Below are 144179 nucleotides of genomic sequence, written 5' to 3' on the forward strand. Positions count from 1 at the left end.
AATTCTGAAAGGATATGAATGATTTCAAAAGGTTGTAACTCAATCCAACAGTTGCAAAATTAGGCCATTATGTGTATGGCTGCAAGGTTAAACAAATTCATTCAATAAAAAATTTTCCTCTTACTTTGTCATTGAGAAACACATATCAATTCGCCAAGAATTCAAGTTCACGTGCAAGAACTACTGCAGTGGTGTGGGGGCGTATTTCTGCCTTAGGAGATTGCTACTACAAGCCTTTATCTTCCAAAATCAAGTTAGTGGTAATTGTTATGATTTATTTACAACTTCGTTTATATTCATATTGTGTGATTATATATTGTAATTACATTTCAATATAATCTGTGTAATTATCTATATATATATATATATATTGACACACCCCGACCTAAATCGAGGCATGTTGGCCGTCACGTGATGGTGACGTAGCCATATGTGCAGTATGGAAGTGACAGTGATACGAAGATGTGAGAAATCAAAAACCATTTAACTAATGCACACAAGACAAGTAAATAAGTGCGGGAACAAGTGTTAGAGTGTAGATACACACAGTCAAAGCGTAGGTGCCAAGGTGCAATCTAGCAAGCTAAATACTAATTATACAAGGTATGAAAGAAAACCCTACATTGATGGATGTCTGTCAGAACCGCCATAGAGTCCTCGTGAGCCACCAACACGCACTTTTATCTAGAATCTGGAGGGGCGCAAAACAGAAAACGTGAGTGGGCAAAAACAAAGCTTTTCAAAACCATTTCTCTTTCCAAAAATAATAACTCCTCATCGTAAAACTAAAACCTGTATAGTTTCCCAGAAAATAAAAATACATACATATATAAAAATCATGCTTGAGAGCAATGAAAATCAAATATATGCCATGTTAAGTATCCCAGTATGGAAATAAGTAGCCAGGTGAAATAAATCAATGTAAAATGATATGTCAGCCAGAGTCACCTAACGTGACATGTACGACTGAACCTATAACTCATCAGATATGCTTGCACACGTGTCAGAACCACCTAATGTGGTTTGTACGACAGGGCTAGGTGCAAATAAGTACGCCCAAGTGCTACGATCAGGTGAAGGCTGTGCGAATAATCGCGGGTCACCTACGAGTCGAAACCACCTAATATGGTATATACGACAGGGTTGTGCACTAAACTTGGATCCAAGGTAAGCGTGCGGTGCGGGAGCACTAGCACCTGGCCACGGGCGGGAGCACTAGCACCGGGGTGTAAGATAATGAGCTCTAAATGCATCTACGTATAACCACAAACAATGCATCCACTATCATCAATATATACTCACCTAAACCTTACTTGGGCATCCGCAGCATCAAGCAACAATATGCATATCTATACTAATGCATACTCTAAAGCATAATGCAATTGACATGGCATTTAAAACGTAATTTCATTTAAAACAAATTTCTGGGAAAACGCAATGCATATATACATATCTACAGAAAACCAAAAGCCCACTCACTAGTATGTAGCTGGATCGTAAACCCCGAGTCTCTCCTGACTGCACTCATCCTCTGAAAACATTTCACCTATAGATGAAATCACTATTTTAACATTAATTTTAAGTACATAACCAAAACCATATAATAACTTCTCATACGTTGCTCAATTAGGGTGTTTGAATATACCATCGTGGCCTACTCAAAACCACGAGCATTCCCATATTTTTAGAATAATTTTCCGCCGTCCCACTCGCCGGCCACACGCAAGCACGTGCCTGGCACACAGACTAAATTTTAAACGCCATTAGGAAATATTTCGCTAAATAATAGAATATTCCGTTAACCTTACCTGACGTCGTTGGTATATTCCATCAAAGTTGACAGAATATTCCCCTTCCTTCTTCGGTGGTTAGCCGGATTCCGACACCAATCGCCTCTGCGTCGCCGGAAACTGGAAAAATTTCAAATTTAAATATCTCACTCAAATCTCAACCAAACTTCACAAACTTTACATGGATCTGAGGCCTTGAACGAGTAAAACATTTTTTTACCACTTTGAAGTCCTAAAACCGAAGGGAAATAGTCGGAAAATCCTTCAATATTTCGGTCAAAACTGCAACTCGAGAAACTGACCTATCCCAACATCCAAAACCTTCCAAAACTTCTCTATAATCTATGTGAAGTTGTTTTAAGACTCCCTTGAGCCCTGAAACTTCGTGAAACATCCACGATCATGATAGAGTAGCAGAGCACCTCGCCAGAGCTTGCGAGTTCCCGGGTTTCTGAGGTTTATTCACAAAACTAAGGGTATAATTGGGTTCCTAACATTGCAAGGAACTTGAAAACGACCTCCACTAGTTCGATCGTGCACGATGAAGATGGTTGGGTGTGTGTGTGTACAGACTGTACAGACAAAGGAAAGATCGAGAAAAAGGATGAGGGTATCTACGTGTGTGTAAGTGTGTGCGTGTGGTCCGGATTGGGCATAGATAAAAGGGATCTTAAGCCCTAATTGGACTGCATGTTTAGGGCTAACAATTGACCCGAAAACAAATCTAAAATTCTAATTGGACCCAAGAAAGTAGAAGGTGTGGTGATTGGTCTATTTCCTTAGCCTAATTACACAATCGTTTATTCGTAATATTTTCGTTAAGAACCCAACTCGGCCCTAAATCACGTCAACACTCTCGTGACATCGAGTATGATTTAATTACGTCAACGAGAAAATAATTTAAAACCATATACGTACATTCACGTCACTACGACTCGAGTGTATAATCGTCATTTCTACACATTCGAGGATAAAATATATATTAATTTGGGACGGTTCGTCACATATATTATATAATACGTTTTTTATTGGTTCTAACATCTACTATGGGTCGAGTAATGACATTAATCCCTCTGGCTCACCTACTTGCTCTCTTTGATTGACTGATAGTGAGTCTTACAATCACTTGTTCTTTGAGTGTTCATATAGTGCTAGTATATGGTCTAATGTGCTTAATAAGTGTGGGTGTGTTCCTCCTCCTTTAGATTGGCATGAGTTTATCACTTGGGCTACTAATAGTTAGACGAGTAAGTCATTGGATGTTACCATTAAGAAGTTGAGCCTCCAAGCTGTTGTCTATGTCATTTGGAAGGAACAGAATAACCATAAGTTTAGAAATGAGCACCTCTACTCCATATATGTCTTCAAAACCATTGTGAACTTTATAGGACTGCGGTTATGTTCCTTGCAGATTCCCCCCCTATTAGAAATATGCCTAATTTTCAAGAATGGAGAATCCCTGTGTAACTGTTCTCCCTTTGGGTCTTCACGGGTTTCGGCCCTATTGATCGGATAAGAAGGACAAAAAGTGCTGAAAGTTTTTTGTTTGTATCCGAAATGGGGTGAATAGGGTATTTTAACTTTCAACTACTCTATTTAAAATATAAAATCTATTATTCTTATATAATAATATAGGTATAAAAAGTAAAAATATATAAGGCTTGAAAGGTGTAGCCTTGCTTCTAACTCGTTCTCACAATATGTTGTTCTGATTTTTGTGTATTAGAATATGTTATAACATAAATTCTAGCGTAAGTATGATTATGTATATCCTTGGTAGATTTGATTACTCTTTATGATGGTGATTATTTCTTATTAGACTTGTATTACATGGAGAGCAAATTTTTCACTCTCCTTGGTTTACTATAGATAAAGTATCAAGCCCTGGATTTAGGCTCAGTAGAAAAATTAACCCCACGCCCGATGCGAGTGTAAAAGTTAAAAAAAGAAAAAAAAACTTCTCTTATAACAATAACTCCAAAAATCTTTACATGTGGTACATAAATATATCAAAACCTTGAAATCCTTTGTGTAACACAACCTCAGCTTGTCTAGCATTTGCCTTGCCAATACCACATCTGTACAATAAAAAGGTGAACGGTGAGCAATAACCATCATCGCCTAGTGAGTATAATATATAATATGCCAATCAAGTGTGCTGTTTAATCCACTCTATAAATATATATCATAATTATATCCAAAGCTTTAGCCACATAATTCCATATCACATCGTCCCTTCACATATTGGTTAACTCCTTCATAATATAGCTCACCACATGACCCTTAAATTGGCTTTGCTGCTCTATTGTCCCTGTGTGCCATATAATTATTCCTCAGATAACCTAACACTAAAGTTCTCATGCTTCATGAACAATCTCAAGAATCCACACACATATACTAGTTGAAAACAATTACATCAAATCAAACATACTTGACCTGAAATAGAGAGGTATTTAGAAATAGAGTAAAATCCCATGATAACTCTTGGTTTTAGTTCTTAGAAATTAAGAATATTTTGAACACATTACATAAACCACTCACCTCGATAAAAAGAACATTGGGAAGACAAGTATTTACCGAATCACACCACGACAACCAATTACTTTCTTTCTTTTCTCTTCTTCTCATTATTTACTGAGCTCTCTCACTTTGTGTTGGACCCAAATTCACGCACTGTTGTGGATGGTGGTCGTGGACCAAGTTAGTGAATGATTTTAGACGCAAGCAGTGGTATAAAAAAATTGAAGTACTTAGATTTCGTTACCATAGATAAACCCTAGATGTGTGTATTTATATCGTGGGAGAGAAACCTTTTTTAGGATAGAATCCTCGTTCTAAGCAAAGAGAATTCTGGAGGATATCTAGAAGTAGATATTTCACTCTCTGAGGAGTTATGATTACTGGTGGCCTAAGCCAATTCCTAGATTGTAGGAACTCCAAGACTTATAGGATCTGATTGAGTCCATATTCGGATCAGATCACCTATCTTGCAGAACATGCATGGTCATTCATTGGAGTCGCAAGGACTCCACCTATTACCCTGAAACAGAGTGATGATGGCACTGCTACTCTATCTGATACAGCTCCGCTCGAAGCTAATAAGTCTATAATCGGACTTTTGAGGTAACTGTATTCGGATCAACCTTACTTTGGCCCTAGAAAATCATGGTTACAAAATTGCCCCTAACTATCCATCTGAGAGGCAACCTATTTCCCTTGAGGATGAATTGTTATCCAAAGACCATCATTTCGGAGTAAGCTAGATTACCTATCGTTTAGTCTTCAGTTTCTTGTGCGATGACCTGACTCTTGACATTAAGGTTGGAAAGTTGAGTCGCTTTTATTTCCTTTATGCATCCTCTAAAATGTGCAAAATCAAACGTAATAATGACAAATGCCTCTGTTTTTTGGTATTCGCTCTAATCTTCACACACGTCAATCTCTAGGTAGACGACTCTTCATTTTCAGCAGTGAGATCTTTTAGTGATATGTTTTTAAATAACTGTTTCTCTTTTGAGATCTTCACAACCATTTTTGTTTTTGCATCATGGAACTTTCATCATTAATGGATTTTACTTGAAAAGAAGCCCATTTTAATTTTTTAGGTGAAATTTTTTTCATTCAACACTTGCCTTAATAAGTTGGTCATAGAAGTAGTCATACTCTGGGTTGGAGTTAAGAGCCACCTTTGGATTATTTCCTGATCGCCCTTTCGACTATTCCCTTGAATGGCGTAGAGCCTAGATTTTAATGATAACCCACAACTTTGCTAGTTGTTAAACTTTTCGGAGGCCGGATGATGCATTAGACTTTTGGGTCAGGGTGCCATATGCCTGTGCCCGTAGCCCGCCAATCGTGGCTGAGCTTATTACAGTTCAAGGCCCCCAAGTTGTTAACCGACTAACACAAAATGGGCTAAGAGAGATTCCTCTGACAGTGTTACTTTGGATTTTTAGACTTGTAATCATATGAGTTTTCAAAGTTTATGCTTTGTTTAGATGAGTGAGGTATTCTTCCATCACCAAGGAAAAAAAAAAGGAAACAAATATTGAACATAAAACAGATAAACTTCATAATTGCTTTATTGGTGAAGGAAATAGGATTGATTAGTAAATAAGTGTGATTGAATCCAGGAATGATTGCCTACATATCTCTAAGAAGGAGAGTCAAATCATTGATGTAGTTCTAAGAAAAAAAAAAAAATAATGTAAGGTTACATCAGGGATACTTTTGACGATAAACCTATGGTGGGGCATTGAGAGACGCGATATTGCAATTGAGTTTAGAATAGGCTGCCTAAATATCCTGAGAAGCGAACCAAATTGTGTGTAGTTCGGATTGTACCTTTATCTATTCAATCTAAAGGTGTTATCGAAGGGTCCATCTTACGATGATAGGTATTGAATTTCTCGTAGTCCGCCTATTATCTCCTCACCTTTTAGGGCTTCACGTCCACCATGGTTGCAGTATATGTTAAGAGTGGTTTTCTTCATCGATCGTTGATCTTCATAGTCGGTATGCTTATTCGACCTATCCCTGTTTTTTGGGTTTAACTAAGCCCTCCTTCCTTGCCTTGTCCTTGACTAACTCCCAGCAATGTCCCTGATCTAGTAATTTTTTTAATATGATATCTCAGTATGCGGCAGTTCTTAGTAGTGTGACCGGTGGTTTTGTGGAAGAAACAATACTTATTCGGGTTCTTCTTCTCTAAGTGTTACGATAGTGGTTGGGTGCCGCATGAATGGTTTGTTTTTTATGCTATGCAGTGTAGGATGTAGACAATGGTGTTTAAATTAGCGTACGACTTTGGTTTAGGTAAGGCTTATTTGTCTTAACAACCTCCTATGCCAGTTTGTTGTAGGGAAGAGGAAAGAGTGCCTTTATTGTTCCTTCTCATTTCAGTTCTCTTGGTTTGGCTCTTGTTCTCCTAGTATTGTCATCCTAATATCTAGCATTCTGCTAGAGTGGTGTAATCGTACTTCTTTTTGTTCATTTTCTAGGAAAAAAATGAATGGACGTAAAGGGCTTGGTTAAACACCATAATGTTCAATCTATCATTTGGCATCTCTACCTCTGCCAGCTCTGAATGGAAGCGCTTCAGATAGGTCCTAATGCTTTCGTCTCTGGATTGATGAGTCATTCTGAACATGGCTGTGTGACGTTTGCGCACATCGCCAAGTAGGTGTTTGTCAAAAGGTCAGCCAAACTTTCAAAGAACTCAATAGATCTAGTTGGCAGCTCTGATAACCATCTCATCGTCGGTCTCTCCAAGATGGACGGGAACATCTTGCACATCCAAATGATATTGTTATTGTACAATGACATAACGTTCTGATAATGCATAATGTGATAGTCTAGATTAGAATCTCCGCGATAAGACTTGAATCGAGTCTAGAAAAACTTTATAGGTAGAGACATGTCTTCATTCACCAACGAGAGGGGATTTCTGACACGGACAGTCGGTCTACTAGGGATAGGAGGATGACATTCTTTGATCAAGCCTCTGACTTTCCATGTCCAGATGATCTTAACCCTCTTATTCTTCTGAGGGTTCAGGCTTATTGAACCTCAGGCAGCGAAGTTTCGCGATAATTCTCACAAGCTTTACATTCTTTTCAGCTCGAAATTAGATTAAGACCGTCAAAAGTTGATTCTTCCTTTCAACTAGTGTTAGTTAACTAACACCAAAACAGTGAGTACTGCGCAAGGCCTAACCTTTTGATCTTTTCTAATTGAGGTATCCTGTAACTTGAATGCTCATATGCATCATATGCGAGCAATCTTTTTCAGTGTTTGACTAAAGTACAATCATTTGTGAGATTTTGTTCTACAAACGAGTTTAAAAAGTATATTGAAAACGAGTTTCCGAAGAGAACCTTAATAAATTTCAAAAACATTCACATAAGTAGGATCTTTAGCAAGTAGTAAGCACTTAAATAGTACAATTCGAGTGTACCCTATTCTTTCTCATTTCGAGAAAAAGATGCGGGAGGAAAAGCAAACTAAATTTACTTATAAGGATTAGTTGAAATTTGGAAACTTAATCTAATTAGATGCAAAATACTTGCACACGTGTGGATCGTGATACATAAGCTACAAAAATCCATGCTATATAACTAAACTGCATGAATTCTGAAACATATACTAGCTAGTAGCTAATGGTTGAGGTCACTAAGCGAATATCTTTTTATCAGAAATTACTTCAAATATCTTGACGATGATAGGCATACGAACATTCTCTTGTTTTGGGTCAACAAGTTCATCATTCCATTTCAAATCCATTCCTGGACCTTTCTCGTCAAAAGTGAGTATTATCTTTTCAATCATTCCCATCAGTTGTTTATTTGTACTAGAGAACTCCACATCTTATCACCCAACCCTCTGATAGACCCTAATAAGTTTTCCTTTTCTGATGACAACTGAATCACATCTTCAAGTAACTTTCGTCTTTCATTCTTGAGCTCCCCAATCAAGGCATCTAAGTTTATTAGCTTTGTCTTCATTTGATTAGTCAGTCTCTTCATTTTTTGCTGTTTTGTTTCCAAATTAGCTTTAACCTCCAATGCTTGCTGTTTTGACTCACACAAGGAATTTTGTTGCAATTCGAGTTTCTGCTGTATATTACAGATTTCCTCCTCAAGTTCCATAACCATTAATTTCTTTTCTTTAATTCAAGTGCTCACATAACCTTAACAACTGTGATTTTCTCCTAAGTTTCGTGAATCATATCAATTTTTACTTGTTTCTTGGCTAGTTGTGATGAGAAAAAAGCTAATGAGCAGTTAAACTTGTGTTCTAAAGACTTCACAATCTATATGAGATCATTCGCTCTTTGGTATTTCTCTTCGACATGTTGGATGAGTTTCTCTTTCTCATGATCAAATGTTCTCTCTACATCAATTTGTGCCATCACGAGACGTGCAAATTCCCTCATCAGTGATTCCTACTCTAGCCTATTATCTCCTCACCTTTTAGGGTTTCACGTCCACCATGGTTGCAGTATATGTTAAGAGTGGTTTTCTTCATCGATCGTTGATCTTCATAGTTGGTATGCTTGTTCGACTTATCCCTATTTTTGGGTGTAACTAAGCCCTCCTTCCTTGCCTTGTCCTTGACTAACTCCCAGCAATGTCCCTAATCTAGTAATTTTTTCAATATGATATCTCAGTATGCGGCAGTTCTTAGTAGTGTGACCGGTGGTTTTGTGGAAGAAACAATACTTATTCGGGTTCTTCTTCTCTAAGTGTTACGAGAGTGGTTTTGGGTGCCGCATGAATGGTTTGTTTTTTATGCTATGCAGTGCAGGATGTAGACAATGGTGTTTAAATTAACGTACGACTTTGGTTTAGGTAAGGCTTATTTGTCTTAACAAACTCCTCTGCCAATTTGTTGTAGGGAAGAGGAAACAATGCCTTTATTGTTCCTTCTCATTTCAGTTCTCTTGGTTTGGCTCTTGTTCTCCTAGTATTGTCATCCTAATATCTAGCATTCTGCTAGAGTGGTGTAATCGTACTTCTTTTTGTTCAGTTTCTAGGAAAAAAGTGAATGGACGTAAAGCGCTTGGTTAAACACCATAGTGTTCAATCTATCATCTAACATCTCTACCTCTGCCAGCTCTGAATGGAAGCGCTTCAGATAGGTCCTAATGCTTTCGTCTCTGGATTGATGAGTCATTCTGAACATGGCTGCGTGACATTTGCGCACATTGCCAAGTAGGTGTTTGTCAAAAGGTCAGCCAAACTTTCAAAGCAGTCAATAGATCTAGTTGGCAGCTCTGATAACCATCTCATCGTCGGTCTCTCCAGGGTGGACGGGAACATCTTGCACATCCAAATGATATTGTTATTGTACAATGACATAACGTTCTGATAATGCATAATGTGATAGTCTAGATTAGAATCTCCGCGAAGACTTGAATCGAGTCTAGAAAAACTTTATAGGTAGAGACATGTCTTCATTCACCAACGAGAGTGGACTTTTGACGCGGACAGTCGGTCTACTAGGGATAGGAGAATGACATTCTTTGATCGGGCCTCTGACTTTCCATGTCCAGATGATCTTAACCCTCTTATTCTTCTGAGGGTTCAGGCTTATTGAACCTCAGGCAGCGAAGTTTCGCGATAATTCTCACAAGCTTTACATTCTTTTCAGCTCGAAATTTGATTAAGACCGTCAAAAGTTGATTCTTCCATTCAACTAGTGTTAGTTAACAAACACCAAAACAGTGAGTAATGCGCAAGGCCTAGCCTCTTGATCTTTTCTAATTGAGGTATCCTGTAACATGAATGCTCATATGCATCATATGCTAGCAATCTTTTTCAGTGTTTGACTAAAGTACAATCATTTGTGAGATTTTGTTCTACAAATGAGTTTAAAGTACAATCTTTTTCAGTGCTAGACCCTAATAAGTTTTCCTTTTCTGATGACAACTGAATCACATCTTCAAGTAACTTTCTTCTTTCATTCTTGAGCTCCCCAATCAAGGCATCTAAGTTTATTAGCTTTGTCTTCATTTGATTAGTCAGTCTCTTCACTTTTTGATGTTTTGTTTCCAATTTAGCTTTAACCTCCAATGCTTGCTGTTTTGACTCACACAAGGAATTTTGTTGCAATTCGAGTTTTTGCTGTATATTACAGATTTCCTCCTCAAGTTCCACAACCATTAATTTCTTTTCTTTAATTCAAATGCTCACATAACCTTAACAACTGTGATTTTCTCCTAAGTTTCGTGAATCATATCAATTTTTGCTTGTTTCTTGGCTAGTTGTGATGAGAAAAAAGCTAATGAGCAGTTAAACTTGTGTCCACAATCTATATGAGATCATTCGCTCTTTGGTATTTCTCTTCGACATGTTGGATGAGTTTCTCTTTCTCATGATCAAATGTTCTCTCTACATCAATTTGTGCCATCACGAGACGTGCAAATTCCCTCATCAGTGATTCCTGCTCTAGCCAGTGAATTTCTTTCTTGAGTTGATCTAATTTCTTATCCTTTTCTTTTGTGAATTGGAGAAAGATTGAATTCTTTGACTCAAAGGACATCGATGTCTCTGTTTTCGCATAATTAGTATCTTCGAGCTTCTGCTCTAGTAACACAATCTTCTCCTAGAGGTTATCTATTATTTCGTATTTCTCTTCGAAAATATAAAGATTTCTATTGCTTTATGGCTTCCTCGACTTCTACCTGTGCAAGAAGAGAAGAGAAGTTTCCAACTCTTTACACATTACAACAGTTGCTTCAAGATCACTTTTTAAGCGCTCTGCACTCGATTTCCATATTTGCAATTCGAATTCAATTTCATTTCCTACGAATATTTTTTCAACCAACTCAACGTTTGTTATCTCTAAGGCATCATTAACTTCTTTGAACTCTCTTTTAAGAACGCTTTCCACCTGGAAAACTTGATAGTCAAAGCAAAGTTCATTCTTTGATAAGTCCTCCAACATTTCCTTATACCTCCCAACTTCTGTCCGCATAAGAAGCTGTTGGTTGTCAATGAGATCCATAGCTTCAATCTTCCTTGATAAAGATGCTGCATTTTCACGCTCTTCTTGAAAACCTACTTGTGCCTTAAAGATACCAAGTTTTAAAACCAATAACATGATGGAAAGCTCTTCATTTTCCAACTTCAACTACATAATTAGAAAATGACTTGATTCCAACTCCATCTTGATCTCTTTTATCATTGTATCTTTACTGTTTAACTCAAACATATAGTTTCGCACATCATTCGTCATATTTTTCCAATTAAGAGTTGAATACAATTTTGTTGGCCTGATTTTCTGTACGATCCAGGTGCATGTGCTTCACTTCCATCCTTCGTTCTTTTAATGCTGCATCTTTATTCTCTGACTCATACTTATTGTTGTTCAAGTCTACCTTCATATTTACCAATTGAGAGCTCAATTCAGCTTCTTCATCCATATGATTAGCAACAAATTCGCTGTGCAGCTGCTCCAAACTTTTAATGTTGTTTCATAGCTGTGCAGCTGCTACACAAAGCTTGTCGTGTGCTTCTTCTAGATGTTTAAACTACTCATTCTTCCGTTTTAGTTGATCTTGAACATTCTGATTTTCGTCCTCGAGTTTGAGTATCACCTCATCTGTTTCTCTAAGCTTTTTGGGTGCATTAGCTTTCTTTTCTTCTTTTAAACATTTCTTCTGTACTGATGGACGGCCTTTTAGACCTTTAGTCTTTTCTTTGTGTACACAAATTGTTTGCTTTTGATCAATTTTCTTCATATTTGCCTCATCTAAAGCCAACATTATGTTCATGTCTTCCAATTTTTGGCATTTCTCAACACAATTAATTCGACGTTTATTGTTTGCAGCCTTGAGATGTTGCATTATGGAGTCTCTATATTGCAAATTGCATTTAAAATCATTTCACATCTGCTATGCCACAGAGATCACCTCAACTTTTTCATTTACTTCCTAAGTCTGCTTCTCAATTTCGAAACTTGTCTTCTGGAAAATTTTAGCTGCTTTTTGTGAGTTTTCCTCCAACTCTCAAATAGTTTTGCTTTGTTTTTATATTCTTCCCTAAGCTTCTCAAGCTCAACTTCAACTTCGTCTAGCTCTTCATAAACCGTTTCCATAGTTTTCCTTTCTAATAACAAATAAGACCTATTTGCAATCACAACAAAAATTCAATATCTAACACATCCCACATTCTTATCACATTAATACTAAGGATAGTATAGCACATGACAACATGAACTGAAAACAACGTATTTGAAATGTTAGCATTGGAAATGGCAAATCATGTTTCGAAAGCTCAAGAACCGAAAAAACCTCTTTCTTTCTGTTCTTTTGCTTTCCTTACAAGATGAACCATACTTTATAAGAAATGTCAAGAATTTAGCACAATTAGATAACAACTTGAATAAAAGGGGTTAATAATTTCTTGGCTGATAAGATAAAATGGATGAAACCTAGAACAGAAACTCTAGATTTAACCAAGATTTGATTACATCAAGATTGTTGGGATATATATACATACCAAGAATGTATCTCCTTCTATTTTTCACAAAGAGAGTAATTTGGAAAGGTTCAATCAAATCGTTGCTCGAATTAAAATAGAAATTTGAAATCCATATGAATGAGTTAAGAGTATCGGCTAACGCCTGAATTTAACAAATTGCCTACCTAACCAAATTTGGGTTGAGCTCGAGATTATGAATTCAACCATCCAAACAAAGCTAGAACGTAACATGCATTTACACAAGAGATATTGGCCTTTGGTTGAGACCATCGGTCAAGTTTAACATATAACTTTACTGTGTCAATTTCACCTCATTGTCACAATATCTATGAAACTCTCTTTGATGCTTTCTCCACATCATGTATCCTTCATACTTGTTCTTGTTGCTCTTGCACCAAGACCACTCAACATTCCACTTCATTTGATCCAAAGAAGGCATTATTTCTGGAGAAGTAGTGGAGTTACCAACAAAATTACCATGATGATAATTTTTACCTTGCTTTGTTCCCTCGATAGTTTATTACGTTAAATATGGATTTCACCCAAATAATTCAGCATCTTTTGTTTTGTGCAAAAAGATGTTAACTGCATAAATGAGGGTGTTTGAGTGTGAGTTCATTGGAACAATTTCATGAAGGCTTGATGTTTAGGCATTTGATTACTTCCTAAATGATGATGAAAATGTAGAAGAATGCACTCTGAATTTGAAGGAGAAAGTTAAGAAGTGTTGCAATTTTGGGAGGAGTGGAGTTTTTTTTTTTCTCAAATGAAAATTAAAAATAACGAAATAGTTGTACAAAATTAGGTCAACTACTTTTCATTTTGGAAAAACCAAAAAAGTACCCTTTTTTATTTTTTTTAATTAGGTTTATTATTTTATATGTTAAATAGTGTAGTATTCCACTCAAAGCTTGTTGTACGTTCAACCAAACCAAAACAATCGAGATTTTATAATGTGCTGCAATTGCACTTGATTGATTGTATACCATTGTAATACATTTTTTTGTTTTTTTTTTTTTTTTTTTTTTTGTCAAAAGGTAAATTTTATTACCAACAACAAAGACCCAATTATAAGTAAGCACAAAGAAAAAGTGGACCTTTCAAGCAAAAAAGAGACCAAACAAGAGTTCCTGCCCAAAACTAGAAATAAACCAAAAGAATAATTGAGAATTCTGCTTCCACCGCTGCCGCAATAGTACATCTTGATTAGCATGATCTAATGCTCCCAACAAACACCATAAACTCAACCAAACAACACCTCAGAGATGAAAGGAAAGAAGACTCCTTCATTCAACAAAGAGCACCTCGCCGATCTCAGCCACCAATTGAAAGAAACTAGTGGGATTACCACAAGCGACACATCCAATTTAAGTAGGCATGCACTAAAAAACAATTCTTTGAGCAACACTTGCATATATATTAACAATTTAAGTAGGCATGCACTAAAAAACAATTATTTGACCCATGGAATTCAAAGCCTAGTGAATGGTGAATCAAGGCTTTTTACAAAGTTAAAAGAGAAAGATTTGTGTTCACAAGGTCACTCCTAGCTCTTGGATATTTCCTTACTCCTTGACTCTTTGCTTCTTGAGGATGCAGTAAATCAAATCTCCAAAGATTCCACCATGAAGCATTTAAGTCTACACCAAGGATGGAGTGTGAAGAGAAGATGGATGAACCTGGAAGATGAAAGAATGCTAGCAATTTCTCCTCGTGGTGGCCGGCCTCCTTAGAAGAAAAGAGAGATATGTTTCCCTTTTTAGCCTCAAAAAATCCTAATGAGGTTAAAACAATACCTTCAATCTTATACCCGTTCACAATTAAGTGGCAAACTTGAAATTAAGCCATAACCTTAATCAAGGCTGGCCTCCCTTATTTAGTGGACTTTTTGTTCATTTTGTTTAAGTTGTCTCACAACTCAAGCTCAATAGGCCTCATAGACTAAACACCCATTTTGACCACGAAACTTGAAACAAGCTTAAAGCTCAATACAAACTTATTCGATTAATTAACTAATTGATTAATATAATTTAAAGTTTAACAATTCCAACGAGAATAATAATAAAATAAACATTCCAAAGAGAAAAAACCATTATTTTATAGGAAGAAGATGGGATTTAAAGCAAAAGCAGGAGATCCATACCAACCAGACACAGATGAGAATTTTATGATGAATGATAGGAGTAATTAGAAACGATCAATTTAAAAAGGCTTAATTGTATAAATAGTTCTCGTGATGATATGATATTAAGATGATAGCGCATGTAGTAAAAAAAACCAAAATTCCTTAATCTCTTTGTTAATCCCAAAAACAAAACTGTGAATTTCTGCACTTCTTTCGTTGTGGTTCAATAGAAATGCTCTCATGATTGATCAAATCAAGTAAAAATGCAATTCAATACTAATCAGTCCCTCGTGTTTTCTTTATTCATAGATTGTTTTCGTGCATGTTTTGGAGTGGAAGGAGACTCTGCATCTGCTTGTAATGGCCAGCTCATCCATCTCCTTCTCTCTATGATCTCCTTACTTCTGTTTCTTTCAAATGATGTGAGATGACATTGAAGAACCAGTAAGGCCTTCCTTCCCAATTAATAATCAAGGACCTGTTTCTATTCAAAACACATGTTAGGCCATTTAAAGATCTAGTTGGTATAAACAGATTGAAAGCGGAATCAACTCTGTGTGTGTGTGTGTGTGTGTGAGAAAGTGTTTTTACCGCTTTACTAAACATGGGCGTTCGATACATATACACTTGAGTCAAATATGCGACAAGAGTAAAAATAGGGGTTAAGTTTACCCAAAAATTGATATTATCCTTCTTCTTTTCCCAAAGCATTTTCCTATCGACTAGTTGTCAATAACCACAAGCTAATGGTTCAGTAATAAATAATGGATTATGAGGTTTCTTTAAAACTAAAAACTGGAGGTCTTGGGTTTGAAACCCGCTGCTAGTGTGGAAGCCTTGTGACCAAGAGGAGGTTGAAATGTCTCTGTGAGTCTTCCTAACTCCCAAAAATGATGGATAATCATGGCTTGCCACCAGTTGTCATTCTTAAATAAAAAAATAAAAAAAATCAACTATAGTTGGTGGGTGGCATGGTGGTGCCATCCGTATGAACATGAATGCTATATAAGATCATTCACCATGTGGTGTACTTTTTGGTGTCAAAAGAAGGTTCCTTTCATAATTTCAATTTATATCATGTTTGGTAATTTTGTATGCATCCGCTAGCAACTAGCAAGTCGTTGATTTCCTTTTTTTGCGGCATACAGCACAAGTTGTACCACATGACATGCTGCTGGCTCTTGTTCTTACACTATTGTATCCAATACTCAAAGATGCTTTTGCTTGTGTACACGAATCACCAATACTTGGCTCCACAAAAGATTGTCAATGCTTTCCTTTGCAAAAAACTTCGTACTTGTGAACAGAATTATTCATAATATTAATATAAATACTTTGTAAAGATTATCCTTAAAAAAATCAATAAATTTGTGTTCATTTAGTCATGAAACTATATAAAAATAGATAGTTGGAATTTGTAAAAGTATTACAAACTGTCTATCGGTTTATATATTCGCAACAATTGATTGGCTAAACAATTTTAATTTTAATTTTTTTTTTGCACATATTATATTTATAGAGCAATTTATAATACAAACAATTTCGATCATAAACACAAAATAATGTGGATCGACCATGAAATGTTCTGAACTTTTTGAGAAGGAACTCTTTCACAATTTTGTGAAGCCAAGCATTGTTGGCCTTGCATATGTTGAAACTTGAAAGTCTAATTTTAATTGACTAATTGCTACAACCAGCTATATTATGCTCATGTATTGTATATAAAGCACTGTTTTTCTCTTTCTTGGCTACCTTTCGGTGTGGCCCTTTCATCTTTGATTCTCATGTAACGTGCAAATTGGACTGGACTGCTCATCCTTTTTGTACCCATTAGGCGGCTGTGCATAAGAGTCTCTGATCGTGACATGATCCATGCAAATTGCAATGACAAGCGTTCATTGAACCTGCTGTTTACATTTTCATGCAAATATCAAGGGTGATACAATTGAAAATATATTTCGGTTTCACATAACAAGCGTTTATTGAACTCGCAATTCACTTTTTCAAGCAAACATCTCTTAAATAGATGATACAACCGAAAATATATCTTGGTTGCAAAAAAAATATCCCCTATTAAACATCCCTATAATCTTTGTTTCTTTCTTAAATGAAATAATGGCACGAACCAAATGCATTCACGGCCAAGATTCCTTGTTTGGGGCAAATTACAAAATGATTTTGCATAAGAAACGTGATAAAAGTGTGCTTAGATGTTTTCTTTCCTTGGGAGTGGCCATGCGTTTAGTTTAGGATGAGAATTTTCAAAAGGTTTTGATGGTGGATTAACTTTTGACGGCTCGATGGAAATGCTTTGATGTTGTAGGCCCATGGCTTACAAGTTTAGAACGACTCAAATTTTCTCTAAAATAATTTTTTTTTCTACCGGAATGAATAAAACTCATTCAAGAGGAGGAATCAATAGTGGCCTTGCCAAAACATTATCTTAAAAAGCTTCTCAACAACAACAAAAAAAATTTATCTCGTTCAGTGAGGTTAGTTGTAAAAAGCTTTCCTAAAAAAAAAAAAAATTGTAACCATAAAACAGTGCACACTACATGATCCACCTCATTCCGCATACAAATAATTGTTAAGCAATAGCTGGATGCATCAAATAAAATCCGAATTTCCTAAATCTATCACGCGTCGTTCCTGTTCAACCAAAGATTGATTCTTGAGGTATGGTTTCAATTTCAAAAGAGATTATTTCCAAATGAAATTCTCTACAGATTTTCTATCACCTCATATTTTGTACATAATATTTTATAATATTTGATACAAAATTAACTTCAAATTGTGAAATACTTTTGTTTGTGATGAATTTTTAATTAAAAAATAATAAAGAATCCATGAAGAATTTTTCGTTAAGAAGGTACCCATTTCTCTAATTTCAATAATTCAATGCAGAGTCAAAGTCCACCGTACATTTTCAGGGTGATTTCTTAATCTTCCCCAGGAAAGTATTAACTCACAGGTTGACGTAGGTTACACGTGTCGGTAAGATGAGCCGTAAACACACGCAATGACGTGGGCTTGGATCTACCACGTCAACAAATTTGGACGCTAATCCGCCCCACTAGTCACCCTAATTTTAAATTAGCCCATTAATTAGTCACATAATTCGAGATGATGCCAAAAGATCGGAGGAGCACAGTAGCATCCATGCTCCGCCGCACTATATGAACAGAGAAGTTAGATCGTGACCGTCGAATGTGTCACGACAGAGTCCAAAATAAAATGAAAATACAAATAAATAATTGGGAGGATTTCTTTATAAATACTGAAGTAGACAATCTCACTCCCAGGTGGTTTCTTAGAAAGCACAGAGAGAGTGAGAGGAAGAAAGCGACGACGACGACGACGATGGCGATGACGGGGTTGGGAAAGCACAATTAATTCCTTTTCCTTCTCTGAAATTTTTCTTCACGGTTACTCCACCGTCGTCTGTCGCCATAATTTTTTGGGTTTTTTTTTTCCAGGCAATAAAATACCGATTTCACCCTTTGGAGTCTCGAAAATCCCGAATTTGTACTCGAGATCGTGACCCAAGTCTTCGTTTTCTATCATTTGGGGTGGGTTTTGTTGTATAAGTAAGATTTTTCAGTTTACGGACTTAAAATTAGGGTCTTTGATTTTCCGGTTTTTACTGTGAAATTTTCTGGGTAACTTTGGAAGTAAAAAAAGAGGAAATTTAGAGGAAATTGAAGTAATTTTTTAATATTTTGAATTGGGTCATTGTGTTATTGGAGTTTGATTAGGTTCAAGTTGGTGTTATTTGAGTTTGATTCTTGAGAATTTTCTATTAATGGAAAGTTTTAGGCTTGATTATTGAAGTTTCTGTCTTGTTTGATGTACGAGGAAAACAAGATGAATGACTTTTTGCTCTCTTTAGATTTGGTTAATTGGTTTTTACCTTTTTTTTAATTATTTTGTCTTAATTATTGCTAAGGGTTAGTTTGTTGGATTGAACTTTTTCCTACTTCCTAATATGATTTCCTTTTGTTAGTGATTGAATTCATCATTTCCTAATACAGTTGATTGCTGTTGCTGCTGCAGCAGGCAGGAACCATTTGGACATCCCGTTCCCTTGGTCTCAAATTTTGAGTCTCTCTGGCTTTCTAGTTTCTACTCCTTTTCCCCACAATTCTTTGTCATCACCTTTTAGCTTTCTTCTAAATTCGGGTACCCAAAAATGGCAGTCTCTTTCACTCGTTTGCCATGGTGTTGGTGGGGTGTGACAGAGAAGGAGCCTGCTAACAATGGCTCCTCAGTGAATTCTTCTTTTGAGTGTGGTTTTGGTGGTATGAGGGACCCCGGGACGGTTCAATTCCCTTCCGTTAAGGGCACGAAAATGGCCTCTTCACCGCGAAAGGTTAAGAGGAAATGGTTGAGTAGGGAAGAGAGGAGGGTTGATAGGGAGTATGATATTGTTATTGTACCATCAGATGGTGGTGACATTTTGTCAGGGTCGGAGTCCGATGACTCGGACTGGTCTATTGGGTGGTTGGAGCCTCATGGCCCGGGTTTCCAGAGTGACGATGACAAATCGGATAATAGTTATGCAGTGCTGGTCCCTTGCTACAGCCCTGGCTGCAAGGAGGTGGTGGAGGATTCCAACAATGAGCTCTTGAGTGCCATCAAGAACCTCTCTGACGAATTCTCTTCTGGTAAGAGATTTTCCTCTTATAGTTTTACTGCTTTGATTGAGTATTTGACTGCAAACACCAACCAATTGAAACTGTTGAGTAATTTTTTATTCGAGCGATATTCTAGTCTAATTTAGACCCTAACTGTTGGGGAATCTAAGTTAATTCATATTTGTATGCTTCTTAGACAAAACAAAATCTTGTTTTCGGTGATTACTTGTTTTAGGGATAAATAAGGTTGGATTGTTCATTACATACCAAACAATTTGGTGATTCTATTTTGGGGATTTTGAGTCAATTATTGTCATTATGAAGACATCAATCTGTCACCATCTTTGCTAATTTAATTTTTATGTTGCGCAATCGGGTGGATAGGATCTTCCTCTTCATCCCACTGCATCTCGTGTTCAAACACTTGCCTTCCCCTTAGATAAGCTTAGAGTAGAAATATCGCTTGTAGTAAAACAAAAATTGATGTAGGGCAACTGTTTGGTTAGTATCTACTACCAAAATGAGTTAGTGATGAAGGCCTCCTATTCTTGTCCTTTCCTGAAAGTATACAGCTTTGTGGCTGCAAATCTCAAAACCATCAGAAAGTGCATGGGGGAAGTGGAAATGCACTGCTCTGTGCAAAATATTATGGTTTTTGGGACCTCATGTCCCAGTTTTTTGGAGACTAGTCCAAAAGGTTGCAATTTGCAGGACTCATTTTCTTGGAGCTTCAAGTTGATTGATCAGCCACTTTGATAACCCTTACCTGTACAACCTGTTCTGGTTGGCAGAGTGACTGCATGACCTTTGCAAAAACTTGAAGAAACACTTGGTTTTTGACCCTACCTTTCTGATTCTGAATGGTGTGAAAGCACATGAGAAGACTTCCCAAGTGAACTGCGGATTGTTGATGAGCACAAAATCACAGAGACCATGTTGAGCACAATAGCTTTAAGATGATTTACTGTTATTTTGGTTTGTTGCGGGTTGCGTGGTTCCTCATTTACATGAGGAATGAATTTTCTTGTTGGTTGGCCCTTCGGGCCGCTGTTTTTCCAAAAAGATAAAATTTCCTTGTTGGCTTCTTTAGTCTTTTTACACCTGTAAACATAGCTTTAGATAGCTTAGATTTTGTGTGCATCACGCCAGAAAAATATTCTAAAACTTTTCTAATTGTGTAATATGCTAAGGTTTCTGTTAATTTATGCTCTATGTCATCTGTGCTAATCTGCATTTTGGTTATGCAGATTGCAAGAACTATATGAAACAGTGGCTTTCTTCTCCTCAGAACTTCGACGCATAAATAAGCTGATATATATATATATATATATATATATATATATATATATATGAGTTCTTCTCTGTGTGATCCTTTTTTCGAAGACTAAAGTCTGTTACATACTTGTATAATAGTAGAAAATAATTTAGAATGCGATTAGGCGGCCATGCATCAGTAGAATCCAGCCGAGAAGCGCAGAAGATTAACATTCACCAGACTTATGTGGATGATTTCGACGCCCCTTTAATTTTGAGGACGGGTGGGAAGAGAGACACTTCGTGCTTTCCGGTATGCTGCATGCTAATTGTCACCCTTCTGCTATTATCAAATATCCTTGGGGGTTGTAAATAATATGATCATGTTTGTGGTCTCTAAGCTCCCTACTATTGTAACTCATTGCCCCATACTCTAAACTCTTAAGCGAGGGCCAATACTCAACTAAATTTTGCAATAAACAGTTTCATGTTTGGAAATGCTTTAAAATAGTTAAAAGTGCTTTTAGAACTTCCATAAAAGTTTACGCACTTCTAATAATAAAGCATTGTCAAACAAGCCTTGATGAATGCGTGAGACTATATTTCTATTTATGAGTGCTTTATTAGAATTACTTTTATGATTAACACGTCGAAAATTTTCACTTGAAAAGTGCTTTCTAAAGAAGTATGTGGCAAGCGGTTTTTGCAGAAAACTGCAGAAAACATTTCTATTAACCAAAACACTTCTAAGCCCCAATCAAGTTCCAATTTGAGCTTTCAAAAGAGCTCATTTTAAAGGTCAAGTTGTGTGGTACCCTTGATCCTACGGCAGCATTTTTCTGTGGTTGTGGATTGCAGTGACAATGATGAGGCTCTGAGTGTTGGTTTTAGTATTTTTGTCTTTTGAGATGTGCAACTTGCAATTGGGGGAACAGATTGATTCGTTGTTGGCAGTGGCAAGTAGCCCTTAGCGTGTGGGGTTTGTACATTGGTGGCACTTTGACTCTGCACAAAGTGTTTTGTTCAAAGCTCCTTTAATTAACTCCCCTTACATTCGGTGGAGGAGAGAATGTGTTTGGATTGTGGTGACCGTGGTTTGCCCTTTGGTCTTGACCTCCCTAATTTTGGTGTTGAAAATTTAACCAAAACCTTGCTATTATTATATGTTTATACATGAATAGGCGTGTTGAGAACATACAATTATACGTCGTAAGTTTTGATTTATAAAAATTATAGTTTGAGCATCTCTCTATTTGTTGCCAATTATGTTTTTTGTTGAATGCTATAATTTGAGTGGTGGTATTACTGCATCTCAATTTATTGATAATACCTCTACTAAAACACTCTCCCATAACGTTTTTTTTTTTTCTTTTCACTAAACAATATATTTACACTAGGTGGAAATTTTTAAATAAGTCACACCATGAGTCAACTATAATAATTTGTTATTGTACTCTTTATCTACAAGAGTTAAATCTAAGCTCTCTCACTTATCATGTTTTTAAAAGCGAGGGGTGAAGCCAAAATGTTTCATGGATAGACTTGCCTAGGCGATAGCCTCAAGATGTGATACTTAATATATTTATCATGCCAAGTCATGTTACAACACTAAAGTTGTAATTAAATCACGCCAACCACGCTACACACTAAAATGGGCTCAAGCCACATACCGAGGCTTGCCACGTAGACTGTGGTGTGGGTGGTACAGAAGTTAATTGGATCTATGTGAAGCTAAGATCATGGAAGACTTTGGGCTGCTTGGGAGCACCAAAAGTCCAAGCCCATAGTTTTTGGTTTCATGTGGGTAAGTATGAGAGAGAATAAAACCAAGTTTCGCTTTTCCTTACAACCTAACTAGGATACTTAAGAAGAAACCAAAACCTAATTAAAGATGAGTTAATTACCTACAAGATCACGTTCAAACATAGTGCAACACACTTCATTAATGAGGAGAGAAGAGATCTTTGCCTTCTAAGCATACACAGGAAAAACAAGGAAGGAAAACCAGGAAGAGCGTACTAAAAAAGAAGTCCATGGAAATTGACTATGGAAAGATGGTGCTTTGGGTAGTGTCCACAACCCAGTCTTCACGAGGCTAGTAGTGTTCTTCAATGTTACACCAAATAGGAAAGTCATAGTTGCGCCCACGAAAAAGAGAAATGAAAACTTAGAAAGAATAGGAAGAAACTAAGGAAACCAAGGGATTCCTTAGGGGAAGCTAAAAGAGCCATATGCCTATAAATTTGGAAGGAAGTCAGCACAAAAGAGAAGAGACAACGAGGGAAACAACACATGCATCGTAGAGAGAGAAGCAAGGAAAGATTGCACCAGGCAAAACAAGCTTTTCTCTAAGTGCAAGAAACCTTGATCCTGGAAAAGGAAATTCTCCTAACCTTCTGAGGGTTTCTTCAAGTTTCCCTTAGATTTCCTTAGCCACTACAAATATTCCAGAATATTAAGAACCCTAGATTAGCTATTTCTAAAACCATGCAAGCATGCACTGAGTTCTTTCTCACTCTAAGCCAATAAGCTTTTAGCTTCCACGAGATGCTTTAATCAGGCAGGTCATAACTTATTGCCATCATTCAGTGTTTGAGCTGTTGATTCAATTGAGGTACTTATAAGACACACTAATTCTTTTGAGGTATCTTAGGAATTGGTACCGAAAACTAACCAAAGGAGCTGAGAGGTTCCACCGACGCCTAAATCCAACTCGACCATAAGGTCCACCCTTCTTATGAATGGGGTGCCCATCTGTCAAATTTAGCTTGCTTCTTAAAGTTTTTTTAGAAAGAAAATCTAATGTCGGTTACAGATAACTTGCACAACTTCTGCACCAAAATTCACTAAAAAAATACAAATAATTAACTATTATTTTGTTTATAATAAAAAAGGGTTAAGTCCATTTAACTACCCAACCTTTAGGAGTAATCCTAAATTGATCTCAATCTTTTAAAACATTCCAAATAACTACCGAACGCTTTACCAAACTGGACATCTGGTAGAATGCCAGCATGAAGTGAGCAAGATTTCACTCTCACGTCATTTATAAAGCTCCAAATTCCCAAACCGATCCCTTTTAACAAGACAAAATTAGTGTTTAACTTGTCTAAAAGGGATCAATTTGAGGATTACTGACTCTAAAATGGTGTGGTAGTAAAAATTAGCTTCAATATTTGTCCACACCATCACTTAACATTAATAACATTGTCAATTAATGGCAGTGACATTATCACTTAATGTTGATGACCTAATAGGTTCCTATTTCTCAAAGTATTAGGCAGTTATTTGGAATGTAAGGTTGAGACCAATTTGGAATCACCTCTAAAAGTTGAGTAGTTATGCATACTTGACCCTAAAAAAATTTAACTATATTAGGTAATTTTTTTTTCCCAGTTGTATAAGCTGATGCCAACTTTAGCGAGAAATTTTTGTATGTACTGTGAATGTCATTTTGGTAAAGTTAAATATCAAAGCAACTCTAAAATCTTAATACATGCAATCGTAAAAGTGATACAGCTGAAAAAATAATTCTTTAAAAGTTACATTTGATTTTTATCATAAGTTCATAACAAATTCTTCATTATACGATTAATCATACTTCTATAGAAGTGTCAATGATTTTGAAAATCTAGTGTAGCCTATAGCCAACTTTATATTTGATTTCTAGTTTACTCTTTTAATAATTTTGTCTATAAATTTAATCTCCCCCAACATTACTCTACTATTTAATAAGTTTAGAAATAAGATCATTCGATGATCCTCTCTATATAATATATTTTTTGGCAAAATTAGATAAAAACGCTCCAATTCTACATCTTATTAATTAAACATTTGTGGGTTTTCAACTTTTTATTGAAACGCTGTGTATTTTGATTAAGGCACTTCCATCTTTATCCATGTCATTTTAAGTAAATTTTAAGTAAATTTTAAAGAAAAAAATAAAAAATAAATAAATAAGAGTTATTTCTATTGAAACTGATTAGATCTAAAATCCCTAAATTCTTGGAAAGAAAATAAGTTTGAAATTTTTGATTGAGTCATTATCCCAATAATTGATTGTTAAGAATTTGATATAATTAATTTTCAGTACAAAGTTTTAATATGTAATTTTTTCTCTATTTTAAGGGTCATAACGTACCACTAGATTGTACATACCAAAGTTAAGTTAACACATTGTACCAATATTGACACACCCCGACCAACATCAAGGCGTGCTGGCCGTCACGTGAGGGTGACGTAGTCATGTGCACAGTGTGGAAGCTAAAGATAATAATAAAAGTACGAATAAATAAAAACCAAACTACTAAATAAACTAGTTAAGGTAACACACTAGTGCGAGATTAAGTGTGATAAACATAATCAAAGCACATAAAACCTAAGTGCAGTCCAAAAGAACGAATACTAATTACACAACACCGAAAGGTGATCCTACATTTGTGATGTTTTTTCAGAACCACCATCAAGTCCTCGTGAACCACCAAAGCTGCTTCTAACTAGAACCTGGAGGGGCTCAAAACAGAAAGTGTGAGTGGGCAAAAATAAAGCTTTTTAAAATCATTTCATTATTAAAAGTTCAAACCCCTCGCCGTAAAACCTGTATAGTTTCCCAGAAAATAGAATATACACATATATCGAAAACATGTTCAGAAATATGCCATGTCAAATGCATCCACATAAAACGTAAGTAACCCAGGTAATGTCAATCAATGTAAGTAATATGTCAGTCAGAGTCACCTAACGTGACCTGTACGGCTGATTCTAGAGCCCAAATCCCCAACTCACTAACTATACATGCACACGAGTCGGAACCACCTAAAGTGGTATGTACGACAGGACTAGGTGTAAATAAATACGCTTAAGTGCTACGATCACGTGAAGACTGGGCGAATAATCGCGAGTCACCTACGAGTCGGAACCACCTATAGTGGTTTGTACGACATGACTGTGCACCTAACTTGGATCCAAGATGAGCGTGTGGTGCGGGAGGTGAACATCACATGAAGGACTATGCCCTACTCTGGGCAGAAGCACTAACACCGGGGGTGCAGGTTATGAGCTCTCTACGCATCTCACATAACCCCTAATTCACAATCATAACCATAACTTACCTGGCACTTACCTGTGTGTCCGCAGCACCAATCATAAATATATGCAACTACTAATGCATAATTAAATAAGCAAACGCTAAGCATGGCATTTAAAACATATAAACATTCCATTTCATTTTCTGGGAAAAACCACAAGTATATAGGTATATACGGAAAACCAAAAGCCCACTCACTGATATGTAGAAGGGTCGTAACCCCCTTGTCTCAAGTGACTGCGCTCGTCCTCAGGATAGGTCTCGCCTATATGCGAAAACTATAAAAATGTCAATTTAAAGCACATAACCAAAACTAGGTAATAATTTCTCATACAATGCTTAAATGGGGTGTTTGGATATAGCAACGTGATCTACTCAACCTCACGAACATCCTCATATTTTTAAAATAATTTTTCGAAGCTCTACGCGTCGGCGAGGGCATGGCCCTATGCGCCCCCACGCGTGGCCACGTGCCAAGCACACTGACGGCGTTAGTTAACGCCATCAGGAATATTCTGTTAAACCCTAACGGAATCCGTTAAATCTAGCGGATTGCATCAGAATATTCCGTCCAAACTGACGGAATATTTAGCCATCTTCTTCGGCGAGTCGCCAGTTGCCAGAAAACCTGGAAAAACTTAAAACCTTTGTTTCTCACTCGTTTCTTCACCAATTTCAATGAAATTTACACCAATGGAAAGCTGGAGATGAGTAGAACAACGTTATACCTGTTTGAAACCTCAAAGATCACAGGATCTCACCGGAGAAATTCGAGAAAAATCGGCCAAATTTGCAACTCACGATCCCGACATCCAGTTCCACTTAACGAACCACCCCGAGCTTCCTAAGGACCTTACTAAGCTTCCTATAAGCTTCAAATTCCCTGAAAAACAACATTTCACATGTGCATGAACAATGACCAAATCGGAGATTCCTGGTTCGACGTGAAATCGAAGGATTCCTTACCTGAAATTGGTATGGTTGAACTCGTATGCTCCTCACGAACACAAAGGTATAATTTTCCACCTCAATTTGCAACGTTTACAAGGGTTTTGGGTCTCGTCCGTACAAATGGAAAAGAAAAGAGAGTGAGTGTTCGAGACAGAGAAGGTACACGGGGAAAGGAGATGAGGATGAAAGTGTGTGGTCCAGATGCAGCCAGCCAAACAACAAAACAACCACCCAAAATGACAAATATCCACCAAGGGCAAAATCGTCATTTCACACCTACGGTACGAATAATTCGGGACGGGCTGTCACAAATACCATGGTACATACTAAAACAAGAATAACATAACGTACCAAAATTAGTAATCTGTAATGTACCAAAATATTAATACGTACCAAAACTAAGATTATATAATGTACCAAGTTATTGGTACGTTATGTTTAATACATATGTGCATTCATATATCATGTCCATAATTGGTACGTTATGTTTAATAGGATGTTAGTTGTATTTTTAGAATTTTAATGATATTTTTTATTTGAGTAATGAAAAGTGTCATTTGAAATGAATTATGGGATAATATATCTCCTAGACTTTAGGATTTAGGTGATAGTAATTTGTCATTTGATTGGTAAACCAAATATATGTAATTTTTGTTATTAAAAATTAGATAAGAATGTTTGATCAAAAGTCTCAAAGCTATGGATGTTAAATCTAAGAATTTCAAAGTGTCTATATCAAAACATCCCTATTTTTTTCAGTAAAGTTAGGAAGACTAAATTTGTAAACCAAATAATGTATTACCAATAAAAAATGGGTATGTGCATCAACGTTTAAGTAATAATTCAATCATCAACTTTTATATCATTTAGTTTAGAAAATTTTACCCAAAAATTTAATCTTTCTAACCTTACTTTTTTTTTTTTTTTTTTTTTTCAATTTTTTCAAAAAAAGAGAAAAGGATGAAGAGTAAAAGGGTGCCACTGGAAAAAGCAAACCTGCCAAGTGGGGTTCCTTCTATTGAGGGACTTTATTTTATATTTTTCATTTTTGGTATCCTTTGAATTTAATTTAATTTTTTTCAGAAAAAGGAAGAGCTTTGACAAAACATTCGGAGCGAGGTTTACTCCCCTCCATGATCCTAGTATTAGAAAGAATGCCAAGGTTGGGGGCATGCACGCACGCGTTCCCATGCACGTTCTTCCTCCATCTCTGTGTGTATGTGTGTCTGTCTGTCTGTCTGTCTGTATTTTCTTTTCTTTTAATTTCCCTAATTAAACATAATAATAACAATAATTAAGTTAGTTAATATTGTTGGTGTTTGGTTTAGAGAAGAAGGGTTGCATGGTTTTGGTCTGAAGAGGAGGAAGAAGAAGAAAGCAGAAAGATGTTGCAGAGAGCTGCAAGCAATGCATATTCATGGTGGTGGGCCAGCCACATCAGAACTAAGCAATCCAAATGGCTCGAGCAGAATCTTCAAGGTACCTACCTACCTCCCCATTTCTGTTATTTTGGGTCCCATAAGGAGGGATCGAACTCTGAACATAACCTAATCGTATCCGCTCTTAACCAATCTTCTGGGTCCCATGAGGAGGGATCGAACCTGAACATAACCTAATCGTATCCGCTCTTAACCAATCTTCTGGTTTTTTTACGACTTTATTAGGTTCTTGTTTATTGGCTATGTTTTGATGATTTGGCTATGTCCATATTTTCAGAGTCACAAACATTATTGCTATCATATCATATTTTGGATTTTGATCTAAATGGATTCAGATAGAATGTGTCTTAGTTACTCACTATTACAAAATTTAACTAAATTTGTTTGGTTCATAAAATATAAACTAAACTCAGAGAATTATGAACGACTTCATAGTTCAATCGAATCAAATCTTCTTCCAAATTTTGCAGCTGATAAAAACAAAAATCTGTTAATTTGATATTGGTTTATTTGAAACAATATGGCTTACCATTAATAGTCGAAGGTTTCGCAGAAAATACTGCACTTTTTCTTGTTCTTGAATCAGATCTTCTCAAAACGCAATATTTATAAACATGTTTCTTGAGCTTCCAGAGTTTTCTGTGAACCAAATAGTTACGAATCTTCTTGTATTTGAGTTGTACACTATAATTTCGGTTACCCGAAAAGAAGTTGCATCTATCTGCTGGAAATTGAATATACAGTGTTATGGATATTGCAGATATGGAGGAAAAGGTACAAACTGTACTTAGACTCATTCAAGAGGATGGAGACTCCTTTGCCAAGAGAGCAGAAATGTACTTCAAAAATAGACCGGAGCTGATACAATTTGTCGAGGAAACCTACAGAGCTTACCGCTCCTTGGCTGAGCGGTATGATCACATTTCAACAGAGCTACAAAATGCCAACAACACAATCGCTTCTGTTTTCCCGGAACAAGTTCAGTTTGCGATGGATGACGAAGATGAATATCCCTCACCTAAAATGCCTAGAAGGCCTCCAGATATCTCAAAATGGAGCATCCCAGAGGTCCCCCCAAAGGGTCCTACTAAGGATTTAAGGAGTCTTCTCACGAAAACAACATCGAAAAATAAGCTGGAGCCTCAGCGATCAATGAAATCCTTGTCTGCTAAAACAGTTCCTAAATCCGGCTTGACCAAACCTCAGGCACGTGAAGAGATTGACAAGACGCAGAAACAGATTCTGTCCCTACAAACGGAGAAAGAGTTTGTAAAAAGTTCGTATGAGAATGGACTTGCAAAGTTCTGGGCAATCGAGAACCAAATCAAGGGCATGCAGGAGAAAGTATGCAGCTTGCAAGATGAATATGGTGAGGGTATGGTCATTGAAGATAACGAGGCTCGGAATTTGATGGCAGCTGCTGCTTTGAAGTCATGCCAAGATACATTGGTTGACTTGCAGGCGAAACAGGAAAGTACAGCTGAGGAAGCAAGGGTTGAGTCGAAAAGGGTTAAGGATGCCTGGAAGAACTTAGAGACTCTTAAGAATGAGTTTCATCCTGATCAAACAAATCCGGAAAATCCAAATGCAAAGGATGAATCTGTAAATGAAGAAAATGACAAAAGCTTGGACCAGGAAGTGGACAAGGCAACTCAACAGAGACAGAAACTAGAGTTGTTACGGGTGAAAATTAAGGAACACTATGACGCTGCACCCGATTCATCTCTCACTGTTTCGGAAATGGCAGATAAGATTGACGAGCTCGTGACTAAGGTGATTAGTTTAGAAAGTGCAGTTTCATCACAGACTGCTATAGTCAAGAGATTAAGAAGTGAAAATGACGAGATTCATGAACAGATTAAAACTCTGGGAGGTGACAAGGCTACTCTCATAGGTGACGGGGAAGACTTGAGCAAAAAGCTGAAGGAATTGGAGGAAAAGCTGCATCAAGTTCAGGATCTTAACTGGCGTGTTGAAAACCAGAATGACAACCTTCAGACACATTTTACCGAAGCAACTTGTAATCTCGATCACATTTCTCATAAACTAAAAACCGTGAAGCCAGATGAGGAGGTCAAGGTCACAGGCTCATCAGAAACAAAAGAGGAATCACTTGTGGAAACCAAGTTGCAGAAATCTCTTGAAGGAGAAGAAAATGCGGTCCATCCTGTTGCTGGATCCAAGGTACTGGAGGAAGCAAAGTCAGATGAGGAACTGAAGCCTACAGTTTCACTACAAAAAGATGAAGAACTTCCACCTGAAGTGAGACCGTTAAAAGAGTCCACAGAACATAAGGAAATAGAAAAGTCGAATGATGGTTCTGTAAAAGCCACAGATGCTCTTAGTACTTCTGCCGCGGATCAAGGAAAAGATGTTTCTAAATGCCCGGAAATTAATAATGCGGTAAATCCTGTCACTGGCTCCAAGGTAGTACAGGAAGCGAAGTCAGATAAGGAACTGAAGGCTACAGTTTCACAGCAAAAAGATGAAGAATCTCTGGATGAAGGGAGACCATCAAAAGAGTCCACAGAACACAAGGAAATAGAAAATCCTTCTCATGGTTCTGTAAAACCTGCAGATGCTCTCAGTACTTCTGCTGAAAATCAAGGAAAAGATGTTTATGAATCCCCGGAAATTAATAACGAAGTTGAGGAACAATCAACAAGGAACGAAGATGAGCCAGACTGGCAGAAATTGTTTGTGAATGGGATGGAGGACAAAGAAAAGATTCTATTGACACAGTACACGATAACACTTCGGAACTACAAGGATCTGAAGAAGAAATTCAGTGAAGCAGAGAACGACCTCTTTGAAACATCAGTGCAGATGAAAGAATTGAAGAGTGCCAGTGCCATGAAGGATGAAGAGATTAAATCGTTGCATAAGAAACTGGATCTTCTGTTACAGAGTTTAGGTAAAACCAAAGACTCAGAAGAGTTTAAAGCTTTAGATCACCCGCAGACCCCAACGAGTAGTTCAGCAGATAAGAAAGAGGATGATCAATTTGAGGGAACTTCGGAAATAGAAATAAAATTCCGTTCGAACATTGATGAACTGTTGGAGGAGAACCTGGATTTCTGGTTAAAATTTAGCACTTCATTCCACCAAGTACAACAATTCGAAACAACCGTCCAAGATTTGCAGTCTGAGATATCCAAGCTTGAGGAGAAACGAAAGAAACAAGACGGAAGTAGTCATGCAAAATATTCTATGAAATCAGATGCACGACCGATATACCAGCACCTAATGGAGATACAGACTGAACTGAATGTTTGGTTGGAAAAGGGTGCACTACTGAAAGACGAGCTGCAGTGCAGATTCAAGTCTTTGTGCAGCATTCAAGAAGAAATAACAAAGGCTTTGAAGACAAGTGCCGAGAACGGTGACTTCAAGTTTACAAGCTATCAAGCCGCAAAGTTCCAAGGCGAGATTTTAAATATGAAACAAGAGAATAACAAGGTTGCGGACGAGTTGCAAGCGGGATTGGATCGCGTGAACGCACTCCAACTTGAAATAGATAAAAGTATGGCAAAGTTGAATGAGGATTACAGGCTCGCTGGATCAAAGAAGCAACCAGCCCCACTGCTAGCCCACTCAGAGAGTCGTTCCCGAGTGCCCTTACAGTCATTTATATTTGGCGTAGCACCAAAGAAGCAAAAGCGATCAATCTTCGCCGTTGTGGCCCCTGCAATGCATAAGAGATACCAAGATTCAAAAGCTAAATCATCTCAGCTGTAGATCGTTTCATTGTGGACGTTTTGTTTTCTTTGCTTTCTTTTCAACTTTTGAACAGTATTTCGACAGATTTCTGTGACTTTTTCATTTTCTTTTAGGTCTCCTTCCCTTTCGTTTTTTTTGTCGGGGAGAACATGTCATTTAATTACCATACATTATTGTAGCTTGTAAAGTATCAAACAGCAGGAGCATTTAAGCCATCTAATTACCATTAAATCATGGTCTTCAATTTTTATACATTATGTTCCATTGGATTTCCAAATGCTTTAAATCTCTCCATATTAGAATCAGATGAAACCCTATCAGACATTGCTGATAAGAAAACTTTCCTCCTACAAATCGGATGAACACACAATGAATCACACGAGCTCATTTACAATTGAAACTTAATCAAGCATGAAACTGCAGGCTTCCGTTCCACATAAGAGAGTAATAACATAAGGACGAACACCATACATGATCAAACAAACGCCTTATTATTCAGCAAACTATAGTGAATAATGTAAAGCTTTCCGATACATTACTGGGCACAAATCTAATGCTAAAATCTTTATTCCATGACCCTTCCAGCCACCAAGCCATAGTCATATAGCACTTGGGATTTCTAAACACGCACCACTTTTCGCTAACCTTTAATGTAACCTCCCACGCTCAAGCTGCCTAATCAAGGCAACTCACCATATAGATAACATCCTTTCACTCTTTAGAAACAGCTCCCCTCACGAAAGAGAAGGCCCCAATCTATAGGATCATGGCTCTTTTGTATCGAATGACACTTCTGATACTACCTTTGCTCCTCTTCCTTTGGACATGTAAAGGCCTATGTGATGCATTAGCTCCTGGTAAGACAATAAAATTTCAAAAATGAAGAGCTCTGTTGTTTGAATAACAAATATTTAATAGCAAGCAGTAGATTCTAGCATTCTGCCGTTGATGATGGATCATAATGGGATTATGGGATTATCTCTACCTACTGTCACTTCAAAACTTAGCATCTTAATATATTCATTGCTGACCTAACAAGAATATCCACTCAGAGAACACACAAAGATGACAGATATAGGTATTTTGTCCGAGAATTCATATCTGATTGACACAGCAAACCCAAAAATAAAGGCAAGAAGATGCGGAAAGAAGTCAGATTTCTCTAATTGCCTTGTTTATACCTGCTGCTTACTTTACCGGATTTAATTTTGACGTTCAATTTTCAGCGTTGTCTCAATCTTATGTAGCCAAAAATACATATCAGAACAAGACAACGAGTAGCAATATAAAGATTTATCTGAAGTACCTGGGGATGAGCTATAACATCTTCGGCAGTTTTTGCAATCTCAACTGGAAAATCAAAAGTGGCACAACCATGGGAATACACAATGACATCCTCCAGAGGGGCAAGAAGACGACGATTTCTTGCAGACAAAGTGGTACATACAAAGTCTAGCACACATATATCCGTGCATATTCCTACAACCAAGATCTTTAAAAACAAGAACAAGAAACAACAAAATTAGACAGGGATAACAGAACTTCAAAAGGCACCAACTAAACGAGTCAAATCAAATACAAACTGCAAATCACAAGGGGATGAACACATTTTGGGGTTTAGGAAATGCTTACCGCTTTGATCTGATTACTTTGAACCCAATTAATAAACATATTTGAGCCATCTTTCTCAATCGATCCTAGAAACCCGTCAATGCAATCTTTACGCCTAAGTGTCACATTTGGTTCGTTCTCCAACCATTGCAGGGCTGTGTATGTAATTATACAATTAAAAGAGAGCTAGTAAAATATCAAGACAAAGAAAGTGAATTAAGCTAACCCATAAATTATATAGAAGGTACTGCAACAACCGGGAAGAAAAACAGAACGAAAAACATAAACGAAGAAGGAACAAAAGGGTACCTGGGACTAGATTTGATTCATCAGTTCCAACAATGCAATGGGGAGGGTAAGGATCCTCGGGAATGTCAGGGTGATGAGAATCAAGGAAAGCAAAAACAGGCCATTTCTTGTCACAGAAAACTCTGGCCAGTCTGACTGACTCTTCCACCATTTCAGAAATTTGTTTATTAGGCTGTCTTGGTGCCTATTCAATATAACATGCCATGCCCACATACATCAATATGATATGCACAAAAACTTATAGGCCTCGTTTGGTGTCTAAGATTGAATTGGATTGGATAACACACTAGATTCAACGCAAGTTAAGGGAATGAATAAACGGAAACTTTCAAATGTTGTCTAAGTTGATCGAAGAAGATGGTTAGTCGCGAAGAAAACTTATCCCTCCCAATTGAATCCGGTGAGTTATCTAATCCAATCTCATCCTCGAGATCAAAAATCTTATTCCTTTGTTTTCATTATTCCAACAATATTCTAATCTAAACTACGAGGAGGGGGAGTCCCTACTTTATAAAAAAACTCTAGCCAACGTCAGCAAGATCTTATTGTGTTTGATAGATTGGATCATGGAAAAAAAAATGCGAGGAAGGGGAAGAATGAAATTACCAAATTGCCAGCACCGACGGTGCAGAAGCCATTAACGACGTCGACGAGGACAAGGCCGGTGGTGGTGTGACCGGTGAGCAGCAGAGGTTCTTGGTGCACCGGAAGCTGCTCCTTCAACAAATCAATCGTCTGCGGAACCATTTTTCTTCTGTTCTTTCTTTTCGATCAAACTTTTGCTGCAGATGAAGAAAAAATGACCCCAACAAGGAATCAAGTTAGTCAAGAAAATTGAGAGGAAACGTGTTTCGGAATCCGTGTGTGATAACAACACCCAGTCAACGTAAAGGGGTGAAGAAACATTGGCCAACAGGAAGGGGTTTTGGACCGTTGGATTAGATAAGTTAGTTGAATAGAAGAACCTCAGACCAACTAGGATAATGGTCGTGAAATAACAACGTTATATAACTGTGTTTTTGGCGTACTTGCACTATTTATTTGATTTGGGAAAGGAACTCCAAGAAACTCCAAACGAAAGGAGGAAGAGAAAGATAAACAGCAAGTTTGGTTTTTAGCTTTTGGGTTTATTATGTTGGTATTTGGTACCTTTTTTAGTTTTAACTTTTAAGTACCTTATTTTTCCTTTTAAAACTTGAAAAAGGTTGTCCTTTAGTACTACGCTTTAGTAGTATTCATTTTTACTTGTCGCTAAAAATGAATTTGAATCATATTATTGCTAACCTAAAAATTGAGTAATAAATTGATTGCAAACTCGCCACTTCCGAGCAAAACTGTAAAAATGGTAGAGGCTCGATAGATCGGCTCGAGCCTGACCCTTTTTTGAGTTGCAGGCTAGCCTGACCCAATTTTAAGGTCGGGCTTTATCCAGCCCCATTTTATATTGGTAGGACATTTTTGGCCCTTGGTCGGGCCTAAGCACAACCCTTAAGCCTAGTTCTTACTCCTAGACTGATATAGCTAGATGTGATTTAAATACTTTTGAACTTTAATATAATTAACTTGTTCTTTATTACTTCGACAATTTAATTGACTATATTAATTAATCAAACAACTTAATTGAAATGGTAGTTTTTTTTTCTTTCTAAATAGTTGAAATGTAGTTTTTTTTTTTTTTTATCTTTCTAAATAGTTGAAATGGTAACTGACAACTAATAAAAGTAAAAATTCCTATATTCAATTCAACAACATTAGCAGTTTTTATATTCAAATGAAAATGATTAAAGAGCAAAAAATTGGACTGGGCTGGGCGGCTCGCTCATAGGCCCCAATTTCCTCAACCCATGGGCAGGGCCAAGGCCTTCTATATTTGGCATAGGTAGGGATAACAATGGTTCGGTTTGGAGACAGAAATGTTATATCCATCCTCATTAACATGAAAGTTAACCATATCCATAATCGCAAATTAACTATCGAGGATTATCCATAACCATATCCACCGGGTGTTGATGCAAATTTCCACCATCTTCAATCTTGACAAAAATGCACCTGCAAAACAATCAACACCTTTGATCAAAGACCTAAGCCTCACGCGCCCACAAGGTGAGGGGGGGTTAGGCCAATGGATCTCCAATGCCTAAGTTAGTTTCTTTGAAAAGAGTAAGTGTTTAGGGCTTTTAGAGGGAGCAAAATTTTACTGAAATTTGGTAGAGATAGAGGTATTTATAAGAGGGGCCGGCCATGGTGTTAGGGTTTTACCCTACACATGGTGGCATACTATTGGCCAAGGTTTATGGAGAAATATTATCAAGATATTAAATAGGAAATAATATCTTGAGATAATGGAGTAATTATCCATAATTTATTTAAATAAGGATTACGTACTTGAATGGAATCAATCTTCAATGGGGAATGTATTAAATATAGGATTTGGGTAATTACTCCTCATCTTTAATGTTTTGACTTTTCCTTCCCAAGGGCAAGTGAGCTTTGGGCAATCGTATTCAGCTGCAGGGACCTTTAGGGGTGTGAACTGCGCATGGGAGTATCTGAGGAGCTTGCCCATTTAATGAGGGCAATATTGTCTTTCTTGAGCAAAAGTCCGCATGTCGCCTTTAGAATTTTTGGGATTATTTTAAGCTCCACAAATGCCCCTCACACCTGCTGGGCTGAACGTAAGAAAATGGCAGTAGGTGTAGAAATCTCAAGCTGCATGGGTGTGTAGAGTTATTTCCCAATTTGATGTAGATCTCCTTCTTTGACTTGGAGATAAACTCTTCTAGGAAAAGGAAACCAATTGCCCTTAATACCTATTTAATTCTGCCTTAAGTAAGGGATTAAATAAATTTGGAGAACAATCTTTATTCCAACAAGGAAGAGAGAAACTAGAGGAAATTTGTTCCCCTCTCCTAGTTCTCTTCTTCTCTTGCCTTTGTAAAGAGTTGTTTCTCATTGTTGTTCTTCTTCTACGCGCCGCACCAATGTAAGAAAAAGGTAATTTTCTTTGTCTTGTTGGGTGATGCTACCACGAGGCAGCCGTCGGGGTGGTGCGGCATGTCGGCTAATAGAGGCCAAAAGCTGGCTCAGTGTGGGATGAAAATGTGGCATGGCAAGGGCCATTGCTTGGGCTACTTAACTCAATTGAAACCAAAGGCAGCTGCACATTTGGGACTGTGACTTAAGGCACTAGGGCACAATGCAGAGTGAACCACGGGGCTCGAGCTTCTTCTGGGGGTTTGAATTTAACATGGATCAATCAGGCATGTTGGATGGTGTGGAGCAGCTAAGGTCTCACCGTAGGTTACTCAATGCCTCGAGCAAAGGTGATTATGAGTGGGCGAGGTGAACGGCGCACTAGGCGCAGAGCTGGGCGAATCGTGAGGCTCTAGCCCTTTAAGATTTCAGCTTGGCGTGGGCCAAGTATGACGAGGCAGGCTTAGGCTTGTTATATCGTGGATGACGAAAGAGAAAGAGGCACATGTGCCATCTTTCTTGCTTGTGACCTGGGCCACAGGCCAGGCTTCATGGGCCATGAATTGCGTGCCTGGAGCCACAACTTAGGAGTGACGCATTGTGCTTGGTAGGCTGGACACATGCCCATGCTGTTGAGGAGAGAAAGATGTAGGTTGAGGTCCATGTGGGTCGGGCGTCAGCTAGAGAGAAAAACTTGTCGTTCATCTGATTTCTCCCAAAGGGAATAAAAAAACTGTTGAATTTGAGCCTCTAAAACCTGCTGCTCCGAAGGTGGCCACGACCGTTGCTAAGAGGATTGCGTCAGGGGAAAGGCTTAAGTATATAATTGGGCGTCGAGGGAAATGCCTATTTAATAAAGTGGAAACTGAGAGTTTAATTACAAAAATTAGGTTTAAGGGATGAACAGGAGTTAACTCATATTCTATGGTATTTGAAGCCAAGTGGTAATAACATGGCATGAGACGTGCAGGCTTGGATGCTTTACGTGTGTGTTAGCGAGGTTAGAAGGGAGTAAGTACATTCATCCATCTCATTTGCGTATATTTCATGCATTTGAAAGAAGGGAGTTTTAACGAAAAGCCCATAGTACTGTTCACTTTAACGAAAAACCACATTTTTACACTAAAAAGTCAATCATGGTACTATTCACTTTAACCTTTATTTTGTCCTTATCATTAAAACTCAAAATTTTCAAACTCTTTTCATTAGTTTTTCCTTGAAAGAATTGTTACAATTTAATTATTATTTAATTCGTAGTTCTTGTTATGAATTAATTTGTGCACCATAGTTATTCCGCTGCGTATTCGATAAATTTTATGTAAGATTTTGCTACACGATGTATTGTGTAATCAGTTCCAAATAATTTTAATTTTATTTTCCACCATATCTTGGTTGAATTTATTTCTAAAGCTAAAATATGGCTCACACCCTAACTCGTGAATAATCGACATTTTATCCCCTAGGTTAAATGCTATTAAGGATAACAATGTTTCCATGTTGTAGTTGGTTATATTATTAAAGGAGTTTTTTGCTTCTTTTTTTTTTAAATTAATTATCTTTGTTGTAATACTATACTTTTGTCTTGTATTTGAAACAATTTATCAGAATTAAACAATCGTTTTATTTTCAAAGCATAAAATATATATATATATATATATATATATATATATATATATATATATATATAGTACTTGCTCTTGCTCTTGCAATTTTCAAACTGGTAGAGTTACACAGAAACAAGTACTATCAGAGTGAATATCAAGGACAACTTACATGTCCTTACTCTTGTACTCTTGCCTTCTACCAACCGGTAGACATGCTCTAAGAGAGGGGAAAGAGAGGGAAAGAGAGAGAGGTGGACGCCACAAGAAACTGCCACATAGGAAGAAAAAAAAAGGTTATCAATGTTGGTGCGTGGGCTACGGGCATAGGTGTGCAAAGATGTCAAAAATCCATGTGGGAGCTGTAGACACCACTTACACAATTATTTTTATGTGAGTCTGATGGTTTTGTCCTTTTTACATTAAATTTTAAGTTATTTTTATTAAATAAAAGTTTAATATGATTTTTAATTAAAAAAAATTGACCGAAGCTTTTTTAATTAGGAGCTTTTAAATCCAAGTCAAAAAATATAGAGTGTTTTTAGGAATGAGTCTAATTGTCTAATTATATGTTTTTATTTCTTATACTCATTTTATTTTTTCTAAAAATGTTAAATATCAATTAAAATCTTCTAATATTATGCAATTTCCAACTCCAAAATATCTAATTAATATCTTATAACAAAAAAAACTAATATACTAACATAAATCTATCTGCAAAACATTCTACCATAACTCAAGTAACAAATATATGATTGTATATTATACCTGTGACATCCCACATCGTCCAGCGAAGTGATCCTTATATATATATTCCAATCCTTACCTAGCACGAGGCCTTTTGGGAGCTCACTGGCTTCGGGTTCCGTAAGAACTCCGAAGTTAAGCGAGAAAGAGGCTAGAGCAATCCCATGATGGGTGACCCACTAGGAAGTTGCTCGTGAGTTCCCAAAAACAAAACCGTGAGGAAATGGTAAGCCCAAAGCGGACAATATCGTGCTACGGTGGTGGAGCGGGCCCGGTGAGTGATCTGCCCCGGGCCGGGATGTGATCACATCCCTCACGGTTTTGTTTTTGGGAACTCACGAGCAACTTCCCAGTGGGTCACCCATCATGGGATTGCTCTAGCCTCTTTCTCGCTTAACTTCGGAGTTCCTACGGAACCCGTCACATCCCGGTTCGGGGCGGATCACTCACCGGGCCCGCTCCACCACCGTAGCACGATATTGTCCGCTTTGGGCTTACCATTCCCTCACGGTTTTGTTTTTGGGAACTCACAAGCAACTTCCCAGTGGGTCACCCATCATGGGATTGCTCTAGCCTCTTTCTCGCTTAACTTCGGAGTTCCTACAGAACCCGAAGCCAGTGAGCTCCCAAAAGGCCTCGTGCTAGGTAGGGATGTGAATATACATTTAAGGATCACTCCCCTGGGCGATGTGGGATGTCACAATCCACCCCCCTTAGAGGCCCGACGTCCTCGTCGGCACATTTCCGGCCAGGGATTGGCTCTGATACCAAATTGTCACATCCTGGCCTGGGACGGATCACTTCCCGGGCCCGTTCCACCACCTTAGCACGATATTGTCCGCTTTGGGCTTACCATTCCCTCACGGTTTTGTTTTTGGGAACTCATGAGCAATTTCCCAGTGGGTCACCCATCATGGGATTGCTCTAGCCTCCTTCTCGCTTAACTTCGGAGTTCCTACGGAACCCGAAGCCAGTGAGCTCCCAAAAGGCCTCGTGCTAGGTAGGGATGGGAATATACATATAAGGATCACTCCCCTGGGCGATGTGGGATGTCACAATCCACCCCCCTTAGGGGCCCGACGTCCTCGTCGGCACACACGCAACCAGGGTTAAGCTCTGATACCAATTGTCACATCCCGGCCCGGGGGGAATCACTTCCCGGGCCCGCTCCACCACCGTAGCACGATATTGTCCGCTTTGGGCTTACCATTCCCTCACGGTTTTGTTTTTGGGAACTCACGAGCAACTTCCCAGTGGGTCACCCATCATGGGATTGCTCTAGCCTTCTTCTCGCTTAACTTCGGAGTTCCTACGGAACCCGAAGCCAGTGAGCTCCCAAAAGGCCTCGTGCTAGGTAGGGATGTGAATATACATTTAAGGATCACTTCCCTGGGCGATGTGGGATGTCACATGTGACAATACCCATTAGTGAGATATGAAACCTAAAAATAAAAAAAATAAAAAAAATAAAAAAAATAAAAAAATAAAAATAAAAATAAAAAAACCTACAAGCAGACACATTAGTTTGTGCTACGTTGATTATAAAAAAGAATCAGTTATATAAGTAGATAAATATAATTAACCTGTGATATATGTTGATTATAAAAATTAAAAATAGAATCTATAAACGGGGTTTAAAGCAGGAGCAAGAAGAAGAAATAACAAAAAAAATAAATATAAAATAATAATAATAAAATAATTAAGAAGAAATTTAATTTTTATAATAAATCTTATCACTGAAGAGATAATTATTAATAAAATAAAAGGTAATTTAGTTAAAGGTCAATAAAAAAATTGACTATTAAGCCATATGTCAATGACTGTTTTGGACTTAATCAATGATATATTTTTATTAATCAGGCATAGGTTAATGATGAATGCCACATAGGCTTTAAGTCCTTATAAATAGTTAGAATTTGACTATTCTATCATTCACTCTCTCTTTCTGTCTCTATAAATGTTATATGGGCTTAAGCTATTATAAATATGGATTTAGATCATCTCCGAATCAATTTGTGGAGATCTTCCGAGCCGATAGATCTCATCCATTGATACAAATCCAATGGCCAAAATCTCTTATCCTTCCTCTTTTCCTCTCAACTCTCCTCTTTCTCCCTCACTTCGAAGCTCTCAACCTCGAACCACCAACCCCTCAAATTCCAAATTAAATTCAACCCCACCTCAAAATCAGCCCCAACACTGCCGAAACCCACCCAACCCAAAAGTCACAACCACCAATTGCAAGTCTCTCACTTTAGCCTCTCCAAAATCAACCCCACCACCACCACATCCCTCAGTTGCAAGTCCCTTGACCTTAAAATCTCAGGTGATGTTAATGAAACAACAAAGAGAGGGGTCGTGCAAACCAATGTTTTTTTGTTGCAAAGATCTTTTTCATAACTATGGAAGAATTAGAGTGAGAGAAATCTCAAAGATGAAGAAGAAGAAAGAGATGACAAATAAAAAACTAAAATAGTAAAGTGTAGTGAAAAAACAAATTAGACTTGGAGCACAAATTACCTGCAATTGAATTTGGGGTTTGTTAACAACGATGGGGTATGGAGGTGCGAGGGAGAAATAGGAGTTAAGGGGGAAGAGAGGCGGGGGAAGAGGATTAGGCCGTTGGATTTCTATTCCTATAGAGTTGATCTTGAGAGGATCTGAATCCAATAAATAGTTAGAATATGTATATTCTATCACTTTCTCTTGCCTTACGTTTACATGAAAGAGTCTACTCAAGCCAAAAAAAAAAAGGCACCAGGAAACAAACGATGCATTGCAGTGTTCAAATCCAAATGTAAAAAAATATAAAACCAGGAAACGGACATTGCATTGCAGTGTTCGAACCTAATTGTGAAAAAACAGAACCAGGAAACGAACACTGCATTGTAGTTTCAAAATATAAATGTAAAAAACAGAGCTAGGAAATGAACATTGCATTACAGTGTCTAAATCTAAATGTAAAATCAGGAGTTGCGTGAGGTGTGAAGTGTAGGAGACGTATGAGTGATGAAAAAAATATAACCAGGAAACAAACACTGTAACGTAGCGTCTGAATCCAAAAGTGAAAAACAAAATCAGGAAACGGACACTGCATTGCAATGTCTGAATCTAGATGTACAAAGGAACATGTAGGAGGCGTGTGAGTGATGAAAAAAACGAAACCAATAAATGGACACTGCAACTCAGTGTCTGAATCCAAATGTAAAAAACAGAATCAAGAAGACACTGCATGTAGTGTCTGATCTGTATCGACTAATTCCAAATATAAAACTATAAGAAAGAGAGTGTTAGTTGAAGTAGGTGTCAGTTGTAGTTGCAGATTTTATAATTTTGTTTATTTTAGATGCATTTAAGTATCACAATACATGATTGACCTATTTATAATTAACATTAATATTGCTGATTTATTGTTAATATTATAACTTTTTATTGATTTTTCACAAAATTACCCTAAAATAAATTTTAAATTTTAAATTAAATTTATTTTAATAAATTGAAATTCGTACTATTGGTTCAAAAAATTAGAGTCATATCAAGTTTCCTAAAACGAACTTAAAAATCTTCAGTCTCCCCTTATCCGCAAAATTCCCGAACATTCATTCATCAATCAAATCATGTGTTACGGTCAGCAAACACCCCTCTCCAGAGACACCCCGACTCCACCACGCCCCGTCCGACAGCCGAACGAGAACGCGGTGGTGGTCGCAGATCTTCTCGGCCGCCTTGCCCAGACGGAGGCGCGGCTGGAGCGAGCCAGGGCTCGTGAGGCGGAGCTCAGCCGCCGATTGGACGACAGGAAACGGTTCGTCTCCGTCATGGAGATCCTCGAAACGTTCCTCAAACGACGCTTCCGCGAGCGACAGGAATACGAATCTCGCCTCTTCTCTCCCTCTCCCCTCTCGTCAGGGAAATAATAAAAAATCATAATTTTTAACACTTGATGTGCCTTCCATTGTAATTCTAAAACCTCTTTGGGGGGGTTAATTTAACGGCTCTGAATTTATTATCCGGCCCTTTTATGCATGTATTATACCAAATTACCATCAATGGAATGCTGATTATTCGAAATTAATCATGTGCTATTCTGCTAATGGTGCTTTTGACAGAGTAATTACCGCTGTATTATAACCGCAAGAACAGTTTTGATCTTCCAAAATTAACCAAAGGGCTACATTGAACGTTACCGTTTTACATTGATCTGAGGTTCTGATACAGTGGAGTACAAGAAATATTGTATGTATGGTTCATGTTAATCGAGTAGAGCTGCGAAATCTAGCTACAGAAACGTTTACGCTGTGCGCTGTGCGATATCTCCCAGATTTAGATTTAATCATCTGAAAGCAGTGGTTGCAAGCTCTTTTGGAGAAATGCCGACATCTTTGCAGTGGCGGCGCGCCCTCGTTCTAAACTGTGAAGATAGTCGTCCACTGGAAAAATATAGAGTGAGAACCCGATTAGATCAAGCATCGTAAATCTTACCAACACAACCAAAATAGCATAAAACACCTGGAAATTTCCTATATCGATAGATTAGAAAGGGGAGATGAAGAGCGGTAAACACCTGACATTGCGCCCTGGGTAACCGAGGTGATGATCCCATGCTCCATGGGTTCACCTCCCACCTGTAATCCTCCTTCTGGAAGGGTTGTGAGAGAGTTTGGGAAGACCAAATATGCAAACGCCTTCATTTTCTGCGTCACAAATTCAAACCCCATTAAGGAAGGAGAATTATGTAGTGCCAAAGAACGTGACTCCCTTGGCTCACCAGGTAAGGTATGGGTTGGAGGCGTAGCGAGTCATAGTTCAAGGTATCACCAACATAGAGAATAACAAATACACACAAACTCAAACATCTCACATACGAAGATTGATGTGTCGTCAAAGAATGCCCCTTACTCTTGGCTCACCAGGTTCAGGGGGGTTGAGGTTGGAGTAAGAGTAACATAGGTTCAACTTATACTAACATAATTACATTTATTGCGTGCACACATTTAGATATGAAAACAATTCGACTTCTATAACTCCAGTAAGATTACAGCATGGTGCCTGTTATCTTTAGTCCAACAACACGAAGCATTTCTTGGCACAAAACAAAACTACAGCTCTGCAGATGTAATGTAGGCATGCATGTGTGAATCGACCCCCCCTTTTATTGCTTAAAGAAGCCATAGAATTTTGGAGTATAATCTAAAATGCAATTAGATGTTTACAGAGATACGAACGAAGAAAAACCTGCTCTTCCAGCTTGCTGGGGTCCAATACGACGTATCCGCTCTCTGCCAGGCAACAACATATAGCAACTGCAAAAAGCATAAAAACATCTCAGGACATATTCATCAAACGTAGGATAGAAGACCAAAACATAGGTCTCATTTACCAGCAAGATGTTTTAGAGGAGCCCCAGCATCAACAAGGGCAGCACACGCGGCATTTATGGCACATGGCAGAAGCTACACAAGTAGTTGTTAAGGTACTTCTACTTGTATCAACATGTAAAAGAAGATAACAAACAAGGGTGTAGCTTACACATTCTTGGATATGTGAAAATGTCAAACATGATATCTAAATGCCTAGAGGTTATTCACCACCGAAAAAAAAATACTTGTCCCTTGTGCAGTATGGAACTTTATGTAACACAGAGAATAACTGCACTATCAGCACCCCGCAAGGTTATATAAAGATATTTATTTTTCCAGGGCCAAACAGAAATAATGAAAGAATACACTGGAAATAAGGACATTCAATGAATGTCAAACTGGAGCTCCCAATTAGCCTATTAAAATTGCTAAACTTCTAAGGTACAAAAAATGAAAAACACTGAAGGATACAGAACCATCATCATTGACAACCTGCAGCAGAAACATAATGTTTTTAAATAAAAGGATGATTACTTAACCATAGTTGTAAACAAGTTAATAACACATAACCCAAGGAAACTGAAGAAGTATTCGGCGACTCAGTTACTGTGCATATAAGAAGGTCAATTCGCATACATGAAGATACATAAGAGATGGGAAACTATATTACTAGATGGGCATAACTTCGAACAAAATCTGCATTTAGAAAAGGGAGACTACACTAAGTATACTGGTTTTACATAACAATTCATCTTATGGGTTGGAAAAACTACCGCCACCAGGTTGTTTGGTATCCTGCTTGAATCCAATTTTTGGTTTTGAAACTAATGAGTACTAAGTAAGTTAGCTACATTCATCATTTTTGACAACAACAAAATTGGATCCAAGAAGGATACCAAACAGGCCCTACATAATGCACAACTTATAATCGACAGATGCATTTCCATGCACAAGCTCAAAAGCCAAACCACAGTTACACTTCCTGGAAACTTTTACCTGTCTATGTAAAAGGGCCAATGCCCATATTTACCACCACAAGCCCCTTAAAACTCCTAAACTTTGACCTATCCTTAAAGTGATCCACTACTTGACTCTGCAAAACAACGCCTAAGATTCAGCCACGAAGTTTTTCATGTAATAAAATTGCCTCACCTGAACAATGACCGAGGTTGTGGTATTTGGGTTTAGAGTCAGTATGCAGATGCTTTGCAAGGTTCTCTTCAATATCATCTCATATTCCCTCTCCAATTTTCCTATATAATGCAAAAAACGTTCAAAATAGACGGAAATAACAGGATTCGCCCCCACTCTACGTACCCATTGTCCAGTCCAGAGGAAGTATAGTAGCGGCAAAAACTCACCACTCTGGCCTGTTTTAGGTTTCCAAATAACCTCAATGCAAGCTTTTTCGGGATTTTCATTCTTCTTTGTTCCTGCTTTAGGTCCATAAACTGCAGCCAGAACTTTCGTATCTCCTATCAAAACCAACAAAACAAACCTAAACATAAATACCAATATCAATCAAAAGCACCGATAAGAAGATGAAATTTCATATTTTTGCCAAAATAACCAGAAATCAAATCTCAATCGCTCAATTTATCAAAATTAACAATCAAATGTTTGACGACATACTGAAAATCTGATCATTTCAGCTAATGGCCACATTGAAAATACAGAAAATGTATGTGGATTTGAGGTGAAGTAAGAACCTTGAGTCCAACTTGCAGAGCCGTGAGCGCGGTTGAGGACGCCGCGAGAACAAGCCAATGGTCTCAACTGGTTTGGCGTGCGTCCATCGACTCTGTCAATTTCCATTGTCTTTGGCTGTTAAAATTAACGAAATTGATACTTCCGAGAGGCAAAATAGCTGAGATACAAAAGCGATACTGATAGATGTGAAAAATTGTAGCCGAAGCTGAAGAAGGATGGCAAAAGTTGGAGTTCCGTTCAAGGGGTTTTGGGAATGGCCGTTAGGGCTTTTGAGGGTCAATTTTGACTTTGTACTCTTCCTGTGTTTGATTTTGGTCAACTACGAATATAGTTTTTATTTAGGGTAAAATACAAAAAACTACCTCAACTATTGGTATCACGATATTTTCATACCTCATCTTTTAAAATTGACAATGTCATATCTCATCTTACGAATTTGTGCTAGTGTCAGACATCTGTCAGTTTTTCTGTTAATTTCTCTGTTAAATGTTGACGTGGCCCGACACATGTCCCACTCACTAATCCAATTCGATTAAAAAATAATAAAATATATTTTTAATAATTAAATATTCAAAAATTAAAAATATATATATTAAATCTCTCTCACTCTCTCCTCTCTCTCTCCCCCTTTTCTCGCCTCTCTCCTCTGCAACCCAAAACCCCTTCCCACCCGTCCTCCACCACCCCTTTCTCCATCATCACCACTGCCGTCACCTCAACCACCACGAATTGCCGATGCGATGTCATCAAGTCATCCGCAAGCTCCGAAATCGACATGGTGCAAAACAAGCAGGGCATATACATGCCGAAGTAGAAGAAAGTCGTGATCTTGTGGGACTTGGACAATAAACCCCCTCGCAGGCCGCCGTACTAGGCGACGATGGCGCTAAAACAGCTAGCCCAACGCATCGGCGAGGTTTTGAGTTTTGGGTTTGGGGAAGACGGGAGGGGGAAGAAAGGGTGAGGGGTGGATTTGGTTTTGGGGAATGGCATCGGTTTTGAATAAAAAGGTAAATCAATGGCGGTAGAAGCAGAAGACAAAGAAGGTTGAGAACGAGGGCTTCATGGCGAAGAAGAGGAGGGAGACCCAGTCCAAAGTAGGAGAGTACGCATTGGGGAGAAGATCATGCAATACGAATCCCGATCCGGGTTGGATGTCACTGGACGAGCCTCTGGCTTATTTGGACAAGTATTTGGGTCTGAGAGCCCCTCACCCGAGGCTAACTCCGATGGTTTCGGTTATGGAAGAGAGCTGGGAAAGGAGTCCAGGCGGCTCAGCTCAAACCAAAGACTATTACAATTCGCAGCGACAACGAAGCTTTGAACGGCCAAGTTTCGATCGATCCGCAATGGCGGAGGTTGATGAGCTGAAGTTGGGATCAAATGCTAGATTCTCCCCTGCCACTTCAGAGTTGTTCTATGAGGCCTAGCTGTTGATTACAGAGAAATAATTGATGAGTTATATGGGTTTGAATTCGAAGTTGAAGTCTGTTGAAGATGATGAGCGTGCGGAGAAAGGCGACGACGTTGAGATTGGCTCTGAACCTATTTGCAAAAATGTGGTCTGGAGATCTCAACGACGCTGTTCCACTGCATCATCTTCTTCGATTACTCCGCCTCCCTCATTCTGCCACCCTCGATCTGCACCTGGACGCCCAAAACGATGGCGTCGACCTGAACTCGGATTGGGAACAGGTCTGATTTGGGACGAAGTCCGAGTCTATGGGGTAGTGGGGGGGGGGGGACATGGGTCAATAGGCAAGAGTTTGGGTGGGAAGGGGTTTTGGGTCTTCTAGGATGCAGAGAAGAGAGAGAGGCAAGAAAGGGTAGGAGAGAGGAGAAAGAGAGAGAGATTTAATATATATATTTTTTCTTTTTTTTTAATTTTTGAATATTTAATTATTTTTTAATCCAGTTGGATTAGCGAGTGGAACATGTGGCAGGCCATGTCAGCATTTAACAGAGAAATTAACAGAAAAACTGACGGAGGTCTGACATTGGCACAAATTCGTAAAATGAGGTATGACATTGTCAATTTTAAAAATGAGGTATGAAAGTGTCGTGACACCAATAGTTGAGGTAGTTTTTTGTACTTTACCCTTTTATTTATTTATTTATTCCTTTCTTATAAACAAACGTTATTATCTCCACTAATAGAGAAAATATAAGATCTTTCACTTATAAGTGAGAAAGAATACAATTAGACCGTATAAGTGAGAAAGAATACAATTAGACCGTAATACTAAATGACAACTACGAAGATAGTTTATATTCCTTTTCAAAAAAAAAAACGTATATGGTTTATGAAGCACAAACGTAGAAATACACATCAGATTGTGTTAAGTTCCATTAAAAATAGGATTTGTATTTTTTATTCAAAGTTTAAGTGCTACTTAAAATTAAAGGAAAATTTCTTGACCGTAGCTCCTGTCTTTGGTTTTGGGGTCAACTACAATCCTCTTGAAAATCATTTTTCGTCTCTTCTCTTTCACTTTCCGTTTACCTTATTTGGTGTTGAATTGTCGTGTGAAACACTGTAGTCATCTTTTGGCCAACACACACAGTTATCACAAGGTTTTTGGATCAAGTTATCACCTTCGATATAGGTTTGAAGCAATAAGCCATGTAAGATGTCAAATTGTGTCAGGATCGAGTTTAGTCAGTACAACATTTTGGGGTTAGCTGGTGCAATGAGGCAACTTTTGGATGTTTGAAGGATGTGGAGCGGCGACATGATTTTGTCCTTTTATTTTGTTTCTGTTTAGTAATTTGCAGGAATTGTCTTGGAGTTTAGTTTGATTTCTCTATCTGGAGAGTTTGCTAGTATGATTGCTCTCTCTCTAGGAGAGTGCTTGATTTTAATTTTCATTTTGATGTGCTTCCTCTTTTGGATCTATGTGTGAAGGGTGGAGCGGTTGATTTGCTGGATCTACTTTATTTGGTGTTTGGGATCGTGGTGGTGATTAGCTGATGTGATCGACCTATGGGCATACTCCCTGTCCCAATTTATGTTTGAGATATTGTTCTCACTCGATCTCCCAGTAATATGAAGTTTAATAGTTATTGATAAGTGTAATAGTGTTGCTCCCAATGAGCTTAGATGAATGTTTTAAGTCTGCTCATTGTTTTGTGATGCTTTATTGTAATATTTTTAGATCTAGTTTGCAAGGACACTTTTGGGATGAGTTCTTTATGATATGTATTTGTAATGCATTTCTTATTCATGAATGAAATATCGTACTCTTTTTAAAAATAAAAATAAAACAAAAACATAAAAAGTGCTTCTTAAAAATTATTTGAAATTTTTTTTTCTTAATTAAGTAAAATGCTTCTATGATTTAGAAATATAGTCTGTTTATGCCAAACGCATTCACATGTACTTTTGGTTGTCAAAAATATTTTTAATTATTTAGTATGATAATTATTGATTTTTTTTTTATAAGTGAAATATTTTAAATTTGATTCTTGTAAATGATAAGTATGAATCTCACGCATAGCAGCTGGATATTTTGCGACACTGACAAACTCGCTGGCCCTGGCAGAAGAGAGAGAGGGTATGAGTATAATTTATCAACCTATCCTTATTTATAAATATATCAGTATTTTAAAAATAAAATAAACAACACTTTTAGCCCTTTCACTGGTAGTTTCAAACCTACTGGCCTTGAATATGGTTAGGTTTTACTCGCTTTATTTATGGTTAGCTAGTTTCTTTTCAGTTTTTGGATTTACTACAAAAGTAGCAATCTTCTTAATTCCCAATTCATATGGAACACATGCCATAGAAGTGCAACCAAGTATGGGTTTTCAAACTTTCAGAAAATTGGATCTAACAGTCTAAATTTATAGGGAAATAAAATAGGACATAATCTTAATCTCGGGATAGAAATATGATTTTTTGAATATGCACATGTCATGCCCAATAATTGGATAAAGATTTGATTTTTCCTACACCTTGAAATGATCAAATTGCCCTCGTATATAAATGAGTTATTTTCTCCCATTTTTTGATTTCTTTCTCTCTACTCTCTCTCTCCCTCCCTCCCTCTCTTTAAAATTGATATTTATTGGATGTTCTTAAATTAGTGAAAGATAAAAGAAAACTCAATTGGAAGATTTGATTTATTTGGAGATTGTTTGTGTTTGCTAATTGGTTATTTTGGGAAACGAACATATTTCTGTGCTTGCAGTTGTAGATTCGGATTTCTTCCTCAAATCAACATCTTCTTCCCCAAATTTGAAATCTCATTCAAAATCATATAGGTCAAAACCAATCTGCAGTCCAAAATTTTTTCAGATGTCAAAGAAAATCCATTATGAAAGACTAAAGACACCATTTTTTCTGCTACAATCTCTCTCTCTCTCTCTCTCTCTCTCTCTCTCTCTCTCTCTCTCTCTCCCCTTCGCCGATGAATGCATTCTCCCTCTAAGTTTGAAGAAAATTCCAAATTTATTATTTGTACCAATACGTGTAACGACGTCGGTTTTGTTGTGGACATGCATAGTGCAATTAACGACGTTGGGGGATATATGGGGGCCTAGATTCTGGAAATCCCTTAGAGATCTGTAGTTTACAAATCTTTGACTTGAACCTAGATTTTGAAAATCCCATTAAAAATCATCTCTTTTTGACATGCACACGACATGCGCACAACATGCACATGATATGCTCACAGATCTGAGCCAACCCAAAAATCCAAAGCTCACATCACTCTTTTTTATATTAAAAAAATGATGTCACCACTATATACACTGTATGCACACCACAGGCACACCATATATATGTACAGTACATGCACATGATATGCACATAACTGGAGATCGAGCAACAAGTTGTTTTTTGCATTGATAAGAAACTTTAATGGCAACCTATTGGTATAGTGGATACAATTAAAACATAATTGTTACGTAGATAAGGTAACAGTGGTAGTTTGAAAAGTGTTGTTACGTATATCAACCACTACTTAACCGTGCACATGGAAAACATGATACTCGTTGTCGTTATTTCATAGATAGGCATGACCCTTAACGTCCTTTAAGCTTTTTCTTTTGTTTTTTTTTATTTGCCGATGCCAACTAGGTTGCGGTAATACTCACTAAATTTTGAGGCCCAACATACGTGCATTATAACTAGTGAACATTCTTGCTTCTCATATTAAGTTGTAGCCATGCACACCACATGCACATTACGAGAAAAATTTCACAAACTTCTACAATTAAACACTTGAACCAGAAATTGTTCTATCACAGTTTTATAGCACGTCAAAAAGTAAAGTTTATTCCACAACCCATAGGCCCTAACATGAAACTCAAACCCTAATTTAACTTCTACGTATAAAGTCATTTTACAAACAATCCATTTATTCCCGAAATCATTGATGTAGAAATTTGGAACTAAACAGCCTACCTTACCATGCTTGTCAAAGCTTCAATAGTCGAAAAAAAAATGAAACCTTCTTGCCAAAATAGAAAATTTGGTACAAAGCCCAGCTCACTCTTCTCACCTCTCTCTCGCATCCCTTTATTCAAAATCAGAGGTATGAGGTCAACCCAAAATCGAGCTCACTCTTCTCACCTCTCTTTGGACTTCCCTCTCTTCGAAATCTGAGCTCAACTCAGAAACTTAGAGCTCACAGAACTCTCTCGACATCCCTCTCTTCCAAATGAGAAAAGTGATGAAATGGGTTGATAATTTTTAGTATTTATATATGAGTATTTTAGTAATTTCAGTTTTGTGCATGGCTTGTGCATGACCGAATTATCCTATTTCTTTCCCTAAAATAAAGAAAATGTCCTATTTTTGTCTTCTAAAAATCAAAGTTCAACTGCCGATCATGAATGGAATTTCATGGCATTGTCGGTAATAATTGATTATATGCTAATTCTCAATTCATGCATGTCATCCTTGCACAAGAGTCATAATAATCTTCATTGCATCGTTCTAATTTTGTAAAATGTTCCCGAAAGAACAATTATATATGGTAGCTCTTGTGGGCCAAAATAACTTTTTGGTAGGCCAATCACTTATTAAGGAAAGAAAAACGAAGATGTGGAATCTTACAAAAGCGTCTTTATTTTATCTACTACCTTACTTATATTTTACGATAAGTGTCTCCACTGCTTTGACAATAATTAAGCAAAGCAAAAGGACCCAATTTCTTTCGGATTAGACGATAATTACAGGACGAGGAGATTGTCTTTTTACGGTCAAGACCAAATAGTTTATATACACACAAAATCTTTGTCCAAGCAAAGATTTAGTTTCCTACAGTCCAAGCTTCCTCTTGAAACATTTCATGCATCAAGTTTCAGCTTGAAGGGGGGGGGGGGGTGTAAAGAATCTAATAGTGACAAAGATTTAGTTTCCTACAGTCCAAGCTTCCTCTTGGAACATTTCATGCATCAAGTTTCAGCTTGAAAGGTGGGGGGGTTGGGGGGGGGGGGGGGTGTAAAGAGTCTAATAGTTCTTGTATAGTTGGAGTGAGTTAGTCAAGGGTTTTTCTTGTAATTAGCTGTAAATGTTAAGGTCAAATGTGTACATTGAATTATCAAGTGAATGAAACGAAAAGTATTTTTCACACCTCTTAGTTTTCTTACAAGCTAAGTTTCTTTTGAATTTGCCTGGCAACTAGCAATGAGACAGACTTGAGATCTTGACTAATAGAGTGATAGCGTTAGTGGGTTAAATACTTAGTTATTAAGAAAAGAATAAGTAGAGATCGAACCCCACCACAATGCATGAGCATAATTGTTTTTCACTAGTGCAATAAAGCATCATTTACTACTATATTCCTTCATTATTTTCTCTAATCTCTGATGTAGATTCATTTAAAAGTGAAAAGAAGCAAAATAATGGAGAAATATACTTGGGGATTATTCTTTGATTATTATAACTGAAATAAAAGTATCCAAACAGTAGTGAAGAGATCCAGCAATTGATCTCTTGTGATAGTCCACAAACTAACTTTTAATTATGTGTATAAAGCCTCGAACCAAAGGTTGAGTGAGTTATCTTTTAATTCCAGCAAACAGAAAAGCCATCTTTTAATTGTCTTTAACTTAAAAGTAACATTCACTAGTAAAATCTTTAATCGCTTTTAAGCTATGAATGTCACTGCAAGGAATAGGAATTCTTACTAAAAGAGAAGAAAAATAAATTTGAGAACAAAAGAAATTTTCCAAATACCCTCGAAACACAAAAGAAAATTTCACAATGCACTCAAAACGAAAAGCTCAGTTTTTGACCTCGAAAGTGAAATAATTCACTCTACACCCAATGTTTACGTTGTTTTTGGGGAGATTATATTTGAACCCAACATTTCTCCTAGTGGTATTCCTCTTCATTTGTAAGTGCGAGGTCTTAGGTTCGATTCTCGCCTTGTAAGTGCGAGGTCTTAGGTTCGATTCTCGCCAAAGGCGAATTCGAACCACATTATTGCTAGCCCATTGTGAGGTTTAGCCCACTCCCTCCCTTTAGAGTAGATAATATCGTTTGTTAAATAAATAAATAATCTCCCTAAACCCTTAAATACCTTCAATCACTATGATCCCACGTCTCACATTGATTCTCTTGTTTCTTTTTCTACACCCAACCAAACAAAGGAAAAACATATAAATGTTACAGCCCTATATTTTTGGATGCACAAAGCCAAAAGTCCATGAATCTCAATCTCTCATAAAATATAATGGAGTCATTATAATTTCCGATTTTTTCTCGTTTATATTGTCATCACCATCATCATCAGTGTTTATGTTAATCTTCCTTTCATTAGTGTTTGATTAGTTTCATTTCGTCCCAAGAAATGATACTAATGGATGCAGTGGTCTAAAGTTTCTGCTCCACTTCGTTTAAGATAAGCATGCCATCAAAACAAAATGTCAGCATGTGATCACGTTGGTTTCTTCAATCCAAGGAAGCAACTTCTCCATTAGGGTTTGCATGAATTAAGGGTCTCAATTCTGATAGTTCTTGGTTAGGATTTGCAATATGGATTGTTAACGCTCAAAATTTGTAGGTCAAACCCAGACGAATCTGGGTGGATGCTCATAGATTCTGGACGAAAAAAATCAAAGATACTAAGCTCTTGGTGGGCTTGGCACACAAAATGTGAAATACTGGGCTAAATAGTTACACAAGGATATATGATGATTCATCCATAAACGGGGTTACATACAAAGTGGCTCAAAACCCTTAGCCTGGTGAAGCGGTGGAGCAAATGCCCCCATTTCACCCCAACTCTACCAACCCCTTCTCCCTCTGCCTCACTCCCCTTAAATAGGCAAATAACCACATTTTCTAATGTGTGCCCTCAAAGAGAAGGTGACATGGCCTCCTCCTATCTACCCAATAAATATCTAGTTTAATAAATATCTTGCATTAACGTGCCTTCATTTAATGGCAGTCTAGTTGTAGAGTTTCTTGGGAAGCGGTCATCTGTAGAGTATCCTCCAGGTAGTTTGCCTAGCGCTTCATGTAAGCACCACATGACGAGTGCTGCTCTAATCCATTAGTCAATTATTTAGCGATGAAGTGACAGTTGCACATTTGGGTGTGCATCCTTCTATAAGTGATGGGAGCCAAGCGACTTGCTTCGGCTCGATTACCCAATTATGCCCGACCGAGTATCGTTCCCTTCACGCCTACATCCCATCATAGACTTTGACACTGAATGGTGATTGTTACGTGTCGTGAGTTGACGATTGAATAGGCATGATCCTTGAGCCTTGTCCTATAAAGTTGCCAGTCCATCCACGTACTCATGTCAGTCGGAAAGTAGTTTATGTAACCTAGTCGAGCCGAGCTGGTGGCGATCGGCAATAATGCTCAGCGAGATCCCTTTTTATCCTTGTGGGCCTTTGGGGTCTTCCTTCAATATTTGCTTTCCCTAGGCCTTAGTCAGGCCTTCTCTTGGGCATGTATTGTTCTTAGGGATAGGAAAAGGACCCTGTATTAACATGGATTTTATCAAAATGTGTTTTATCCCAATTTTTTTGGAAAAAAACAGAGACTTTTTTTAATCTTATACGCATTTGTCTTTAATAATTATTTCATATTACAGTAAGTTAGAAAATGCATATCTAATTTTTAAGTTGGGTGCAGAGAGATAAATAATGCGTTCAAATAGAATTTCCTTTTTTGTTTGTCAAGTTGCTCTTCATTTTACTCTACCATTTATTCTTTGTCACATACTTTCTAATATAGGCATCAATTGGACGCAAATTATTGACTCTATACCAAGTACACAATATTCATGTGTGTTGCTTGACTAACCCTCTGTGGAGTGGATTCACGTGTGGCCTATGACGTGGTTCCACACGAGTGAGTGTTGAATAATGAGTTACACACAAGATACATGAAATGACATGCTGTTTATATTAAATGGTTTTAATCATAATTGTACAAGATCTTTTTGTTATAAAACACCACACCCACGAAATTGCATATGTGGGTCAATCGCTTGGCCGTCTCTTTGAACAATTTAACATGTTATCAGATCGAGTCATTTGATTGGACTCGAATTGGGTCTACTTTGCCTTTGTTGATTTATCTGACTTATAACCTTTCCTTGTTCCACACTTGAATGACCAATGTGAAATTAGTTACATGTGTGATATACTATCTGGTGATTCCACTTGTTGAGAGGTGTATTGAGTAATACCTACATGAGAAAATCGACAAAATTAATTATGAATTATATTGAATAATTCCACCTCTAATTATAACAAACCCAAACATTTTATAACCAAACCCTCACACTTTACATTTTGTGCATATAAAAACAAATAAGTTAGTGATTAGTAATAAACCGCTGACACGTCTACATGAAGCCTTGGTCGGTAGTCCGCTGATGAAGATAATTGACAATTGTTGACTGATGCGAAATCCAAACGAGGGTACTACATTGGCGTAAGAAAATGACAAAGTTTGAAATGGCATTTTCTTTCTAACGGCCAGAAAAAAGGGGCGTTCCAGTAATTCCAGCAAAAAAGAAAAACCTTCAACTGAAAGCAACTAGCGAGCGGCAAAGTACTTCCAAAACCGGTAATAAGATGCTCAAATCAAATCCTCACTCACTCACATACTAATCTCAATCACCAGCCGACCTGATCACCAATTCATCATTACAGTTCAGATTTTTCAATTTCACACATCAACATAATAATTTTTTCTTGCTTTGCTTTCACTCTCCCTCTAGCTTTTTCCAATTTAATATTTTCTGTTTTCTGGTTTTTTTAGTTGGTGTTCTTCTCCGGCGAGTAACTGAGGCAAAGCTCTCTCTTTTCTTTGATTTTGGAGCTCCATTTGGTTAAAAAAACTTGGACCCAATTGAGAACAAGCTCAAATGGAACCTGGGTCGGGCTCCGATTCACTGGCCAAGGCCGAGAGGGGGAGGGGTCCGAGGGGTGGAGCTGCAATTGGCTCTGTTGAACCCAAGATCTCGGCCTTTGTGCCGAGGAGGGATCACAGTCCGAGAGAGCTGAAATCCTGGGCCAAAAGAACCGGATTCGTCTCTACTTTCTCAGGGGAGACGGCTGCTAGTGGCAGTGAGAGGAATGATAGTGCTGGGTTCGGTTTGGACAGGGGTGTTGATAGGAGGCGGGGCGGCGGGTCCTCTCCGAAAATCGAGATCGACCCGGTTCTGGGTCGCACTAAACCGAGTAAAGGGGTTGAGATTGAGCCGGATGCCGGGGCTGGACATGGAGGGTTGAGGAGTGAGGGTGATGAAGCAGTGAGGGCTGAGGGTAAGAGGAGGATTGGGAATGTGCCTGTTTTGGGCGCTTCAGATGGTGGGAATGCACATAGGAATGGGGGTGGGAATGGGAGTGGGAATGTGCATGGAGTCACAGCAGTTGCTTCGGCGGTGGAGCCGAAGATAATTGATGGGAGAGATGAAGGAGATGTGGAAATGAATTTGTATGCAGATGGGGAAGAACCTCTTGATGGAGGGTGGCGGAGACCGTCTGCAATGAAGCTTGGCTTGAGAGAAAATCCGGGGATTGGTTAGTGTACTCGCCCTTCTGTTGTGATAATTTGTTGATGGGTCTTTGTGTCGATTCATAGGTTGATTCGCATAATCGTATTTGTTTATGCAGTTGCTGTGTGATGGTTGCAGTCATTAATTTTAGGAATATACAATAATGTTCCATAGGACAGAATCAATTTAGCCTTATTATTAGCTTTAGCCATCTTAGTAAAAAGACAGCTATTTTGTTTTTATTCTTTGTAAAAGTCTATAGTAAGTGGAACAAAGTTGTTGATTTACTAAGTTTTCAGTACTTGAAAAGGTTAGGGAAAAGAAGCTGATATGGGGGAATTAAACTTTCAATGTTTCGCTCTTTAATATGAGTAAACCTCGGCAAATAACAAATAGACGGATTCTTGTGACAGGGGAGGCTGGATTCCCTTAAGCAACCTCCATTCCTTTCCATCAGATATGGGCAAGTAGCAGAGAGAAAGAACACATATGCTTGTAATTTAACCCACTATTCTTTTTCCAGAGCGGCATAGCTGAAAAACGTTTTCTCGAACATTTTTAGTTTAAATAAGATTCCCAGCTTTAGATTCAAGCTTAGTGGCTTAGCGTAAGTTTTTTTTTTTCATGTTATTATGTAGTGCAGACAAAGCTTTCAAAAGTAAAATAAGTTGCGGTCTTCTCTTAGAATAAATCGATTGATTTCCCTTGGCTTTGTTTAGTAATTGAAAAGCATCCTTACTACTGAAAAACATTTTTTGGAAGAATGAATTTCCACTCTTGAATGTTGTTGGAATAGATCACAGCTTTTGTTTTTCCTTACTCTCATTTGGTTGTTTTTTATTGCAGTCCCACTAATGTATTACGGTCTGCAGCACTATTTATCACTGGCTGGCTCGCTTATATTCATCCCCCTGATCATGGTACCGGCCATGGGTGGAACAGATGTAAGCATGTGTTGTCTTGTGTTCTTTTTGTCTGTCAACTTAAACTGGAAAACTCACTGTATGTTTTTGCCTATATAACCATAGAAGGATACTGCCACGGTTATTTCAACAGTGCTGCTGGTTTCTGGCATTACAACAATACTGCACTCTTACTTTGGAACCCGACTTCCATTAGTTCAAGGAAGTTCATTTGTATACTTGGCACCGGCCTTAGTTATCATTAATGCTCAGGAATATCGAAATGTTACAGAGCATGTAAGTTCAGTAGAACAAACAATGGTTGAGATTCTATCAACTGTAATTTCCTTGAGTTTTGCCATAATTATCTAGAAAGTTTACATCGAGGTGAATTTTCCTACTTGAATTAGTGGCTTTTGCTGTTGCATCTTGAGTATTTAAAAATTATACCCTTCTGAAATGAAGTTGACTGTCATTATTTTCATGTTAGAAGTAACAGGGACCTCATAATTTTATTGTTCATTAATTTTGTTGCAGAAATTTAGGCATATAATGAGGGAACTGCAAGGAGCTGTCATTGTTGGTTCGATATTTCAAAGCCTCCTGGGATTTAGTGGTTTAATGTCCTTTCTGCTGAGGTAATCCAAGAGGTTTCTTGTAAAATTTTCGTTCTGCCAATATTTCAGTGCTTGTTGAAAAGACAAATAATATATTCTCTGGAATGAAAATGTGTTTCTTGTATACATTGGCTCTGCTCCTAATCCTACTGGATTATCTATCTTTCATTTTCTTTATTTATGACAATTGACAGTGTAAAACAACTTAGGAGACATATTATTTTTGCATATTTTGCTTGTTTAATCATGTCATGGGGACGTAGCAAAGATAATTTGATAGAATATAGCCGTAGTATTGAGAAATTAAATCATGGTTGCATATATAGTTTGTTTCAGGAGGCCTAGCGCATTTGCTATGGCTAATACTTTAAAACTGATTAATGTTTGCTTGTGCATGTATAAGTTATGCAATTTCCCTTTCTGATATGTATGATAACTCCTTTCAGATTGATAAATCCCATTGTCGTTGCACCAACAGTTGCCGCTGTAGGTTTAGCATTTTTTAGCTATGGCTTTCCTCAAGCTGGTAGTTGTGTGGAAATCAGTGTTCCGCTGATACTTTTGGTTCTCATATTCACCCTGGTGAGCATGTTTGGTACTACATATGCCTATGAAGCCTGTAGTTCTATACCTCATTAACTGTCTTAAATGTTTTTGGTAAGTGCTAACAAATGCTAATTCCTTTACTTTTTTTGCTTCGATTATAGTACCTTCGAGGGGTATCCATCTTTGGGAATCGCTTTTTTCAGATTTATGCGGTAAGTGTTAACAAATGCTAATTTCCTTACAAATGTGTTATTTTACTGAAACTGTATTTATTTATTAAATTAGATATTGTTCTTTGAAGTCTTTTGAGCTTGAAGATTTCAGTGTTTGGTATGTGTGACTGAACCCTATCCTATAATTTGCCTGCTCTTTTGACGGGAAAAAGAGCTCATATGGTCCACGTATTGTGCCATAGTGGAAACTTCAATTCCCAACATCATTCTAGGGGAGGCCTCTAATGCTATCTAAGCTTTGCCCATTTTTGGGACAAGATTAAAAGTATCCAAGTTCTTACTCCCAGGTTCGAATATGTACTTTAATTGACATCTAAGCTCTATTGCTGTATCTGTTTTCCAAATCCTGGCTGGGTAATTTTGTTGTATATCTTTGTGGTCATCAGTTGTGGACTTTGTTGGACACGACTGTTTTGCCCATGACTGTCTGACATGCCAAATTCTTAATAAGAGATGCATTGGACAAATTGTAGGACTAAAAACCTACCCAAGCCAAACCACCAATCTCAAGCCTCTCCTAAAACCCTGCCCATGAACAAGAAGGCCAAACAATTTACAGTTTTTCATTTGATAGTTAAAAAAGAAGAATGAATAACATGATAATTCACTCTGCTCCCTTCTGTCTAGTTGTTGGTATCACTTACAATGTTTTTGTAACTTTTTTTGGTACAAGCCGAGATTGTGACTTAATTGATCTTGCAAACATTTTCTCATTGCAGGTTCCATTGAGTGTTATGATCATCTGGACTTATGCATTCTTTTTGACAGCCGGTGGAGCATATGATTACAAGGGCTGCAGTGCTGATGTACCTAGTTCAAATATCTTAATAGATGCTTGCAGAAAGCATGCATATACAATGAGACATTGCAGGACCGATGTTTCGAATGCATTGAGAACTGCTGCATGGGTTCGGATTCCTTACCCTTTACAGTGGGGTATTCCTGTCTTCCATTTCAGGACTTGTATTATCCTGATCTTTGTGTCGCTTGTTGCATCAGTTGATTCGGTGGGTACCTTGTAACTCAAATGCAGCTGAAAATCAGTTTTAAATATGATTTCACATGCTTGTGTTTGTGCACACACCACTGCTGCTTATGTCAGGCCATTGGTAAGCAAGCATATAAACTCCCAAAATGTCTTGTCTCTGAGTAGGGGATTAGTAAAATGCCCTTGAATAATGCTATGAATTTGTGCTACGTTGAAGGCTTTGTAATTGGCAAAGGCCAATCCCTGTCTGGTTAATGCTAAAGAAACTTTAGATCTGTATGTTTAGGATGGTATATAAGCAAAATTTTTGAAATACCACCATGACACTGATGCATATGGTACAATAACTTGTTTAGGTTGGAACATACCACACTACATCTGTGCGAATTAATTTGAAGCCTCCAACCCCAGGAATTGTCAGCAGAGGAATTGCACTGGAGGGTTTTTGCAGTATATTGGCTGGAGTTTGGGGTTCAGGTACTGGGTCAACAACATTGACAGAAAATATGCACACAGTTGACATAACAAAGGTAGCAAGTCGCAGGGCCGTGGAACTTGGAGCAGTTCTCCTAATCTTCTTCTCATTTATAGGTAAAGTGAAGCACAAAGTAATAAGTGTTAAATTATGATATGTACTGGATACATGTTGTATCATTTTGACAATTTAGTGCATGTAAAAATATTATATCGGATCCCAATTTTTCAATACCAGTTCGCATGCCTATTTGGTTGCCATTGTTGACAGATATAGTTAGCTTGCTGGCAATTCTTGGTGGATAATTTAGAACTTCTTTTCTTCTTCTGAATAACATGTATTGTTTTCACTCATGCTTTAGGAAAAGTGGGTGCCATTCTTGCCTCTATACCACTATCCTTGGCTGCTTCAGTACTCTGCTTCACGTGGGCCCTTGTGGTGGCACTGGGTCTCTCAACTTTGCAGTATAGTCGAGCAGCAAGTTTTAGAAACATAATGATTGTTGGTGTTTCCTTATTCCTTGGTTTCTCTATCCCAGCATATTTTCAACAATATCAACCCGAAACCAGCCTCATACTGCCTAGCTATTTTGTTCCCTATGGTGCAGCATCTAATGGACCTGTCCACACCAACATTAAACAAGTAAGAAAGCTATTTTATCTTTGCTTCCTTTATGATTCTAAGTTTACAAACGCATGAAATATCAGTGCTTTACCACGCCCCCCTAAAAATTAAAAGACAAGGAAAGAAAGAAAAATAAGTAGAGAAGTTTCTATGAAAATAGTGATGAACCGCTGAAACATTCTAGTTTTGAGATACCATTTATATAAAATTTCCTGCTGATTAGCTTGATTGTCATGGACTGTCCAACTTAGTTCAGATTCTAGTTAGTTACAAGACCACTTATTCTGATGACCTGGTTTTTGAAAATGGTTAAAATCATTTTTAGGTATTAAGTTTGTAGTAAATAAGAGGAAAGACCCCCAGAACTATAAGTTATAGAAAAAACAAGTCAAGCGCTCAGTTGGAGTAAAAAACCGTCATCTATCCATTTGTCATACTCTAATTGATTTTACCTGTGAAAATTCCTTTGGTGTTGCAAAATAAGTTGGGTTTTTCTCTAAAGCATTGGGTTTGAAATGTTTTTCTCTAAATTGTGATGTTATCATCGGCTTATGTGTAAAAAGCCCATACTTTTTTTGCTAGGCAGATAAAGATGATCATAATATGACGCCTCTAGGGTCCATTTTAGAACAAGTAAAGAAACTTATTGTCAGAGTCTGTTCTTTGAACAGTTTCAAATTCTGTTTGTGTCCTTTGAGTTAGATACGAGCTGATTCGCTGTTTAAATGTCTGACAGCTTGATTTTGCTATGAATGGACTTATGTCTTTGAACATGGTGGTGACGTTTCTGGTAGCATTTGTATTGGAAAACACTGTCCCAGGCAGCCGGCAAGAACGAGGGGTTTATTTATGGTCACGTCCAGAAGACATCTCGATGGATCCATCTTCGCTTGAAGATTATTCCTTGCCAAGAAAGCTTCCAGATATTTTTGCCAGGCGAAACGTCTAGGTGGGTGATATTTTAGCAGACCACATGTACGAGCTCGGAGTAGAATAAAAATTCAAGGGCACTTGGTAGATTTTGGATACGGCTCAAGTGAAGAAAAATAACTATATACACAGAGCAATTAGCTGCCTACACCAAATTGGAAATGTTGTAAAATTACGAGGTTAGATAATAGTTTGCAATCAATTCAATTGATTCTGCAAATGACTGGGAAAGTTTAGTAAGGGCTACAAATTTTGCTCTTTGTGATCTGTAACTTCATAATACAATTATTCTTCCTAAATAGAAATTTATTAACCGACTCTTGCATTAGTGGAAGAATTATTCAATTTTTCGGGCCTAATATGTAGGAGTGTGATTCCTGTATTAGCGACATCCCACTTAGTTTTACGGCCCACTTGGTCTTTGACTAAACTCATTATTCCAATAAATAACCTCGTTACAAGACCTTGTCTTAACAAGATGAGGTGGAGGATGTCAAAGAAAAGAAGAGTGACACTGCAGTCATTCAACCCAGAGTTGGAACTCGTTCATGCAGATCATGCCATTACTTCCCTCAGATCGACGAGTTCAACGGTGAAGCAAGCCGTAAAGCAATCCGCCAATATTCAGGACCAACCTGTGCACTATCCAAAAGTTGATTTTCCATTGCAGTTCATCATAACGTAAAAGAATATGAAGAACCAAGAGGTTTTTTTCCATGGACAAAAGACATTGACAGAACGGAAGGATAAGATCTACTGCTCAAACAAGACACATTTTGCAAGTTGCAACGATTTGAGGGATCCTTCTACAGTAGATTATAGTGCACCTATATCTGATTGGCTTCGAAGTTGGATAGCCGATGGTCTCAAAAAGTGGGAATGCATATGGGAGGGTTGCAAAAGAAGTTGTAGACGATGTAACGGACTTACAGTTGCCTAGTTTTAGAGTCGTTGACATGCAGCAGACTTGGTCCTGTGACTTGAAAATATAGATTTTCCGAGAGTGAGATGCATATTATATTTGACTAGGTGTTGGATATCTATATTGTCACCAGGGAGACTGCAGACATACAACTGTAATTAGAAACGTGGGATTGATTATCAGCATGCATGATTAAGTGTTTCTTGGGCGGAAATGACAGTTCTCTTTTCTTGATTGCTACGAAAATTAAACCATTCTGATCTCGTATATACATGTTATGGGGGTGGAAGTAATCTCTTATTATGCCAGTCCTGGATGAGGGAACGGAGGGTGTGATTAGGGGTAAGAAATGTGTGCTTGAGCCTTAAGTTTGTCATGGGCGATGTATCATGCCCCATTCTTAGCCATTCCTCTATGGCGTCGAGTTCATATGAAAACCCATCCGCTGCCGCATGTGGATTCTTCATCACTTCCTGCAAAGTTAAGCGCACTCTGTTAGTAAATTATGTATTTTCTTGTATGATTAGCAGTAAAACAAACGAAACACTGTTATGCGAGTTGAAAGGACAACAAACCTGAAAAATGGGGCACAGGAAAAAACTAGGTACATCAGGCGTTTCTTTTGCTTTTACATCTTCGTCCTTCACCCGCTCACTTGCCACTAAATCATCAGCTCTTTTCTTCAACTCATGAAGCTCTCCCGTCAATGTTGCCAGGTTCAAATCTCGACTAGGCCTGCGGTTACTTGTCAAGCACATCAATGCTAAACCTGCTAGTTTCTCTGCTAGATCCAATGGCCACTGTCCAGCCATGTCATCTAAATCTCGGATCACAGCTGCTTGGTCCATGTTCATTGCCTGACCTAGCCCCGCCCAGTTCCTTCCAGTTAAAAGATGCATCATCAAAACTCCGAAAGCACGAATGTCAGATCGAACACTTTGTTCATCATGGGTAAGTAATAGGCCAAAACCGCTGATTTTTGTTACAAGATTGCGGTCCAAGAGGATGTTGGACAAGGAAAGCCGACCATGAACAATCGGTTTTGGCTTTGCCATGTGGAGAAAGCCCAAGCCCGAACATATTTCGGATGCAATACGTATACGGTCGTGCCATCCTATGGTTCTTTTTCTTGTCTTCGAGCTTAGGTGGGAGGAGAACAATATGTCCCTCAAGAATATATCTCTCAAGCTACCATTGTGCATGTATTCGAACACAATGCACCTTAGCTCAGTGCAGAACCCAATCATTGTGATCAAGTTTGGATGCCGAAAGTGGCCAAGGACTGTCACCTGCATATGCAAATCATCAACGTTTTTCTGTCAATTTGAAACAACCTCAAAACTGATATGCGGTGTGCAATCAATCAATTACTTCGGTTATAGGGGCATATATTTTAGGAAATGCGTAATGTTCTCACTGTAAACAGTCAAATATGTTATATTATCGGTTTATGAATTGGAACAACACATTCCTCACAATATAACATAATAGAACATGAACATTTTCTTGTATAGGGTTTACCTTGGCTTGAAAATCTTGCTTAGAGAGTTCATTACCAGAGTTGAGCATTTTGATTGCAACTGTGGCATGGTTGATGCGCCCTCTATATATACTAGTCCAATCTCCTCCTGGTTTAATTCTCAAACGCTCTGAAAAATCATTTGTTGCCAATCTGATCTCCTCGGCTGTGTACTCCTTGAAACCACAGCTCGCGTCACTAAGCCTTGCGACCATTCCAATCGCATCCTTTTCTTTGCAAAACTCGATTCTACGATGAAGAACATCTCTCTGCTGCCGTAGTTCCTCAATCTCTCTAACCATCTCCGCTCGGGTACTTACCGCCTTTTCTAGTTGGGCCTCACTGTTTGATTTTGCAAATGTAGATATTTGAAGTTTGTTTGAGAGTTCAAACTGGAGCTCCATGAGTGAACTTAGCCTATTCTTGCTTTCTTCAGTATCCATTATAACTTCATGAAGTTGTTCCTTTTCGGAGTCCAATGCTTTCTTCAACTCTTCTCGCTTAGTCGCCTCTTCATTTATCTTTGCTTCAAGTTGTTCAGCCTATAAAACATGAAAATTCATTACAGGTTCACGAAAAAAGAAGAACAAAATTGATTTGTTTTATATCATGTGTATTACCCGACGATTGCATAAAGAAATGGCCCGTTGTGCTTTAGTGCTTCTTTCAAGATTGGCCTTGGCTTCCTTTCTTTTCAACTTGATCATGTCTTGAGCTTCCTTTAAAGTTTTCTTCCTGGACTCTATATCTTCTGCAGCAATCTGATATGAGCCAAGTTGTGGCATTTTTCTTTTAGATATTAAAAATAGAACAGTATAACATGAACTGTTACCATATGTTAAGATCAAAGGAATTTCATATATAATACTTAATTTGGGTTCTCCTATAATTTAAAATGGCAAAAGGTTGGTCCTATTTGAATTTTGGGGAAGCAAAGTCTAAACACATGGACAGGATAGGCATGACCTCTACTTGACAAGGAGGCTCTAGTGCAAATTATACTTAGTATCAAACAAACAAATTACAGCTTGACATGCTATAAGTTATTTCTTTATGTATGCAAATTAAAATATGACACGTTCACAAACTATTTTTTGTAATTTTAATGAATTAGTTTTGCACGTGTCATAATGTGATATGTATTACACCGTGATTTGTAGATAAAAACATTAGAGCTCATTACGTGTTAGAAGGTTTGGAGTATAACCAACACTCTCATATGTTTCTAAGGTCAAAAAGAAATTTAAGCAAGGAAACAAAATGATGGTATTTGGTACAAAAGAGAGCTTAGTGGAGCCGTTGAATAGCTTCATCATTCTTTACCTACTTCAAAATTAGACCAAGAAAGATAGTTTTGGTAGCATTAAATAAATATTTTTTTTTACAAGGGAACAACTTTGCTCACCTCCTAAAAGTAAGGGTGATGTTCACTTTTTCGTTAATTGTCGTTAGATTAGTTTAAATTTTCAAATTCGTGTCTTGAATTAATTAAATCATACTAATCTAACAACAATCAATGAAGACGAGCAAAGTTGCACTCATTTTTACCAACTTACCATATCAGAGTCCGCATGTTCCGGCATAGCCAACTCCATTGGACTGTTGTGCACTCCTTCATCCATTTTCAAAGACAACAAATGCTGGAAATAGTTTTCAAGTTCTTGGACACAATTTCCCCGTTGGTTCTGTGAGCTTGAGGAGTAGGGATTTGTTGAAAATCCGAGAGAGGGATGAGAAATTGTATCAAGGGAATATGCTGGATTTTCATTGAACATTTTTGCTAGCCAAGCTTTGAAACTGGATTTTTCTCTGATTTTTGCAACTGTTACACCTTGATCATCCTCTATGACTCCTTTACTGTTCTCCCCTCTGAGGAAAACCCGTCTTCCCCCACAAATTATGAATAATTCACAGAAATCGGGCTTGTGATGATGAACATAAAATGATCCACTTACCGCACTCTTCATTCTCCTACAAGGCAAAGAGAGAAAAGTTAAGTACAATTAATCAATGAAAATGAAAAAGAAAACAATAAAATGAAGAAGCGGACCAAGATGAACACTTCAGGAATGGAAATCCAATAACCAGTTTGGTTATGTTGTGTCTACGGATCAAATCTGTGACGACTGTATGAATTGGTTGCTCACATTTTTCTACTCTGAGCAATTCAGCCTTCACCTATGAACATCAAATAAAGTTCTGGAAAATTAAGAAACAACTTGTGATGGTAGTTAGGACAATATAAGTAATCCCGTTTTAGCAGGAATCGAAGGAAAAAATCAAGCAATTACAAAAACCTGGCCACAGAATGATATGTACTTGGACAGCAACTCGTCAATCCTTTCCTGCTCATACTTAATAAAAACTTTCAATTTCTCATCACTCACAGAACCTGCAGGGAGCTTCCCAACTGAACCAAAATGAAAAATAAAAGAAAAATAAATAGAAATTCCTATCAAACTAAAAGTTAGGAAAATGATAAGGGCCTTGTAGGTTTGTAGGTCAATTGGTTAAGAGCATTCACACCATGCATCCAAAGTTCCGAGTTTGATTCCCCCTGCGCCAATTTCTTGCTCGTACAAAAAATATTGAAAATTAATCAAGGAAATTGAAATCCAATTATGCAACTTACATGGGGTGTAGACAAACTCCTGGGAAATGTTGTAAGTTACATGGAGAATGGCAATGGAAATTGGCTTGGAATTCCACTTCTTTAGGGTCCACTCCAAGGTCTTAAATCCATCTTCTATATCATTCCCTACGGCAACATACACCTTCTCTGCTTTAGTATCCATTGCCTTCCTTGGTACTTCAAATCATATGTTTGGAAACATGTAAGGCCCTCCATTAATTATATATGCACAGAACTGCATAAATAAATACATACCACACCAATCAGCAGAGAAGGATTGAAAATAGGCATGTAGTCAGTAAGATTTTAACAAAAAGTGGAAAGATAAAGTTGACGTGGGAGCGTTGGATTCATTATTTTCTCAAGGTTTGTATGGATTTGTCAAACGGACTAGAAATTTAGAAAAGGATTCAACTGCCTTTAATTTTTTATGGTAGTAGGAGGGTCACCCTTGGACTTTTTTGTGTTCTAGAGGGCATGACAAATCAACATTCGACAGTACACCCACATGCCCTCACGATCACCATCACAATCTTAGAGAGCGAAAGAAAGAGGTGATTTATGTGGAGCTAAAAATAATTAAGAAAAATATGGAGGTAACACGTGGATTTTTGAGTAATAAAAATAAGATTACCCCTGAGGTATATTAGAACCCTTACGCGCGAGCAGCTGACAATCATCACTCAATCAAGGTTAAAGGTGATCAAAATATGTATTTATTCAAAACCTATTTCATCCATCCTCATCAAATTCTCCCCACAAGTTAACCTCCAAATATTCATTTAAAATAGGATTAATTACCTAAATTAATTAATTAATTAATTTTGTAATTAATTTCCTAATTGATTACAAGATATTATGGTGACATAATATCTTGCAATTACACCCAAAAATCACCAAATGTGGCCGGTTCCCACCTCTCCAAAGAGGGCCGACCACACCCCTATAAATACCACTTCATTTCTCCAAAAACCTAAGTTGAACCCTCTTGCAACTCTAAATTCTCCAAACACTTTTCCCTCAAAATTCTAACTTTGGAATCGGAGGTTCTTCGGCCAAAGCTCACCACCCCCCAAATTCATCGTGGGCGCTTGAGGCCTTGGCCTTGACATAAGGTGTTAATTGTTTTTGTAGGTGCATTTTCGTCCAAGAACAAGAATGAAGTAATTTGCATCCATAAATTGGTGCTTTCATTGAGAGTCTTGATCAAACACTCGTAGAAGACTCTTGCATTCAAGGTTTTTTTTTTTTTTTTTTTTCTTGTTCACTTGTAGATTTTTCGTACGTTCATATTCTTGGAATTTTTATTTTTAAAAATTCTTCGATAAAATGTAAAAGAAAAGTACAATGGCAAGAGATTCAAAAACCTTGATGAATGGAAATTCCAATGTTCAAGGATTAGGATCGCAGCGATCTATGAGGCTTAACACAACGATGAGTGGAGCGGCACCACACCTATGGGGCACCACTGTGGCAACCACCACGACAACCACCCTTGGTAAGGCCTACGGCGCCACAACCACGGCCTAAGTCGTGCCATTTAAGCCCACATGTGCCCAAGCCCAAGGTGAGACGGCCCGAGCCACTCAAGCTCGATGCGAACCCAATGCGTTGCCAAGCCGATCCCTAGCATTGCACCCACGTGTGCCACACGCTGAGCAGCCCACTCCAGTGGCCCAGCCTGCTCCCGTGGCCTTCCAAGCAGCCCAAATCGATCTAAGATTATTTTAACTGTCTTGGCTTCAAATTTCTGGGCTTACGATTGAACTAAGGGCATTTCACCCCATTTTTTCGCGGATTTGACTTTTCCCAACTTAAATCTCGCGCCTAGAGTGTGACATCCCACATCGCCCAAGGAAGTGATCCTTAAATGTATATTCCCATTTCTACCTAGCATGAGGCCTTTTGGGAGCTCACTGGCTTCGGGTTCCGTAGGAACTCCGAAGTTAAGCGAGAAGGGGGCTAGAGCAATCCCATGATGGGTGACCCACTGGGAAGTTGCTCGTGAGTTCCCAAAAACAAAACCGTGAGGGAATGGTAAGCCCAAAGCGGACAATATCGTGCTATGGTAGTGGAGCGGGCCCGGGAAGTGGTCCCCCCCGGGCTGGGATGTAACATAAAGTCTACCACACTTCCACTGCTCAAGGAGACGAATTCCTTCCAAGCTCTTTCAACCCAAATGGAGAACAACACTTGTCTTGACAAGTTATAAAATTGACGAGCACCCTCGCACAACAAACGACATCGGTGAATAAGCTCTTGTAGCGCACCGAGATGCAACGTGCTACAGACAAGGTGTCCCGAAGTAGGACAAGGGCAGATGAATAACCTCGCCAGCAGCATCCCGGTAAGCAACCACTCGACCAGTCGCAGACCGAGCGTTCGAGCAGTGTACACTCCTAATTAGGCTCTCGAGATAATGTATACTCCTATCTTAGCACGTGAAGGAGCGTGCACTCTCTTCTAGGCCCACTGACGAGCATACATTCACGGTTGGGGTCACACTCCGATCTCAAGATGAGCAACCTTCCAGGTAAAGTGTTTATTTGCGGCTAGGCCTGCAAGGAGCATCCTCCACCTCACATCGGAATATGTAGCACGAAGGACGGAGAGAAGCAGTCACTCAGTCAGGCTCAAGCTCAATCAGCAGCTTGCGAAGAATTCCTTTGCCTGCTAAGAACGAACCACATGCACTGCATCCGTGATATAGATGAGCTGAGCACGTAGAAGAGCAGCCTCAACCAATAGGTCACGATCTGAGGTAGCCGAGAGCTCTGTTATCCAAACAAAGGCAAATTCAGGAAGAAGTAGAAAAGCTTCTGATCGAGCGATTGCGCGGTTTCCAGCACAACAAGGTCACTAACGAGGCATACAATAGGACATGACCAACATAAACAGGTCATCCTTCACGGATAAGGTCGAGTAGGCAGAGCCTTTACGTAAGTTCAGCATGCCACATTTCACATCCTTTAAAGGGGATGAAGACCTGGAAAGACACCAAAGCACTATCGAAGCGCAATGATCCTTTATCAAAACAACGACAATCTCATGTGTAAGATATTCGCCATCACTCTACAAGGCGAGGCGCAAGATTAGTTCAACACCCTGCTGCCACAATCCATCCGGAGTTTCGACGAATTTTCTTTAGTTTTCACCAAAGAATATTCATCCTATCACTCGATTAAGAAAAAGTCCTACCATTTGTTCAACGTCAAGAAGAACCCAAAGGAGTCGCTTTGTGACTATGTGAAGAGGTTCAAAGCAAAGAAGGCAAAGATAGGCAGATGCAACGACCCGATAGCTAGAGCAGCCTTCCAAAGAGGACTCCCAGCAGACCACCCGCTGTTCGGAGAATTGATCATGAAAGAAGATCTACTCTAGTAGACTCTTTCGCTCTGGCAAAGAAGCATGCACTTTGGGACGAGGTTCGTCGATGCACATTTAAGGCAAATCCAAGCGATCTTGAATATGAAGTCCCCCACTACTCTGAAGGAGATTCAAGGTCTGACTGGATGAGCAGCTGCATCTGAAGCAGCAATAAGCTCTACCCTTATATAAGAAGAGTTAGGGACCTAACTACCTGTACTCCACATTTCAAAAGCTCTCTTCTATGCGGAAACCAGCTACCAGAAATTCAAAAGCTAACTTTGGCGATAGTTGTTGCAACTCAGAAGCTCAAGTTATACCTTCAAACACAAGTAGTCATCCTTATGGCGCATTATTCCGCCTAATCCAAATGTGAGACGATAAAGGCGCAGACACTGGTGGTGCAAAGTTTTTTGACGAACACAACAACTAGGCTCAAAAGGCCCGCCAAGGGCAGACGAACACTAGAAGGACACTCGGAAGCAAGTTTTGTCCTTGTTGCCTCATAAGATTCTACATAGGAGCAACATGTACCAGCAAGTTGAGCACCACCTCCTGCTGCACATCACACAGCCCCAGTCGACCCTTGCTCCATAATTCAGCTCTAAAGCGGCATGATTCCAGCATTTAAGCATCTCCTGTTACGTGTAACATGGCCCAGCTCCATGGTTCCCTACCATACCTTCATGCCTAGCTTAGGCGATGTAACAGAGCGACTCAACGATGCTCCGAAGGTAGCCGAGCACTCCTTAACCGTGCCTGGTTCGCCTGATGGAGACTTTTGGCATTTGCACGTCGACGACGCATCTAACTACAAAAGGCTCAGAAGCAGGCATAGTCCTTGTCACCCTATACGGTTCAATGCTTGAGCACGCGATTACTTTAGGCTTCAAGGCATCCAACAACGAAGTAGAGTACGAAGCCCTATTACCAGGCTTTCGAATGGCAAAAGACTTAGCGGTGGAAAAGCTTACAATTCATTCTGATTCCTAGCTAATCACCAGCCAGACTACTAGGGAGTATATGGAAAAACATCCAAGGATAACGCAATACATAGAGAAAGTACGCAAGCAACTTTAGGCATTTCAGACTTACACCCTCACTCAAGTTCTGTGGGCAGACAACGCCCACACGGACGCACTAACTGGCCTAGGCTTCGCCCTTGACCATTAACTCAAACGCTTTATCCTGGTGGAATATCTAGACAAGCCAGACATAGAGGTGGAGCCGGCGGCCGAAGTGTCACAGGTTAGTACAACTCCAAACTGGCAAATTCTATTATAGACTACCTGGTCAATGGCACACTCCCCACGGAAAGGTTAGAGTCTAGAAAGCTCTAAATAAAGGCAGCACGCTACTACATGTGGAACGACATCCTACACTGAACCACATCACCGCTGCCTAGTGCCTTCCGACGACCTAAAGGTTCTAAGCTCAATCCACGAAGGCGTTTGTGGAAATCATTCCGGAGGCCAATCCTTAGTGCAGAGGGCTCTTAACCCAGGCTACTACTAGCCTACCCTGCGACATCATTATCCAATGAGAAGACAAGGAAAATTAAATTTTTCTTACCTCGGTGCGGCACAGAGAAGATGAAGAAAGCAACAAAAGACGGTCATTTGCATGGGCAAGTGTAGAAGATTGCTTGAGGAGGGGGAACAAGTATCCTCTAACTCTCTCTCTCTTGTAGGGTAGAATAAATTGCTCTCTAAAGTTGATTTAATCATCTACTTAAGGTAGACTTAAATTAACTTTAGAAGTGATTTATTTCCTTTTCTTAGAAGGATCTAATTTCCAATTAAAGAGGGAATCTACATCAAAATAGGAAACAATCCTACGTTTCCTAAAGCAAGAAGATCTCTACACCTGCTGCCTTTTCCTATGAGCAGCCCAACAGGTGTGGGGGCATTTATGTAGCAAAAAATAATCAAGAAAAATGTGGAGGCGACATGTGGATTTTTGGGTAAAAAAGACAAGATTACCCTCGAGTAGAACTGACATTCGTATCGTGTTTTCCGCGTTTGTGTCATTTTCGTGTTATACCCGATATCTTAACAGGTTGTGTCGTGTAACACCCATTAAAATAAACGGTAAAATGACAAGACCTGAAATCGACTCGATAATATTAACAGGTAAGACTCGTTACCCGTTAAGGAAAATATATTTTAAACCAATAAATAATAAAATGAAAAACATAATACTAAATAAATATATACATACCATATTGTTACATCCAAAACATGAAAACACATTTCTCTTTTAAGTATACTTTCACTTACCTAAATTGATCAAATGGTAAAATTGGAAAATATTGGAATAGAGAAGGGGTTTTTTTTTGTCCAAAAAAGTTATAATAATACAAGTGAAATAGAATCCAACGGTACATATTTACTTTTATTTATCTTACGGCTATTATTTAAGTAAAGTCTTTAATAGTTTTTTAATTAATGTAGAAGTGTAAAAAATATAGAAAAAATATATAAACACTCATAATGACAAGCTTTCCAACTTTCATGAAGAGCTTAACTTCGAAATTCGCCACTATAATCATATAAATCATAGATCAAAATTTAACCGTTGATTGTTGTTTACATTTACGCTTCATTGTTCTCATCAAATTTTGGTTTTTCAGATTTACTTGTTTGAAAATATGATCTATTAGAGGATGCAAGAAGATGAACAGTTTGGATCGTTAATATTATATTCAGAGTTTTACGGTTAGTGAAAATATTGCTTGATGTTTATAAAGTTTCTACAAACTATATGACATCGACTCATATTTCAGTTAACCGTAAATATCGAAACGTGATATCAAAGATCTGAACCTTTCATAATTTTTACATCTGCCAGATGATCATGTTTTCAAAAAAGAAAATTAAAAAAAATGAAATTCAGTAAGAAGAATAAAGCGTAAATGACAGTCGACAGTTATATATAAATTTGTTTTAAGGTTTATGGATTATAGTGTTGGATTTCGAAGCTAACCCCTTCATGAAAGTTGTAAAGCTTGTCACTATGAATGATTGTATAATTTGTTTTACATTTTTTACACTTCTACAATAATTATTATTAATTTTATTAATTTTGCCCTCAAATAAAAAACATTAATCATGAGGGTTTGGAGGATTTTAAAAATCTAAACGATAATGTAAGTGTAACCATTATCTACTTGTGGAGGAATAATGATGAATCACGAGTGTTTATATATTCTTTCATATTTTTCATACTTGTATGTATGTCTTCTTAGTTCTTGCCTATACAAATACTATACTAGTTTATTTTAATTTTAGACAACAAGTTAAGTAAAATTTATCCTAGTAATGATAATAAGGAACTCTCATAATAAAAATAAATAATGACAAAAACTTTTTTTTTTTTTTTTTAACTTATATAGAATAATAATACAAAACTATATATTTAATATAGAATATATTGTATATATTAATATGGCTATTGTATTTTATAATATATCTTTTAGTAATTAAACTTTAAAATATATATTTATTCAAAACATATTTCATCCATCCTCATCAAATTCTCCCCACAAGGTAACGTCTAAATATTCATTCAAAATAAATTAATTACCTAAGTTAATTAATTGATTTTCTAATTAATTAATTACCTAATTGATTGCAAGATATTATGGTGACATAATATCTTGCAATTAAACCAAAAACCACCAAATGTGGCCGGTTCCCACCTCTCCAAAGGGGCCGATCACACCCCTATAATTACCACTTTGTCCCTTGGCCTTGACCTAAGGTGTTAATTGTTTTTGCATGTAGATTTTCGTCCAAGAATAAGAAGGAAGAAATTTGCATCCACAATTTATACTGCAATTATTGTGGATTTAGTCCATAAGTAAATGATTACATTGTTTATTTTACTGTATATATATATATATATATATATATATATATATATCTCAATAAATAGTGAGAGAGAAACTCAAAACGGTAAAACATATATCTAAATAAATAGTGAGAGAGAAACTCAAAAAGAGTAAAACATAAAAAACTGCAAGTAACTTACGATACAGATCGTTTTATTGATGTAATTTCATGTTCCAAAGGGTTTGTTGTGCGATGAATAACAATGATTAGGAATGCAATTATATAGTTTGCTGTGAGATGAATAATAATAATTAGGATAATGCAATTATATAGATTGTTGTGAGAGGAATAATAATAAATAGGATAATGCAATCATATAATTTGTTGTGCGGAGAGTAATAATAATAATTAGGATAATGCAATTATATAGATTGTTGTGAGAGGAATAATAATAAATAGGATAATGCAATCATATAATTTGTTGTGCGGAGAGTAGTAATAATAATTAGGATAATGCAATTATATAGTTTGTTGTGCGAGTCACATTAACACCTTACACAATAAAAGAAGCCAATTACAGGTACGGCTAGCATTCTATAATAATAATGTATCTTCAGAATAATTCAATATAATTTAGGATGAGGAACAATGAGATGTTCGTAATCTACCTACAGCTTCTCTAAATCTTTACGAATATGCCATTCTTTTCAAGATTATCCAATTGGCTTTAAAATAATGTGGCAATGTTTCTAAATTTAAATTTGTAATTTAAGTACGGAAGAAAATCACTTCTAACATGTTTGTTTAGTTTTGTGTCTTATTTCTTTATAAATAAAATACACGAGACGCCTTATTTGGCACTAGGAATGAATATCTGCCATATAATACTCTCTCATGGATGGTGTTTGGAATAGACTCACTCAATGTGATGGTTTATTTTAACCACAAGCTGGTGGTTCAGTGGTAAAGAGCAGATTGCGAGACTTCTTTCAAACTAAAAATTAAAGTCATATTTGTGGTTAGGAGGAGGCTGAAATGCCTTTGTGAGTCTTCTCGGCTCCCGAAAATGGTAGATAATCGTGGTTTGCCATCAGTTGTCCCCCTTATAAAAATGTGGTGGTTTATGTTTAAATTTTTTTATTATGGTACGTGGGTCTCTTTTTCTTAGTTAAGCTTTTTTTTTTTCATGCGGTTTTACACGGTTGAAGTTTTTCACGATACTCGCTTTCTCTATTTACATGATCCGTTTATTCGTACATTTATCTTCTAATGGTTAGAGTTATAAAATACAATAAAATAAATAATTTTGGAGCTTCCAATCAGTAAGAGTTGTGGTCCTGAAACTATTTTGGCACTATACAAGTGTTTGCTCTTCTTATCATTTTGCAATAGAAGTGGAGGACATGTAAGAGGTTAGGCTATTGGGGCCTTGATATAAAACAAATTAGGATTCCATTTGGATGAAATTTAAAATGGCAAGTTTTGATTTGAGTTAGGATTTAGGGATCATAACTTACATATATGCTTGAATGTTAAGAAAATGACTATTTCTTCTTGAAAATTAGAAATATTTCTCTTTTCACAAATAACCAGATCATAAGAAAATAATGAGTAATTAAATCCAATCATACAATTTTCACTAAAAATGTATACTTTATTGTTGTTTTCATTAAGTGAAATACATCAATAATACAATTTACACAATACAAAATTCACACACTTGCTAAAAATATGTACAACAAAGATATTATGTCGATTGGAATTTCTAAAATAAGATCGTCACAATTCATGGATATAGAATTGATCTTTTATATTGCCAATCTTGAGTGAGAGACCGTAAGGTGTGATTAGGGATTACAATGTTGTGCTCAAGCTTCAAATTTGTCATCGGTGATGTATCGTGTCCCAGTCGCAACCATTCTTCAATGGCTTCTTTCTCATACGAAAATCCATCAGCCGCTATATGTGGATCCTTCATTACTTCCTGCATCCAAAATAACACATATTTGTATCATTCTTTACTCTTGTGAACACCAACGAAAGTGTCTCTACATATGGAAGTTGCAAACTCTTGTAAAATAAAGTAGGTTTGGCAGACTTGAACATATCAAAGTTTACTAAAACAATATACTCCTCTTTTGCGAATCTCTCTCTTCGGAACTAAGATTAGTCTAGATCGAATATTGCTCGAGTAAGAAAAAATGTATGTTCATACATTGAGCGGGCCAAGACACTCAAATACTAAAATTTGAGCATGCTCATATAAGTGGGTCAAATCCTTCTGAATGCCAAATTAATAGAGGGTTGCAACTTGTAAAGAGAGAACGCTAAAGTTTAAATACATTATAAGTTTAAGTTTCTGAAAAGTTGTCTCTACTTAGCTAAATTTAGCCAGTAATTGTTCATTAAGTTAATTTTATTTGTGGAATAGCTAGTTTGTTAAAGATTGATTTTGAAAAATTTTCAGTTAAAATAGTTAAGCAATCTAGAATAACTAGGCTTTTGGAGATACTCTTAACTTTATCAGAAGTTTAAGCCTTCTAACTTTATCACAAGTTTAAGCCTTCTTTTTCACTGAGTCTGAACTCAAAATTCGGATTCACATAACAAATTACAATTTCGAGATGGTTAGTTTAATAACAGTTGGACCCATTAATGTGGTATATACTAGTATTAATATTCTGCTTGTTTTGTTCTTAAGTGTATAAATCATAGAACTTTGCTTTCCTAAGTATCAAAAGATAATAAAAAAATAACCGGTCACTCATGAAAAATTATGAGCCGGAGAGAATCATGCATAAGATCTTTGGTTCAAAAGGGTTAAAAATAAAGTTTTATTGTGAAGTGTCACCCATTAAACGAACCGTTCAAAAGCAGTTTGGTTTTGGGTCGAGCATTCTCCACCCTAGCTTAAGAGTTATAGTATAAGACCTAGTTTGGTAGTGATTCTGAAAAAGGTAGCTATCAAAAAAAGCTAGGAGCTTTTAGCTTTTTTATGTTTGGTAAACATTCAGCTTCAGTTTTTTTTCATAGTTTTGGGTGAAAAAAAAAAAAGCTAAAAACACAAAGCTACAAAACCCAGCTTTGAAAAACCATTTTTTTTTCACATCTGTTTTACATAAAAGTTTATCAAACACTATAATATAGATTTTTTTTTTTTTCAAAAGCACTTTTACAAAAAAGTTTACCAAGCACTGTGCTGCTTTATTTCACAGCTGCTTATTCTCACAGCACAGCAGAAACAGTTTGTTTTCAAAACACAACAATACCAAACCAACCCTAAAAGACCCGTTAAAAATGCAGTTAATACGACATGAACACAAATAGAGATCGACCATTTTTTTTTATGTCTACCAAAAACTAGTGAGATATTAAACATCAAACCTGAAATATGGGGCATAAGAAAACCCTCGGGACTTCATTGGTGACCTCTCCATGCACAATTCCCTCAATATTCAAGCCAGATCCTCCTCTTGCTATTAAAACATCAGCCTTTTTTCTGATTTCACAAAGTTCCTCCATTATTGTCACCATTCTTAAATCCGTATTGGGTCCATTGTTAACGGATAAACACCTTAACACCAAGCTCACAAGTTCTTCTGCCAAATCCAATGGCCATGCTCCAGCCTTCTCATCTAAAACTCGAACTAATCCTGCCTTTTCCATGAGCATTGCCTCATCAACCCAGTTCTTCCCAGTTATAAGATTGAGAGTCAAAATCCCAAAGGCCTGTATGTCCCATCCGACATGACTTTCGTCGTAGGACTGGTTGAGCCCTAAACCACTGACCTTGGCCACGAGATTGTGGTCAAGGAGGACGTTGGATGGGCTGAGGTGGCCATGAATAATGGGTTTGGGCTGAGCCATGTGGAGGTAGCATAAGGCAGAGCAAACCTCTGCCGCAATGCGGATGCGGTCCTGCCACTGAAGGTCCCGGGCCGGGTTCTTTTTTTCATGGGAGGAAAATAAGACGTCTTGCAAGCTACCATTGTGCATGTCTTCAAAGACAGTGCAGTTTGGCTGGAAGCAGTAGCCCATCATGGCAAGCAGGTGTGGGTGTCTGATGTTGCTGATTAGCTTCACCTATACATATGCATAGTTTTTTGTTAGATTGAAGAAATGATCTCTTGCTAGACGATATATCTGACAATATAAGATGTTTGTGTTGTAGAACTGTGAATTTGTTTCATCGATCATGATTTTTTGTCAGGTGTGTGGTTTAGATGCACTATTTGACAACGTAAACACTTGTCTGATGAAATTATATGCCCACCCATAAAGCAACACTCTAGTATTTATTGTAACAAATAAGTTCACATCCCATGCATATTCGTTTAGCATTTCTTATAGCAGTTACCTTAGCCTGAAAATCTTCTTGGGACAGTCCATTAGCCGAGTTAAGAACTTTGATACCAACTGTGACATGATTGATACGCCCTTTATAGACACTGCTCAAATCACTTACTGACTTCAATCTAAAACGTTCTGAAAATTCGTTGGTGGCCTGTTTGATCTCCTCATCTGTGTACTCTCTGAGACAGCAGCTCAATTCACCCAACCCTTCTGCCGTTCCTGTGGCATCCTGTTGTCTGCAAAATTCAATCCTTCGTCGAAACACATCTCTTTCTTGTCGGAGTACTTCAATTTCTCTCTCCATGTCTGTACATTTCATCACTTCATTCTCTAGCTGGACCTCCGCTTGTGATTTTGCCATTTTGGACATATGGAGCTTGTGTGAAAGCTCATATTGAAGCTCTATGAGTGACTTCATCTTGTTCCTGCTTTCTTCAATTTCGTTAACTACTTCATGGAGTTGTTCTTTTTCCGTGTCTAATTCTTTGTTCAACTCTCTTCTATTGTCACCCTCTTCTTTAATTTGAACGTCTAACTCCTGAGCCTATAAAAACACTTCTCTTTTAAACCAGATAAAATGGAAACAAAAGAATAAATCAACAACTTAAGAGTATTTTGAGTGCTAATTTTTTTTTTTCTAACAGTCTGCCATATTCTGTCATCATATTTTCAATAATCACTCGATTAATGAAATTATGTCTGCGACCATATATATCCCCTAACAACGTGACATATCGAAATATATATCTGAAAAATAATTCAGGTTTATATAATATTACCCGGCGCTCGCATAAACAAATGGCCCGTTCCGCTTTTGCATGCCTGTCAGCATTTTCCTTGGCTTCTTTCTTCTTCATTCTTATCATCCCACGAGTTTCGCTTATTGTTTTCCTAAGAAACCCAATTTTTTCTGCAGGGCTCTGACAATATGCCAAAGTTTCTTATGCATTAGTTTATGAAGCATCCAAGTCTTTTTCTTTTTCCTCCATATATTAATACTGAAACTCATGATATAATTTGTATATGCTACTAACTCACCATATTAGGGTTCCCATTAATTTGCAGCATTATAGCCTCTGTTGGACTAGGCTGCTTAGAAGTACCTGTACCATTTCCCTGGTCACAATTTTCTACATCCAAATTTGAACACAACTGCTGGTAGTAAATTTCCATTTCTTGAACACAATTCTCCCACAAATTTTGCAAATTGGCCGAGTCCTTTTTTGTTGGTGAACCAAACAGGCTGTGACGATTTTCAAGGAACATCTTTTCTAACATAAATTTGAAGCTGACCTTGTCTTTCTTTTTTGCACCCATCACTCCTTTCCCATCCTCCTGGATTCTTTGATCATTTTCTCCTCTTAGAAATAACTCTTTTCCCCCACAAATTATGAACAATTCACAGGACACAGTCTTGTGCTCGTGGATGTAAAATAACACGCTGATTGCAGTCTTCGTTCTCCTATTCGGGAAATAAGTAAAATGAATTGGATTTACAATCACAAAGTTGCATTTATATACATACTAGGACTAAATTAAGCTGTTGCATACCATGATGATGATTTGATGAATGTAAATCCAATGACCAATTTCGTTATGTGAAGTCCCGAAATCAAGTCTAGGATGAGCTTATGAATAGATTCATCATTTTGCTCCACTTTAAGTATTTCAGCTTTCACCTAATAGAAAAATGACAGTTAATAAAAACACAAAAACCAGAAAAACCATGCCCAAAGATCCATACTCCATACTCCATAGAAATTGGTACAGACCTTGCCGCAGAACGCTACATACTTGGAAAGGATATTGTCCATCTTTTTCTGTTCAAACCTCTTAAGAACTTTCAATTTCTCATCACTTACAGAACTTGCAGGGAGCTTGCCAACTGCAACAAATAAATTAAAAAACAGTAAAATCCAATCTGAAATTCAATTAAAATACATGGAGATTGAAATCCAATATTTGTGGTTAACTTACATGGTGTGTAAACATAATCCTTCCCTGAAATGCTGTTGGTTACATGGAGAATGACTATGGAAATAGGCTGAGATTTCCACCTCCTCAGTGTCCACGCCAAGGTCTTAAATCCATCTTGCAGCTCATTTCCAAGTGCAACATACACTTTCTCTGCTTGGGCTTCCATGACTGCTTGGCTAATTCAATTCACTTTCTTCAAAGCTAAAACCATAAATCAACAGAATTCTACCTGAAATATGTCCAAATTTTATGGGATGAGAATTTCAAAGGATATGGACATATAGAAAAATTACAAGAATATTCAGTATCCTTTTTGCCTCATATATCGTAAGCATATACGATGTTTAATATTATGTTTCTTTGTCAATTGTTGTAGGACGGCCTATTCTTGGAATATTCTGTCCGGCTTAGCAAGCGTGGCAAGGTTTAATTTGTTATACTTTTCAACGATAGGAGTTTAGGGTTTGGAATTTTCTTGGTGTCTTTCCTGGGAATGTACGTTCATTGATAGGTAGGGACTGGACATCTATATTTAGGATTTCACTCAGATTTATGTGACCCTCTTACGGATTAAAATGAGGTTTTGGTCATAATTCGATTTATAATTCTTAGCCGGGCCAGTTGATGTCTCATTGGGATTTTTGTCTAGAAAGCATTTTTACTCATAAGTGTTTGAATTAAAAATGCTTTTGATTGTAAAAAATTTCTTTAGTCTTTTCAAAAGCAATCTCATGCAAACACTATAGAATTATGAGGTTGTTTGATAATCATTTTGTTTTTAGGTTTTAGTTTCAATTTTTTGAAAACTGAAAACTTGTTTAATAACTACTTTATTTTCTAATTTTTAAGAGGGTTTTATAGCAAAAATAGTCTCTTAGATTGACATAACTTTTCACTTTGGTCATTATATTCGAAAACGATAAAAGTGGTCTTTGAGTTTGCGCACCATCAATCCTTTTGGTCATACTGTGAAAAATCTCTATCAAATAAGAATAAAATGACAAAAGTACCCTCAATTTTTGTCAAATAATTTTGGCCTATTGTTATTAAATTGAGGGTATTTTTGTCATTTTGATCTTATTTAACAAAATTTTTCATGGAAGAACCAAAATGATTGATAGTGGACAAACTCATGGACCACTTTTATCGACCTCAAATCTCAAGAACTAAGTGAGAAATTATGTCAATCTCAGGGATCATTTTGGTTAAAAAGCATTCTTAAATATAATGAATTAGATTAGTTTCCGTGACAATTGAAGTCGAGCTGGAAAGATTGTATATGACGTATTAACATGATATGAATTTACACAAAATTAGATTTTGCATTGGGGCCTCTGGGGTAGATTTGATAAGTATTGTCCCCTTGTCATCTATTAAAATAATTAATTAAGATGGTAAACAATATTTTCTCAAACTTAAGACCTCGAGTGCATTGGTAAAAGTTTTTAATAAACTAAGTATTTGAAAACTTAAAAAGTTATCGCAAAAACGAACGGAAAACATAATAGTTAACAAACGTACCTTAACAAGCTTATTAGGTTTCGTATTATTATTCCTAGGATAATACTTGCATCCCATTCCTCGAGAAGTGTACGTATCAGTTATCACATCCCTAGCGGAATGTAGTTATTTACCATATAAATTTTATAATCGAAATTTTTTTTCATCTTCTAAAGATCATTTCTTAAAAATAAAAAAATAAAAAAAAATCATTTGAATTGGAGACTGTTTAGTGATCCAAAATTATAAAATAAATGGACGGTTTATCTTAAATATGTTAATAAGAGGTGTTACATTCGAATATCGTAAATGGCGAATTCAATACCAAATTAGGTTGCTCATTGTGTGGCTTAACCGATTCTCCCTTCTTTTAGTGTAAAATATATCGTTGTACTGAAAAAATATAAAAAAAAATCTCGAGTTTCATGCGCCTTTGAGAAAATGGAGGTGATAGTGAAGAAATGTTAGGATGAAATTGAAGAGAGTTGCCTTTTTATAGGGCAATAGAAAGCTTCTTGTTTTACATCCTTTTGTAGATTAAGTGAGGGCCAAAGTGAAACTTGAACTATAGTACAACAATCATACACCAAATTATTCGATGGTATCAGAAAGTCAGATGTCACGATTGAAATAAAGTTCAAGTGAACATGGTACTAACCCAAAAAAATCCAAAGTGGTGAATGTGAAACCCTAACTTCAAGGAAATCTAATTATAACCTGGTCTTAGATCATGTGTAAAGTAGGCACCGTTGTAATCACTGTAAGAAAATGTGTTAGAACCTTTAAGAAAAACTTGAGTACACATATTGCACAATAAACAAAATTTGTATTAGACACCCACCCAATCAACGTGGAGGTTGAATATCATATTTTAGAAGTACTCCACCAAATGGACACCTTATTAATATAGAAAATTTTATATTATACTAAATATAAGGTGATACATCACATGTTATAATTTAAGCGAACGATAATTTGATGAGTTTTACTCTATAAAATTGGTGAAGAAGGAACTACCGGGGGTTTCTAAATATAATGGTTCTCACCCCTTCCGGTGAAAGTAGGTGCATGTCACCCGACTATCGCCGAAGTGTTATGGCTGGTTTGGTATTGCTATGCTTTGAAAAAAAAACTGCTTCTGTTGTACTGTGAGAATAAGTAGCTGTGAAATAAAGTAGCTAAGTGTTTGGTAAATTTTTTTATAAAAGTGCTTTTGGAAAAAAAAGGTAGTATTATAGTGTTTGGTAAACTTTTATGTAAAACAGCTGTGATTGTGTGAAATGAACAAAAATGGTATAATACTAGATATGCCATTAATTTAATTTTCTTAACAAATAAAGGTGAATTACTAAATATACTTTATTTTTAAAAGAAAAATATTTATAAACTTTATCTTAAACATATAATCCAACGTTTAACAAGAAATCATAATCCAACATTCAACATATAATCCAACATTTATAATATCTATTTACTATACAACTATTACTCTTTATCATAAGCATCTCCAACACTAATGGTTATTTTATAAAAAAATTAAACTATTATTTAAAATCCCCATCTTTTTATGTTTTATTATCATAATTAAAATCAGTCCACATTTTTCTAGAAGCATCTCTCAAACCCTCTTTCTCTCACATTGCTTTCTTTTCTTTCCCGTTCTCATCCTTTCTACCGCTCCAACCCATTTCACATTTTCTTTCTTAATCTTCCTCTCTCCATGCGACATTTTTCTTTCTCAATTGAAATCCTAGAAAAAATTTCCTTTGTGTTGGATGGTTCATTGGCGGGTTAGATCGCAGGTTCAAAAACCAGGTCGATAATGGAGGATGGGTTGGGATAGCTTTGCTTGGTCCAAAAGCTCAAGGTCCGCCGCTCCAAGGTCTTGAAGTACGGCCTCATGATCTTGAACGACCTCAAAACAATATCTAGTCTTGACATGGAAGGTGAGTGTTCGAGCTTCAGATTGTTGGTAATTCCATCTGGGATTTTGTTAGTTCAATTGGGTTGTGGGGATATTACCATCGGAGGTTGGTGCAATCTTGCCCGCTGCATCACTGCCTCGACTTTGACGGATTTCGAAACAGCTCATCGACAAAAATGGAAGATGATAAAAGCATCTTGTGTGATTATAAATTATTTAATTGCTTACGGTCATTTTGGGTACATGAAAGTTTCATTAAGCGCTTAGCGCCTCTTAGAAAAGAGGTTTGTGCAGAAGCTGAAAAGCCGGTTTTTCAAAGCTACCTTTTGCAGCTTCTATTTTTTGACTTTTTTTTTTCACTCAAAACTATAAAAAAAAAAAAGCTGAAGTTGAAAATTTACCAAACACAAAAAAACTTCTAGCTTTTTTTTGATATCTACTTTTTTTAAATCACATAAATACCAGGGTTTAATCTCACTTAATATTTTTCAACTTAGAAAAAAAAAAAAAAAATCTTTCCGCTTAAATTCAAACAAGTGGTGTGGGTGTGCCACACACATTAAGAAATATATGTTATTAAACTTAAAAGCACATGAATAAAGCAATGGGAGAACAATATAAAAGTAAAATGTGATTTTGTCAGTAAGATTGAAAAATCTTGTTTTAACATTGAAGGCATGATTAGGTTAAGTTAATAGAAGCTTGTCGGGTTTGGGGCAGAGGGAGTGCACGTGCGTCACCGAAATCATCGAGATGTATTTCGAGCGCAAAGATCCGGCGCACGTGTTTTTCCCGGTCAAAGGTCAAAAGTAGTGATTACACGAGTTTAGCAAAGGATCTTTAAAACGGGCTTTAATCCCATGAGGATCCTTACATTTTATATGTTTATTTTACATCGGTATGAATTTTTGTTATTTAAAATTAAAAATAAATAGTATTTAACAAAAATTGATCGTACAATATATGATAAACAGACAGAATGTGAGGATCTTAAACCCTTAGAATCTTCACAAAGAAAATCTACAGATGATCTTCACAAAAAGGATTCGGAGATGATCCTCATCTCTGTAAATATTTGGCTAAAAAAATGGATTTTTAAATCTTTAACAAAGGAAGGGACGGGAAGAATAAATGTTTTATGGTACATGGAATAAGGATGGTGCACCATATGTCATTATGTAACTATAATTTTTTTTTTTTTTAAATTGTTATTGCACTACAACAGATTTGGTCTTTTGTGGTGCACAACGAGCGCCGTAAACGGTTATTCACGACGTAAGTCCCCAAGCAGTAAAAGCCCCTATTGTAAAAGATATTTTGTCAAATACGACGTTCTCAAGTAGCCGTGAATAATTTAAGCAAAACACGTAGTAAATGCTCTTTAAGGCGTTTCTTCCGCGCCTTAATTGGTATTAAATACGGTGTTAATGAAGTGTCGTAATACTGCGAAAACAATTACGGCATACATGTGTGCCGTAATTTATATTTGATACGGCGTTTGTTGAGTGTTGTAATACTGCGAAAACAATTACGCCCTACCTGTGTGCCGTAATTTATATTTGATACGACGTTTGTTGAGTGTCGTAATACTATGAAAGCAATTACGGCATACGTCGTACATCGTAACGAAGACTAGCATCAACAATTACTGCTAATTTTGCATACAGTAATTTACATTTATTTAATTTTTAATATATATATATATATATATGTATATATGTAAGAATCGACAAAATTACACATTTGCTATATACAATAATTTCATAAATAATCATATTGTCAAAATGTATTACAAGTTGATCAAAGCTAAGGTCAATATCAAACTACACATGAAATACCAAATAGGCCTCTAATAACAAAGAAATTTGTCACTTGAAATACTTCAATTTTCCTTGAACACTTCCAAACGAAGTCCTTTGAAAATGAAATACTGCTCCTAATGCTTGAACGACACTAATTGCTATCTCAATCTGCATAGACATAAGCACATGGAGCAAAAGAAAATCTATTGTGCTGCTATATGTAGAAATATATACACATTTAATCTAAAGTAAGAAAAGTGATATTGAAAGAAAACCTAATCATTGTCATACAAATCTGAGAGTGAAAGTCGAGAGGGAGACTGCATGAGAGAGGCAGAGAGAGACAGATAGAACCTGAGATATGTGTTAAATCAAAGATACTAAGATTTGGAATTAGCTTTATAAAGACTACATATGTCATAAAAATGAAATAAGATCAACCAAAACATAATAAATAAAAATGGATTTCAAAAAAACACTACCAAGCAAATTATAAAGTAATAGCAAGTAAAGATGACAAGAAATTACTAGTGCTTGGCTCCAAAACAAGAGATCCTATTCTTATTGTTGCCATGATTCCTCAATCATCTTTCTCTCACCTTGAAACATATTAAAAACAATAAATCAACTTTCCCTAACCTTGAAGCAGATTTCAAGCATAAAAAAACACTTACATTCCCAAAACTAACAATTAACTTTCCAGTTTCCAATCTCTGGACATGGAGTACAAGAAAAGCTCTCAGACATTTCACTCATATTAAAGAAAAAATCAAGAAAAGCAGAGAACTTTGGTTAGATATAATACTCATAGCCAACAAACTCAAAGAAATATCAACAAGTGACAAAAAGCATCCTTAGTACCGAGATAATCAAATCATGCACCAGTTCACACTACATCGTGATGAAGATACATTCAAAAAGACAGTTTAACACAACAGTAAAAAAAAAAAAATTAGAAAATGAGTAAGAGTTGCAATAACACCATAGTATTACAATAATCCAAGAAAGCTTAATCAATTTGTCAACAAGAAAGCATGCATGTACTTATATAAGAATTGAATTTCATTTACATCTTAGATGGTAAAATAGCCATGCAATTCCAACCAAAGGCTTTGGGGTTTAGGAAGCCTAAACCAGATGCTCTAGATTATTCATTCTAAAGTTTCTGTGATATGTGCTGGAAATGGTGAAAGCTATTTGATAGGAGCATATTCATGCGACTTAATTAGCTTGTTCTCGTGCATTTATGTTGTGTTTCCTTAGCTATTTTAGTGTTTAAAGTCACTTTTGTGCATTTTCAGATTATAAAGCCAAAGTGTGCAAGAAGATGCAAATTGGAGTCTTTTGGAGCAAAAGAGGAATGAATGAGTTGAAGACTTGAAGAAACGATGAATTCCTACTCCAACGATGAATTCCTACTCAAACGAGGATTCCTACTCAAACAAGGTTTCCTACTTGAAGTAGGAAAGTTAACCCTAGGTTTCCCGTTTTGGTAACCTTTCATAATCTTAAACGTCCGTATTTTCTAGCCACTTTGAAGGCCTTGTAGGCACTTTAGGACACAAAACAAAGGCCCTAGCCCCCTTAAACCTCTTTGCCGTGCCTTTCCCCTAATTCCCTTCCCTTGCCGTGCAAGGGGGGGGGTAGTTTTGTCCCATTTTATGCACCTAAACCCTAACCCTAAACCCTAGCCGCACCTATTAATCAATTCCCTTTTAATTTTTGATTTTTTTCCTAATTCTAGCAGCCTTTGAATTAATTTTAGTTAATAAAAATTAGCTAGGGTTTTATTTTCTGAAACCATACATATTTCAAACCCTAGCCGCACCCTATTCTATTCATTCACACTTTTCATTCATTCACAAAAAACCATATCAGCCGCACCCTTTAGACACCATGGGGCATCACTCTTTCATTCATTCTTTCATTGAGCCACCATAAACCTAATTCCCTCTCTAAGCCGTAGCCACATTCTCTCCCTTTTGCCGCAGCAACCATCACCCAAAAACCCTTCCATCCGCAGCCTTCTCCCACCATTCCAGCCACTTCCCATCCTTGCCGCAGCTACTCCACCCTTCCAGCCACCATTCCCAACCTCCATACACCTTCCCACCTCTTTGCCGCACCACCATATCCCCATAAACCCATCCTTAAACCAGAAAATCATCCAAACTCACCATAAGCCATCTCTGCCGCAGCAAGAAGAAAGGAGAAAGAGGAGCTTGAAAGGTGCAGAAATTCAAAGTGGATTCGTTGGGCGTTTTAGGTGTAATCAATCTTTTGTTCTTTATGTTTAATTTCAATTTTATTTCTCTTTCTGTGAACATGAGAGGCTAAATCCCTAGTTAGCTAGGGGGTGATTCAAAACCATGTTTATGCTTGCAATATGAATTGATTACCTTTGGTTGGAATTTCATGAGTTGTGGATTCAATTCGTTTAACTGTTTGATTGATAACTTATTTGTGTATGTTTATTGAGAGTGCACGCTTAGTTTTCATGCATGAATATGATGCTAGAATATAAGTGAGTTTCACCTAATAGTTACAAACTTATATTCACAAGTAGTGGAGGTTGCTTATAAACAATCGCGTTAAATGAATTCTTGGCACTAGTTTCATGCTCATCATAGTAACGAATGTCTCGTCAACACTTATAGCTTTCATGTTGCTTAATGATCTTTGATTGTATCCTTATTGTGCTTTTCACGTAAAGGACTTTTGGAGAATGTTTTGAATTGTGTATGCGCTGTCCCATCCAATTCATTAACTTAAGGAAAACTTGAAGGTTAATTTAAGCGGACCTAATTAACCCGGAATGTTGAGTTTCATGATTCATCGAAAGACCAACTAAAAATCATCTTGTATGCAAGTGTGACATGTGTGGAGAAGAACCTTCTAGCTAGCATTCCATCCATATTTTCATCAAATTCATCTTTACAATATGTTTTAATTACATTTTGTGCATTTTATTTAATTTCGTCAAAAACTAAATCCCCCTTTACTTTAGTGTCCAATTTAGTTAGAAAGTGTCTTAGTTTGTGTTTCTAAGTGTTTTGATTCAAGTTATTACCCAAATTCGTCCAAAATAGTGTAAGTGCTCAAAACTGCCCAGATTGTGTTTTTAAGGTAGTTTTGAGTGTTTTGCGGCTGTTTTGAGTCTTTTGGTTTGTTTTAGTGTTTTATTGTCTAGTTTTGCATTCTTTGAGTCTAGTTTAGCGTTTTAACCTTTGTTTTACGTTTTTGAGTCAGTTTTCAAGTGATTTAGCAATCCCTCCTAATCCTCGGTCTAGAACGATCCCTACTTATTCATATACTACAATTGTCAAAAGAGGGTTTTAATTTGTGTGCTTATATATTCCGCATCACTATTGTAGATGCCAACAACAATTTAATATAAATTCGCCAAAAGATAAATTACCTGAAGGAAGCCTTCTATGACAGAAATTGTCGAATGCTATTCTAGATGCCAACACAATAATAGTTAAGAAGCAATTCAACTATGGGATTGATTAGTAACCCTTAAGAATACAAAAGAAATTATGACACCTAAGAAAATTCTCACAACAACTTGATATTATATTAATGACTACAGTTTGTAACTAGTAGGGGAATATGATAAAATAGAAACACATGAGCATATCACACCAAAACAACTATATTCAATAAAAGAAGTTGCATCATTCATAATTCAGTGCCTCCCCCAGCATTGTCAATTAACAAAGTTGCAATGAGACATGCAGTCCTTATCCGGCGTCTTCTTGCTTATTCTAAGTTCTATTGGAACTTAATTAGAATGATTAAGAATAATAAAAAATATATTTAATAATTCATCTTACTTTTCAATGATTAACAGCAATTAACAATGCCAATCTACTATTGTATGACACAAGTACAGAGCAAAATGCCAAAAAAAAAAAAAAAAAAAAAAAAAAAAAAAAAAAAAATCTTACATGAAGCAGATTACACTTGAGCCAACAAATTTGTCAAAAGTGGACATATTAGTTATAAAAGAACTTATTTTCATGAGCAGCAAGGGAGTTCTTTAGTCTTGTAGTCGTATAATAACTCATCAAAAGTGGTCTCTAACTTAAATAAGAAAGAATTGTATAGAATGCATACCAAAAAGGCTTATCTATATACCAAAATAAGGCGCTTCAGACTAAGAATTCAGGTTTATCCATGACTTCAACACTAGTATTGAACTGCACACTTTGACATCTGTTAAAGAGTTTTATATAACAGACTTTCGAGTAAGCTTAAATTGTTCAAATAGATTCATAAATTATTCACAAAAAAATAAAAAAATAAAATCATTAAATTGCAAGCCACACACAGAGATTACGCACATACACATACACACATTGCGCACATACACATATTACACACACACACTACACACACACTGAGATTACGCACATACACATGTACACATTACGCACATGCGCCACATTACGCAGAGACAGCAGCAAAACCCAATTAATTTACATTACATCAAAACGAAAAAATCAATACCTTGTGCACAAGTGAACCTAAACCCCAATTTCTAAATCAACAAGAATTTCCAGTAAAACCCCAATCCTAATCCCAATTTGAACGTAAAAATTAAAAATCAAGACCTTAATTTTATAAAATGCAAATAAATTCAAGAGATTGCCTTACCATTTATGATTGGAGTGACGGCGATTGCGACTAGAGGAAGAAGATGACGTGATTGATTTTTTGTAGGGTTTCGAACTTTTGATCGAATTCTGCTTTGAGACTGAGAAGTGAGAAAACTGGAGAAGAGAGCTTGGGAGAGAGCGATGGTTGGTAAGAGAGGTTGGAGAGGATGTGGACGGCGGTTGGGAGATTGGAAAGTAGGGGTGGGCACTTGGAACCGAAAACCGAAACCGAAACACGAATCGAATCGGATCACACCAAACAGTTTGGTTTTGCGGTTTTGAAACGGTTGTGGTTTCAAAACCGAACCGCATCAAAGAAAAAGGTTTGGTTTCGGTTTTGGGTTTTCAAAACCGCATCGAAACCGAAATTGCACCATATATTGAATGTTTTTGCTGCAGTTTTGCTGCATTGTTGTTGCTGTTTTTGCTCCACTTGTGGGATTCTAGACAAGTCCTTATGTCATGAGAGTGAAAATTGCTTTGGCAGAGAAGGGAGTCCATTACCTCTATTTGGAAGAAGAACATCTTCTCCAAAAAAACAAGAGCCCTTTGCTTCTCAAAGTCAACCCAGTGCATCAGAAAGTTCCTGCCCTCATTCATAGCAATATTGGCACGGCACAATCAAATTCAGGAGACCAACCACAACGTACGTTCCTACATACATGCAGATGCTGCAGTAAGCTGTAAGCAGTCTTCTTCTCTGAGTGAAACTGGGCCAACATCACAGTAACTATTTCAATAAGGTAATTATATATACACAAAACACTATATTGGTCCTGCATGCTGCATCAACTATATATAGAATTATTTAGCAAATGAAGAAAATAAAGAAGTTGAAGAGGACTGACTGTTGAGGAGGATATATATATATATATATATATATATATATATATATATATATATATTGATAATGATGATGGTGAAATTGAGGGCACAGGGTGTAGTGAAAGCAACGAGAAGAAAATTGGGGATGTCATGGACCAATATTTAGGGAAGGAAGAGAGAGAGAGAGAGAGAGTGAGAGAAGCATATTGTAGTTGCAGGGTGCTGGTGGTGCATTAAAAACCCACAAATAGGTGTATATTTTAAATTGTACATTTTTTTCTCAAAAACATTACCGAAATCGTTTGAAACCGCATCGAACCGAACCGAACGGTTTAGTTTCATTTCGGTTTTGGCTTCAAAACCGCACCGAGCTACACCGCAAAAAGTTTTGGTTGTGGTTTCACTCGAAACCGCACCGTGCCCACCCCTACTGGAAAGGGAGAGGGACTTCGTTGTCTGAGTGAGAAGTTAGAGGGAGTGAGGGAATTTCTAGGGTTTTTGTTTTTATTTTTTTATTTATTTTTTATTTATTTTTTATTTTTATTTTTTTAAGAAAAGAATAAAGTGAAAGCCTGAGGGGAGTGGGATTGGGTTAGTAGCCTATTAAGCATTTTTTTTTTCTTTTTTTAATTTTACAACAAGTTTCAATTGTTTTGAATTTTCATTTAGTGCCGATGTTTTTAGTTTTTTGGGGGGATTGTAGAAGAACGTTGCAATTACTGATGCCTACACACATCTCTTTGTAAATATGAAAGATTTTAAAAAGAAATAAAAATATATAGAAGAGGGAGAAGTTTGAGAAAAATGTTAGCTGTGGAGTGAAAAGTTTAGGCACGAAGCTAGAAGCCATTATTTATGACGTATCATTCGTACCATAAAAGGTAGGGACCCAAATATATAGAAAATTTACTTTACGATATAACGCGATGCTTTAAAAGAAAAGGAAAGTGTGTCGTGTAAATTGTCAAATACGACACATAACGTTTAAGCCGTAAATATTTTTATTTAACGACTTGCACAAAAGTGATGCCGTGAATGCTAGATTATGTGCAAGTATTATGACATGAACTTTACGAAGGTCGTAAATAATATCATTTAAGACATGCCAGTACTGTACGCCGTATATTTCAAGTCGTAAAAGACCCAAACTGTTGTAATATTGTTTAACACAAGTATCTCATTGCTTGTATAATGACACGTGATGTACCATTATATACTTCGCACATTGAATAAATCTCTCGATAAGAAAAACCCTAGCTAAGATAGGAACGCGATGATGATCACAGTCATCACCATTCCATTCAATTATTTGCTACAGTTCAAGTGGATGATTTGATGTTAATTATATATTGTTTAAGGTTTCTTCTATATACTTCTTTTATAAGCAGTGATCTTCACAATCTCAAATTTCCTTTTCTATTTATCGCTTTATTATTTTCAATCCTTAGTCTAAAAAAAAAAAAAAAAAACAAAAAATAGAGGATTATATGAGGAAACATCCCCACCGTTTAATGTCGTTTCTCCTCCTCTTGTATTTGTGTTGCGTTTTATGATAAAGGATAAATATAGTGTCACTGGCTCGACAAGTGACACTATAAACTAAAAACATGTTTGTTTGTGCACTATAAACTACAAGTGTCACCAAAAACTACATGAGACCGAAAAAAAAAAACCACATGCGTCTTTAAAAACATATGATTTTTATTTTGCTAATATGTTGTTTTTTCCCTTGCGGGTATTTGGTTTTGTCCCCCACTTATCTTTTATTTTTATCGCTCTTTTTGTTTAATAAAATTTCGGACATGGAAGACTCCCCGCGGGGGGGGGGTTGGGTTTGGTAACCTTTTCTAATCATTCTGATTGAGAATGAAGTAGTTTACTTTGTAGTTAATGACTAAATTCTGAATTCTTGGTTCTCTTTTACCGTTTTATGCGGATTTAGAGAGTAAGACTACTATGGTAGACCCAATGACCAAGACTTATGTGTAGCTCGACTCATCTAATCCATTATCATCATTTTCATAAATATATATATTTTTTTGCTAATATGAAAAAGTACATGATATTTTATAATCTAGTTGTTCTTTTAGTACAGTGATTGTGTTTAGATAATTAGTTATTAGACGAGAGGAAAATCGGTGAGAATCAAACTTGCATATCATGATGCATTTGTTGATTAACAAGAAGTCATTGTAGTTAGGGGAAAAATAGCACCATATAATGGATAGAAACCAGGCACCTAGGCAACGTGCAACACGCCACAAATAGTTTCTGTCAATTACGTTTCATTTTAATAATGATTCTACTGTTGATAAAAATAATCTTGGGGCCCGCCCCGGGCAAGGTAGTCCGGAAAGGGATCATCTCTGGATCATTTCCACCAAGGCCACAAATCGAGGCTTTTGAAATTTGATCTAACGGCTAAAGTTATAATAACTTTGTGGTCTCCTGTTTGTAGCCATTATATCGAAATTTCAAAGATCCGAATTTGTGACCTTGGTGGACTTGATGGAATGGATCTAGAAAGAATCCCTTTCCGGGCCGTCCCTGCTCAGTACATTCCTAAATTCATGTATTGACATTGTAACTTAACTACGTTGACCTAAAATTGTGGATGGTACCTAATATTGTGGGTGGTGTGAGCCTGACAAATTTCTCAAGTAGCGTTTTCTCTCAAAGTATTCAGATATCGAGCCACTGCACTAAATCAAAATTAGTGTTATATATATCAAGGGGCTAAACATTTCTGATGAGTACGTAGCATGCATGCATGCATCATTACACAATAGGCATGAAGGAGCTAAACGTCAATACTCATGGTTGAGATGGAGGGTATAGTATGGTCTGCTAAGGTTTGGCCTTGAACCAAATTGCTGCTGACTGCTTGTGGGACAAATGCTATCTAAAATGTTTTTTTTTCTTTGTTTTTTTCTCTCTATTTCTCACATATTTTCCGAGTAGTTTAATCTTGTAATGGGGTCCGAAATCTTATCCATTTTTCTAATATATAATTATAAAAATGCAATTTGTTCTACGTATAAAGTCCTACGAGTTGCTTCTTAAAGGCATTGCCTTTAGAGAACAATATTATTAGAGAACAATATTATTGACAAGGATACTTGTGTGTTTGGGTTAATATTTGAATATTGGAGTTAGATGAAGGAAAGCTCAAGGATGAAAACTAAAAGGGGACTTGCTCGAAGCCCAACACCGAGCCTAAAGGCAAATTGAAGCCTTCTCAGCTAAGATATAAGCTATGTGCTTACCATTGAAGTGACAAGTGAAAGAAACTAACCTACTACCAGCCAAAGAACACTTTCCAGTGGCATTCCAAGTAAAAAGTTGATGACTCACTACCTTCCAAGTGCTTTCGGGCAAGAGTAAAGTCACAGCAGTCGGGCTAATTTGCCTATAAAAGGAGGAAGAGGCCCCAGAGACAAGGTCACTCAAACAAACAAACATACAAACTCTGCTCTCAAGCCAGATTTGCATTCAAAAGCTGAAATCAACCTAGATTCAGTCCTTTTTAGCGACAAGCTATCTCTTATCCAGTTTAAAGCTCTGCTATCTCCCTTAGTGGCATAGTATCGATTCCCTTATGTAAACTTGTTTACCATCCATCCCTTTTTAGCATATAAACCCCTGTTAATTCAAAGAGAAGTAATTGCAAGAAGTTCAAGCTTACCATACAAGGTGAAATCTTGCCCGAAGCTCTTTGTTTGTTTTCTAAGTTAATAGATCTATCACTTAATGCATTATCCAATATGAATTCAAGTCATACCCACCTATTGTCCTACTTCAGGAGTCTTATTTGTATCTGGATCTGGTTATTTTAATGGATATGTCTTCATTAAAAGCAATCTAGGACCAAACAAGGCTTAAGAAGCTCTGGACTCCCTTCATTCGAACATACAAGACTATGACCTAAAAGTCCTTATTTACAAGGCAAGAAAAAGAACTTAATGTGGACTTAACCCATCCACGATAATCCTTTGATAAAAAGAAGTCCGAGTAACTTGGGGTTCAAGTAATCGACTAAAATTACTCTTGTTCTACATCTGCTATACTAAGATAGTAGTGGCACGCCTAGCACTCAGTTAGTTTTGATTGCGAGCCTCAAGGCCTACACCTAAGGCCCCACAAAGGAACCTTTCAGAACTAACTCTGTCATCTTCTTGTAGCACATCAACAAGTAAGAGCCCAACTATACATCCAAAGTACCAATCCCTTGGGAAGTTGTGTTGAGGTCCGATGATCATTCTCCAGAGAAATCTTCTCCAGAACATAGTTTTGGCACTCCTGGTGGGATTCTTATAGTCTTGTATGCCAAGAAAAAGAAGGAAGGAGAAAACCTTCAGGTGGAACATAGAATAGGGGCCACCCTAGTGTCTACCAAGATCAAGCATGACAAATCATCTAGAGGATTTTCCTTCCCTGCAAGGACCAGCTATTCTACAAAGCCCGACTTCATTCAAAAAGTCAGGAGGGAAGGTAACCAATGAAGATTTGCAAGCCACCATGGTACAAATGCTGAAAAGTATCACTCTGGAAACTAGAGGAGAAGTAAGCAGACTCTGTTCTTTAACAGGAAGTTTGCAAAGAAGATTAGATCTGGAGTACTCTACTCTAAAGAATGGTTATGCCATGGAAATAATGAGGGAAAAGAGCCCTGAAAAAGAACCAGCTATCCCCCTATTTCCTGTGCTTAAGGAAAAGAGAGATAAAGAAAAAAAACAAGGAATGATATGTAGCTAGTCAGCCAGTACTAGAGGAAATCCTAGAAACAAAGTTGCTCGACCCCTTATTATTTTCACTAGGTAGTAGCGGGGCAGAGCGGGCAAGAAAGAAAGAAGTATGGGATGGCCCAGTTAATAGGAGAATCTAGTGGAAAAGGCAAGCCTACCAAGGTAGACAAGCCTCCTCCTTATAGGCCCTCACCATTGGCCAGTAAGGGAGGGCTTCGCAGCTCGAAATGGGGAGCCCCACATACCCCATACAACAATACAGCTAACCAGCAGCTCATAGATGAGTTAGCTGAGTTAAGAAGAATGGTGGCCCAGAATGCTCAACCTTAGGCTCGCCTGCTGTTCAGGATCGCTTACCAGAAGCCATACCTGAAGTATATTAATGAGCAGAATCCTTTTCCGCTCAACTTCAAGATGCCTACGTTTCCCACTTTTAGTAGGGATGATGGCAGTGTATCCTCTAAAGATCACATCTTTAAGTTCTCCAATCATTGCGTGGCATTTGAAGACAATTCTAATTATAAGTTAAGATTGTTTGGGAACTCGTTGGTTGGCCTACCATCTCAATGGTATTCTCTATTGCCTCTTAATTATATTGCTAACTGGGGGCAAATGAAGATGGCTTTACATGAGCAGTTCTATAGGATAGAGCTCGAGATGTCTATCAATAACCTAGTGGAGGTGAAGCAATACGAACATGAGTCTATAGAAGACTTCGTCATGAGGTTCAGAAGAACAAGAATAAGGTGCCAATTCCCTATCAATCATGCCCAACTCATATCCATTGCTCAAAAGGCTTTGAGGCTGCCTTTGAGGAAAAAGTTTTATGATGTACAGTTCAATAAGTTACAAGAGTTGGTAATTGCAGCCACAAAGTACGAAAAGCTGTTGCTTGAGGAATAATAAGTAAAACACTCATCTAAGGCTCCTCATTTTTACAAAAATAAAACTGTAATTCACCAAGTGGAGTTTGAAAGAGCTGAGCCAGAACGATGGCCATGGAAGAGAAGAGATGGACATGTGTGCGGCAGATATGACTACCCCATTCAAACCTTTAATAGTGAAAGGTTTAGTTTTACTAGTCAAGGATCAAAAAGTGGTGACGAATAATGGTGGATTTGTCTCTATGAAGCCAACTAAATATTAGAGTTATTCTTTTGATCTAACCAAGGCCTTGGAGATCTATGAAGAGTTGGTGCGGCCAAGAGTGATTGTGCCTAACAGCACCAAAAAGATGCCTAAGCCAGAAGAACTAAGGGGAAAGAAGTATTACAAGCTGGATTATACTTTCAATCACTCAATAACTAACTGTGTCCAGTTCAGGGATTGGATATAAGACTTAGTAGTAAAGGGAAATTTGTTGTTAGAAAAATCATAGGCCAATATGATGATTGACACGGATCCCTTCCCGGAAGCCCCAATAAACATGGTCAACCTAACTTGGGCTGAAAAAAGGGAAAGGAAAAGCCACCTGGGAAGTGAAAGTAGAAAGAAGGCAAGTTGATAGACCAACAGAAGGAACTATCAAGCTGCCTAAGAAACCTAAAGCAGCCATAGTTAAAGGGTTAGTGTTGTGTAGCAAGTGCCAAGGCGTATATGAGTTAGAAGTGCCAACATTAGGAGCCATTATTGATCAAGAATTGAGAATAAGAAGAGAGAAAGAGGAACAAGAAGCCCGCAAAAGTATCATGTAGGCTGTTGAGAAAGAGACGTCCAAAAATGTTTTCCAAAGGTTGGGATGAGATTCTCAACCAAATGGCTTAACAGAGGTACTCAGAAATTATGAAGCCTTTAAAGAGGTGGAGGACAGAGAAGCCAAAATACCAAAATGGGTGGATGTAAAGCCTCCCCAATCAAGTCACAATGATGTTAGAATGAAGGGAAGAACAAAGAGCATTATATCCCCATTCACCAAAAAAAATTCTGCCCGACTCAGGCAGAAATGGTACGTAATAGAAAATGATGAGAGACTTTGATGCGAAATATATTAAGCACACAAATTAAACCCTCTTCTGACAATTGTAGCAAAGTATGTAAGTAGGGATCGTTCAAAACCGGGGATTAGGAGGGATTGCTAAACTCTTGAAAACTGACCTAAGAACTCCAAAACAAAGTTAAAAACACTAATTTGGACTCAAAGAATGAAAAACCAAAGTTAAAACACTAAAACAAAACAAAAACTCAAAACAGCAACTAGAAGACTCAAAACTGCCTAAAAACCACTTTCTGGGCAGTTTTGAGCACCTACACTAATTTGGACGAAATTGGTTGAAAACTTGACTCAAAACACTTAAAAACATGAACCAAAACAATTTCTAACTAAATTGAGACTTCAAAGTAAAGGGGGATTTGATTTGGACGAAATTAAAGTTGAGAAAACAGATTGCAAAGTAAAACTGATTTTGAAACCTTTTTTTGGGGTTTTTAATGGATGATGGACTAGTTAGGGGTTCTTTCTCCACACATGACAAGTATGCAAATGACTCGATTTCCAGTTATTCCTTCATAGAATTATGAATGACAATGCCCCAAATTAACCGTGACATCACTAGTTAATTCTCAAGTTTTCCTTGTGTTATTGAATTGGATGACATCATACGACAACCCAAAGCATTCTTCAAAAGTTCCTTACATGACATCATAATAAAGATACATTCAAAGATCATTACGTTCAATGAAAACTATAAGCATTGACAAAGCACTTGTGACTATGACAACATGACACTTATGCTAGGAATTGAACTTAACGCGATTGTGACTAGCAACCTTCACTACTTGTGAATATAAGTGTGTGACAATTATGTGAAACAAACTTATATTCTAGCATCATATTCATGCAAGCCAATTAAGTGTCGACCCCTAATTAACAAACACAAATACGTTATTACTCGCACAGTTAAGCCAATTGCATTCACGATTCAAGAACTCATAATTGGAATTTATCAAATCAACTTGCACACATAGTTATGGCTTCGAAATCACCCCTAACCAATAGGGGTTTAGCCACTCATGTTCATAGCAAAATGAAAGGAAAATAAATTAAACATTGAAATCATAAAACGAATTACACCTAGAATGCACCAACGACGAAGCTTGAGCATCCAAGAGTCTTTCCTTCTTTCTCCTTGCTACGGCACAAAGGTGGATGGGATGGTTGGGATGTGTTTTAGGATCAGGGATTATGGAATTGGATGGAGGATAGGCACGGCAAGGTGTAGTGTTTGGCTGGAATTGTGTTTTTAGGATTTTAGGATGTGTAGAGTGGTGTGGCTAGATGAATGGACGAAAATTGGGTGAATGAGTGATCCCCCCAAGTGCCTTGCTGCAAAGCCTTATTTATAGGGCTAGGAAAGGTTTTGAACTTAGTTGAAACCAAAAGGTTTTTTTGTACCAGAAATTCTATACATGAAACACTTAAAGGATATATGTGTGTAGCTTGGACAAGGTAGGAGACAAGATAGGACGGCTAGGAGACAAGGTAGGACGGCTAGTGAGGGCTAGGAGACAAGGTAGGACGGCTAGTAGACAAGGTAGGACGGCTAGTGACAAGGTAGGACGGCTAGTGACAAGGTAGGACGGCTAGGAGACAAGGTAGGACGGCTAGTGACAAGCTAGGACGGCTAGGAGACAAGCTAGGACGGCTAGTGACAAGCTAGAAATTAGGCACCATGTGTGAATAGATAAAGCCTTCTAGAAATAAGGTTTTTTTAGGCCCCCTTGCAGCTCCCTAACTGAATTCAAGCCTTCAAATTCGTCCATCCTCATGCCTCCATGCTTGCACTATCCAATCTTGGCCCAAAAATGCTCTAGAATGCTCCAAATTGCTTCTTTTTGCATACTTTGACACTAAAACCTGAAATTGCACGAAAATGACTTTAAACACTTAAACTAACTAAGGAAAAACAACATAAATGCATGAGAACAAGCCAATTAAGTCGCATAAAAATGCTCCTATCAAATTCCCCCACACTTAGCTTTTGTTAGTCCTCGAGCAAAACAAAGAAATAAAACAAGACAAAACAAACAAACATAATCTAAACCTTCCAACGTTTGCCTCAGGGATTTCCAATGCACATAACATGTTAAAGATTATCATTCCCACAGATTTGAGTCAATTTAACACTTAAGCACATGCTTAATCATAGTCACTACTTACTAGTTCACAATTAACCAATTAAAACAATGTTTTGAATGTAGTAACATGCCTTAGAGAATTCCTTCTATCCTTAATAGATTTGCACTCTATTTTCACTCAGATTTTCTAACTACACACCCTATACTAGTTATATGTGAGAGAATTGATGTAGATACAAAAACGAATGCTCACATATATGTATCACAAAGAACGCAATTTCCGGAGTTAATAGGCATGTTTAGATATGATCTCATGAATGGAATGCTACTACTTAGATGCGAGAACCAGTGACACCATATGCTCATACCAAATTCAAACTCAACAAATTAAAACACATAACACTCAAGATAGAAGTTTAAGGGTTGCAACGGGGCTTGGGGTATTGGTTAACAAAGAAAGGATAGGGAAAACAAACGTTACTTCAAGCATTAGTAAGCAAAGTAATGAAATTAAGACTTAGAATTCACTTAGTTTGCAGAAATTAACTTAAAAACACAAGGGGAAGACTTTAAACAACTTCTTGGGGCCGAATTCAACTTTTTGGACCCTTTCTTCAACAAACAACACCTTGGATATCTTTTTCTCATGTTGTTCAACTCTTTTCATACTTTTTTTTTTTTTTTTTTTTTTACGAACTTTTCTTTTCTTTTCTTTCTACTTCCCCCACACTTGGTTTCTGCCATAAAGGAATTCCATTTGAATCATGCTTACTATACTTTAAGAACGAGGGTATGGATAGTCCTAATCTAGGCTAGGTGAGGGTAATGTGGGTTAACAAAGAAAAGGCTAAACAAGGCTCAATGGGGTTAACACCTAAACATATAATGGAGTAGGGCACACGGCTTTTTGGCTAAAGTGGTGGTCACTACACAACTTCATCTTGAATATGTGTTATGCTAATCAATACCATGCTTTGAATGAAATGGGCATAACTTCTAGTGTTTGGAACTAAATGATGAAACGCCTTCTAAGTAGCAACCAAGCAAAGAATAATGAGATCATGCAACGATTTTAGAAAACAAAGAATGCACAGATTTTAACTCTCCAACCAAGCATAAACATAGAGTAAATCAAACTTTCATCCATGTTAATCACTCTCTTTAACAGCCATGTATTTAAAAACCAAATCCTCATCATTGTGTTGGAAGGTACCCTAAGACACAAACAAACACACAAAAACAACTCTTTTTTGGGTTTTTTAAAACAAATTTTTCAAATTTTTCTTTGATTTTCGGATTTTTACTTCAAAACATACTAAAACACACCAAAACTGCTTAAAAACACTTAAAAACAGCAAGGAACAAGTTTTGAAATAATGGGTGATAAAATCCCACGAATTTGCATGAAAAACACTTAGTTACCCCCCCCACACTTAAATCAAACATTGTCCTCAATGTTTTAAGCATAGAATCACACAAAGAAACACACAAACAGCAAGTAAAACAACTAAATAGGCAGATTAGAAGGAATCAACAAAGAGAAGGGTTTAGGAACGCAAATCTGGAATTGGAGTGCTTTCTAGGTCTTCCTTTGTTGAATGGCATGGGTTGCCTCCCAAGTAGCGCTTTCTTTAACGTCTTGCAGCTGGACGAAGAACACGTTCAGGCACCATTGGTGCCCACGGCATGGAGTGAAATCTCCTCCACAACCTGCCCCACGACATTCTCATAGTATGGCTTCAATCTATGTCCGTTGACCTTGAATTCCACCCCATTCCTTAAGCTTTGGACTTGAACTGCACCATGTGGAAAAACATTAGTAACAACAAAAGGTCCAATCCATTTAGAACGTAACTTTCCGGGAAATAAACGTAAACGAGAATTAAAAAGTAAAACTTTCTGCCCAATTGTGAAGGTTTTGCCCCTAATCATCTTGTCATGAAACGCCTTCGTCTTTTCCTTGTAAATGCGGGCATTCTCGTAGGCTTCATTCCTTAGTTCCTCAAGCTCATTCAATTGGAGCTTCCGATGCATTCCAGCAGCATCTAAGTCCAAATTGAACGTTTTGATGGCCCAATGTGCCTTATGCTCTAACTCCACGGGTAAGTGACAAGGTTTTCCATAAACTAGCCGAAATGGAGACATCCCTAGGGGTGTTTTGTAGGCAGTGCGATATGCCCATAGTGCATCGTCTAAACGCATGCTCCAATCCTTCCGGTTAGGCCCCACGGTCTTCTCCAAGATTTGCTTGACCTCTCTATTTGATACTTCGGCTTGGCCACTTGTTTGTGGGTGATAAGGTGTTGAAACCTTATGCTTGACATTGTACTTCTTGAAGAGTGCCTCAATGGTCCTATTGCAGAAATGTGAACCTCCATCACTTATAAATACCCGCAGCATCCCAAATCTAGAGAAAATGTTAGTCTTGATGAAATCTGAAACCACTCTAGAATCGTTAGTACGGGTAGCTTTTGCTTCTACCCATTTAGAAACATAATCAACCGCAAGCAAAATATAAGTGAAACCAAATGAAGAAGGAAAAGGACCCATGAAATCAATACCCCAAACATCAAAGATTTCAACATTGACGGTGGGTGTTTGCGGCATTTGGTCTTTTGCACCAATAGAACCTGTTCTTTGACATCTATCACATGTTAAGAAAAACGTTCTAGCATCTTTGAACAATGTAGGCCAATAAAAACCAGATTCTAACACTTTACGAGCTGTCCTTTGGGTACCAAAATGGCCTCCACATGCATAAGAATGACAAAATGCTAGAATTGAGTTAAAATCAGAAGTTGGCACACATCTTCTAATAATCTGATCTGGGCAATATTTCCATAGATATGGATCATCCCACACATAAAATCTTGCATCATGTATCAATTTATCACGTTGGACCTTGCTTAGGGTGTTAGGAACTTGCTTAGTCACCAAGAAATTGACCAAATCGGCATACCAAGGGGTACTTACCTCAATGGACAGAAGTTGTTCATCCGGAAACGTCTCAGAAATGGGGAGGGATTCTTCTTCACGCACCAATCTACTCAAGTGGTCAGCCACCACGTTTTCACAACCTTTCTTGTCCCTAATTTCAATATCGAACTCTTGAAGTAGGAGCATCCAACGAATGAGCCTTGGTTTGGCCTCCTTTTTGGTGAAAAGATACTTCAAGGCTGCATGGTCAGTGAAAACAATTACTTTAGTGCCAATAAGATATGATCTAAACTTATCTAAAGCAAATACAACCGCCAAGAGTTCTTTTTCGGTTGTAGAATAATTCAATTGAGCATCATTTAAAGTGCGGGAAGCATAATAAATAACATGTGACTGTTTATTTTTCCTTTGACCCAAAACAGCCCCAAGTGCATAATCCGAGGCATCACACATCAATTCAAATGGAATGGACCAATCCGGGGGAGTTATGATGGGTGCCGTGGTTAGGAGCTCTTTGAGATGCTTGAATGACTTCTCGCATGCCTCGTTGAACTCAAAAGACACATCTTTTTGGAGGAGGCGGCATAGGGGTTGTGCAATCTTGGAAAAGTCCTTGATAAATCGTCTATAGAATCCTGCATGACCAAGAAAAGAACGAACCTCTCTAACCGAAGTAGGAGAGGGTAAGTAGCGTACAAGATCTACTTTAGACTTATCAACTTCAATTCCTTTTTCAGAGATTATATGACCCAAAACAATACCTTGTTTAACCATAAAATGGCATTTTTCCCAATTTAAAACAAGGTTTGTTTCAACACAACGTTTCAAGATTAAAGTGAGATTATCCAAGCATTTATCAAAAGAATCACCAAAAACACTAAAGTCATCCATGAATATCTCAATAATCCTTTCAACATAATCAGAAAATATGCTTACCATACACCTTTGAAACGTGGCAGGGGCATTGTACAAACCAAATGGCATGCGTCGATATGCAAATGTTCCAAAGGGACAAGTAAAAGTGGTCTTTTCTTGATCATCCGGGGCAATGACAATTTGATTATAACCTGAATATCCATCAAGAAAGCAATAAAAAGAATGACCCGCTAACCTTTCCAACATTTGATCTAGGAACGGCAATGGGAAGTGGTCCTTCCTTGTGGTGGCATTTATCTTCCTATAATCGATGCATACACGCCAACCGGTTTGGATTCTCATGGGTACAAGCTCATTCTCGGCATTCTCCACAACCGTCACTCCGGATTTCTTAGGCACACATTGGATAGGTGAAACCCAACGACTATCGGAGATAGGATAAATGACTCCACAATCAAGAAGTTTGATTATCTCCTTTTTCACAACTTCCATCATTGGAGGGTTAAGACGGCGTTGAGCCTCTCTAGTTGGTTTGGTCCCCTCCTCAAGAAATATGTGATGCATACAAGTTGTGGGGCTTATACCTTTGATATCGGCCAATGTCCATCCTAGGGCAGATTTGTACTCCTTCAACACATGCATGAGTTTTTCCTCCTCTTGTGCCGTGAGGGATGATGATATGATGGCAGGCAGTGTCTCATTTTTTCCCAAGAAAATGTACTTCAAATGGCTTGGCAAAGGTTTGAGTTCAAGGATAGGTGCCTGAATTATGGATGGAAGCAATTTGTTAGTCGAAATGGGAATGGACTCTTTGTTAGGAAGCTTACCATCATGTATTGGTGATGACTCAAGGGCAGCAACTACTTCAAGAAAATCCTCACTAGGAGGCACGGCATAGGATAGTGTATTTGTGCCGTGGGGTTGCATGGATGTTGCTCCCTTGGTTTTGACTTCTACACCACTTGTAATGACTTTTTCAAGCATATCATCATTCAAATCTTCAAGGTATCCCTGTGCCAAAGAGTCAACAGTATCAATAGAGAAACATGAATGATCTTCACTAGGATACTTAATAGAATCGGAAAGATTGAAATTAACAACTTCCCCATCAAATTCCATGGACAAAGTTCCATTAAACACGTCAATCTTAGTCCGGGCCGTTTTCATGAATGGCCTTCCAAGTAGAATGGGCAGCGAGGGTGCATGATCCGATTCATCCATCTCAAGGACATAGAAATCCGCCGGAAAGATCAAATGATTAACCTGCACCAAAACATCTTCCAAAACTCCCTTTGGATAGGCATTAGATCTATCGGCCAATTGTATGATAACACCATCCTTTTTCAATGCTCCTAGGTTCATAGATGCATATATGGAATATGGCATAACATTTATAGAGGCACCTAAGTCAAGCATGGCAGATTCAAATCTAGTGTTACCTATGACACAAGGAATGGTGAAACTACCCGGATCTTTGCATTTGGGAGGTAGTTTGCGTTGCAAGATGGTGGACACATTCTCACCTACTTTTACCACTTCCTTGGTCGACATCCTCTTCCTAGTGGTGCACAACTCCTTCAAAAACTTGGCGTATCTATGGACTTGCTTGATTGCATCCAACAAGGGTATGTTCACTTGAACTTTCCTAAATGTCTCAAGGATGTCCTTTTCAGCTTCTTCCTTCCTTGTTTGCATAAACCTACTAGGAAAAGGAGCATTCGAAGGAAAAACATTAGTAGAAACCGAATTTGACACATTCTTACCCTTTTTGGCCGAATTAGACAGTTTTGGGGCACTAGGAACTTGCGGCAAAGACTCTCCCACCTTTGCCGTGGGTTTGCTTGATTCTTCCTCTTCAATTTGCAAGTTTTCATCACCTTTGGGACCTGATTGTGATGGTGTAGGATCTGCCCCAATCTCTTCTCCACTTCTCAAGGTTATGGCCTTTGCACTTTCGAAGCTTCCCTTTGGATTTGGAACAGTGGAACTAGGGAGCTTTCCTTGTTCACGAAACTGCCCCATAAACTCGGCAATTTGCCCCATTTGTTTCTCCAATTGATCCACCCTTTTGTCTTGGTTTTGCATAGCCTTAGCTTGATCGTCCTGCCCATTAGACAACTTAGTTAGTATCTTAAGAAGTGCATCATTGTCAAGAGACGTACCTGAGGCACTTGGGCCGGATTGGGCTTGATTTTGGGGTGGGCCGTAGGTTTTGGGAAAGAACCCAGGGGGTTGTTGCCTAAAGCCTCATTGGTTTTGAGATTGTTGGGGCTCCCTCCATTTGAAATTTGGGTGGTCTCTCCAACCGGGATTATATGTGTTGGAATAAGGATCGTTCCTTGGTTGGTTTTGGCCTTGAAACCCAATTGCATTGGCGCTTTCCCATCCACCATTTTCAATCAACTGTGGACATTTTTCAGAGGCATGTCCATGCATAGAACATACGCCACATACAATTGGTCCTTGCATCTTCATGCCCTCGGCCAACTGAGACACAATAGAAGTAAGATTAGCCAATTGTGAATTAATGTCGGAAGTAGAACTTACCTCATGAACATGTTGCCGTGGGGGTCCTCTTTGGCCTACTCCTTCGTATTGTTGATCGTTCAACGCTCGATTAGAAATCAAGGTCTTGGCAGCCATAGGTGTTTTGTCCACTAATGCTCCACCTGCCGAGGCATCGAGCATTTGACGTTCTAATGGTAGGAGGCCCTCGTAGAAGTATTGCAAAAGTAGCTCCTCCTTCATCTGATGCTGTGGACAAGAAGCAACAAGTGATTTAAAACGTTCATAGTATGCAGGAAAAGACTCACCTTCATCTTGTTGAATTCCACTTATTTTTTTACGAAGAAGAATGATGCGAGAAGTTGGGAAAAACTTCTCCAAAAACGCTATTTTCATACTCTCCCATGAAGTGACAGTGCCAGGAGCCAACTCGTATAACCAATCCTTAGCTTTATCCATTAAAGAGAACGGAAAAGCTTTCATCTTCAAAATACTTCCGTCAACATTGACGGGAGTCATGCTTGAACAAACTACTTCAAACTCTTTAAGATGCTTGTTTGGATCTTCCATGGAAAGCCCATGGTATTTAGGAATGTGGTGCAACAAGCTTGACTTCAACTCGAATTCATCGGTCTTGCCTTGGGCAGCCGCGGGGTATTGAATGCATAATGGTGCGGCATTGGCCAACCCTGAGGCCGAAAGCTCTTTAATGGTCCGATTGTCCGCTGCCATAACTTCTTCTTCCACTTCTTCAAACTCAGATTCGGCCTCTGAACTTGAACTAGGTTCACTACGTTCGGGATGCCTCCTCTTTCTTCTCAAATCAAGTTCAAAATCATCGTTAAAGTCTAAGATATGTGCATGCACAGTTTGAGAACTCCGCGTCATGCACTAGTACCTAAAAAAAACAAGAAACAAAAATAGGTCAGAAACTACAACAAAATCAGAAACAAAGTGAAATAAATGAAACAAAAACAATCCAAGGGATTTAGCAAAGTTGCTAATCCCCGGCAACGGCGCCAAAAATTTGATGCGAAATATATTAAGCACACAAATTAAACCCTCTTCTGACAATTGTAGCAAAGTATGTAAGTAGGGATCGTTCAAAACCGGGGATTAGGAGGGATTGCTAAACTCTTGAAAACTGACCTAAGAACTCCAAAACAAAGTTAAAAACACTAATTTGGACTCAAAGAATGAAAAACCAAAGTTAAAACACTAAAACAAAACAAAAACTCAAAACAGCAACTAGAAGACTCAAAACTGCCTAAAAACCACTTTCTGGGCAGTTTTGAGCACCTACACTAATTTGGACGAAATTGGTTGAAAACTTGACTCAAAACACTTAAAAACATGAACCAAAACAATTTCTAACTAAATTGAGACTTCAAAGTAAAGGGGGATTTGATTTGGACGAAATTAAAGTTGAGAAAACAGATTGCAAAGTAAAACTGATTTTGAAACCTTTTTTTGGGGTTTTTAATGGATGATGGACTAGTTAGGGGTTCTTTCTCCACACATGACAAGTATGCAAATGACTCGATTTCCAGTTATTCCTTCATAGAATTATGAATGACAATGCCCCAAATTAACCGTGACATCACTAGTTAATTCTCAAGTTTTCCTTGTGTTATTGAATTGGATGACATCATACGACAACCCAAAGCATTCTTCAAAAGTTCCTTACATGACATCATAATAAAGATACATTCAAAGATCATTACGTTCAATGAAAACTATAAGCATTGACAAAGCACTTGTGACTATGACAACATGACACTTATGCTAGGAATTGAACTTAACGCGATTGTGACTAGCAACCTTCACTACTTGTGAATATAAGTGTGTGACAATTATGTGAAACAAACTTATATTCTAGCATCATATTCATGCAAGCCAATTAAGTGTCGACCCCTAATTAACAAACACAAATACGTTATTACTCGCACAGTTAAGCCAATTGCATTCACGATTCAAGAACTCATAATTGGAATTTATCAAATCAACTTGCACACATAGTTATGGCTTCGAAATCACCCCTAACCAATAGGGGTTTAGCCACTCATGTTCATAGCAAAATGAAAGGAAAATAAATTAAACATTGAAATCATAAAACGAATTACACCTAGAATGCACCAACGACGAAGCTTGAGCATCCAAGAGTCTTTCCTTCTTTCTCCTTGCTACGGCACAAAGGTGGATGGGATGGTTGGGATGTGTTTTAGGATCAGGGATTATGGAATTGGATGGAGGATAGGCACGGCAAGGTGTAGTGTTTGGCTGGAATTGTGTTTTTAGGATTTTAGGATGTGTAGAGTGGTGTGGCTAGATGAATGGACGAAAATTGGGTGAATGAGTGATCCCCCCAAGTGCCTTGCTGCAAAGCCTTATTTATAGGGCTAGGAAAGGTTTTGAACTTAGTTGAAACCAAAAGGTTTTTTTGTACCAGAAATTCTATACATGAAACACTTAAAGGATATATGTGTGTAGCTTGGACAAGGTAGGAGACAAGATAGGACGGCTAGGAGACAAGGTAGGACGGCTAGTGAGGGCTAGGAGACAAGGTAGGACGGCTAGTAGACAAGGTAGGACGGCTAGTGACAAGGTAGGACGGCTAGTGACAAGGTAGGACGGCTAGGAGACAAGGTAGGACGGCTAGTGACAAGCTAGGACGGCTAGGAGACAAGCTAGGACGGCTAGTGACAAGCTAGAAATTAGGCACCATGTGTGAATAGATAAAGCCTTCTAGAAATAAGGTTTTTTTAGGCCCCCTTGCAGCTCCCTAACTGAATTCAAGCCTTCAAATTCGTCCATCCTCATGCCTCCATGCTTGCACTATCCAATCTTGGCCCAAAAATGCTCTAGAATGCTCCAAATTGCTTCTTTTTGCATACTTTGACACTAAAACCTGAAATTGCACGAAAATGACTTTAAACACTTAAACTAACTAAGGAAAAACAACATAAATGCATGAGAACAAGCCAATTAAGTCGCATAAAAATGCTCCTATCAGACTTGTCAATGAAATGGGAGCCTTTATGATCAGGAGAGTTTAGAGGCAGCATAAAGCTCACATGAACTCATTAAAAGTCCTCACCGCCTCAAAAATCTCTAAAAATGTGAAGTTTGAGAAAGTACCTCATGGGGGAAGAAATCAACTTCATTGTAGAAGCAAAAAGGAGGTAGAAAAGGCAAATAACAAGATTGAGGGGGAATGAGAACATGTTCCACAAAGCCCTCATCCTGGGAAGTACAGAATCCTAAGGGAGCTCAAGACGACATAGTAATGATACCAACACCAAGATGGAGCCTAGAGCCAATATGTTTTGGAACTATCTCACCCGAAAGAAGAATGCCATCACCTTTGTTGGTTGATACTCTTTGCAAAGTTCCAGAACAAATGCCAAACTTTGGCATAACTCAAGAAGAAAGGTTACCCGAGCTAATGTTGCTAAAAGAAGCACAAGCCTGGTTAGATGAATTCATAGACTACATTAGGGGAAAGAAGGAGGATCTACTTGAACCTAGCAATTTCCATGTAAACATGACATTTGTTCTATTTGTCATGTTTTGTCATAAGCATGATTAACCTGCCACAATGGAGGGTGATTACTTGGCAACATAACCTATGATGGCACATGTTAGTGTTGAAAAAGCAAGAAAAGAGGAATCGGGTAGAACAGGTTTGCCCGAGCTCCCAAAGAAAGAGCCCGATAGAGTATCTTCAGACAAAATGGTCTTCAGTTGCCTGCGTTTGGCTCTAGCTAACCATCTCAAGCTTATATATGTAACTGTTCATCTAGAGGAAGTACCATTTAAGAGGGTTTTGATTGATGGAGAAGCTGCGGTCAATGTGTTACCATATAAACAGATGAAAATGGTGTGCAGAAGTGAGGAAGATTTCATCCTTATAGATCTAACAGTTTCCAGTTTCTCTAGAGCTATCACTAGAACTCATGAGATATTGCCCCTAGAGGTTGACTTAGGCTCAAAGCCTTTGTTGTGGATATTACTTCCACCTATGGAGCTTTACTAGGCCGAGATTGGATTCATCAGAGTCTCTCTGTGCCTTTCACCCTACATCAATAAGTAGCAGTTTACCACGAGGAATGAGTCATGGGGCCATGATTTTGGGAGATGGTGGAGGCCGAGTCACGACCCTTCCTCTCCACTGCCAATGTGGCAGAAGCCAGTTTTTATAATTATAGTATTGGGATTGTCCAGTGCTTAGGAGTTGATAAGAACGGCCGCCCGACTAAGGTGGCGGCCCAAAAGCTTTTGGAGCAAGGATTGTTCCTCACCAGGGAAGAATGGGATAAATCCCATATTTTCCCAACTCCCCAACACCAGTAATGTCAGAACAAAAAAGAAAGGACCAAGTAGTTGAAGTCAGGTCCTTAATCAAATGACTGTTAATGTATGGAAGAGAGAGGAAGTAGGAAAGGGAGAGCTTGGCCAAGGAACAAGAAGAAGAAATATCAAGCAACTAGAGCAAAAGTGAAAAAGAGTTTTTTGGAAAGGAGTTGGAAACAGCCATACAAATGGCTGAATGTATATATGACTTGGATAGACCAGAAGACTTGCTCGAGAGTCCAGAGTTAGTCGAATTTTTGTGTGCAGAACTCGATAAGCCATCACTAGAGGTACAAGATCCCATAGAAACCATTGATTTAGGGACTAAAGGAGATCCAAGGCCTATACAGATCAGTGGCATGTTGGAAGTTGAAGTTCGGGCAAAGATAGTCAGTCTTCTACATGAGTTTAAAGACTGTTTTGCTTGGCATTACACTAAGATGCTAGGTTTAGATTTAACCTTAGCAGAACACAGAATGCCTATTAAGGAGGAATATAAACTTGTGAAGCAAGTACCACAGAGGATGTCAAAAGAGATTGAAGAGCAAGTCAAAAAAGGGATTAAGAAATTGGTAAAGGCTGGATTTATTAGGCCTACCAAATATGTCGAGTGGTTGGCCAACATTGTACCTGTATTAAAAGCTATAACTAATGCAATTCAATGTTGTGTTGACTATAGAAACATTAATGGAGCCACACCTAAAGATGAATATCCCATGCCCATGGTTGACTTATCCATAGATGCAGTTGCCAAACATAAAGTCCTGTCTTTCATGGATGGGAATGCCGGTTGTAATCAGATAAAAATGACTAAAGAAGATATACACAAAGTAGCTTTTAGGTGCCCAGGTCATGTTGGAGCATATGAATACTTGGTAATGCCATTTGGGCTAAAAAATTTTGGAACAACCTATCAAAGAGTGATGAATGCCATTTTTCATGATTTGATCAGCCATAGCATGGAAGTATACATTGATGACATCGTGGTGAGGTCTAAAACTGAAGAACATCACTTGGTAGACCTCAGACAAACCTTAACAAGAATGAAGATCCATAAGCTAAAAATGAATCGAAAGAAATGTGCTTTTGGTGTAAGGTTGAGTAACTTTTTGGGATTCCTTGTTCATCAAAGAGGTGTAAAGGTTACCAAGAATAAAGCTTGGGCAATAATGCAATCACCTCCACCTACCAATAAAGTACAACTGCAAAGGCTGTTGAGGAAAGTTAACTTCTTAAGGAGATTTATTGCTAACTTGGCGGGCAAGATTCAGCCACTAACTTCTCTGTTAAGATTGAAAGACAAAGAAGAGTTTGAGTGGGATCCTCCCCACCAAGAGGCATTTGACAGAATAAAGGCTTATTTGGCCTCTCCACCAGTGTTTATGCCATCTTAGGGAGGGGGAAGCCTTTAAAACTTTATATTTCTGCCTCTGAAAAATCAATGGGAAGCTTGCTGGCCCAAAACAATGAAGGTGGGAAAGAATAAGCAACATACTACCTCAGTAGAACCCTTAGTGAGGTAGAGGCAAGATATACTACAGTAGAAAGGTTGTGTTTGGCTTTATACTTCACTACCTCCAAGCTAAGGCATTATATGTTGCCTTGCCACATCCACATTATTGCCTGATGTGATTAAGCACATGTTGTCAAAGCCAATGCTAATTGGGAGAATTGGAAAGTGGATTCTAGCATTATCAGAGTTCATCTTTCAATATGTGCCTCAAAAAGCAATCAAGGGATAAGCAATTGCAGACTTCTTGGTTGAGCACCAGGAGTCTCAAGAGGAGATTATCAACATTCCAGGAACTTTTGAGGTTGCTTGTGTGAATCCCATCAAGCAAAGCCTTCTCGAGCAGAGAAGAATGGATCCAGCGAGAGATAAAAAGAATAACTAGAATCTAGATCACTCATTGGAGACTGTATTTTGATGGTTCTTACACTCAAAATGCTGCTGGAGCTGGGATTGTCATCATTGATCATAAAGGTACTCACCATTGTTATTTATTCCTCTTGGATTATCAAGAGACTACCAACAATCGGGTAGAGTATGAAGCATTAATAATTGGCCTAGAAATCTTAATAGAGTTGGGGACAACTAAAGTTGAGCTGTTTGGTGATTTAGAATTGGAGATCAATCAGTTAAATAGAGAATACAAGTGCAGACACATCACCATGGCAGGTTACTATTTGGCATCTACACAACTATTGGACTATTGGGCTATTGGGGCACTAAAATATTAGTAAACCATATGCCCAGAGAGTTAAACACAATTGCCAATGAGATGGCACAATTGGCTTCTGGAGCACAGATCCAAGAAAGGAAGTTTGAAGAAGATATAGAAGTTTAGAAAAGAAATCTATCTTCTATCTTTGAAAGGGGATTCAGCCTAGATGTGATGACTGAAGAAATGAAGATAAAGGATTAGAGGACACCTATTGTTTAGTATCTGAAAAATCCATCATTCCCCACAAGTAAGAAAAATAGATGACAAGCAACTAAGTATGTTTTGTGGAATAAAGTTATTTTAAGAAAGACTCCAGATGGAATTCTACTGAAGTGCTTAGGCCAGGAAGAATCGATGAGGGTAATGGCTGAAGTACATGAAGGAATCTATGGGGCACATCAGGCTAGAACTAAGATGAAATGGTTGCTTAGAAGATATGGCTATTTCTGGCCCGAGATGGAAAAAGACTGCAAAGCTTATGCCCAAGGGTGTGAAGAATGCCAAAGACATGGACCTCTCTAACATGTACCCTTAGTACCTTTGAACCTCGTGGTCAAGCCTTGGCCCTTTAGAAGGTGGGAAATGGACTTCATCGGGCAAATTTATCCAGCTTCTAGCAAGGGGCATACATTTATAATCGTGGCAACATATTATTTCACTAAGTGGGTAGAAGCTTAGGTAGTCAAAACTATCACCTCAACTGCAGTCAAGAAGTTCATTGAAACCAAGATCCTACACAGATTTGGGGTGCTCGAGACAATTGTCACAGACCGCAGACCATCTTTTATTTCAAGGGAAGTAAATGAGCTTGCAGGTAAGTTCATGATAAAAATGATTCAGTCTAGTCCTTACTACCATCAGTCAAATGGTCAAGCAAAAGCCAGTAACAAGATCTTGGTGAACATTATTAAAAGAATGGTGACAAATAATCCAGAGAAGTGGTATGAGAAATTAGGAGAAACTTTGTGAGCTTATAGAACCTCTGAGAGGACAGCAACTGGAACTACTCCTTATGCTCTAACGTTCGAGCAAGATGATGTACTCCCCATGGAGATTAATGTAAGTTCTGTCAGAATTCAGAACCAATTCAGGCTACACAATGAAGAATATATTCAGGCTATGTGTCAAGGAGTTGAAGAACTAGATGTAGCCTGAATTGAAGCTCTAGATAAAATTCAAGAGGGGAAGAGAGTTGTTGCCCAAGCATACAATAAAAAAGTAAAGTTAAAAACCTTCAAGGAGGGGGAATTAGTATGGAAAACAATGCTACCTTTGGGAGCTCAAATTAGAGGCTTTGGGAAGTGGAGTCCGACTTAGGAGGGTCCTTTCATTATCAACCAAGTACTAGAAAGAAGAGGATATTACTTGGTAGATATAGAATGAAGCTTATACAGGCATCCAATTAATGCTAAGTTTTTGAAGAAATATCACCCAACCTTGTGGGATGTTAGGGATTGTTACGTTAAAGAAGTTTGGATATTGTAAGAGATCCAAAAGTCCACTTATATGCTCATCATAGTTGAGTTTCAAGGAGGAGATGTAAGCTAAAGTGGATTAAAGAAGTCATTTTCATTTCATTAAATGTTAAAGTTACATAAGAATCAGTTCAATAGTATTACATCCTTGGTGATGGCAGCTGTCATAGAGTGGTATGTCTACATGATAGTGAAGATTCTGCTTGGTTCCTCTAAAATAATGTTACTATTAGCTAACTATGCTCAGCATCTTCAATGTCAACATTTACTTTCTTGACCGCTTCAATCATCTTGTGAAGCTGGTTGGTTAGAGTCACTCGTTCAGCCTTAAGTATAGACAATTGCTCCTTTAACCTCTCAATTTCAAAAGACACCTCTGTAATCCTTGCCTCTATAGCAAAGCCTTCTTCCACAAGTCCTACCAAAGTCTTTGACATTGATCCTAAAACCAACATGGTCATGGTAGTTGATCCTGAAGCATGCAACTATGATGATGAAGTGATCAAGAAAGCAGAAGTTATGAGGAAGTGTGGGCTTGTGGATATCATTGCAAGGGAATATAGCTTTATATTTACAAGTGGAATCTACCGATGTGATTAAAGCTACTTGGTTGCTCCTCAATGCCATAAAAGTTTTGAAACAGAAATTGAACGTAGTGTGCCTTTCTGAGGATACTGTAGAAGCCAATGACCAGTCATGGGTAACATCTAGGACCTTGCCCGAAGACCTGCGCCATATCTAGGATAGTTGAGGACATGGGGCCCATCCTAAAGCCAAAAGTGTTGGTACCCGAGTTCCAAAAGAGAAGAGCTGTAGTGAGGCAAAGGTTGAAAAGTTCAGTATGCAGGCCAGCACGAGGGCGATGAAGGCCATTGAGCAAGCGACGCATGGTGGAGATCCCCTCACCAGTCTCGCAGGGAGATTGAGTTCGAGCAACTTTCGGTGCCATTAAATGATTTTGAGGAGAAGATGGGAAGAAAATCAGAATTAGGGGGCAAGAACTAAAGAACGAGATAAGTTTTTGGAAAATTTGAAGACTCTGAGAATTCTGGGAATTTGAAGGCTCGAAATGGCTAAGGTATTTTGCCGAGGAGTTTACATGATGATTATATAATAAGTGGTTAATTAACGATGGAATTCGTGGGTTAGTGTAAGGGTTATAGTTAACCAACGGCTGTTTTAAATGGCGTAAGTCCCGAGTGAAGGCGTGCAACGGCTATTTAATCATTATTAGTGTCTTGGGTTGCATACTCAACAATGATTAAAATGGGCACTATTTACGTTAATATTTGAACATTCGACTTAAATGAAGGAAAGCCCAAGGATGCTAACTAAACGGGGACTTGCTCGAAGCCCAGCACAAGCCCAAAGGCAAACTGAAGTCTTCTCAGCCAAGATATAAGCCACGTGCTTACCATTGAAGTGACAAGTGATGAAGACTAACCTACTACCACCCAAAGAACATTTTCTAGTGGCATTCCAAGTAAAAAGCTGATGACTTACCACCCTCCAAGTGTTTTCGGGCAAGAGCAAAGTCATAGCAGTCGGGCGAATTTGCCTATAAAATGAGGAAGATGCCCCAGAGACAAGGACACTCAACCAATCAAACAAACAAACATACAAACTCAACTCTCAAGCTAGATTTTCATTCAAAAGCTGAAATCAACCTAGATTTAGTCATTTTAACAACAAGCTATCTCTTGTCCAATTTGAAGTTGTGCTATCTCCCTTAGTGGCGTAGTATCGATTCCCTTGTGTAAACCTGTTTACCATCCATCCCTTTTTAGCATATAAACCCTTGTTAATTCAAAGAGAAGTAACTGCAAGAAGTTCAACCTTGCCATACAAGATGAAATGTTGCCCGAAGCTCTTTGTTGTTTTCTAAGTTAATAGATCTATTACTTAATGCATTCTCTAGTATGTATTCAAGTCATCTCCACCTGTTTTACCTATTTTAAGAGTCTTATTTGTATATGGATTTGGTTAGCTTAATGGATATGTCTTCATTAAAAGCAATCTAGGACCAAACAAATGGCTTAAAGGACTCTGGACTCCCTTCATTCGAACATACAAGATTATGAACTAAAAGTTCTTGTTTACAAGGCAAGAAAAAAAACTTAATGTGAACTTAACCCATCTCCTTTGATAACAAGAAGTCCGAGTAACTTGGGACGCAAGTAATTGACTAAAAACACTCTTGTTCTACATCTACTATACTGAGATAGCAGTGGCATGCCTAGCACTCAGTTACTTTTGATTGCGAGCCTCAAGGCCTAGACCTAAGGCCCTATGAAGGCATCTTTCAGAACTAACTATGTTCTCTTCTTGTAGTACATCAACAAGCAAGAGCCCAACTATACACCCAAAGTGCCAATCCCTTGGGGAGCTGGGCTGAGGTTCGAGGATCCTTCTCCAGAGAAATCTTCGCCCAAACAACTTGTTCCTGGGAGAGGTGGCATTTTGTGATCAGTTTCTTAAAAGAGGTGGCCACGTCCATTACTCCGTGGTGGTGGAGACTCATGAATTAGTTCACTTGAACCAAAAGATCAACAATTGCTAGCGATCATTTGACTCATAAAATATTACACGTTATGAAAAAGGGCATGATCACTATGGATATGTCAACAAATTCATGTAATCTCAATCAAGACCTTTTTTAATATATGATTTTTTTTAGATAACGTTTAATAATCATTTTATTCTAAAGTTTCGATTTTTATCTTTGTTACACTTATGGACTTTCACTAATAATAAGGACATAAGCAAGGGAACGTTGGCAGTATCATAAATAAGTGAAAGTTTGGGCATGGTGGCAGCATTGTACATAAGTTGAACCTTTGGTGATGCCGGTAGCAACTCTTTCTTCATTAAAGTTATTGGCGTGAGTCTATATTTAGGAGAAAAGGAGTGTAAATATTTTGTAATTATTAGAGTCATGTTTTAGGAAGGATATTGTGTCCTTTATTTTTGTTTCCTTTTGTAACGAGGATGTATGTACTTTTATTCAGGATTATGGAATATAGAAAAGTTAAGCTGTAAAATTCTATTTGGCATCAGAGCCAAGTTTTCCGTAACCCTAGAAACTGTAAAACAATTTTTTTTTCCACTGCTGTGTTTGGTCGACTTGTTCCTGTGCTGCTTGTTGCAAAAATCGGTCAGGCCGTGTATATTGGATTTACAACAGTGTGATCTTGTTGCTACCATGTGTGGTGCTGTGCTTTTTCAATTGTGTATTGTATTGGTGTGTTTGTTTTACAATTGCTGCTGCTTGTGATCGCGGTTCACAATTGTTGTGATGTCTGCCTGTGTAAGAGCTACAAACATGGATTTCTATTGTTGCCGTGCAATTGTGTTGCAGTCTGTAACTTCACTGTTCCCGGTAAATAAGTGTGATTGTTATTCGCACAGTGGGTAATTATCCTTAGATAATTGCCTTTGGTTTTTTGTGTCGTATTTAGGTTGTTGTGCCTTGTGGATTATTTCCTCTTTTATACTGTGATTTGGCTACTGCTAGTGATAAAAAAAAATTAAAAAGCGATTTGATGCTTCTTGCTGCATAATTGCAGCATGTAAATCTGTTGACCAAAACAAGAAAAAGAAAAAAGGGATTTGCTGCTCTTACGGCACGTGAATTGTTCTCTTATATCGTGGGCTACAATTTGTGCTAGTTATTGTCCGTGGATCAACGTGTTTACTGCTAGAATTGCAGTATTGTGCTGCATGGTTACCTGCAACTATTGGCTGCAATTTCGTAGTTTGTTATGCTATGCAGTTGTTATTACAATGACTAATATCGGTTGGATTTTAGATTCCGGCTCAACGAATCATATGATGTATGATAGAACTTTGTTTCAGTCTGAAAGATCCTTATAGAAAGTGTGTGGTAACTACCAATGGTACTTATGTTGTTGTTGTTGGAGCGGGAACAGTGTCTCTTACACCTTTTCTTCCCTTACATAAATGTTTATTGGTTCCGTCATTGTCCCATCACTTATTGTCTGTACTTCAAGTCACTATACAGTTGGATTGTGTTGTATTAATATATCCTTCATTTTGCTTGCTTCAGGATATTTAGACAAAGGAGATCATTGGGCGTGGCACTAAGAAAGAGAGGCTATATTATGTGGATAACGTGGTTCCTGGAAGAGCTAATTTGGTTCATGCGTCATGTAATAGTAATCTACAGAAGGTATTGTTATTGCATCATTGTTTAGGGCATGCATCGTTTGGTTATTTGAAACATATATTGCCTGACATGTTTGGTGGTATTGAGGACTCAGAATTAAAATGTGAAGTATGTATTTTGGCCAAAAGTCATTATGCTTCATTCCCTCCAAGTATGAATATAAGATATTCTCCGTTTGCGCTAGTACACTTGGATATGTGGGGACCTTCCCCTATTAGTAGTATTACAGGAATTAGGTGGTTTGTTACTTTCATGGATGATTGCACTCGTATGACGTGATTGTATGTGTTGAAAAATAAAAGTGAGGTTTGTGATGTGTTCGTCTATTTCAACAAATGATTAAAACTCAGTATTCCTCTGATATTAAAGTTTTGCGTTCTGACAATGGTGGAGAGTACATAAATTATGAGTTATCCCGGTTTCTACAAGATCGTGGAATTATTCATCAAACTACCTCTTCGCATACTCCACAACAAGATGGAGTTGCTGAGAGGAAAAATCATCATATCTTGGAAATTGCTCGTGCCTTACTTATTGGTGCGTCCGTACCTAAATGTTTTTGGCTTAAAGCCATTACCTATGCTGTGTATGTGATTAACCGTATGCCATCCCGAGTTGTGGACTTTTGTACACCTCTCCAAGTGTTGACAAAATTTGTTCTTATAGTGTCCACTAATACTCTCACTCCTCGTGTGTTTGGATGTGTAGCCTATTTTCATATTCACAAGATTCATCGTAGTAAATTAGATCTATGTGCTCTCCTATGTGTCTTTCTTGGGTTTGCTCCCTAACAAAAAGGGTATAAGTGCTACTACCCTGAAACTCGCCACATGTATGTGACCATGGATGTTTCTTTCTTGGAATCCGAGTATTTTTATGCTTCGATTCCATCGCATTATGATCATCAGGGGGAGAATACTAGTGGTGATCTTGGGTGGTTGGAGATACTAGACAATGTAATTGGTAGCTCAGGGTGAGCGTGTGTCGAAAACAACAATTGTGAAGCCTCTCGGCAAGACACTGTCGAGAATGAAAACAGTGAAGATAGTGAGGACTTTCGTCAACAGCCTGTCGAAAATTGGACTACTGTTCAGTTGCCAGGCACAAAAACAGTTGATGTTTCTCGGCAACAGTTTGCCTAGTATGATGCAGATTATCGGTAGGAGTCTGCCAAACCAGTAGCTATCGAACCCGTACCCCCTTTCTCTCAAGCTCATTAGTGCCTACCAATGTGTCTTCTCTGAATATTCTTGACGTAAGTATAACTGATGCTCATGTAACTAATCCAGATAATATTATGAGTACATATAAGTTGTCGCCAAGGAAAAATTGTGGTGTTCCACCTAACATGTTTTCTCCTGAAGGAAAAATGAAGTATCCAATAGCTAATTATGTGTCATGCTCGAACCTTGCACCTGAACGTCAAGCCTGGAATGTGGAAGTAATCCAGGCACCAACCTGAGTTGAGGAGGCCTTGAAGGATCCTAAATGGGCTACTGTAATGGATGAAGAAATGATGGCACTGCATAAGAATGATACGTGGGAGGTAACGGAGCTACCAAAAGGAAAAAAAACGGGTTGGGAGTAGATAGGTCTTTACAATCAAATACAAGGCAGACGGATACGTGAACATGTATAAAGCAAGGTTAGTAGCAAAGGGTTATATACAAACTTATGGTGCTGATTATAAGAAAACTTTTTCTCCAGTAGCGAAGATGAATACAGTACGAGTTCTTATTTCTTTAGCTTTGAATTGGCCACTGAAACAGTTTGATGTAAAAAAATGCATTTGTTCAGCATTTGTTCATGGGCACCTGGAATAAGAAGTATATATGGATTTTCCTTCGGGGTATAATGTTGGAGGGAAAACCGAAGTATGTAGGTTGCGAAAGTCACTTTATGGGCTTAAGCAATCTCCTCGTGCATGGTAAATTCACTCAAGTTATGAGGAGGATTGGGTATTATCAAAGTCACTCTGATCACATGTTGTTTGTGAAACGGGGAAGTGGTAAAGTGACGGCTTTAATTATTTATGTGGATGACATGATAATAACAAGTGATGATTCGAAGGAAATGATGAAATTAGAACAAAGTCTTGCCGCTGAATTTGAGATGAAGAATTTGGGAGATTTGAAATATTTCCTTGGAGTGGAGATTTGAAAGTCTTGTCTCAACGTAAATATGTTCTGGATTTATTAAAGGAAATAGGCATGTTGGGATGTAAACCAGTGAACACTCCCATCACAGAGAAACATTATTTGAGGATTTATCCAGATCAAGAACTAGTTGACAAAGGTAGATATCAAAGGCTAGTGGGGAGACTGATTTATTTGTCTCACACTCGTCCGGATATTGCCTGTGCCATAAGTGTGGTTAGTTCATTTATGCACTCACCAAGTGTGGATCATATGGCGGCAGTAATGAGAATCTTGGCATATTTGAAGTCTGCTCCGGGAAAGGGAATTTTGTATGAACATCATGGACATATGAGGATTGAGGGATTTACTGATGCTGATTGGGTAGGTGATGTGACTAACAGACGGTCTACATCTGGGTATTTCACATTTGTTGGAGGTAATTTGGTTACGTGGTGGAGCAAAAAGCAGAATGTGGTATCACGATCCTCGGCTGAAGCCAAGTATAGGGGTATGGCACATGGTGTGTGTGAGATTCTTTGGCTATAAAAGTTGCTTTGGGGTCTTGGTTTTAAAGAGAAGGAGGCGATGAAATTGTATTGTGATAATAAGTCTGCTAGAGAAATACCTGAGAATCCGGTACAGCATGATAAGACTAAGTATGTTGAGGTTGATAGACATTTTATCAAAGAAAGGCTGGAAAAGAAGATTGCGTCAATACCGATCGTGAACTCAGAGGAACAACTTGCAGATATCCTTACTCATGCCGTGTGTAGTAGGAGGTTCGATGATTCACTTATCAAGTTGGGCATGTGTAACATCTATACTCCAACTTGAGGGGGAGTATTGGCGTGGGTCTATATTTTAAGAGAAAATGAGAGTAAATATTTTTTATTAGAGTCATGTTTTAGGAAGAATATTGTGTCCTTTATTTTTATTTCCTTTTGTAACAAGTATTGTATATACTTTTATTTAGGATGGAATACAGAAAAGTTAAGCCGTAAAATTAGGCCTTTGTCATCAGTTTTCTCTTAGAAAGATGACTGGAAATGGAAGTGGAGGTCCAGGAGGAATGATACTGTGAGCGACGTAGAAGAAACGGATAAAAAAAGAAACACAAAATGAAAGCTAGGTAAATTTTATAATTCAAAAATGGTTTTAGGTTTTATTACTTTCGAGACTTTGTTTTCATAATTTTTCTTTATTTATTCTCCTCGTTCGCATCACCCTCATTCAATCCTCATTTCTCCCCATACTAGCTTGTTACCTCAAACACAAAAATTGAAAACTAAAAGTTAAAAACGAAATATTATCTAATATAACCTTATTATTTTCAATTGCAAGAAGTAAAACAATATCACAAGAATCACAATTTTTAAATGTCAGTATTTTATAAGTTTAATTATATATACTTCATCTATTAAACATAGCAGCACAGTTTATAGACATCATGCATCAGCATAATCATGTATAGAATTTTACAAACATATTACATACACCACTCACTCATTACGCAAATAAACATGCATGCATGCAAGTGTATCATTATGAAACGTTTGTTTGTTAAATAGGCACCCAATTTACATCATTGTATCAAAACACAAAATAAAATATAAAAAAAAGAGAGATTGAATTTGTACATTTCCATTTGTCGTAGATTTTGAAAAGAAAGTTTGGAAAAAAGGTTTTCTATATTGTCCTAAACTTACTTAAATTAGCTACTGTTTGTTATTAGGAGATGGTAAAATTACCAAATTCGCCTACGATACTCCCAGTTATGGCCAGCATTAGAAATTAGGGCCATTCGACCGTACTCAGTTTACCAAGATGTGGTCTCAGACATTAAATATATCTCGGTATAGCTAAAACAAGCCAAACCCCTTGCCTTAAGTTAGTCCAATTAGTGGTTAAAACCTATAACAAGCAGTGGTGAAGTCAGAACTAAGAGGGGCGCCTTAAAAAATGTAAGTTCCTTTTTGTGACAAATAAAGCTAAATTTTAACAAACGCTGAAAAAAAAAATAGTTATAAAATGCCTAATTTTATTACTCTGTTGTCTAATTTTGTCTTTAATTGTTGTATTAACAATCTAACATTTTGTACTAATTAATCAAATATTTGCAGATCAACAAGGTTAGACATGGGTGCGTGAGAAAAAAAAAGAGGAAATTAGATTTGAGCTCACGAATTCTACATTTTATCAATTAAACACTAACATATGTCACACACTTTTGTGTCTGAACATTTTTTATTTTTGTTTTTAAAATGGGAAGGAGAGAGGGTGATGGAGAATGTGGGAGTGGGAGTGCGGAGAGAGGTTTTTGTCTTTCATTTTTTTTTTTAATTTTTAATATTAGATATATGCTAAAATCACATGTTGTCACATCCCGGCCCAGGCCCCCACCACATCTCGGGCTCGACTCCACCGCAGCACGATATTGTCTGCTTTGGGCCCTGACCACGCCCTCACGGTTTTGTTTCTGGGAACTCAGACGAGGACTTCCCAGTGGGTCACCCATCATGGGAGTGCTCTCGCGTGCTACTCGCTTAACTTCGGAGTTCCCATGGAACCTGAAGCCAGTGAGCTCCCAAAAGGCCTCGTATTTGGTAGAGATGGGAATATACATATAGAGCTTACAAGATCCATTCCCCTGGGCAATGTGGGATGTTACACATGTAGGTAAAGCTTAAATAAAAGAACAGCAAAATTTTGTTTTGTGAAATTACATTACTGCCCAAAACTTTTTTTTGTGTGTGATAGAAGACTAAATAGTCTTTTCACCCTCTATTAATATGTCGTTTAGATTTGTGAATTTTAAATTAGGAGACTTTGAATTCGGTCCCTAGTCACTAACACTCTTTGACTAAAACCTTAAATGGTATTCAATTTTGATCAAAGTTCCTTGACTTTGTACACCTCATTATATTACTATTAATATTTATATTTCTGTATATTTGACATTAATTGTTTGACATTTTATGAGATTTATAATCCCATTTTATGTAAATCTCAATACCATTTGCAAGATTATAATTCCATCCGAACTTTATACAACACACATCGGCCCGGATATCCATGTTGACGTTGAAATCGAGACATGCTAGCTAACACTTGAAATGTGATGAAGCAACCTTGGAGTTTTGTGATTCCATGTCCCACATTGGGAAACATATGGTTCCCAATAGCCTTATATAGGTTTAGTCCTTTATACTAGTAGTTAGGATTTAGACCATTTAGTCCTTTATAATTAATATTAATTAACCAAGACAAGGGCCTTGTGACATACCCCGACCTGGAATGTCCAACTGGACTTCGAATCGAGCTGTGCTAGCCGACACCCGAAGGGTGATGAAGCCATAAAGTATAGTGATGTGGAAAATTTGAATAAATTTAAAACTAAATGTGCCTAAATATATAAGAGTGCGCTTGTGAGCGAGAATGAACCCATTTCACGCGTGATGTCAGAGCATAAGTAAAGTACAGTAAAGGTAAAAGAGGAATTATATCGTTGGTAGTATTCCCATAACAATAGTTTGCCAAAAATCATCGTCGACACAAAAGCTCAGCCACTAAAACTTGGAGGGGGAAAAATAAGGGTGAGTGGGCCTGAAAATAAAGCTTGATAAAAACCTTTTCGAAAACATAAGCCGTAAAACAAGTATAGTTTCTAAAATATAAATACTACGTATAATATGAAAATACTTACTAGAGCTAGCAGTATCTCAAGAATGCAATACGTCACAAACTTTCGTAAATAAACACATGAAGTCCGTAATCACATATTCTCGCATAAATGAACATATCATATTGAGTGCTCATCAACATATGTTGACACACGAGTTCATGTAGAGATATTTTGACATGAACAAAACTGGGTGTAATCATGACTTAGGCTCTAGTACTACAATCACGTGAAGATTGGCACTATGCACATCACATACGAGTCCTAATTGCCTATAGCAATCTAGGACAAGACTGGCACCTACAATGGATCCAAAGTGAGCGTAGAGTGCGATGTGAACATACACGTGAAAGACTGGCCCTAGCTTAGGCAAGTACTAACACCGGTTTATCAAATGATAAGCAGATAGCATAAATATAGTCATGCCACAGTGATTCGATAATTCTAGTCAACATAATACTATTCATAGCCGTAAATTTAATTAAGGCATCCCGTAAGATTTATAATGATTTCCTAATTCTCGTTGTTACGTCATTTCTTATAAACATTAATTTAATTACGGCAGTCATATAGAAAATTCATTATTATATGTATATATGGAAACTATACAAACATATATATGGGATAGGATCAAGGAACAAATATTTTTACAAACATTTTAACACTTTTTTGTAGCCTTTAGATTTTATAACATCCAAGGGTTCTTATTTATTCATTAAATGCCATGAATGCTTATGTAGATTTTAACTAATATTAAAGATAAAAATAAAACTTAAAAAAAAAACATAAAATTTGGAAAAGAAATTAAAAATAAAATAAAAAAGAAGAAACCTTAAAGGAGGTCTCTGCAACCTCCATCCCCCGGTCTGCAACCTCCTATCTCCCCTAGGTCCACAACTTCCATGCTTGAATCTCATTATGTAAGCAAAACAAAAAACCTAAAGGACCCTCTAACTAGTTTTTCACCCATTTATTTTACTTAAATTCGGTTTTCAAAAGTGTTTTATATAAAGTTTCTATTTTAAGTTTAAAATTCGTCAAAAACAATGCCTATTTTATTTAGTCTTCATATTTGAGTCAAAACTTGTTTTCCTTGAGTCTTTTGAGTCAAGTCAAGTCCTATTTTCGTCCAAAACACTTATTGAGTCTAAAATTGAGTCTTTTTTATTATTGGTTGCTGTTTTAAGTGGCTAAAGTTAGTTTTAAGTCCATAGAGTCTAGTTTAGTGTTTTTGAGTCTTATTTGTATAGATTAGCATCCCTAGTTAATCCCCGGTCTAGAACGATCCCTACTTACATATCTACTACAATTGTCACAAATAGGGTTTAATTTGTGTGTCAAGTAATTTTCAAATCACTTTTCATGTATTTGAAGATTTTTCTACTCCTTTAGTTTTTCAAATCAAACAAACAACTATCTCAATATGATGTCGTATGTTTCGAATCTCGATTGAACTCGAAAGGGTGGCTTATGGAATGTTCTTGTAAGGTTTTTGATGTTGGTACCTATGAGAATGTATGCTTTTGGTTCTAGATTGTAACTTAGATATTGATTTTCTTGCCTCGGTTCATTTCCATGTTTCAACAATTTTTCAATCTAAACACATGGACAGCGTATTGAGATAATTGTTTGTTAGATTTGAAAAGAACTCGTCAACTACATGCATTGACAAAACTAAAAAAAAATTCCAAAGCCTAATTTAATCACCCTACTTATATGAACAATAATATAGAATTCAGGGTTTTGTTTGGCTTACCTAATGAATATTCGAGTATGGAAGTTGTAGACCTAAGGAAGAGGGAGGTTGCAGACCACATTACTCATTTTCACAATTACAGCTAAGATTTCTTTTTTTTTTTTTTTTTTAGCTTTAATATTAGTTAAAATCCACGTAAGCATTCATAGCATTTAATGAATTAATAAGAACCCTTGGATGTTATAAAATCTAAAGGCTATAAAGAAGTGTAAAAATATTTATCCCTTGATCCTATCCCTATATATATATCAAAGAAATGACCCACTCATAAATCATGTCGTCGAGTCGAACCCGCCTCACAGGCATCGAAGATCCTTGCGATGCGTTTCACCTAGAAACGAGACCATTTATGTAAATATAATGTACTAACGTAATTACGCGTTTTGGTACAAAGTACGGCTAATAAAGACCTATTTTAAAACAATCGAATTTCGGAAAACGGATAATAGATTTGAATTCGGCATGTCGAGAAACTTAAGAAGGGACCTTAATTTCCCCCATGTGCTGCTGCACGTGCTCACACATGCCAGTCATCATGTGCATCATGCGTAGGTTACTATGCATGCCACGCAGTTTCCAGATTTTGCAAGTTTTCTTCCCACCTTTCAGAGATTTTGACCTTAATTCTTAACCAAATTCGATGATACAAAAGCCAAGTTGAAGCTAGAAATGTAGGGAATTGATCTATACCTATTGGAAGCTAAAACATGGTCGGTGTTGGCAAAGAATTTGGTCTGAAAATGCCGGATGACCACGATTTTTCTTTTCCAAAAAAACTAGGGAAGTCTCCCATTCGTCCCTACAATCTCCAAACCTTACCAAAACAAGTGCAAAGCCCTAAGATCTTCCACAAACATTGAAAAGGAAGGGAAATAGAGTGTTCATGAGGCCTACCTTGGTCGATATCGACGAGAACTCGTCAGAGAAGATGATGAATAGTGGCAATGGCCACTGTGCAGTGCGAGCTCCACATATGGGTTTGATGTTCATGGTCTGAGCTTAACAAAGATAGGGAATAACAAGGAGTGGTGGGGGTTTGATGGTTTGGCTCGCCGGAGCTGGTGAGTGATGGTGGTGAAGGAAAAAGAGTATGAGATGGGGGAGAGTAGAGCAAGTGGCAGTGAAGGAAAACATGGTGAAGGTGCCAGCTCGCCGTCGTGGTGAGTAGTGGCTCGCCTCATGGTCGGTCGATGTTGCAGGCGGAGGAGAGAGCTAAGGGAGAAAGAGGAGTCGAGAGAGGAGAGAGAGCTAAGAGGGTTAAAGGGAAAGAGTTGAGTTGGCAATCAGAGAATGGAAGAAGTGAGGTGATGGAGATTTGAAAAAAAAATGAGATAGTCCCTAGAGATAGGAAGGCACGGAAGAGAGGTGGAGGAATGGGGCATGGGCCCTACGTGGTACACAACCCAAGACCAAAAAGACAAAATCAAATTATCTCCGGTAAACGTCAAATTTCTAAAATGCCATTTACGATCGTAGTTCTGTAAAATTTTAACCGTAGCTTCGATTTCGATTTTGCTTGCACCTATGTGTTTGTAGTGATGAGCACTACAAGGATACGCTAAAGAATGTTTCATACATCTAACAAAATGCTGGTCAACGAAAGTCAACATAGTTGCCTTTAACGGCATTTTCGTCAATTTACTCATTTGAAATTAATAAAATCGTAGAGTTAGGGATGCGTTATCACACCTTGGGCATTTGGGCACTTGTGGCCTTGAATGTTAAAATTAACCATTGTTCGTTAATATTAACTTCGGATTAAGTTTTTAATTAACATATTAATTAAAAACCGTTTTGATTAAGATACACAATTTTGGAAATAGTTGTGTACTTTCCAATATGTTCAACAAATGTTTAAAAGGGTATGAAACAACCTATATATATTTGCAGTCTCAGTTTCCAATAAAATCATCTTTTCTTCCTTTTTCTCTTCCGTACAAAATTCTCAGAGAGTAAACACACAAAGCAATTCGCCAGAACTCTATAATCCAATGCGGGTTGTAGAATTAGATAGTTGTATCCTGGTCGAGCAGACGCCGTAGAACCACAAGCACAAGTGTGAGATAAAAATACTATTCGAAGGACATAGCTTTTGCGCCAGCTTTTGTATGTGATTCAATCAAGTTAGTATCATTTTAATTCTTGTAATTATTTAGGTTATTTCATTCTGTATTGCAAGTATTTTTTGTTAATAAAGAATTAGTATTTCAATTTCTGTTATTTTTATTTATTTCTGAATTGTTCTCCAACAATCTTTGAATAATATGGAACAATTAGGAACTAAACCTCATTCTAAAAAGCCTGAGAAAAGGGTGGAGACTTCAAAAGATGGCAACAAAAAATATTATTTTATTTGACAACTCTGAATCTGGCTAATGTTATGCGTGAAACTGTGCGTAGTGCAAAAGGAGATAATATTTATGCAGAAACTTTGATAGCTATATAAGCTTGGAATCATAATGATTTCCTCTACAGAAAATATATTATCAATGCATTAGATGATTCGTTGTATGATGTTTATGTGGTATTCAAAACAACCAAGGAACTTTGGGAATCACTTGAGAAAAAATATAAAACAAAGGATGCTGGTTCAAAGAAATTTGTCGTGGGCAAATTTTTGGATTACAAAATGGTTGCTTCCAAGTTCGTTGTCTCTGAAACTGAAGATCACTAGAAAATCATCCACGACATTCATGTTGAAGGAATGGTGATCAATGAGTCCTTTCAATTGGCGTCTTTTATAAAGAAATTGCCAGCTTCTTAGAAGGAGTTCAAGAATTATTTGAAGCACAAATGCAAGGAGATGACCCTCAAGGATCTCATCATAAGGCTGAGAATTGAGGAAGATAATAGAAAGAATAAGAAGGGCCTGGTTTCGAGTATGGAAGCCAAGGTGAATGTTGTTGAAGAAAGTTTATCAAAGCAAAGGCCGAAATTTCAAAAAACTAAGAAGAAGGAAAACAACTTTGTCCCTGGTATGAAAGGAAATGATTTCAAGAAAATTAAGGGAACTTGCTGGATTTGTGGGAAACAAGGCTATAGGGCTCAAGAGTGTCACAATCGAAGGGATCAAGGTCTTGGAAATCAAGGCAGCAACAATCGTGCAAACCTAATTGAAAATGATGTGGATGTCCTGGCTGCAATGATTTCTAAAATCAATCTTGTATTTGACCATGTTGATTGGTGGATAGATACCGGTGCGACTCGCCATGTATGTGGTGACAAAAATATGTTCTCTTCGTATTAGATAGTCGAGGGAAACGAGCATCGCATCTGCATCTGTTGTGGCTCAAATAGGGAAATGTGTTCTGAAATTCACTTATAGAATGGAATTAATCCTCCTTGATGTGCTACATGTACCCGATATAAGGAAGAATCTTGTTTTTGATCCTATCTTTAGTAATAAATGATTCAAACTAGTTTTTGAGTCAATAAGTTTGTAGTAACTAAGGGGGGAATGTTTATGGGAAAAGGTTACCTTGCTGATGGATTATTCAAACTGAATGTACTTACTAATGCTATGAATGAAATAAATAATGCTTCTGCTTATATTGTTGATTTGTCTGATTTATGGCACTCTAGGCTAGGACATGTAAATTTTCGTTCTCTTTTTAGAATGCATAATTTAGGTTTGCTGCCCAAACTTGATTATTTAGATAATGTTAAATGTCAGACTTGTACATAATCAAAATTTGCAAGTCAAAGCTTTAAATCAATGCATGAAAAATCAATGATCTGTTAGATTTAATTCATAGTGACTTGTGTGATTTTAGATCGTATCTAACTCGTGGTGGAAAGAACTATAAGGCCTTGGATATGTTTAAGACATATAAGGCATAAGTTGAGAATCAACTTAACAAGAAGATTAAAGTCTTAAGCTCCGATAGGGGAGGAGAATATGAGTCTTATGCCTTTGCAGAATTTTGTGTCATTCATGGCATAATTCATCAAACAACAACCCTTCATACACTGCAACAAAACGGTGTTGCCGAATGGAAAAATAGGACTTTTAAAGACATGATCAATTCCATGTTGAATAACTATGGGCTTCCACACAATTTTTGGGGTGAAGCTTTACTTACTGCAAATAAAATTTTGAATCAAATTCCACCTAAAACAAGAAAGGAGTCACCATATGAATTACGTTTAAATTGCTTAAAGTGTGGGGTTGCTTGGCAAAAGTACAAGTCCCATTGCCAAAGAGAACAAAATTAGGGCCTAAAACTATAGATTGTGTTTTTATTGATTTTGCATCTCATAGTTCAACTTATAGATTCTTAGTTTTTCATTCAGAAGTAAGCGATATACATGTCAATACTATTATAGAATCTATAAATGCAATATTTTTTTAGGATATATTCCTATACAAAATGGGTAAGTCTAATTTCTTGAAAAAGAGATTACATGATGATGTATCTAAGGTTAATGACGAACCTAGAGAACATGGTGATGGTTCATCCTCGTCTAGGGTTCAAGAAGAAGAAGAACTTAAACCTAGAAAGAGTAAAAGGACAAAAATTCGAAAGGATTTTTGGCCTGATTTTGTGACCTTATTAATTGAGATAGAATCTCAATCATTTAAGGAGGAATGTCCACTCCTGAAGCTCCATTTTGGAAGGATGCAATTAACAGTGAAGTAGATTCTTCCATTATGCAAAATCGTACATGGGAATTAGTCAATTTGCCCCATAGCAATAAGCCCATTGGGTACAATGGATATTTAAGAAGAAATTAAAACCAAATTGACATTATAAGGCTCGTTTGTTAGCTAAAGGATACCATTAAAAACATGGCTTGGATTTCTTTGATACATACTTGGATTTCTTTGATACATACTTGTATTTCTTTGATACATACTTACATGTGATGAGAATTACTTCAATAAGAATGTTGATTGTTATAGCTGCACTCCATCAAATGGATGTAAAGACTGCATTCTTAAATGGAGACTTAGATGAGGAAATATATAGGTAACAACCCGAGAGGTTTGTAGTTAAAGGTCAAGAACACAAAGTTTGTAAACTTGTGAAATCACTATATGGATGTAAACAAGCTCCAAAGCAATGGCATGAAAAACTTGATCATATTATGATCACACATGGGTTTAAGATAAACGAGTGTGATAAGTGTGTCCACACAAAAACTCAAAATAATGCTTGCATTATGTTGTGTTTATATGTAGATGATATGCTTATGATGGGAACTAACAAAGAGATAATAAATTGGACCAAGAAGATATTGAAATCAAGTTTCGATATGCAAGAGATCTTGGTCTAGCTGATGTGATTCTTGGTATAAAAATTAAAAGAAACCAAGAAGGATATATTCTTACGCAATCCCATTATATAGAAGCTACACTTAGAAAATATGGTCATTTGGAAAGTAAAGATGTGATCACTCTTTTTGATGCCAATAGCAAGCTAAAGAAAAATAGTGGTGATGCTATATCTCAATGTGAATATTCACAAGTTATTGGAAGCCTTATGTACATTATGAACTGTATAAGGCTTGATATAACATACTCAGTGAGTAGATTGAGTAGATATACAAGCAATCCAGGGCATGATCATTGGGAAGCTTTAATTCAAGTATTGAGATACTTAAAGCATACAATGAATTATGGATTGCATTATATGAGGTATCCTCCTGTACTTGAAGGATTTACTTATGCGAATTGGATATCTAATAGTACCGATAGGAAACCCACAAGTGGATATGTATTTACTTTAAGAGGAGTAGCAATATCTTGGAAATCTTCCAAACAAATATGCATAGCATGATGGGAAGTCTATAAAATTAGACGAAGGCATAATACAATAAAGCAATGGCTCTCTAGTGGTGTAATTTATATTAACTATGTTAAGTCAAAAGATAATATTACGAATCTGCTTGCTAAAGGTTTGTTTAGAAAGCAAGTTAAGCATACATCGAGGGGAATGGGTTTAAAGCTAATAAAGTAAAATGAAACTACCAAACGGAAACCTAACCGAGTCGATTGGAGATCCCATGGTCTAGGTTCAATAGGCAAATGGGTTTGGCTAGATTCAAAGAAGAAACACACTTACATACCCATTCCTATGATGGAAGAAGTGTGGTGACTGCTGATGGTTGGAGGATACAATAGTTTAATGATATTGATACTTGTAAATCAAGTGGAATAGTAGCAGCCTATTCTTAATCAATATCACCTATATAAAAGTTAATTTGGGGTTGCATTTATGAGAATTACATGGCTACATTCTCTAAAGCTCTTATGAATCCAGGATTTGTTCATGACCAAAAAGAACACAAAATTATGAATTTGTGATGTGTTGGTGTGACATACGTTTTGCTTATTGTCTTGGTTTACTGCGAAGATGAACAGTTCAAGATTTTATATTCACTGTGTCATCTAGTAAATCCGATAAGTATATATTAAGGTAGGTTCAAGTCCAAAAGACAACTCTCCTAATGTATGTCACATTTATTGTTTACTCTCGTATACTCAAAATGTGGGGTATTGTTGAAGTTTTAAGAGTCCATGTCCCACATCAGGGAACATATGGTTCCCAGTGGCCTTATATAGGTTTAGTCCTTTATACTAGTAGTTAAGATTTTGACCATTTAGAAAAAGGATTGAAGACTTGGGCCTTATGGTTATGTAGATTAGGTTTGTAAAATATAGCCTAATATAATTAATATTAATTAATCAAGACAAGGGCCTTGGGCCTTGGGGAACTTGAGGTCTTGGCAGTTAAAATTAAAAATTAATCAGTGATGCAGGACAGAACCAAGGGTATCAAGGAGAGGGAGAGATATATAACTTGGGAATCACTCAACCAGGGGCAACGAAGCTAGCTCACGTCGCTAGTCATGGATTTGCTCACACGACCAAGCCAAATGCTTGATCAGGGAAGGAGAAATCACTCACTTCAATTGCACAAAGCAAAATATATTTTAATTCATTCAAGTCTACCATTCAAGGCTTTTTAGTACAATATTTATAAGTGTTTACAAATTAATAGACTTTAAGTTTCCATGACACCCTTACAACTCCCAAAATAACTTAACAAATTCCTAAGTAATTAAAATACAAAACCTTTGTTATTCCAAAGCATATTAATGGTTTCAAATTGTTTTCTCCAAGTCTACCTCCCGCATCAATCATTCTCCTCTTCTCAAAAAAAAAAAAACTCGTCCTCGAGTTTCAATTGACCTCTTTTTTTTTTTTTTTTTTTTTTTTTTCCTTGACCTTTTGGATGTCCAACCAAGATGTTCCACAATACCCAATTTAGCACCAAATTTTTCCAAGTTCCTATAGACCATGCACACATTAATTTTTCCAAGTTCCTATAGACCATGCACACATTAATCTTTCCAAGTTCCAATTTAGCACCTTGAAATAGTGCTTCCAAATCACTTCTTCAAACGAGCAGAGAGATTTCAAATTGTGTTGAAAAGTTCTTCTATCAAAGAGCTCTCCTCTCATATCTTGAGCAACGAAACTGTCCAAAAAAGGATCATGAATGCTACAGATATTAAGAGCTTGTATTGCATGATATAGTTATTCCAAAGCATATTAATGGTTTCAAATTGTTTTCTCCAAGTCTACTTCCCGCATCAATCAGAGTTCATTAATTTTAATTTCGGATTAATTTTTTAATTAACATATTAATTAAAAACCGTTTTGATTAAGAGATACAGTTTTTAGAAAGAGTTTTGTACTTTCAAATACATTCAACATGTATTTGAAAGGGTATGAAACAACCTATATATTTGCAATCTCAGTTTCCAATAGAATCATCTTTTCTTCCTCTTTCTATTTTGTACAAAATTTCCAGAGAGTAAACACACAAAATAATTCACCAAAATTCTATAATCTAGTGTGGGTTGTAGAATTAGATAGTTGTATCTTGGTCGAGCAGATGTCGTAGAACCACAAGCACAAGAGTGGAACAGAAATACTGTTTAAATGACATAGCTTTTGCGCTAGCCTCTATCTGTGATTCAATCAAGTTAGTATCATTTTAATTCTTGTAATTATTTTTGTTATTTCATTTTGTATTGCAAGTATTTTTCGTTAATAAAGAATTAGTATTTCAAGTTATGTTATTTTTATTTATTTTTGAATTGTTCTCCAATCCCATATAGAAGTGAGTGTAAAAAGTATGAATGAAATAAAGTAAGAGTTTAAAAATAAGAGTGAAAGAAGAGTGCGGAGTGAATGTGATTAACCTTAAATAAATGCATGTAAACGAAAGTATAGAATGTAGCACATCCAAAGACGTTAATTACAAAGTTACTAAGAATAATTCCTACACTGAAGAGGGAAGATTATGCCACCACACCTAAACATCAAGTGCTCTAAAGCCTACTAATTTTGGAGGGGTGCAAAATAAAGGGTGTCAGTGGGAAAAAAAATAAAGATTTCTAAAATTAATTTACACTTTCAAACATACTAACCCTTTGTTGTAAAAACCTGTATAGTAACACAAAATGATACTACATCGTAAGTATGAAAAACCAAGGCAATAGCAGGAAATCACTTATTAGAAAGTTGGTTTTGAGCATCTCTCGGAGCATCCCTAGAGCTTTTGTAGTTCAATGGTCTACAACATTCTTGATTCTCTGACAACTCCGGATTGTCAAAGATAAGATGCTTGGGTTCCACTCGTGAGGCTTTCGAAGTGTCCGGAGGCCTGATATATTGCATTGAACTAGGATCCTACCTGTGGTGGTATTATTAACTATCTGATCTTCAAGTCATTCTGTGCGTTGATTCGGATCAAGAATTTCCATCAAGTCTGGGAGAGAGGTTCCGATAGGCTGTCCATTTGGATTTGAGGTACTTAGAAGTTTGAACTTGGAGACTGGGACTTGAGTTTGCGATGTAGTTCCATGAGTGTTATCCAAGGCCTTCATTCGCCTCTCGAAGTCAAAATAGTTCAAACGGTTCCTTGCCTGAGAAGCCTTCAAGGTCTTATGGAGATCATCAAAACTAGCACTGATCTTCGTCAAAATAGTCTCCCAAATCTGGTCCATGGTAGGAGGTGCCTCGCCATCTAGAGTGGTTTTGTGGAGTTGCTAAGTTCTTGGTAAGTTGGTGGACATGGTGAGCGCTCGGTTACGGTGAGAACATGAATTTGGTTCTCAATGAAAGCATCAATTGCTGGAACAAATTTGTGTACCACGGGAACGAGAAGTTGTGCTAGAATGACCACCTACAGGCAAAAACAAGCAACTGTGAATTACTTAGGGTGCCACGGGGATGGAGAAGTTATACCAAAGACTCTTCGATAGTCAAATGAGTATAACTCTTAAAACTCAAGCAGTGGTTAAGAGAGCAAAGTATGTGTATAAAAACGTTACTATTGCCGAGTCTAGGTAGCATATTTATACTAGTCAGGAAAGAGTCATTTTAGGATGTAGAATCCATATTAAACTGGGAGAAGCCAAGATGATATTTAACATAAGGTTTTTTTTTTTTGGCTTCCTTTTTGGATTGTAATTACTTGCGATGCATGTTAATCCCTAGATTATAGGAATCTCCAAGAATATAGAAAATCAATCTGATCCCTCCTCGGATCAAGATTTCATGTCTTGCAAAGCAAACATGGTTGACCAACGAGGTTTGTGGACCTCGCCTACCATTTCGGAACCCAGCAGGGTGTGTGGTGCCACTGTTGGTCTGTTTAGGTGGTTTAGCCCTATCAGAGCCGTTGAGTCCATAACTAAACTTCTGAAGCACTCTCATTTCGATTCACCTTACGCTGGCCCAGGAAAATTCATAGTCCCAATTGGCTTACCTCCAAAAGTAATCAAGTTTGAAGGTCATTCATAGAGGCATCAAGGATACTTATGTTTTCAACTCAAAAATATCTAACTTTGGATTGGCCAAGCTTGATGAAGTGGATAATATTTGTATCCTCTTACATTGAGAATGTGCATATCTGAAAGGGATTAAAGTTGCTTTGATACCCTATTAAAAAAAATTAAATCAATGAAGAACAAAATGATTAGGAAGTCAACCTCTCATTCCATTCCATAGACATAAAAGTAAAGAAGAAGATTAAAAAATTTCAAGAAGGTAATATGACTAAAAAAAACTACATCTTGTCAGACTTAATCTTTCAGTAATCCTGTTACAAGGTGTATTTATAAAGATCTAATTCTGAATATAACTGGAAAATCTAACCCTAGTAAGAAATAAGAAAATAATCATAATACTTAATCTACTAGAAAACCCTAGTCCATACAAAACAAACAAAAAAAATATCCTCCAATACAAATAAACAAAATTGCTAGCTAGATTTCAACAAGTCTCCTGTCAATGATACAATATCATTTGAATTAAAAAGTATACATTTTTATATGATTGACATCAAACATTATGATAACGATATACTCGTGCCATATAAATATTTCTTACACCATCAACTGTCAAAGAACTGTTGCATGTTGGTCCTAGCTTGGAAGTGCCGGTTAAGGTACCATTTGAACTTCAACGTATTTTCCTAACATGGTTTATTTAGGAATGTGTATACTAATATATAAATCTTCTAATTATTGCAAGTAATTACCTACGGAAAAGTTTGGGATGGCCGTAGAGGATATATAGAGAATTGGTTTGCTGAACGGAAACACAGTCATGGCTCATGGCCATGCATGTGGATCTCCACCTACATATTATATAGAGAGAAACAAAATTACAATTTGCACGGTTGCATTGCATACTTGCATTATAATTGTTACAATTGAAAGCAGCCAAACAGCGTGCATGCATGTCTGAAAACCAGAGAAAAAGCTAATATAATTGATTTGTATGACTCAAAGAGGAGCCCAGAAGCAGGTGTCCCTCTCACAGTACTGATGTATCATAAATCTCATGATAAACATTGGATGAACGCTGTGAGAGGAGGCCACGTCTCATGCAAAATTAGCAGGGGCGGGCCCATTTGCTCAACTAATTATAATAAAATAAAACAGAAACGTCAAGACCTACTTTGCTGTTTTGCTTGCGTAGGGTTTAGATCGTGGCATCAAAGTCCCAACAAATAGCTCAACTCTACGTGTGTCGTACTGTTTTTTTATGGTCAAAGTCTTCCTCCTGCTCTATGCGTAAATATATTCCATTCAAACAAACTAGTCCTAAACCCTAGCTCCCTAAGCTAGAGACAGACAAAAAAAGAAAGCCTAGTGAAATTCCTCAGGCGGTCCTCACTCTTCTTCGAGAGTTCAAGACTTGATTTACACCAATCCTAACTACGTAACTTGGTTTAGCCATCTGTGCTTTAGTTAACATGGTGTTTGTGGAACACTGTCAAACGATATATAGAATTTGAAAGTTTTCTTAAAAATAATCTGTATGGAACACGAAACGCGTCTATTTGTATCAAGGGTCATAGATATGTAACTGCTCAAAACATTATCTTACCAACTTCTATAAAAATTGTTGACAATAACAGTATATAGCTAGCCTAACATAACCATATATATATATATATATATATATATATATATATATATATATATATATATATATCATGTCTATCGTGGTTTAGCTAGGGAGATGTGAAGTATTCAAGTGAAGTTTCACAAATCCAAATGTTAAACTGGAATTAAAACCATTATTGACTACGTATAGTGGTACTTTTAGTAAAGGGATTCTTTCTGGATCTCTTCCTCCTAATTCATCAAATCAGTAGATCCGTGTCATTGAAATTTGATCAAACAGCTGAAGTTATTATAACTTTTAAAGTAGGCTCCTGTTTGTAGTTGTTGGATCAAATTTTAATGGCACGGATTCACTGGTTTGTGGATTAGGATGAAGGGATCCGGAGAGAATCCCTAGGTAGGTCACATAATTTGCTAGTTAGGTCACATAATTTGGAGAGAATCCGTACTTTTATGCAATGATATTCTACTCTAGGTAGGTCACATAATTTGCTAGTTATTACTAGGTATCGAATTCCACACAAATTTTATACGTCATAGTCTTTCATATAAGTCAAACTTGAGATGTCTCACAAACAAATAAAAAAAAAAAATTACCATTGAATCATAGTACTCCTTGATACCTAGAATAGTATTTAAACGATTATTCAACAATGATGCGCTAGTTTGCAAAAATTAATATAGGTGATACTATCCACATACTCTTTTTATTTTCCACACACCCCTCTCAATATTCGGTCGTCAGGTCGAATGAAATGAAGATGATCAAATGACAGAAATTAATAAAGAATATGTAGAAGGTAAAAAAAGATACGTGAATAACATCACCTTTAGTATAATGCTGAGGTGAAAGAATTACTATTATTAACATTGTAGTTTTTTTGGTAATTATCATATCCTAACAATGACTTTGACTGAAGTCCAAAAGCTCTAGGGTACATTTGTTACACCGGACTGTTTCTAAACTGGATTAGCTTCAAGGATTAAGCTGGATTAATTTAGTGAAACGTTTAGTGCAATAGCGGACTTAAAAAAAGAATAATAACAAATTTTAATATTATATTATTTAATTCATATTTATTCATATTTTATTAATACTTCTGTCTTTTTTTTTAAAAAAATTTATAAACCTCTTCTTCCTATTTTTATCCGTCCATCTCCCTCTTTTCTTCCTGGGCTAACTTCCGTCTATCTCCCTCTTTTTGTCCCATTTCTTTCTTTGCCTTCTCGATCTCAAATTGTAGAACAGGAAAAACCTTTGCTTCCTACTTTTCTCCGTCCATCTCCTCATTTTCTTCCTGGTCTAGCTTGTGTCCCTCTTCCTTTTTTCCCCTTTCTCTCTTTGCCTTCTTGATCTCAAATCACAAAAAGGGAGAAAAGCTTGCTCTGATTCACCTGCACTTCCATGCAAGACCTAACGTTGTGAGTGATTTTGTAAATTTTTTTTTCTTTTTTATCACTTGGGTTTTATCATCTGGATTTGGAAGATCAGGTATCAAAAATCAAACCACTTTCATTTTTCCAGGCCCCAGATCCAGCCGATCCAGACTCTTCTTGGAGCTGGAACCCAGCTATTTGAGACCTGCTGGGGCAGTTGGTGCGTTAGGTCGACAATTCAATGATAAAGGCTATGAAAGTCCAAGCTTTTCCGATGGATGTGCGGCAAGCTTCGCAGAGAATAAGTAGACGAGCATGGCAAATGAATGAAGCAGGTCTTAGCTCGTCCCATTATTTTCAGAAACTCTCACTAAGAACCTCTAACGACTCTATGAGTCCCTACGACTCCCGGCTAAAATCATTAATGTTAGTCCCGCGTGATAACAAATACTGGAGTATACTAGGAGTTAGTCAGTCTAGTTCAATGATAGTCTAGTCTAGTCTAATAAAACTTAGTGGCTGAGCCAATATGTGTTCATTGACTGCTCATGACCCCAATAATTTCATAACCTCAATGTAAATTTGTAAATGACTCATTCATAACTGCAATAAATTGAAACAATGAATCAAAAATACTATTACAACCTGCATAGGGTTGGAAATATGCCCTCAAACCTGCATAGGGTTTGTACATAAAATAAAATTAAAGTATTAACCAATCTATTAAAGTATTAATCAATCTGCATAGAGTTAGAAATATGCCCTCAAACCAATCATATGATGATACTTTACGGACATTTCACATATTAAACTAATCTAGTTTAATATAAAGGGCAAATATTATTGTTTTAAGCCGTGTCATATAAATGTTATATGCTTAAACGATAAGTCCAAGGAATATGTAATTGGGAGAATGTGATCTAAAGAAGTTAGATTCAAGAGACAATTCTCTTTCTTATACATATCCTAAACGTTCCTAATCATAGGATTGCCAATTAGGCATTGACAGTCCGTTAAGATCAGTACATGCTATATCTTCTCTTTGGGAGAGTGATTGGTCTCGAGTCATTGGTGTGATCGACACCAAGACAAGCATGTAGGTGCTCAATAAAGAATGAGTCCACTGAACATGATCAACGAGGAGTTCTCATACTCATGTCACATGAGAACTCATGGTTGGGATAATGCAAAGTAGTTATTTGACCTAAGGCATCATAGTTGTCTTGTGGTTAGGTCCTTGATCTTTGACTATGTCAAAGTCACTCCGTCAGAGGGTGTCCACGACATAGTTAGGGTTAAGCCACTTAGCCACAGAGGCAAGTTAATGCGCAACAAGGGATCTCTAGCCTTCAAACCGTTTGAGGGCGAATACATTATGATATGATTAAGAATCTGTGGCCAGAGTATGAATGAGATTTAGGAAGCCATTCCAAATTACATTCAAGGTAATCATATAAGTAAAAGAATCACATTGGATAGTAGACATGAATAATTATCAAACCAAACAATGTGGTCAAGAGTATTGTATTAGAGAAAGACTGTATTGCATTGTAATCTTAAAATGAATAGGTTCTCCACCTCTTCTGATTAGCTTGGGTGGCCATGACATACTGCTAGGTGTCACTCATGGTTTGTGGAAGCCCTAAAGGTGAGTAATCACAAAAGGGAGAATTGAAAGTAAGTTTCAATTCACAATCGATTTGAAGAGTTCTAATCGCCCACTACCTCACTAAAAAGAACCTAATGAATCATACACCGAGTAAGGTAGAGATTGAAGAAACAACGAAGATGAGTAAGGATAATTAAATGGTTTAATTATTTATGTCTAGGATTAATTAATATGTTAATTAATCAAACGAATATGTTTGTTATAGACCTCGGGTTAGTTTTGGGCCACAAGACCCAATGGGATTTGAATGTCAAGCCCATTAACTCAAGTTGCATGACAACTTGAAAACACAAAGGGCTTGAAAGCCCAATGAACCCTTAATGGCCGGCCATATAGAGAGTGATAGTGAACTTGCCTTAATTGCAAGTTTGCCACTCCATTGTGAGGTAGTATAAAGGCAACTTTATAGTCATTTCATCCTTAGGGTTTTCTAAGGGAAGAAAAGAGAACACAAAGCTCTCTATTCTCTAATGAACGCCGGCCACCCTAGAGGAACTTAGCTAGCAATCTTCCTTTCTCTAGGTCACTCATCTCTTCATCCATGCTCTCCTTGGTGTGGAGACTTAGAGGTTCTCTATTTTGGGAACTTGGAGAATCCATTCTACCATCCTTATCCAAGAAATTCATGGAGCTAAGAAGTAAGAATGAAGGCTCTATCTCTTGGGTGATTAGCCTTTGCTTATACAAAGAGGAATCAACGAAGGTATAATATTTCTCAACTCACTTTGTTCTTGAGTTGAGTCTTGGTTCACCACACTCACTAGGCCTTGAATTTCATGGGTAAAGTTTTGTTTTTGAGTGCAACAAGCATGATTTTGCCTTTTAATTGTTAATTGCATGCATAGATGTTGCTCAAATGAACTAGTTTTCACAAATATATCCTTCACATAGGGCACCATTTGAAATTTCACCCCGAACATTTAAAAACTCAAGACCGGCCTTGACTGTTTGGAACATTGGACTGCATGTTTAATGTGATCTTAGAATATAAATAGTGATTGATCTTAGCATTCCTCTTAACTTAATGTGATCATAGAACATATTTATTGTGTTTGACAAAAAAAAGAAAAAGAAAAAAGAACATATTTATTGTGATCTTAAATTTCACCCCATACAACATTAATGTTTGAAGTGCATATACTAAAAAAGAACGAAATTGTCACTGCAAAATATTGTCCTAACTTTGGTTAAAATGGGACATTTACATTTGAAAATTATAATTAATACCCATAAAACATGAGTAAACTTGATATAAGTTCAATTTTGTAAGTCATTATTAGGTTTAGTCTACTTTGTTGGATATGTCCACTCACTAATTATCAACATCAGTATTCTATATTGATTAAATTGAAGAGTAAATTGTAGCAATAGTTCCTTAACTTTAACTTAATTGGAGTAAGGTTCCCTCAACTAAAAATCCATTACCATTGGTCCCTCAACTCTTCAAAACGTGCAGCTATGGTCCCTCAACTAAAAATCTATTAGCATTGATCCCTCAACTTTAATCCAATTAGAGCAATGGTCCCTAAGTTCTAACCCAATTGGAGCAACAGTCCATCAACTTTTACCCAATTGTAGCAATGGTCCTTCCAACATAACTCATTTTGACAAAATTCTAATGAAGTTGACAAAAATGACCATAGCTACACATTTTGATGAGTTGAGTGACCCCAATTGTAGCCATGGTCCTTCCAACATAATTTATTTTGACAAAATTCTAATGAAGTTGACAAAAAGGACCATAACTACACATTTTGATGACTTGAGGGACCAATGGTAATGGGTTTTTAGTTGAGGGACCATTGCTCCAATTTGATTAAAATTAAGGGTCCATTGCTACAATTTACTATAAATTGAAATTATTGTTGTCTATCTATAGGATCATTTGTTACTTAATTTTAAGATTAAATTTAATAATTAAATATTGTTTCTCCCTACTAATACATATCTCAATTTTTTTTCTACCTCCATCACATGTTAATTGTGTTAAATAATCTATGTTATATGTACTACCAACTTATATACATTTCTTGGAACTATTTTCTTGGATAATAAGTAGGATCAAGTTTTATTTATATTTGTATATTCTACCTTATGTTAAAATATATTTTATCAATCTACAGTGTAGGTATCATATGATGGAACACAAATTCCCTTTAATTATTTTTGAGAAAAGTGGTTAGATTATCATATTTAAATATTTTTAATTAAAATTTAGACTAAAAATGTATAAATTAAAATATTTAATTAAAAGAAAAAAAATATATAAAAACTAGACTAAATTGAGTAACAGTATAAATTTTTGACCCTTAATAAAAGAAAAACGTTTTATAATACCCCAAGCGTGATTTGAGTATTTTATCTTGAGTTACTAACTTACTACGAACCCTACGCCCATAAAATCCTAAAACTGTTGCCACTGCACACAACAAAACTCACTAATTCCTATGACCATTTTACCAAGAGATAACATAAAAAATACAATTAACCAAAACAAAATCATTGCAAATAAATAACTGACTTCTGAGATAGATTTACTGACTACATCATAGGTTTAGCTAGATAAGATAGCACTCGAGGGATATACGAAAATCTACAGACGGTAGTACTGCTTTTCACAAATCTTCCGAAATCACTGAGCTTAAAAGCTAGGGAGTGAGCCTTCTATTAATTTTGAAGAAGAAAAAACCCTGATGATCGGGGCTTACTGTTTCCCGTATTCTCGGTCACTGGTCTCGCACTTGATCAGATTTCCAGCCGAAAAACAAAATAGCCTTTTCTCCCCTTGTTTGGTACCTTTCACAGCAAGAAAAAAATGCTTAAACCGGCTAAGTTTACAGGCTATACTGCA

General features: G+C 37.3%; 7 protein-coding genes, 1 non-coding gene and 2 pseudogenes across 17 annotated transcripts; 4 read left to right on the forward strand and 6 right to left on the reverse strand.

The window, feature by feature from the left end:
• Positions 1–7961: 7961 nt before the first annotated feature.
• On the reverse strand, positions 7962–12389 carry LOC137724851 (uncharacterized protein At4g38062-like; annotated as a pseudogene).
• A 5796-nt stretch (positions 12390–18185) lies between these two features.
• On the forward strand, positions 18186–21286 carry LOC137717745 (uncharacterized). Of its 6 annotated transcripts, none has more exons than XM_088684904.1 (4): positions 18214–18274; positions 18377–18469; positions 18954–19564; positions 20782–21286. In XM_088684904.1, exons 3-4 carry the CDS (start codon positions 19090–19092, stop codon positions 20835–20837), a joined length of 531 nt encoding a protein of 176 aa, XP_088541030.1. In that variant the 5' UTR covers positions 18214–18274; positions 18377–18469; positions 18954–19089; the 3' UTR covers positions 20838–21286. The 6 variants fall into 6 exon arrangements, with proteins under 6 accessions (XP_088541026.1, XP_088541028.1, XP_088541027.1 ...); XM_088684903.1 differs by having other exon boundaries at positions 18217–18274; positions 18932–19564; XM_088684905.1 differs by having other exon boundaries at positions 18218–18274; positions 18957–19564.
• Positions 21287–28014: 6728 nt separating this feature from the next.
• On the forward strand, positions 28015–32270 carry LOC137724829 (protein NETWORKED 2D-like). Its single transcript, XM_088686387.1, has 2 exons — positions 28015–28304; positions 29025–32270. Exons 1-2 carry the CDS (start codon positions 28211–28213, stop codon positions 32000–32002), a joined length of 3072 nt encoding a protein of 1023 aa, XP_088542513.1. The 5' UTR covers positions 28015–28210; the 3' UTR covers positions 32003–32270.
• Positions 32271–32354: 84 nt separating this feature from the next.
• On the reverse strand, positions 32355–35048 carry LOC137716713 (nicotinamidase 1). The gene is made up of 5 exons (XM_068456092.2): positions 34511–35048; positions 33905–34088; positions 33617–33750; positions 33291–33476; positions 32355–32838 (listed from the first exon to the last, which is right to left on the reverse strand). Exons 1-5 carry the CDS (start codon positions 34649–34651, stop codon positions 32749–32751), a joined length of 735 nt encoding a protein of 244 aa, XP_068312193.2. The 5' UTR covers positions 34652–35048; the 3' UTR covers positions 32355–32748.
• A 7726-nt stretch (positions 35049–42774) lies between these two features.
• LOC148690642 (protein SKIP34 pseudogene) lies at positions 42775–43333 on the forward strand (annotated as a pseudogene).
• Positions 43326–46602, reverse strand: LOC137744686 (exosome complex exonuclease RRP46 homolog). Its single transcript, XM_068484460.2, has 8 exons — positions 46295–46602; positions 45947–46060; positions 45738–45838; positions 45057–45077; positions 44606–44678; positions 44461–44528; positions 43790–43919; positions 43326–43655 (listed from the first exon to the last, which is right to left on the reverse strand). Exons 1-8 carry the CDS (start codon positions 46398–46400, stop codon positions 43555–43557), a joined length of 714 nt encoding a protein of 237 aa, XP_068340561.1. The 5' UTR covers positions 46401–46602; the 3' UTR covers positions 43326–43554.
• A 5562-nt stretch (positions 46603–52164) lies between these two features.
• On the reverse strand, positions 52165–52265 carry LOC137720550 (U6 spliceosomal RNA). Its single transcript, XR_011066537.2, has one exon. It is a non-coding gene; the product is annotated as a U6 spliceosomal RNA (small nuclear RNA).
• Positions 52266–56219: 3954 nt separating this feature from the next.
• Positions 56220–62903, forward strand: LOC137742728 (Xanthine/uracil permease family protein). Of its 4 annotated transcripts, none has more exons than XM_088685717.1 (11): positions 56220–56337; positions 56533–57296; positions 58118–58215; positions 58300–58470; positions 58711–58811; positions 59237–59372; positions 59498–59548; positions 60289–60576; positions 60914–61148; positions 61394–61674; positions 62393–62903. In XM_088685717.1, the coding sequence occupies exons 2-11, from the start codon at positions 56639–56641 to the stop codon at positions 62603–62605; spliced, it is 2232 nt and encodes a 743-aa protein (XP_088541843.1). In that variant the 5' UTR covers positions 56220–56337; positions 56533–56638; the 3' UTR covers positions 62606–62903. The 4 variants fall into 4 exon arrangements, with proteins under 4 accessions (XP_088541843.1, XP_068338774.2, XP_088541842.1 ...); XM_068482673.2 differs by having other exon boundaries at positions 56287–56422; XM_088685716.1 differs by lacking the exon at positions 56220–56337 and having other exon boundaries at positions 56372–57296.
• An 804-nt stretch (positions 62904–63707) lies between these two features.
• On the reverse strand, positions 63708–68094 carry LOC137742720 (U-box domain-containing protein kinase family protein). 2 transcript variants are annotated; one of them, XM_088685715.1, is made up of 9 exons: positions 67915–68038; positions 67660–67836; positions 67325–67437; positions 67078–67205; positions 66584–66998; positions 65648–65788; positions 65030–65569; positions 64084–64797; positions 63708–63981 (listed from the first exon to the last, which is right to left on the reverse strand). In XM_088685715.1, exons 2-9 carry the CDS (start codon positions 67820–67822, stop codon positions 63784–63786), a joined length of 2412 nt encoding a protein of 803 aa, XP_088541841.1. In that variant the 5' UTR covers positions 67823–67836; positions 67915–68038; the 3' UTR covers positions 63708–63783. The 2 variants fall into 2 exon arrangements, with proteins under 2 accessions (XP_088541841.1, XP_068338763.2); XM_068482662.2 differs by having other exon boundaries at positions 67660–68094.
• An 8483-nt stretch (positions 68095–76577) lies between these two features.
• Positions 76578–81493, reverse strand: LOC137732971 (putative U-box domain-containing protein 50). Its single transcript, XM_068472201.2, has 8 exons — positions 81189–81493; positions 80984–81096; positions 80763–80890; positions 80250–80673; positions 79991–80131; positions 79216–79755; positions 78243–78941; positions 76578–76842 (listed from the first exon to the last, which is right to left on the reverse strand). Exons 1-8 carry the CDS (start codon positions 81352–81354, stop codon positions 76645–76647), a joined length of 2409 nt encoding a protein of 802 aa, XP_068328302.2. The 5' UTR covers positions 81355–81493; the 3' UTR covers positions 76578–76644.
• Positions 81494–144179: the final 62686 nt, after the last annotated feature.

This window comes from Pyrus communis, chromosome 15 (genome assembly GCF_041283825.1).
Source record: "Pyrus communis isolate YQ-2024b chromosome 15, ASM4128382v1, whole genome shotgun sequence".
Lineage (NCBI taxonomy): Eukaryota > Viridiplantae > Streptophyta > Magnoliopsida > Rosales > Rosaceae > Pyrus > Pyrus communis.

Bases quoted from the DNA above. Each gene is read 5' to 3' on its own strand.
- LOC137742720 (XM_068482662.2), bottom strand. From the start codon at position 67,822: ATGGATACTAAAGCAGAGAAGGTGTATGTTGCCGTAGGGAATGATATA. The intron at 67,206-67,324 runs GTTTTTGTAATT...TGATGTTCATAG, and splicing joins ACATATCATTCTGTGGCCAG to GTGAAGGCTGAATTGCTCAG. The intron at 65,789-66,583 runs GTAAGTTGGTAA...GGCTCATATCAG, and splicing joins AACATGCGGACTCTGATATG to ATTGCTGCAGAAGATATAGA.
- LOC137724829 (XM_088686387.1), top strand. From the start codon at position 28,211: ATGTTGCAGAGAGCTGCAAGCAATGCATATTCATGGTGGTGGGCCAGC. The intron at 28,305-29,024 runs GTACCTACCTAC...TGGATATTGCAG, and splicing joins GCTCGAGCAGAATCTTCAAG to ATATGGAGGAAAAGGTACAA.
- LOC137732971 (XM_068472201.2), bottom strand. From the start codon at position 81,354: ATGGAAGCCCAAGCAGAGAAAGTGTATGTTGCACTTGGAAATGAGCTG. The intron at 80,891-80,983 runs GTCTGTACCAAT...TTTTTCTATTAG, and splicing joins ATGTAGCGTTCTGCGGCAAG to GTGAAAGCTGAAATACTTAA. The intron at 80,132-80,249 runs GTGAGTTAGTAG...GCATATTGTCAG, and splicing joins TTAATGGGAACCCTAATATG to AGCCCTGCAGAAAAAATTGG.
- LOC137742728 (XM_088685717.1), top strand. From the start codon at position 56,639: ATGGAACCTGGGTCGGGCTCCGATTCACTGGCCAAGGCCGAGAGGGGG. The intron at 58,216-58,299 runs GTAAGCATGTGT...ATATAACCATAG, and splicing joins CGGCCATGGGTGGAACAGAT to AAGGATACTGCCACGGTTAT. The intron at 61,149-61,393 runs GTAAAGTGAAGC...CTCATGCTTTAG, and splicing joins AATCTTCTTCTCATTTATAG to GAAAAGTGGGTGCCATTCTT.
- LOC137717745 (XM_088684900.1), top strand. From the start codon at position 19,090: ATGGCAGTCTCTTTCACTCGTTTGCCATGGTGTTGGTGGGGTGTGACA. The intron at 19,565-20,781 runs GTAAGAGATTTT...TTGGTTATGCAG, and splicing joins CTCTGACGAATTCTCTTCTG to ATTGCAAGAACTATATGAAA.
- LOC137716713 (XM_068456092.2), bottom strand. From the start codon at position 34,651: ATGGTTCCGCAGACGATTGATTTGTTGAAGGAGCAGCTTCCGGTGCAC. The intron at 33,751-33,904 runs GTACCCTTTTGT...TTACATACACAG, and splicing joins TGAATCAAATCTAGTCCCAG to CCCTGCAATGGTTGGAGAAC. The intron at 32,839-33,290 runs GTACTTCAGATA...TTGTCTTACCAG, and splicing joins ATGTTATAGCTCATCCCCAG to GAGCTAATGCATCACATAGG.
- LOC137744686 (XM_068484460.2), bottom strand. From the start codon at position 46,400: ATGGAAATTGACAGAGTCGATGGACGCACGCCAAACCAGTTGAGACCA. The intron at 46,061-46,294 runs GTTCTTACTTCA...TGGTTTTGATAG, and splicing joins CTCTGCAAGTTGGACTCAAG to GAGATACGAAAGTTCTGGCT. The intron at 45,839-45,946 runs GTGAGTTTTTGC...TGCATTATATAG, and splicing joins ACCTAAAACAGGCCAGAGTG to GAAAATTGGAGAGGGAATAT.